Genomic DNA, 144,179 nt, shown 5'->3' with positions numbered 1-144,179 from the left:
CAACTCCCAGCAGTTCCAACAGTAATAAGCGATCTGCATCCAAGTCCACGTGCATCCAGAAGTCAAAATCAGGTGGAGTTAAGCCAGCGCCAAGAGTCATGAGGGGTGGTCTTCAGTATGCTGAATGTCGGGATCCCGGCGCACAGTATACCGGCGCCGGGATCCCGACACCTGGCATACCGACAGCTATTCTCCCTCGTGGGGGTCCACGACCCCCCTGGAGGGATAATAAATAGGGTGGCGCGCGTGCCCGCAGCGTGGCGAGCGCAGCGAGCCCGCAAGGGGCTCCTTGCGCTCGCCACACTGTCGGTATGCCGGCGGTCGGGCTCCCGGCGCCGGTATGCTGGTCACCGGGAGCCCGTCCGCCGGCATACCATACTACACCCGTCATGAGAGCATCCAGCGTTTTGCAAATTGAGGTATGGCATTGACTCCTACAGAGAAGGGCCGACTCAGATGGTTTCCCTCTGAGCCTGCAGCGGTCGGTTAGATTGGCTTAAGGCCTCAGTGGGGCCTCAGGTGCTAGGTCCAAGCCACTTGCAGGCGCTAGGCCCAGCTACTTGTGGACACTATGCCGAAGCCACCTGCGGACACTAGGCCTGAGTCATCTCTGGGCATTTGACCATAAATATCAAAATCAGCACCCATTAGGCAGGCATTATGCATAAGACCACCAGAGGGCATTACCAGTGTGCAGAGGCAGAACTCTGGGAGGCAACGGAGTCATCTGCCGCCGGGCTCCTGCTCTGAAGGGGGGCACCTCTCCTCGCATTCTGTGACACCAGTGAATTAAGTTAATTGATAGCTGCCGCTATCTTTTTAGTGGCCGACATCCTCACTGGTCCCTGCACCTTACAAATCACACCCTCTTTATTATACACATTTTACAAGTGTCATACCCAGGATTAGAAACCACAACCTATTACACTGGAAGCAGACACCTCACTGATGAAGCTGTTTGCGCCTGTATAGGAAATATGATAATTTTAACTATATGAAGATACTTCTCTGACAATTACACGTAACTTCATATAGTTAGCATTCTCATGCTTCCTCTCACTTATCTTGATATAGGAAATAGGGGGACACCAATATTTATCTTGCCTCCGGGCAACTGGGACGAACTTATGCCACTGCCAGTGTGTATAACAGTGTGTACGGCTGCACCTACTTTATCTTCAATAAAACCACTACACTGATTAAGTAACTGAGCTGTTCATAGTTGTAATGCTTCTGCTGGTGTCTACAGAAAGTCTGCTACATTCTCAAGCTTGTACACACATTTCATCATGTGCCAGCAGTAACACCATTCCTTACTAATTATATAAGGGTATTTTCTGCAGGAGTGACATCACTACCTCTGAAGTAAAAGTGATGACATCAATGACATCCCAGCTGTCAGGATACTGACACTGGAATCCCAACACCCGGTTAAATACTGGGGGTCAGAATCTTGACCATCAACTGGAATCCCCAATTGGGTGGTGGTCTCCTGACCACCGGGATCCGGACAGCTGGGATATCATACTGAATCCTGTTCACCAAATATATGAAAGACTGCGTAGGTCATGAATGTGGCCGAAACAGCGTAAACTCACCGGCTGGGCTTGCTGCACGCCTCTTAATGCATCACTCTGGCACGGAAGGGGTTACAGTTTTTGTGGGAGGAACGTAAGGAGAACTGCCTGGATTGTGATTGGCTGGATTCTTATAGGGGCTGGTCTGACATACATATAGTCTTCAGACCTAGGACATCCTGCCTCTTTCTAGCTTTTTCCGTGGAACTGCTAAGTACAAGCTATTTACCTAGTGTTACCAGTGTTTCTTTAAAACTCTGTGCTACCTACTAAATGTCCTCTTTCTCTTTGCTCTAATCTACACTTCTCTCTGCATTATATAATTCCTACCTCTCTTCTACCTCTTTCTGTCCTATTTTCTTTCTTTATCTATTCCTTATTTCTTGTATGCATTGCCTCTGTGTTTTGTCCCCTCCTAATGACCGCTGGACCCGGACGCAGAGCGGGCCTGCCTGCTCGCCTTCTCTGCTCCTCCGTGGCCGAGCGAGCCGGGCAGGCCTGCTGCGCCTGGGGTGGAAGTGTCCCTTAGCGTTCGCGTCCGGGCTCGATAGCCCGCTCGCGCGGTCCCCCGGGTGCCTTCTCGGTCTCCGTCTCCACCGCTGGCAGCGGCGGTGATGGATGACATGACGCTGGGTGTCTTGGGGTGGCCTGCTCGGGCGGGCGCTTCTTCGCCCCAGCAGCCTCTAATCAGTGAGGGGGGGCGGCCGCGCTGGGCCTGGACAGGCCGGACAGTGCTCCCGCCCTGCAGCGGGGCACAGTCTATCTGTTGCCACGGGGGGGGGGGGGGGGGAAACGGACTGACACACGAGCTCCACAGAGAGGATGCGGGGTCACGCGCCGGCCCTCGCCAGGTGGGCCCACATGAGGTCTAGTCCGCCCGGACACAGAAGGCCACATTATACTCAGGCGCAGGGTCAAGCGGCGGCTGCCCGCTGTAGGATGGGGCGACGCGCCCGCAATGCCACGGCTGTGCCGGTGACGCCATTAGCCCGCACCTGGGGGGCCTGAATGAGGCCCCGTGAGGTCGGCCGCGCTGGGGCCGATACTACAGTCTCGACAAGCGCCCGCAGTAGAATGGGGCAACGCGCCCTCCCTGCCGTGGTTAGCACTGTGGCACCTGCCCGCACTGGGGGTGACCGTGTGGGGCCTGGTAATGCCGGAAGGCGTGCCCGTGCTACCCTGGCCAGCCACAGACACGATGCGCAGCTGCAGGCCGGTACCCCCCCCCCCCCAGGGGGACGGTGTGCGCGGGCGGACAGCACATTATCTAGACCTAGCAAGGAGCAGGCACAGGGGAAAAAGTGTGCTGCGTCTCTATAGTAGTTACACCACTCAGGGATCTAGTGCTGAGACCAATGCTAGGGATAGGAGGTTTTCACAATGCCGACAGGCCAGGACGGCCGTGTAGGATGGGGACGGAAAAGCTAGTCACGTTGCTCGGGTATGTTATCCTGAGACCAATGCTTGAGATAGGGGGAGGTCGCGGCGCAGGCGGGTCAGGCAGTACTCGTTGCAGCAGGACGGCGATGCTGTTATACCCAACAGCGAGGGATCGTCCGAGTCCTTGCTCCCTACGGGTGGTTTGCGAACCTCCCGTGCGGCGTGGGACTCGTGTGCCGTGTCTGAGCTTAGTGCGACGGCGTCCGCACCTTTGGTGGACGCCACCATCTTGTCCGCCATTTGTGCCGCAGTCGTGTCGGCGGTGGCCTTCTTGTTATACGGGGGACAGGGGGCCGGCTGCCGCCTCTTTTGCTGACAGCATCGCGCAGACGCTTACGCCGCTCCTGTCGTCTGGCGGAACCAGGGCCGGCAACAGAAATTTTGGGGCCCGGTACACTGATATCTCTGCGGCCCCCCCCCCCCCCCAGCCCAAACCCCCTCTTGCCCCCTGACTCAAACACATCCCTCCCTGCATGTGCCAATAAATGTATTCATGAGTCTGATCTCATCTGACATGCACATGCATGCATGCAGATGCATCCATATGTACAGAATGCAGATGCATGCATGATGTGCATAATGTGCCTGCCTGCATCCCGCCCCAAACCAATCCTAAAGCCCTAAACCAAACCCAAATCCTATTCCCTATACATGTATTGTATGAACTGAGAAAAGCCTTACCAGCAGTCTGCCTGCAGCAGCAACACAGTCACACTCACAGCCGCCCGCCGGCGCCCCAGCGCTAATTGACCAGGCTCGCCTCGCCTCCCCAATTCCTATAGCACTCCCTGTCTGTCCCGGCCGTGCCGCTCCTGCTTTGCGCTCCGTCCAGCTCCTCACTCACACAGCAGTCAGGGAGGCCGCGTGCGGTGAGGACTCTGGAGGGGCGGTCCGGATGGCAGGATGACAGGTGACCTGGGGGCTGGGGGCACTGAGGGGTGAACACAGGATTCCGGAAGGAGCGGGGCGCGCACGCTGAAAAAAAAAATCAACCACACAGCGGGCGGCTGCCGCGATGCCAGGAACAAATATATTATTGTTTACAGTTATGATGAAATGCAGCCGCCGCTGCCCGCACCTTGGGGCCCCTAACGACGACGGGGCCCGGGCCGGGTGTCCCCTTTGACCCCCCCTGTCGCCGGGCCTGGGCGGAACGGCCGGCCCGCCAGCCCCGCTCGCGGCGGCTGCGGGACCGGTGGGGGTCCACGGGGACAGTGTCTCTTTTGTCTCCCCAGCCGTGGAGGTCGGGACTGGAATGGAGTCGCTGGTGCCTCAGCAAGTCATCCGGAGGGAGCAGGGACGGACAGAATTGGTTCTCGTGCGGGTGAGTCTTCATCGGACCCTGACTGGTCTTGGGGGAGTGTGGTTACCCCCCGTAGCGGGTTGTGATCGAGTATTCAGTCCCGCTCCTCTAGCGAGGGTGGAAGTATGCATAGGGTTTCTAGCAAGTGCAGTAGGCACAGGCGTAGGCGTCAGGGCACGGACTCATCCCTTGGCTCGCCGTCCTCGGAGGGGGTGTCCTCCTCCAACGGCAGTTTGCACATGGTCAAACGTTGCAAACGGCGTGAGCGCCGGTTTCCACCTCTTCCGCCTCGCAAGTGTAGGTCGAGTTGGACCCCGTTCACTGCGCTAACATGGCGGTGCAACGTGGTCTGAGGCCCTGGGTCCGGGACAGGATCCGTAAGGGCCAATGCGTCAATATCTTCGCCCTTACTAGCGATGATCGTACAGCTTTGCTTTCGGCTAAGAAACTTGCACAGGGCAGCGCAGACGCTTTGCGATCCTACCCTAATTAGGTTAGGTGCATGTTAATCTTCGTGGCGTGTTATTTGGCGGCGCCCCCAGACGAGCACATGAAGCTTGTGCGCTATCAATTCCTTATACACGAGCTGTACCATAAGTATAAAGGGTCTCTTAGCGATGTTACGATGAGGACTTCCGGCGCAAACAGCTTGGCCAAGAGATCTACAATTTCGGTAAAAAGGATGTCGAATTGTGCTCGGGACTGACGCAGGGCTCCGTGGGCACCGAAGAGGGCGGTACAGCGAGACATGGCCAAAGCGGCCTGGCTCTCGTTCGGCCGCTTTTCGAGCGGGTCCATCCCGTACAGGGCATGGTAAATGCTTCGCTTTCAATAATGCCCAATGTGAGTTGGGTGGTCGGCGTCGTTTTCGTCACTCCTGCATCGGATGTGGCGGAGCCCATGGGATCAAGGACTGCACCAGTCCTGGGACAGGGGGTTATTCCGGCCTGCAGACCCGGCAGAGTCGCGTTCCCGCGGCCCCAGGCGCTGGCCTTGGCCCCCACCCCAATTAGATTACTGGCGCTCATACCCTGGCTGCGAGGGTACCCGCAGCGGGTGGCCGCCCAATTTTTGCTCTCAGGTTTCGCGTCCGGCTTCCCCATGCCGATATCTGGGCTAGTGGGTCCCGGGGCTGGTACGAACCTGCGTTCGGCTCGGGAGTTTCTGGACGTGCTCCAGCAGAAGGTTCGGGCTGAAGTGTCGTTCGGCAGGATGATAGGCCCCTTTTTCGGAATCCCCCCCCCTTACCGGTTTTGATCTTGTCCCCCGTCGGGATAGTGCCCCAGACGACCGCGGCAAATTTAGGTTCATACACCATCTTTCCTGTCCCCTAGGGTCATCAGTACATGATGCTATCCCCTATGATCAGTGTAGGGTCATTTCCCTGTCCTTTGCTTCGGCCATTGCCACCATTAGGTCTTTTGGACCTGGGGCCGTGATGTGTAACTTGGTCATCCAGTCAGCATTTCGTCTTCTCCCTCTGCACCCTTCAGCTTTTCGGTTTCGGGGTTTTTATATTGGACGATGGCTATTACATAGTTCGGTGCCTCCCTGTGGGTTTTTCTATCTCTTGCGCATACTTCGAGAGATTCAGTTCTTTCTTCCATTGGTGCCGGAGCATGCGACAGGCACAAGGGGAATTTCGCACTACTTGGACGATTTCCTGTTGATCGGGCCACAGGACTTAGATCGATGCGCTAGCTTGCTGCGGAGGGCATTCGCCGCTTCGCACGCTTCGGGATTCCAGTGGCGCCTGAGAAGACTGAGGGGCCCTCTGCATCCTTAGTTTATCTCGGAATTCAGATTGATACGGTCGCCGGCCTTTGTAGGCTCCCTGTGGATAAGGTGTTTCGTCTTCACGATGATATCCATTATGCGCTGGCTGCGGGCAAGCTTACTCTCAAGCAGGCTCAATGCCTATTGGGCCTGTTTACTTTTGCTTGCAAAGTTATCCCCATGGGTGGGGTTTTTCTGTAGCAAATTGGAGCGGGCGACGGTTGGAATTAGACTCCCGCATCATTTTCACAGATTGTCCCTCGAAATTCGGAGGGATTTACGTACATGGGACGAATTTCTAGTTAATTTCACCGGCGTCTGTACTTGGCAGGAGGCGGTCGTGTCTGGCACCTCACTGGAGCTTTTCACGGACGCCTCTGGTGCTTGCGGTTTCTGAGCTCCTTTCGCTGGCCGGTGGCGAGCGCCTCACGACAAACATGCTGTTGCTGGAAATTTTTCCCATAATGGTCGCATTGGAGCTATGGCGCGATGCCCTGCATAACAAACAGGTGATCTTCTGGTACGACGATTTTGGCGTGTATTTTGCCATCAATAGGCAGAAATCCACATCCTTGCCGGTCCTACGGGTCATTGCGCATATAGTCTTGCTATGCTTGGTGAACAACATTATGTTGCAAGCCAAGCATGTCCCAGCCGTGCGCAATGAAATCGCTGATGCCCTTTCTCGCGGCGACTGGCAGCGGTTTAGGCAGTTGGCTCCTGCAGCTCTAATCCAAGGGGACTTTGTCCTGCTTATGTGTGGCAGGTTATCCGCTCAGGTCGTTGGCTCCTGCCACTGTCGCAGCTTATCTGGCCGCCTGGGAGCGGTGGAGTCGCTACCTTCTGGAGAGGGGCCATAGTGGTTAGACCCCGAGGGGCCATAGTGGTAAGACCCCTCACGAATTACTTTTAGTTTACTTCTGGGTTTTGTACAACAACCGGAGGTTGTTGAAGCACTGGGTCTTTGTTGAGGAGAATTTTAGGATCACTACGGAGTATTTGCACTTCCGGGTATGAAGTTCGCCTCTTCATGACAGCCTTCACAATGGCTTTCACGGTGCGTTCAGGGTGGGCGAGCTGGTGTCCGTTTCTCTCGGCCTTCTGCCTCGCCCATGCTGGCGGCCCACGTCGTCATACGCCCCAACGGTTTGTGGTGTACAATTCAGCGCTCCGAGACTGACGTAGTCGGCAGGGGGCAGTGGGTTCGAATGGGTTGTAGCGCTCAACCTATGTGGGTATGTAAATGATGATGCTGTGAAACTAAATTTATGAAAAATAAATCAAAGTTTTATTGTTATAAAGGGACACAAACGTATAGTTCGTGTGCATGCATTGATAAAATATAAAAAGATTATAACTATATATATGTTGCTTGGGAAAACTGAATATATATATATATATATATATATATGATCTATACAAGTCAAAAGTGAAAAAATGAAGAAAAAGGAAAAAAAAAGTGGAAAAAATGAAAAAAATGAAAAAAATGAGAAAAAATGAAAAAAATGAAAGAAATGGAAAGAAAAAGTCTCTTTGGCTGTGACCCAGCTGATTATGTTGCTTAAGTGGTTATGCAGCAATAAAAGTCATTTACAGAGTAGTCAGCGGCGTCCCGCTGACTAAACGGCTCGAGCAGCTGATGGTAACTTGCTTACGGTGAGTGCGGTGTTTCCCCGGGGTTCAGGGTGCGCCTGGTGCGGGGAGGGTAAGGGGACTTAGTTCATTGTTTGACTGTACAGACCTGACCTCTTAAATCCAGATAAATGCTGTTAGTGCAAGTTCTGAATGACCCATTGATTGGTCTCTGCACCTGGTTCACTGACCCTCTCCATGAGGGAGAAAATTCTCTGTTCCTGGACTTTCCTGGTAATGTATCATATATTCAGTTTTCCCAAGCAACATATATATAGTTATAATCTTTTTATATTTTATCAATGCATGCACACGAACTATACGTTTGTGTCCCTTTATAACAATAAAACTTTGATTTATTTTTCATAAATTTAGTTTCACAGCATCATCATTTACATACCCACATAGGTTGAGCGCTACAACCCATGAATTGTTACTTGTTTCCTATAGGTCAGTCACCCTATTTTGTAAGCAGCTCGCCGAGCTCATCCACCCAGTGCGCTGGTACAACCCCCCTGAAGTAAGTGGGTTCGAATGGGTCAGGGCTCGTGTGCAGGGCATTTGTCCAGTTACCGCGGCCCGGTCTTATTCGTCCGTACGGCCTCCAATGCATTCCGAGTGGCTCGTCCATAGTGACGGTTCCCCGTGGAACTGATATCAATTCCTGTCGGTTTCGGGGCGTTGTATTTTATACCTGGGTCTATCTCCGGCCGACTACGGGACTCACTCTTTCCGCATCGGCGCTGCTTCAGCAGCCGCTGTGGCGGGTTGGTCCAAAGTCAAAGTCCGGGCACTGGGTAGGTGGAGGTCTGGTGCAGTCCGGCGCTATATCAGGCCTTTTCCTCCCTGTGCGCCCCTTTGAGGATTAGCCGCTCGTCACAGTCGCCCTTTGCGATTGTGAGGGCCTTGAGGAATTTTTGCTTTATCGTTGGTTTTAATCACGGTTTTTGCCGGCTGATGAAGTTTTGTGTTTTTGCCTCAAGTCAAATTGGGCGACCCCCCCCCCCCCTCTGTTAGGGACGCAGGTTAGGTTACCCATTTCCTCCATACTATGTTTCGTTTATTAACCTCAGTCACACCCTTCTTTTGCAGGCCGGCGGCGGGATCCGCGCTTTATATGGTTTGTCGGCCGCCGGGTCTTGAGGTCTGTTTAGCTTCGTGTTCTGTTTTCTTTAGTTTTAGTTGAGTAGAGTTTTCTTCGTGTTATGCTTTGTTTAGTTGAGTAGAGTTTTCGGTTCGGTGGCGGTGGCAGGTTGGTAACCTGGCAGTTGGCCGGTTTCTAAACGGTTATTTTAGTTTAACTTAAGGAGTTTATTGTTACTAAGTTTGGGTGAACTTTTAGGTATTTTTATAGTCTTATAATTTATTGATGGGCACCACCGTACCTGGTGGGCCCATATGATAGATCATAAACATATGTGGATATCAGGGCAGGAGGCCCTATTTTTTACCCTGTAGGGGCGGAGCATACCTCCGTCCCTAAAACTGTTGGTGGGCAGGGGTAGTGGCAGAAGGTCGACCCCTTGCCTTGGATTTTGGATTTCCGATGTCTGGAATGGAGGCAGGAGGCCGATCCCGGAACATCTGGGGCAGAAGGCCCCCTCACACATGTTTTTATTGCTCGGGATGGAGGCAGGAGGCCAATCCCGGAACATCGGGGGCAGAAGGCCCCCTCACACATGTTTTTATTGCTCGGGATGGAGGCAGGAGGCCGATCCCGGAACATCTGGGGCAGAAGGCCCCCTCACACATATGTTTATTACTCTATTTTGTCATATAATTTTGGATCACCCTTATTAAGTTGTTTATCATGTTTAACCGTTCTTCTCCCCGCCACCTTAGTTAGAGAGGGAAGTCTGCATTTTTAGTTTTAGTATTAATAGGCCTTCCTCTCAGTCAAAATAAAAAGCTGACCCCTTTCACGCCAATTACGGTTGTTGTGTCTTTATTTACTAAGATAAGTGTGCTTGAGTGGCATGCGAATGCATCTGACATGTGAAGTTTATGTAAGTTACAGGCTATTTTACACATATGGCATTATTCTATGATGATTTTAATAAAGATGTGAAAATAATGGAAGCAACTGTAGAGTGCCGTCTTTCTACCATGGTACAGCTTGCCCATAATCCCTGTTGAACACCCCAGCAAGTTGTGGAACAGATGAGAGTGCACTCTGAATGTAATGCAAAATGGCAGCACACAGCATTCAGAGATGAACGCAGATGGCTGCATACGCTGCCGCATCTGCATTCATCTCTGCACATGGTGGGTGCTGCCCAACACAGGACAAGGCCGCTCAGCATGTGTAAGGCTTCCTCCCAATGCAGTCTTAATTTAGCTGTGAACTCATCGGATCTAAGGTTGACCGCTGGCGCGCTGTCAGGCAGTCAGCGACCATTTTGTTATCGGAGCGGCTGCGTGTGATGTCACGCAGCCCCCAGAAAACGGTCCCAGCCTGTCCCTGTTCGCCTGACAGGCTGACACGCTAAAATCTGATGGGTTTATATAATTTTTCCACCGTACTGGCTATGTAATGATGCAGTTATACAAGGCATGTGATTTTTCCTTTAACTGTGCGGCAGATGCTGCTATAATTTAAGCTGTATACATTTGTTTACTCATCGTTAAATGAGCAAGACATACATTGAGTGTTTACTGGTATTGTTAATGCTGACAACAGGAGAACACTCTTCCGTTGTGGGAACATGCATTTCATTTGTTTATTCTGTTTAGATTGCAAGCTGAAGATGAATGCAAGTCATTAATGACTGGACGGAGCAGGAAAACAAAACTTTATCCAAAATCTAAGTCTGTGTATCTAAACTTACCGGCAGGATTTCTCTCACTGGTGGGCAGACTGGGATGTTCAAAAAGATCTCATATTTAAGTAAACTATATGGGCTGAAGACAAGGGAACATGAACTTTCATGTTTCCAAAAAGCTTATCAGGAGCACTTTAATTACACAGCCATTTGTAAATCTTAATAGCTTGAATGTATCTGAACTTCATAAAGGGTTGGGTACAAGATCCCGAGAGTCAGGAGACCGACATCGGGATTCCGATGGCCAGAATCCCGACACTGCCCAGTAACTATTTTCTCCCTACCCTTAATCCTACCCCTAACCCACCCCTCCCGCAGCCAAACCTTAACACCCCTTTTCACATTATTTTATTATCACCTGAATCTACTAAAGGGCAATTGTCCGAAAGCGCAGTACAATCTCTGGGTATTTTTCACAAAAAATACCCTGAAAATTGCGATAAGTGGATTCGCAGGGACAGAGCTTTCTTGCAAGCACTGTCTCTGCTTGTGATACTTGACACATTCCTGCAATGTATTCAATTGTGGATTTGGGCGAATTTTTTTTTTATCTGGAGGAAAGGCTAAACATATATAGTAATGCCTCAAGTTTAATAGAAAATATATAGTTATACCTCCAGTATAATAGAAATATATAGTATTGCCCCCAATTTAATAACAATATATAGTAATGCCTCCATTATAACAGGAAAATACAGCCACTGTCGCACTCCCAGTAACCTTGACAACGTGGGAGGAGCCGTCATGCTGCCAAGCACCATGCTCTTGTTGCTTTGTGGCACATTATAATTGTGGTAATCGCAAAGTGTGTGGCAGGTGGTACTGAGTACCCGCTGCCAAATTCTTATGGGTACTCCGTACCCGAGCGTACCCGCATACTTGCTCCCCTGATAAACTATAAAGGTGTGATGCATAGTTACCTACTTTTTCTGTCTCCTCTCTGGGAAAAGCCCGAAGAGGAAACGCAGCATGACACTTTGGGGGTCGGGGCCGGACGGGCTTGTCATTAGGCCCAACCTCCAAGTAATGGAAATGTATGGTAAGAGGTGGGGCTAAAAGACTAGATCTCGTATTAAGCCCCACCCCCTCCACACCGTAGTTGCGCTTGCAGTGTTTTTCTCTTCATCCCTGCCCACTTCACTAGGATTGTGGGTGGGATGCGGGAGACACACCTAGTGGTGTCGAGAGAGGAGGGGGGAGGGTACAAATTACCCGGGCCCAGGACTGATGGAGGGGCCCAGTGAGGGTCCAGTAGGGGCCCAGGACCCCTCCCCTTTACCTGGCAGCATCAGCTGCAGCTCTTCTCCTCAGCCCAGCACACTCTGCTGTGTACTGGACTGCAGTGTGGCCATGGAGGTGCTTAAAATACTATTTATTTCAGTATTTTTTTCTAAAAGTACATGACTACACCTCCTGTGAGTAGGCCACGCCCCTTGAAAAGTACCTGGGCCCAGCCCTGCTCTCGACTGCCCTGGACACACCAACCATTCTGCGGCCGCCGGGGACTATCTCAAAAATTGTGAGTGCTTCCTGGAGGGTAGGCAAGTATAGAGTGACATAAGGTGAGGTGAGGCATGTGAGGCAGAGCTTTTCCTGTCATACTAATGTCTACACCAGAGTTTGACTATATAAAGTATATGAAAAATACAAAGAATATATTAGAAATATCTTCTTTGTATTATTCTAATAATTTTTATAATCTAAACTCTGTAGTAAAAAGTCTATGGCAGGTGAGCCTATTTTTTCCTCAAATCTCTGAACAAAACTCACCAAATTTCCAGCAGTATATACTTCGGCACCTGTGTATAATGCCCACATGTATATATTGCTGCACTGGGATCCGGTATTTAGGTCGACAGTAAGTAGGTCAACACTGTCTAGGTTGACCACTATTGGTCGACAGTAAGTAGGTCGACATGGTTTCTAGGTCGACAGGGACTCTGGGTCGACATGTTCTAGGTCGACATGACATAAGGTTGACATGAGTGTTTAAATATTTTTTTTTACTTTTTCGTACTTTACGATCCACGTGGACTACAATTGGGAACGGCAACCTGTGCCAAGCGCAGCGAGGCAGCTTGCCCAAAGCATGGCGAGCGAAGCGAGCCATGCGAGAGGACACGGTGCACTAATTGGGGTTCCTGGTCACTGTACGGAGAAAACGACACCCAAAAAAGTAAAAAAACTCATGTTGTACATGTCGACCTAGAGTCCCTGTCGACCTACAAACCATGTTGACCTACTTACTGTGGATCAATAGTGGTCGACCTAGACACTGTCGACCTAGTCTTATCTACCTAACATATCACACTCTGCTGCACCTGTGTATAAGGGATGCAGTAAATTTACCTACAATCAAAATCCAGACGGTCAAAATACCGACAAACATTGACCGATGGTCAAAATACCAACATGGTCAAAATACAGACATGGTCAAAATACTAACATCAAAAATGACAACACTGTCAAAATACTGACATTTAAAATGTCGACAGGTAAAAAAAATCAACATGAGTTTTTATGATTTTTTCATTGAAACCGACTTGCTCATACTTTACCTTCCCAGTGGATGTGGAGGGGGAATATAATCGTGTGAGGGGACGCTGTATACTTAAGCGGTGTCCATGTTGGTCTATGTCGACATACACAGCAAATATTTTAAAAACGGGTGTCGACTTTTTGACTTGTCCACATTTTAAATTTCGGTATTTTGACCATGTCGGTATTTTGACCATCGGTCAATTGCTGTCGCTATTTTGACCGTCAGGATTTCGATTGTAGGTAAATCCTACTGATCCTGTGTATAATGCCCACATGAACCCTTGGGCTCATATATTGTGTGTAAATCTGGCTCTGCACTGCACTTCCCTGACCTGTCATTGTAGATGGAAGCGGGAGCACATTTTGTCAAAAACATATTTTTACCTCACAGGACGTCATGTGTCAGCTTCCTCATGGTAATTTGAAAGTCATCAAAGTACAGTAACTGCAGAAGTATTCTTGTATAAAGGTTAAACTTTATATGACTCAGTCCTTCCAATCTGCAACAGACATTACCATGTGGATCTGCCATACAGTATTTCCACACTTCTCTCACAATACGTTATACCTCAGGCTTCAAACCGGGTTATGTTTCGCTTTTCATAATTAATTATAACTCCTTTTGGACTTTGTTCTACTGCTGTCACTTGTATTCACATAATGGGAATGTATTAGCTGTGATAGTGGCTGCGTGCTAAAAAATAGTGCTAATTCCAGATCTAACAGATGTATAACATGTTTTATTTTTCTATTAAAATTAAAAGACATCACCAATCACCATGAAAGTGGTAGCAAACAGAAATGAAGCAAGTGATGTATAAACGTACCATTATTAGCACCAATGTTAGCTGCATGGTGTAGGTCCTAACCAATAGTGGGAGATTCATTACATCTAGGCTCACCATACTATCCCTTTAAACTGGGACACTCATGCAGGCCCGTAACTAGGTGTGTGCAGAGTGTGCCTTGCACACAGCACACTTGCGGAGGGAGCGCATCTTGCGCTGAGTCCCTGTTTGGCCATCCTAGTTGTGTGACTACACTACTCGATCGCAGTCTACCTCTTCGGCTGTGGAGATGCGCTTCGGTGTCAGCAGGAACACTGGAGGGAGCGGCAGCGGGCACAGGACAGAGCTGTCTGCTGTGGAGAGCAGGCAGCACTGATGATGGAGAATCCCGCGCTGCGATATGGAGTGAACCAGGAGTCAGCCGGGAGACAGGAAACAAGAAAGAGGCAGCAGGACAGCTCCGCAGCGGTGACTGAGCACACCAACTGCCCCTGCAACACCCCTCCCCACCCCCTTCCTGTACGCGCCACTTGGTCCGGTCCTTGTGGTCACTGCACAAGACATGGATGGCATCAACCTGTCTTGTGTCACTGTTCAGGTACCGCAGAAGAATGCCTGATACAATAGTCGGACACTGGGGGGAAGTGGCTGCGCACTGGGGCTCCTCTCTGGATGTGTTCCAGCCGCTGCCCACTGTATGGGGATGCCGCCGGCATCACCATGGGCTCTTGCGTATTCCTCTGCTGCCCGGTCCCTCCCTACCACTCCCCCCATCACACAGGATTGCCCCAGGTGGTGCTCCTGGCCTGTGACACATGGTGGTGGGGGTAATGGTCCCCGGAAGACCCCCTGTTCCTAATAAATATTTTTTTCTAGCTGTGATATTACCCTGGACACCTCCCATCCCCAAATTACCTTTTCCTATCAAGAGTATATATATTTACATATTATGTGTTTGTATTAGAGATGAGCGGGTTCGGATATAACACCAGAATTAACGCCAGTTCGGTTTTATCCGGATTTTTCTTATTGGATATCCAAAACACGTGACATCCGTGAGCCAATAAGATGCCGTTTTGAGAACCGAGTAAATCAGAGTAAAACCGAGTAAAACCGAACCCGCTCATCTCTAGTTTGTATGTGTGTGTGTGTGTGTGTGTGTGTGTGTGTGTGTGTGTGTGTGTGTGTGTTTGTGTGTGTGTGTGTTTTTATATACACACACATTTTTTAAATCCACATTCTGCTTTAAAAAAAGAGGAACTCTGCCTGCCTAATGTGTAAAAGGAGACTCTGCAGCTGTAAACTGTAAGGAAGGATAGGGTGTCGCACAGACATTTATTTTAATCAATTATGTTCATCATTGCAGTGGCGTCATGAGGCGGGTGCGGGGGGTGCGGCCCGCACCCGGGTGTCACCCTTCAGTGGGGTGACAGCAAACAAGAGCCTCACACCTGTCGCATTCCTACCATTACACTGACAATGTGTCAGAAAGCACGGACCCAGCCGCGGCGCACATGCACCTGCTCGGAGGGGGAGGGGGGGGGGGGGGGGTTGCACGATCATAACTGTGCCGCGGCGTCCTCTTGTTATGATCGCATCCCCCTGCTGACTCAAATCGCTGCCTGAATACCGCCGCCGGGTCCGTACTGGCGGTTCCTGACAGTCTCCTCAGCCAGGATGCCGGTCGCTGTACGTCACTCCTCATGACGTCATCTTGCGCGCCGGCACCGCTTGCAGCTTGCCATTCTCCTCACTGCCGCCGGCCACGTTCTGCACACCGCAGCCCACTTCCTCCGCTGCCTAGGGCCGCCTACTACACCCCCCTCCGCTGCTCAGGTACTTACCCTGCTTCCCTATGTCCCTGTCACTGCTGTCACTCACTTTCCCTGCTGTCACTGTACCTCTGTCACTATACTTCAGTCACTGTCCCTGCTGTCACTGTCCCTGCTGTCACTATACCTCTCACTGTCCCTGCTGTCACGGTCCCTGCTGTCACTATACCTCTGTCACTGTCCCTGCTGTCACCGCTGTCACTGTCCCTCTGTCACTGCACCTCTGTCACTGTCCCTGCTGTCAGTATACCTCTGTCACTGTCCCTGCTGTCACTATACCTCTCACTGTCCCTGCTGTCACGGTCCCTGCTGTCACTATACCTCTGTCACTGTCCCTGCTGTCACCGCTGTCACTGTCCCTCTGTCACTGCACCTCTGTCACTGTCCCTGCTGTCAGTATACCTCTGTCACTGTCCCTGCTGTCACTATACCTCTCACTGTCCCTGCTGTCACTATACCTCTGTCACTGTCCCTGCTGTCACTATACCTCAGTCACTGTCCCTGCTGTCACTATACCTCTCACTGTCCCTGCTGTCACGGTCCCTGCTGTCACTATACCTCTGTCACTGTCCCTGCTGTCACCGCTGTCACTGTCCCTCTGTCACTGCACCTCTGTCACTGTCCCTGCTGTCAGTATACCTCTGTCACTGTCCCTGCTGTCACTATACCTCTCACTGTCCCTGCTGTCACTATACCTCTGTCACTGTCCCTGCTGTCACTATACCTCTGTCACTGTCCCTGCTGTCACGGTCCCTGCTGTCACTATACCTCTGTCACTGGCCCTGCTGTCACTATACCTCTGTCACTGTCCCTGCTGTCACGGTCCCTGCTGTCACTATACCTCTGTCACTGTCCCTGCTGTCACCGCTGTCACTGTCCCTCTGTCACTGCACCTCTGTCACTGTCCCTGCTGTCACGGTCCCTGCTGTCACTATACCTCTGTCACTGTCCCTGCTGTCACTATACCTCTGTCACTGTCCCTCTGTCACTGCACCTCTGTCACTGTCCCTGCTGTCAGTATACCTCTGTCACTGTCCCTGCTGTCACTATACCTCTCACTGTCCCTGCTGTCACTATACCTCTGTCACTGTCCCTGCTGTCACTGTCCCTGCTGTCACGGTCCCTGCTGTCACTATACCTCTGTCACTGGCCCTGCTGTCACTATACCTCTGTCACTGTCCCTGCTGTCACGGTCCCTGCTGTCACTATACCTCTGTCACTGTCCCTGCTGTCACCGCTGTCACTGTCCCTCTGTCACTGCACCTCTGTCACTGTCCCTGCTGTCAGTATACCTCTGTCACTGTCCCTGCTGTCACTATACCTCTGTCACTGTCCCTGCTGTCACCGCTGTCACTGTCCCTCTGTCACTGCACCTCTGTCACTGTCCCTGCTGTCAGTATACCTCTGTCACTGTCCCTGCTGTCACTATACCTCTGTCACTGTCCCTGCTGTCACCGCTGTCACTGTCCCTCTGTCACTGCACCTCTGTCACTGTCCCTGCTGTCAGTATACCTCTGTCACTGTCCCTGCTGTCACTATACCTCTGTCACTGCTGTCACCGCTGTCACTGTCCCTCTGTCACTGCACCTCTGTCACTGTCCCTGCTGTCACTGTCCCTCTGTCACTGTCCCTCTGTCACTGTCCCTGCTGTCACTCTCCCTGTCCCTGAATTTTGGATAATACTGTGTGCTTTAATGTGAATTTTGGCTCAGTCAGTGTGCTACAATGTTAGTTTCGGCTCATTCAGTGTGCTACAATGTGAATTTCGGATCATTCAGTGTGTTACAATGTGAATTTCGGCTCATTCAGAGTGCTACAATGTGAATTTCGGATCATTCAGTGTGTTACAATGTGAATGTCAGCTCATTCAGTGTGCTACAATGTGAGTTTCGGCTCATTCAGTGTGCTACAATGTGAATGTCGGCTCATTCAGTGTGCTATAATGTGAATTTTGGATCATTCAGTGTGCTACAATGTGAATTTCGGCTCATTCAGTGTGCTACAATGTGAGTTTCGGCTCATTCAGTGTGCAACAATGTGAGTTTCGGCTCATTCAGTGTGCTATAATGTGAGTTTCGGCTCATTCAGTGTGCTATAATGTGAATTTCGGCTCATTCAGAGTGTTACAATGTGAATTTCGGCTCATTCAGTGTGCTATAATGTGAATTTCGGCTCATTCAGTGTGCTACAATGTGAATTTCGGATCATTCAGTGTGTTACAATGTGAATTTCGGCTCATTCAGAGTGCTACAATGTGAATTTCGGATCATTCAGTGTGCTATAATGTGAATTTTGGATCATTCTGTGTTCTATGATGTGAATTTCGGCTCATTCAGTGTGCTACAATATGAATTTCGGATCATTCAGTGTGTTACAATGTGAATTTCGGCTCATTCAGAGTGCTACAATGTGAATTTCGGATCATTCAGTGTGCTATAATGTGAATTTTGGATCATTCTGTGTTCTATGATGTGAATTTCGGCTCATTCAGTGTGCTACAATATGAATTTCGGATCATTCAGTGTGCTATAATGTGAATTTCGGCTCATTCAGTGTGCTATGTGAATTTCGGATCAATCTGTGTTCTATGATGTGAATTTCGGCTCATTCTGTGTTGTATAATGTGAATTTCGGCTCATACTCAATTATGGACATTATTCTGGTTGCATTTAATTTTAGCAATAAAATTGCTAAAATGCGCCACGCTGACAGTGAGCATGCAATCAAAGTGCGGTCGCATCCCTGAGGGACTGCACTTTCATTGGGGGCCGGCGTAGCAGGGTGTGGTTGGGAAAGGGGATCAGAGCTTTTTTGGGGCGGCTATGTGACATCACACGCACCCACTGCAACCCGAAAAATGGCGGTGCATTGCCTGCATACGCAGCCTAGCTACGTCTGCAGGGGGTCATCCTTCGTATCTGCTTCAGCGATGTGATCGCAAAATAATTGAAATCGCATCGCTGGATGCCAATTAGCATCCTGGACGGACCCCAGCATGCTACAGAAACGATTGCAGATTCTGCTTTTAAGCAGAATATGCAAACCAACCTAAATAGGGTCCTATGTCACTACTATTGCCATCGCATTCAGTGATATACAGGAATTATGACTTACAAGTAAAACTAGTACAAAAACATTTCTAAGGATTGCGTGTGGTGTGATATGGGAGAAGGTCCATGGGGGGGTGACACCATGAGTTACCACACCGGGTGACACCAACCCTAGTGACGCCTCTGTGTTCATGTATTGTTTTATGTCCTTTCCCTTTTATTCAGTAACACAGGTATATACCTTTTATATTGGGAGGTGCTCCAAGGAATATAGTAACTATAGAAGGTCAAAAGAAAACAAGAAGATTCCCTGTATTGGGCATACTCGGACTATAATACTTTCATAAAGTCAAATATCTGTCATGATAGATGACCACAAATTCTAAAATATAACTTTTATTAGGATCTTTTAAAACATAAGCGAAATATGGTGCATGTGAATAAAGTTGTGAAAAATAATAAAGTGAATTAAAAAGCTTAGCCACTGTGATTTTTGTGTTTCTTCACTGTCTCCAGTGTCTATACAATGTTGCAATATCTGTAGCAATGCTAATTGCCTTTTGTCTGGTAATGATACCTTTGTATCTACAAGTGGATGGCTCCTGTTATGATTTCATTACGCCACCATTATTTAAAGTTTTATTCCATGTCTTCAGTGTGCGCATCACTGACTAATCATGTTTAAGTGGTGACCCATCCTTATGAGTGTCTACTTTTATTTGCTAGGGACTTATTATTCTTAGGAGAATTATTATCCTTGTGCTGCTGCTCTCTATATATGAGACATGTAATGTTCAGGGTGCTCTGTTCCATATGGCAGTATACCTTATTTTCTCTGACGTCCTAGTGGATGCTGGGACTCCGTCAGGACCATGGGGGATAGCGGCTCCGCAGGAGACAGGGCACAAAATTTAAAAGTTTGACCACTAGGTGGTGTGTACTGGCTCCTCCCCCTATGACCCTCCTCCAAGCCTCAGTTAGGTTTTTGTGCCCGTCCGAGCAGGGTGCAATCTAGGTGGCTCTCATAAAGAGCTGCTTAGAGTAAAAGTTTTGATAGGTTTCTTATTTTCAGTGAGTCCTGCTGGCAACAGGCTCACTGCAACGAGGGACCTAGGGGAGAAGGAGTGAACTCACCTGCGTGCAGGATGGATTTGCTTCTTAGGCTACTGGACACTAGCTCCAGAGGGACGATCACAGGTACAGCCTGGATGGGTCACCGGAGCCGCGCCGCCGACCCCCTTGCAGATGCCGAAGTAAGAAGAGGTCCAGAAACCGGCGGCTGAAGGCTTTTCAGTCTTCATGAGGTAGCGCACAGCACTGCAGCTGTGCGCCATTGCGCTCAGGCACACTTCACACCAGCGGTCACTGAGGGTGCAGGGCGCTGGGGGGGGGCGCCCTGGGCAGCAATGAGATTACCTTTCTGGCTAAAAAGAATACATCACATATAGTCCCTGAGGCTATATGGATGTATTTCACCCCTGCCAGGTCTCAGAAAAACCGGGAGAAGAGCCCGCCGGAATAGGGGGCGGGGCCTATCTCCTCAGCACACAGCGCCATTTTCCTACACAGCTCCGCTGCTAGGAAGGCTCCCAGGCTCTCCCCTGCACTGCACTACAGAAACAGGGTAAAAAACAGAGAGGGGGGCATTTTTTGGCGATATTATATATATTTAAGCAGCTATAAGGAAACAACACTTATATAAGGTTGTTCCTATATAATTATAGCGCTTTGGTGTGTGCTGGCAAACTCTCCCTCTGTCTCCCCAAAGGGCTAGTGGGGTCCTGTCTTCTATCAGAGCATTCCCTGTGTGTCTGCTGTGTGTCGGTACATGTGTGTCGACATGTATGAGGACGATGTTGGTGTGGAGGCAGAGCAATTGCCGGTAATGGTGATGTCACCCCCTAGAGAGTCGACACCGGAATGGATGGCTTTGTTTATGGAATTACGGACCCAGACACGGACACCGAATCTAGTGTCGACGGTGAAGAAACGAACGTATTTTTCAGTAGGGCCACACGTTATATGATCACGGCAATGAAGGAGGCTTTGCATATCTCTGATACTGCAAGTACCACAAAAAGGGGTATTATGTGGGGTCTGAAAAAACTACCTGTAGTTTTTCCTGAATCAGAGGAATTGAATGACGTGTGTGATGAAGCGTGGGTTACCCCTGATAAAAAACTGCTAATTTCAAAGAAGTTATTGGCATTATACCATTTCCCGCCAGAGGTTAGGGCGCGCTGGGAAACACCCCCTAGGGTGGACAAGGCGCTCACACGTTTATCCAAACAAGTGGCGTTACCGTCTCCTGATACGGCCGCCCTCAAGGATCCAGCTGATAGGAGGCTGGAAAATACTCTAAAATGTATATACACACATACTGGTGTTATACTGCGACCAGCAATCGCCTCAGCCTGGATGTGCAGTGCTGGGGTGGCTTGGTCGGAGTCCCTGACTGAAAATATTGATACCCTGGATAGGGACAGTATTTTATTGACTATAGAGCAATTAAAGGATGCATTCCTTTATATGCGAGATGCACAGAGAGATATCTGCACTCTGGCATCAAGAGTAAGTGCGATGTCCATATCTGCCAGAAGAAGTCTATGGACACGACAGTGGTCAGGCGATGCGGATTCCAAACGGCATATGGAAGTATTACCGTATAAAGGGGAGGAATTATTTGGGGTCGGTCTATCGGATTTGGTAGCCACGGCAACAGCCGGGAAGTCCACCTTTTTACCTCAAGTCCCCTCCCAACAGAAAAAGACGCAGTCTTTTCAGCCGCAGTCCTTTCGTTCCTATAAGAACAAGCGAGCAAAAGGACATTCATATTTGCCCCGAGGCAAAGGAAAGGGTATGAGACTGCACCAAGCAGCCCCTTCCCAGGAGCAGAAGTCCTCCCCGGCTTCTGCAAAGGCCTCAGCATGACGCTGGGACCTTACAAGCGGACTCAGGGGCGGTGGGGGGTCGCCTCAAGAATTTCAGCGCACAGTGGGCTCACTCGCAGGTGGACCCCTGGATCCTGCAGGTAGTATCTCAGGGTTACAGGTTGGAATTCGAGAAGTCTCCCCCTCGCCGGTTCCTAAAGTCTGCTTTGCAAACGTCTCCCTCCGACAGGGCGACGGTATTGGAAGCCATTCACAAGCTGTATTCTCAGCAGGTGATAGTCAAGGTACCCCTTCTACAACAGGGAAAGGGGTATTACTCCACGCTATTTGTGGTACCGAAGCCGGACGGCTCGGTAAGACCTATTTTAAATCTGAAATCTCTGAACCTGTACATACAAAAATTCAAGTTCAAGATGGAGTCACTCAGAGCAGTGATAGCGAATCTGGAAGAAGGGGATTTTATGGTGTCCTTGGACATCAAGGATGCTTACCTTCATGTCCCAATTTGCCCTTCACACCAAGGGTTCCTCAGGTTCATGGTACAAAACTGTCATTATCAGTTTCAGACGCTGCCGTTTGGATTGTCCACGGCACCCAGGGTCTTTACCAAGGTGATGGCCGAAATGATGATCCTTCTTCGAAGAGAAGGCGTATTAATTATCCCTTACTTGGACGATCTCCTGATAAGGGCAAGATCCAGAGAACAGCTGGAGGTCGGAGTAGCACTAACTCAAGTAGTGCTCCAACAGCACGGGTGGATTCTGAATTTTCCAAAATCCCAACTGATCCCGACGACACGTCTGCTGTTCCTAGGGATGATTCTGGACACTGTTCAGAAAAAGGTATTTCTTCCAGAGGAGAAAGCCAGGGAGTTATCCGAACTAGTCAGGAACCTCCTAAAACCAGGGACAGTGTCTGTGCATCAATGCACAAGAGTCCTGGGAAAAATGGTGGCTTCTTACGAAGCGATTCCATTCGGCAGATTCCATGCACGAATTTTTCAGTGGGATCTGCTAGACAAATGGTCCGGATCGCATCTGCAGATGCATCAGCGGATAAAATTGTCGACAAGGACAAGGGTCTCTCTGCTATGGTGGTTGCAGAGTGCTCATCTGTTGGAGGGCCGCAGATTCGGCATACAGAACTGGGTCCTAGTGACCACGGATGCCAGCCTGAGAGGCTGGGGAGCGGTCACACAAGGAAGAAACTTCCAGGGCGTGTGGTCAAGCCTGGAAACGTCTCTTCACATAAATATACTGGAACTAAGAGCAATCTACAATGCTCTAAGCCTGGCAAAACCTCTGCTTCAGGGTCAGCCGGTGTTGATCCAGTCGGACAACATCACGGCAGTCGCCCACGTAAACAGACAGGGCGGCACAAGAAGCAGGAGGGCAATGGCAGAAGCTGCAAGGATTCTTCGCTGGGCGGAAAATCATGTGATAGCACTGTCGGCAGTGTTCATTCCGGGAGTGGACAACTGGGAAGCAGACTTCCTCAGCAGACACGATCTTCACCCGGGAGAGTGGGGACTTCATCCAGAAGTCTTCCACATGATTGTGGTCCATTGGGAAAGACCAATGGTGGACATGATGGCGTCCCGCCTCAACAAAAAACTGGACAGGTATTGCGCCAGGTCAAGAGATCCTCAGGCAATAGCTGTGGACGCTCTGGTAACACCATGGGTGTACCAGTCAGTGTATGTGTTCCCTCCTCTGCCTCTCATACCCAAGGTACTGAGAATTATACGGCAAAGGGGAGTAAGAACGATACTAGTGGCTCCGGACTGGCCAAGAAGGACTTGGTACCCGGAACTTCAGGAGATGCTCACGGAAGATCCGTGGCCTCTACCTCTAAGAAGGGATCTGCTTCAGCAGGGACCGTGTCTATTCCAAGACTTACCGCGGCTGCGTTTGACGGCATGGCGGTTGAACGCCGGATCCTAAAGGAAAAAGGCATTCCGGAAGAGGTCATCCCTACCCTGGTCAAAGCCAGGAAGGAGGTGACTGCACAACATTATCACCGCATTTGGAGAAAATATGTTGCATGGTGTGAGGCCAGGAAGGCCCCGACAGAGGAATTTCAACTGGGTCGATTCCTACATTTCCTGCAAACAGGATTATCTATGGGCCTCAAATTAGGGTCCATTAAGGTTCAAATTTCGGCCCTGTCGATTTTCTTCCAGAAAGAATTGGCTTCAGTTCCTGAAGTCCAGACTTTTGTAAAAGGAGTACTACATATACAGCCCCCGGTTGTGCCCCCAGTGGCACCGTGGGATCTCAATGTAGTTTTGGATTTTCTCAAATCCCATTGGTTTGAGCCACTCAAATCGGTAGATTTGAAATATCTTACATGGAAAGTAACCATGCTACTGGCTCTGGCTTCAGCCAGGAGAGTGTCAGAATTGGCGGCTTTGTCGTATAAAAGCCCATATCTGATTTTCCATTCGGACAGGGCAGAATTGAGGACGCGTCCTCATTTTCTGCCTAAGGTGGTATCAGCGTTTCACCTGAACCAGCCTATTGTGGTGCCTGCGGCTACTAGCGATTTGGAGGATTCCAAGTTGCTGGACGTTGTCAGAGCATTGAAAATATATATTTCAAGGACGGCTGGAGTCAGAAAATCTGACTCGCTGTTTATACTATATGCACCCAACAAGATGGGTGCTCCTGCTTCTAAGCAGACGATTGCTCGTTGGATTTGTAGCACAATTCAACTGGCACATTCTGTGGCAGGCCTGCCACAGCCTAAATCTGTCAATGCCCACTCCACAAGGAAGGTGGGCTCATCTTGGGCGGCTGCCCGAGGGGTCTCGGCATTACAACTCTGCCGAGCAGCTACGTGGTCAGGGGAGAACACGTTTGTAAAATTCTACAAATTTGATACCCTGGCTAAGGAGGACCTGGAGTTCTCTCATTCGGTGCTGCAGAGTCATCCGCACTCTCCCGCCCGTTTGGGAGCTTTGGTATAATCCCCATGGTCCTGACGGAGTCCCCAGCATCCACTAGGACGTCAGAGAAAATAAGATTTTACTTACCGATAAATCTATTTCTCGTAGTCCGTAGTGGATGCTGGGCGCCCATCCCAAGTGCGGATTGTCTGCAATACTTGTACATAGTTATTGTTACAAAAAAATCGGGTTGTTTATTGTTGTGAGCCATCTTTTCAGAGGCTCCTACGTTATCATACTGTTAACTGGGTTCAGATCACAAGTTGTACGGTGTGATTGGTGTGGCTGGTATGAGTCTTACCCGGGATTCAAAATCCTTCCTTATTGTGTACGCTCGTCCGGGCACAGTATCCTAACTGAGGCTTGGAGGAGGGTCATAGGGGGAGGAGCCAGTACACACCACCTAGTGGTCAAACTTTTAAATTTTGTGCCCTGTCTCCTGCGGAGCCGCTATCCCCCATGGTCCTGACGGAGTCCCAGCATCCACTACGGACTATGAGAAATAGATTTATCGGTAAGTAAAATCTTATTTTATTTTTCATGTATCGACACCCGTTATACACACATGTGACGTATTCGGAAGATGTATCACATTCCAAGTAAATTTTTCAGTGCACTTATTGACATTAGAGCAGTTGTTTTATTGTTAGAATTACAATGCTCTTATTCAGTGTGGTTAAAATCCACATTTATTAATTTATATGTCCACACCAATCACATGCACATGTGTGAGATGTATTATGGGGTTTTATGACACATTCATATATATCCCATACAGCTTTTATTCGCTACAAGCGGTGGGGTATTCGTTCAATGTAATAAGCAATATATGTATTGTCTTTTTCTTATATAGTGTGGTACCCTGTATTCAAGCTCACTTATAGCAGAGACACATCCTCATTCCCATTCTATTCATCATATATGTCCTCATTACAGTACCGATCACTATAATTCGTTCACACACTTTTTATTTATGGGTGTATACTCAATTGTGGGACCCCCACAATTTCTGACTGTGAAAAGCAGCCCTATTGTGTCACAGCGTTCAGCGTTCCAAACGCCGCATATATCAGCAGGAAGCCGCTGACCGCGGCTCTCCTGTGTGGGAGCACCCACGTGACTCGGTGCGATCAGAGGGCTATTCTCAGAGCGGTATACATGCAGCTTGCTCTGCGGTGAGGGCAGCACCTATTCCCACACATAGACACAGGTACACAGGTCCCTATCAGACCGGCAGGATAAAAAGTGGCTAAGCTAACTGATGGAAAGGACACATAATGGTTGTGTCCGATCCCCTCCTAACGATCGTTTCGCATCTGCTTCATCATAGGAAACCCGATTTCCGGGTTTGAGGGAACTATATCCCCTGTCTCAGTCACTCATTCGTCAGTCCTTTTGATTGACAGATCCAGTAGCCCATCAATGGTTTTTAATGTAAAATACTCTATAGTCTGGTTTTATTTTTATATTTGTTTTGCTTGCTGATTTTAATACCAGAGTTGCTAGAGCCTAATGGCTTCAGGCAGATCTTCTCTCCCTTATGGTAACTACCATCTATATTTTAATGATATAGCCTTCCATATTATTTTGTTATAAGGTTCTGGATATTACCTGTCAAAGTCAAAAATATTACATAGAGAGAACATACAAACTGCACACATTTAAGTCGCTATACTTGCAAATATGCGTAGCGAGCACAGCAATATATGGTAACACACGCATTTACACGGACATGGCACAGAGATGGATTCGACACTTATTTCATACAGTACATAATTATAATAATATCAAGCACCAGACATCATGGAGATTTAAAATTAGCTAATGAATTAATGTCATGAATGTGTATTATTTGAACAGAACCAGATACACCCGTCATGTTTAATATTGAAACAAGCAGATTGGTGTGTAGATTAATTTGATACTTGTTGTGAAGTTGTGGGACATTGCTGCGGATAGTTATGATTATATGTATAAAAGCTAAAAATCACTTTGTTAGAACAATGCAGTGAACAGGGAACTGAAGACAACCCTTTTGGCAGATTTCAGGGCTGAACCTGATCAGCATATACAAAGCAAGAGAGACCCCTCCCCCAGGAACTAGTCAAACCGGAAAGTAGTTGCTGGCTAAGGGAAGAGGTCAGAGTTCAGTTGCTTGTGATCTCAGAGAACAGATGTACTGTAGCTACACTCAGAACCAAGCTGGCAACCAGAAGAAATGGCTTGCTTATCACCAGGCACCAAGCGAAAGGCTAAGTATTGAATCCACATGGCTGATTGGCATAGAATAGTTTAAAGTAGTTGTGAAATGATTGGTATTGAATAGTTAGTGGAGATACAAATGGCTTAAGGTTAATGAGGCTTGTGCAGTTGTGTGATTGTTATGTGTTGGTGATGATACTCTATGAAATCTGTAATGAATTGGAACAGTAGACAATCTGTAGCATAGCATCTCTGGTATAATTTTGTGGATGGTGATTTATAACAGATTGTAGTGGTTTTATATAGAGTGCATCTTGCTGAAATATAGCATGTGTTTGTAGGAATGGCAGGATGATATGTGTGGTTACATTGTGATCAGGTGTAGAAGATGGCTGCTGCTGGGTGTTTTCCCCTCCCCCTTTGAACCATGTGTTGCAGTCTTTGGAATCATGGGAGGTTTTTCCCAAAATGGAGTCTAGCTTCTGCCCCATGCGGCATTGTAGGGACAATTGTGTTGCTGGGTGTTGTGTATATAGGGACAGGCAGCCTGGGTAAGCTCAAGTATTTTCTCCACAAAGATTCTCAGCATTGACTAACTGCGCAGCGATTGTTCCTCACATGTGTAAGTTTCTCTGCAGCCATATAACCATATTGCCTTTATTGTTATTGTAAGCCATTCTCTCTCTCTCGCTCTCTCTCCTTCCCCTTAAACGTACTTGTGTCTTTATTGTATTATATGTTAGTTACTTGGTTAGATATTTTATGTTATTTTGGTAGTGTATAGCTTGTATTGTATTATTCTTTTTGAACGTTCATTCTCTCACTAAAGGCGTTAGAACCTTAGACAGGTATTTGGTTGATTATTGTATTACTAAGGGGTTCTCAGAGCGTCATAGTCGCTCATACAGCTTTTAAGCTAACAAGGTTACACTGCATTACATCTACACATTATCACTGCACAAATGTTTACAGTATAAGTACATTCCTTAAGATATAGTTAAGGGCGTACCCTTGCGGTACTTTTTGCGCCAATTGCGTACTGTGTTCCTTAACCTTTAACGTGTTTTTAATAGTACAAATATTATAGACATTGTCAAGTGGGAGCTCGTCCACCGGTCTTCACATATCTGCACTAGGTAACTTTAGCAGACATTATCGATCAGCAAAAGGCGGGAAGGTGCTATCCCTCGCAGTGCTGACCAGATAAGCGCCTGCTTCACTTAGTAAGGAGTGCTGAGGGAATTCGGGAACTGGAAGGTAAGAACAGTACGTTATTGTCTTTGTAAATCTGGTTTTTATTTCTATTTGGTGCCAACCACACACGCAGATTGGATGGTTTGTCTGTTTAAATAGGTTTAAAATTATTTTTAATCGCTCTGCATAGCGTGATAACTTTAGGAGTTTGAATGATGACTTTCTTTGTGACAAGAGGCCGCATGGTCTGTCCACCATTTTGTGTGACCCTCATGGAGGTGGAAGGGGGAGGAGCAGCGGCCATTTTGGGAAGGTCACATTTTTTTTTTCCCCTAAGCGGCTGATTTTCAGTTGACTCAGGAAATAATCAGCCATCCATTGTCAAAAAGAAATCATCATTTAATGAGTTTTTTTAATGCATTCATTTAATCAATATCATAGTCAATCATAAGTAATAGTGATTGGTACTTATATGTAATATCTATATGCGTGTGCTTACATCAATGTATGTTATTAGATTAAATTTAGAATTGCATGTTCATTTGTGTAGTTTTCATATCTCACCTTCCTGTTTGCCATTTGCATTGATAACGTGCTAAGAAAGATTTGTTGCTATTAGAAGTTAAAGAGTAAAAGTAATACATTAAGGGGTAATTTGTAAAGCACGCACACAGCTTTGCCTAAGATACAAGGAAAGACCTGAGTGGTGCTCGGTAGATGATTGAAGACCATCTACATTGATAAACGTGTTAATTGTATTTCTGTGGACATATCTGGCTGGCATACACGTGTTTCTAACAAAAGGGTTAGACTAGTGTACGCAACGTAAAGGCCGACGCACGCAGCGTATATTACGCAACGGAGCGTCCGGGTACGCCCACATAATTCAAATCACACTATAGTATTATTTTAACAGGCGAAAAGGTGGCAACGCGATAAATAGCGCAAGTCAATTTTAGTGTCCGAAATTTAAACTAATAGATCCTTCTCTAAATTTACGACTCATCTGGTCTAAAGGAAAGAAATTTCTGCGCAGAAATAGAAATAAAAATTAAAGTGTACATGTGGTGAGTGAGTGTTTGTATATATAAGTTTCTACAATTTTTTGAGGTTGAACCACAAGAAGTCGAGTTCTCGTGAGGTACATACATGTAAGTGACGTGCATGGTGGCTGGGGAGGCATCCCTTGTTAAACATAAATTTGAGCATTAGAGTATAGCAGACCAGGAGGTCTAATGTAGCACAGACCAGGAGGTCCGGAACAGACCAGGAGGTCCAGGTACAGCAGACTAAGAAGTCCGCTATAGAGAAAGGAGCACAACCCAGGGGGTTGGTGCAGAACCCATATAGGCCATTAAAGCTCTGGCTGAAGGAATTCGCAGCCGCAATTTTCGATTCCACTGGTCGCTCCGCACATAAGATTAATTGCTTATGTGCCGAACGATTGTACCGCACGTAATTGTGTGCATTAGTTAGTAATTTGACCCAGTACCATTTGTGTACGAAAGGGGTCATAAACGCTATTTGTACATTCTGACGTGATTTGTGTAATTTTTTTTATTTTAAGGGAGGTTCGCTGGTCACTCAGGAACTATCCAGCAACCAATAGTTACTGGAAAGAGTAAGTGCTCTTCGGATCACCCTCGCATGTTCCAGTAAATAGCGGTTCAGGTCGCAGGGGCCCTGGGTCGAGTACGCCAGCGCTAAGGCAGTGTGTGGGCGTATTGGTCGGCGTGGGCGAGTGAGTGGAGTACTCGGTAAACTGCCACCGTCGGCCTATCTTGAACATCTTGGTTTTTGTAAGGGTTCGCTGAAGACCCTGATTGAAGGTCAGAGGTAGGGAAAGCAACACCTGCAAGTTATGGGGGCCAGTTGTTCAGGTAGGGGGCGATCAACCTCGGTTCGGGTTGATTCAGTAAATCGACCAATCGGGTCGGCAAGGTATGTAATGTGTGAAAAATACGGTTCACACACACAGGTTTTATGTGATGAATGGGAAAGAATGACTGTGCATGACGGGGAGAAGTTTCCCCGGGTAGGTAGCTTTAGCCCAGATGTGTTACAAAATCTAAGGAGAAGGATAGGTCTCATTAAATCAGCAAAGAGACGGATCAAACATTATGACTATTTAAAATTGTGGCAACAGGAAAGTGAAATACAAAGAAATTTAACTTACATATCAAACTCTCATCTTGGGAAGAGAGACATGGCAATGGAGAGGATTATGGTTGCAGAGAATGGCGATGGTGTACGATAAAAATGCACTTAGTAACTATATTAAGAATGAAAGTAACAAATGTAATAATGTTTATAAAAATGAAAGTGTAAAAAAATTACAAATGTTAACCTGTGCAAGTCGCACCCCATGTCAAACTTCCCTCAGGATTACCAGCGAGAAGGTGAAACCAACACGATGTCAACACTTTACCCAGCAGTCATCATACCAGACACCCAGAGGGACACGGCCAAGTTGGTAAAGGCAATAGCAGAACCCCCTAACGGAGGGTAAGGTGAGGTCGTGTCAACAGGTAAGTACGGTATTGTATGTTACTCACAGACAAATGCATCTTACACCAAAGAGTTAACACAAAATAGCATAATGGAACAAAATCCTGTCAGGGTGAACACAATATATTAAAACAAATGTACACTACAGGAAAGTAGCAGTTTAGGTGTTAATAAATGGTTTAAAGGAAGTATTAAGAACGAGTATACAAGCCTCTCTACCTAACTGGAGAAATAACCCAGTAACTGCATTAAGGAACTCTGCTGTTGGGCATGAGCAAAACATCATCAAGCACAGGGAAAACAAAGAAGCCTCAGATCCCTGTGGGTAAGTCAAAGGTGAAAAGGTGTTATAATTGCCAGAAGGAAGGTAATTTTGCAAGAGATTGTAGATCAAGAAGTAGACCAAATTCATATAAACCCCCTAGACAAAGATATGAGCAGAGTTATGACACACCAAATTGTAATCAGAGATCACATAGGAAGGAGTTTGGGCCGCACCTGTAACATGCAATCAGGAAAGGTGATCATTAGGACTGATAGTAAGCTTGAGGTTACAGTTAATGAAATGGGAGGTCAGTTCCTTGCAGGCACAAGGACGGCCGGGTAGACGTTGTAATTCATCTGTAAATGTTATTTTCCCCATCTCTGAAGTTCATCGGCAGGACCCAAATATCACATAGCTATTTGGTCCTTGCAGAAGTCTACCAAACCCCAGTATGACCTGCCAGCATCGATGTATCCTGGCCAGATACAGAGTGTAGGTATGGAAATGCTGGTGGGAGAGACTATGCAAGGATACCATTGGACATGTAGATGTGACAGCCTAATGGTGAACGGAAGATCTGACAATGTTTTTTTCTGTTGTTGTTTATTGTTGATATATGTGATGCATATATATATGAACGGTTCTCTCTCTCTCGTTGTTTTTTCTCTCTCTCTCTCTTCTTTCTCATGTTCTCATAACGTTACAGATGGTATGTCACACATTAGTTGGACAAATGGTAATGCAAGATTTATTCTCCTTACAGAAAGAGCGCTGAGCTAGAAGAAATATTGTATCACCAGAATGTTTAGAAGACTGAGAGACAGCACCTTTGAGATGACAGCAGAACAAGAAGGACGACAAGACTAGAGAACTAATTATCGTAACAAGTTTCTCTCCCCCTCAAACTGTTTTCCTGTACCCCCATTACAAATTTCTCCTTTTCTCCTCCTGTAAGATGGACTTGCCCCAAGAGACTGTGATCCGGATTTTCCTGTTGACCATGATGTTGACCCGAGCAGTCTGTTCCGGCGAGAGTACCATGGAGGTCGAGAAAGGATCCAGAAAGGTTCCGATGACTGAGACGGAGGTGTAAATTTCCAATAGCAACACAATCACCAAGCAAAGGCGAGTACCGGAAACGATCTAGCAGCCATGTTATTTGTAAACATTGTGAAGGATTGTTAGCTGAAAAGAGAACTGTATCTGTAGACTCTGTGACAGTGTAGTAGAGGATGGGTGCATCAAGAAATGTCAGTCCAGTTTTAACATTAACATGGACCGGCACCCATTGAGTGACTATCACTCCTTAGTGGGTAAAGTGTTAAATCAGACAGATTGTTGGGTATGCTTTCAAGTACCCCAAGGCCATAGCAAATCAGGCTTAGTACCATTCCCTTTAACGGTAGGGGAGGTACTTGAGCTAAGTGGTGGGAGGCCGGTGGACAGGAGGTTTAATATCTCCAGTCCTCCTAGTTTGAAGCTCCACCAATATCATGTGGATAGATCCCTAATATGTTTTAACATTTCCAATCCCCGAAAGCCGGGAAATTGGGAAGCGTCATGGAATAACCAAACCATGACCTTTTCATATAGAGCAGATAGAATGCCTACAGATACAGGGCTTATACGCCACATAGCCGGTAGTGGAAAATCTTTCCGATATAGGTATACCCTAGGAAGTAGGATCATGAGAGTTGGAGAGGTATCACCAGGATACTGTGCACATATCATACAAACAGATACGTGTACTAGACAGATGGGAGAATTAGGGTTAGGAGAGTTCACATGGAAAATGTGTAACATGGTAATGACATATTCAGTCCCATATGTTCTCCCCGATGATGCATATTTCATATGCGGGAGAAAGGCGTATGAGCGGCTTGCCCCAAACTCAGAAGGATTATGTTATATTGGAAAAGTACTGCCTGAGGTAATGACTGTATCGCATAACAAAATTGATTTGATTTATGACCCAACAATAGAGACACTGTTGTGATGAAAATGTGATTCCACGGTCCGTTTCTTTCACCTGTTTCTCCTTTGTTTTTCTCCAAGGTAAAAAGACCCGCTTGGAAGAGGAATTTGACGACCGTGTATACAGACAGCAGATAGACTAAAGAAGAAGTTTTGACAACCTTGTACACAGACAACAGATGGACTATGCCATAGACCCCCTTATCCCTAGTAACGTTAAAATTACGCTAGCCCAACACTTTTTGTAAGTCTATGGACATTGACAAAGCTTTTGCTCGCACTTTTGACAAAAGCCCAAAGAAGACTGCAGTCAACATGTACATCAAGACAAGACTTCAATCAACAAATGTACATTAACCTCACATAGAATATGACTGCATTTTCCATAATTGTTCTTTATCTTCATCTCTACAACCTTCAGGTAATGACACACATAGTCGATAGGGAATACAGGCACAGATATCAGCACTTACATATCCCCCCATTCATGTATCATCAACTAAAATGTGCTCCCCCATTTTGTTGCAACCAAAAGCCGAAAAGAGCTCGGTAAAGTTTGACAGCCCATCCACAGACCCTTAATACGGGATAAGAAGGAATTCAAATGTATACTTCGCAATACCTCGAAGCTTGATTTAAAACACGTACGGCACGATGATACATGACCCCCCAAACATGGATTCATACATACATACTTTTACTATTTCACTAGGTCATACCTTTTTCCTACCTTCTTCTCTCCTCCCTTACCCAATCATAGAAATGTATTTACATATGACATATATTTTTCTCTTTTTGAAATATTTTAGGAAGTGGCAGTTATTGGTGACTGCCAAAGGGTGGACTGTCAAAGTCAAAAATATTACATAGAGAGAACATACAAACTGCACACATTTAAGTCGCTATACTTGCAAATATGCGTAGCGAGCACAGCAATATATGGTAACACACGCATTTACACGGACATGGCACAGAGATGGATTCGACACTTATTTCATACAGTACATAATTATAATAATATCAAGCACCAGACATCATGGAGATTTAAAATTAGCTAATGAATTAATGTCATGAATGTGTATTATTTGAACAGAACCAGATACACCCGTCATGTTTAATATTGAAACAAGCAGATTGGTGTGTAGATTAATTTGATACTTGTTGTGAAGTTGTGGGACATTGCTGCGGATAGTTATGATTATATGTATAAAAGCTAAAAATCACTTTGTTAGAACAATGCAGTGAACAGGGAACTGAAGACAACCCTTTTGGCAGATTTCAGGGCTGAACCTGATCAGCATATACAAAGCAAGAGAGACCCCTCCCCCAGGAACTAGTCAAACCGGAAAGTAGTTGCTGGCTAAGGGAAGAGGTCAGAGTTCAGTTGCTTGTGATCTCAGAGAACAGATGTACTGTAGCTACACTCAGAACCAAGCTGGCAACCAGAAGAAATGGCTTGCTTATCACCAGGCACCAAGCGAAAGGCTAAGTATTGAATCCACATGGCTGATTGGCATAGAATAGTTTAAAGTAGTTGTGAAATGATTGGTATTGAATAGTTAGTGGAGATACAAATGGCTTAAGGTTAATGAGGCTTGTGCAGTTGTGTGATTGTTATGTGTTGGTGATGATACTCTATGAAATCTGTAATGAATTGGAACAGTAGACAATCTGTAGCATAGCATCTCTGGTATAATTTTGTGGATGGTGATTTATAACAGATTGTAGTGGTTTTATATAGAGTGCATCTTGCTGAAATATAGCATGTGTTTGTAGGAATGGCAGGATGATATGTGTGGTTACATTGTGATCAGGTGTAGAAGATGGCTGCTGCTGGGTGTGTTCCCCTCCCCCTTTGAACCTTGTGTTGCAGTCTTTGGAATCATGGGAGGTTTTTCCCAAAATGGAGTCTAGCTTCTGCCCCATGCGGCATTGTAGGGACAATTGTGTTGCTGGGTGTTGTGTATATAGGGACAGGCAGCCTGGGTAAGCTCAAGTATTTTCTCCACAAAGATTCTCAGCATTGACTAACTGTGCAGCGATTGTTCCTCACATGTGTAAGTTTCTCTGCAGCCATATAACCATATTGCCTTTATTGTTATTGTAAGCCATTCTCTCTCTCTCTCTCTCTCTCTCTCTCTCCTTCCCCTTAAACGTACTTGTGTCTTTATTGTATTATATGTTAGTTACTTGGTTAGATATTTTATGTTATTTTGGTAGTGTATAGCTTGTATTGTATTATTCTTTTTGAACGTTCATTCTCTCACTAAAGGCGTTAGAACCTTAGACCGGTATTTGGTTGATTATTGTATTACTAAGGGGTTCTCAGAGCGTCATAGTCGCTCATACAGCTATTAAGCTAACAAGGTTACACTGCATTACATCTACACATTATCACTGCACAAATGTTTACAGTATAAGTACATTCCCTAAGGTATAGTTAAGGGCGTACCCTTGCGGTACTTTTTGCGCCAATTGCGTACTGTGTTCCTTAACCTTTAACGTGTTTTTAATAGGACAAATATTATAGACATTGTCATACCATATTTCTAATATACTCAGAGCAAATATAATATGGTGTAAAAAATTCCAAAAGGGCAATCCAAACAATCTAGAGTACAATGTAGTTGACTAGGAGTGTATTAAATTGATCATCTTAGCTGGGGGTTATCCTAGTCTCCATTTATGTATATTTTCTCATTTTATGCAGACCCTTATTATTAAAGATAATGTTATTTAGTGTAAGGTTTACTGTAGCTCAAACTTCGAAGAGATCATAACTTGCATCCCCACTACTCCTCTACATATGATCACAGATCCCTTGTCCCAAATATGCCCTTTTGAATTGATTCTGACCAATAAATATTTATGATCATATAACTAATTTCTATCTAATTCTTATCTGGAGATCTCTTGTTGTTCCCCTCATTCTATAATTAGTTAGCTTATTGTTGGGCATGTATCTCTCGGAGAGCCTTACATTCCCATTTATAAGATCTTAATTAATCAGTATAGTGTGGTCATCTATCATGACAGATATTTGACTTTATGAAAGTATTATAGTCCGAGTGTGCCCAATACAGGGAATCTTCTTGTTTTCTTTTGACCTTCAGCTTGTAAACTGTAAAAAGGGGAACTCTGTGCTTAATTTGTAAAAAAAAGGGGGACTCTGCTTGCCATAATGTGTGAAAAAGGGGACTCTGCCTGCCATAATGTGCAAAAAGGGGGACTCTGCCTGCCGTAATGTGTAAAAGGGAGCTCTGCCTGCTGCACTGTGTAAAAGGGGACTCTACCTGCTGTACTGTGTAAAAGGGGACTCTACCTGGTGTAATGTGTGACAGGGGCTCTACCTGGAGTAATGTGTAAAAGTACCTGGTGTAATGTGTGTAAGTGTCAATACCATGCGGCGTAATTTGAATAATGGACACTTCTGTACAGCGTAATATGAATTGGTATTATTTTGTGGCCACACCCCTTCCCTGTGAAGCCACACCCCGGCACTGGCCCGTTTTGTATGGTGGGGGGGAGGGGGCGCCGATGCTGTTTCTCGCACACAGCGCTAAAATGTCTAGTTACGGCACTGCACTCATGAATTACACAGGCTCTATGGCTGGCTGACTTCATGCCTGCATTTCACTTAGTTTTAATCAGGGATATAAGGGAATAAGGCATAGTATGGTAAGCCTAATTACATCTTCTAAAGACGACAGCTGGAGGCGTTGCCCATAGCAACAAATCAGATTCTATCATTTTATTGAATGTAATAGATAAATTATAGCTAGAATCGGAAAAAGCCCTCTGCTGTCACATGGACTTTACTAAAACAGCTAACATTGCCCTCCGCTGCCCAGTCAATGGGGGACAATGGGGTAGATGTATCAAACCTTGTAGAGAGATAAACAGGAGAAACGGTCCAAAGCAGCCAGTCTAAGGGGGAGATATATTAAGCCTTAATAAATTGCATGGTGATAAAGTACCAGCCAATCAGCTCCTAATTGCCATGTTGCAGGCTGTGTTTGAAAAATTACAGTTAGGATCTGATTGGCTGGTGCTTTATCTCCATGCAATTGATCACTTTTCAAAACTTAGTACATCTGGCCCAGTTAGTATTTTATCTAGCACAGTCTTTGAAATGACAGTTACTGTAGATGCTTATTGATTGCTTTGGGGAACTTCTCCACTTTACAGTATCTCTCTTATCATGTGGAGTCAGTCCCAGGAATCAGCAATGGCTCCGGCCTTTTGAAATACCACACTTATTTGTAGAGGGGCACCACTAGACCCCAGCAAGTTCCTAGAGGCCTGTACAAGCCACCAAACACCCCCTTGGTCCCACACTTTGGGCACTGGGCCCATTGGCAATCATGAAGACAAGTACTAGGTATACAGACTTTCCATTTATGCCTCATCTTAGGCTTTAGGTCCTGGCCATATTTTTGGGCACTAGGCCCACTCCCATATTAGGAACCTGTTAGGGGCTACTAGTGTAAGACAGATTCAAAACCCATCCAACATTTACTTTACCAGAGTGCAGGATGAATTAGCTAGAGTGACCATATTATCCCTTTTACCTGGAACGCTCATAGATTACGCAGGTTCTGTGGCTGGCTGACTTCAAGCCTACATTTCACCTGGTTTTAATCAACCACAGAACCTGTGTAATCCATGAGCGTCCCAGGTAAAAGGGATATTATGGTCACTCTACATTAGCCCTACTGTACATAACAGTCTATTAGGCCTGGGCTGGGCACATTACTAGGATTTGCTAGAGTTTGTGAAAGAAACACCAGATAGATGACCACCATGAACAGGGCCGTAGACAGCCTGCCTGAGCACCAGTAATGCAGGGGTCATGGCCTAATAATGGGGGTATGGCCATGCCCCCTTTTAATGACATAAGAAATTAAAAACTATTGTCTATGCGGCGCCAACATGCACATGAGACCAATGTGAGCCCCTCAGCCAGATACAGGGAGGCAGCAATCAGTGCAATTGCTAATTACCCCCCTGCAGGCAGAGGAGACTGCTGCACTCAGCAACAGCCTCCCTGGGTCTACACAGCCCAGCACACAGCAGTATGTGCTGAGCTGGGAAGAGGTGCTGCAGATTGACAGGTAAGGGCGGGGGAGGGGCACGCCGTACCCATCCTACAAGCCTGGGCTCCCGCCCTTTCAGCACCACTGGCCATGAAAGGTAAGCTATTAGTGTATTTGCTTTGCTGTGTTTAGTTTGTCTCACTATACTTTATTTCTGCGTCTGATTTGTATATTGTATTGTATTGCCCTGCACTGTCATTTCCTGTTATTGCTAGTGTTGTTAAGTATTATGGGGGTCATTCCGAGTTGATCGTAGCTGTGCTAAATTTAGCACAGCTACGATCATCTTCCCAGACACGTGGGGGGACGCCCAGCACAGGTCTAGTCCGCCCCGCATTTCAGTCCGGCTTCCCCGCACAAGTACAAAAGCATCGCACAGCGGCAATGCTTTTGTATTTGAAGAGTAACTCCCGGCCAGCGCAGCTTCTGCGGCTGGCCGGGAGTTACTCGTTGCTGCCCCGGGTCGCAGCGGCTGCGTGTGACGTCACACAGCCGCTGCGGCCCGCCCCCCACACGGACTGCACCCCAAAAATGTCGGCTAAACACCGCCGTGCCGCCGCCTCCCGCCCAGTGAACGCCGAGGCGATCGCTAGGTAGCGACGGCCTTCGGCCATCTGGCATGTGCCGGCGCACTACAGCACCAGCACATGCGCAGTTCCGACCCGATCGCTGCGCTGCGAACAACTGCAGCGCGCGATCGGGTCGGAATGACCCCCTATAGGTAGGGCAGTGCATTACATCTAGCCACAGTTTATGTTGCACTGCTGTAAGTATGAGACATCGTCATTGATGGTTTGCAAACATCAATGTTTTGAGCTTGATGTCTGATGGGTTCCCCACATCGATGGCGAGAAGCCAATGTTTTCTTCACTTTCAAGGGTTTTGTACCGATGTTTGTTCTTAATTTAACTTCCTGGCTCTTGCTTTCTTCTTTCTCTCTGAGAAAACAGTGACAGTGGGAATAGAAATTTGAATAGTGATATTTTGCAAACTTCAATGTTTTTTTGTGTCCTTGATGGTCATGTGTAGTTGGTAATATCACTGGTGACATCTATGTTAGATATTCCATCCCTTTGCTACAGTAAATGAGCAGTTATTGCTTGTAGGGTTATTGCGTTTGTTATTGGCTAAAGAAGGTGGAACACACAGATACAGTACAGCAGGTATTGTGGGAGGACTGTGAGGGTGTCTTTGACAGGTGCGGTTCGGCGGTGTGGTGAGCTCCAATGTCAGGACCCCTTTATGTTGAGTGTCTTTGTGTTAATCTGTTTTGTTTTACAATTATTGTGTCTTAGTTGGTGTGGTGCAGTGTGACATTGTTGGTTGTCTTCACAGGCCATTCAACCAGAAATACTAAAGTAGCACCTGCTACAAGGCTAAAGTGATATACGTGACTCAACATTATCTCAAGGTAACCTCAAAACAATCAAGTTAATTGCTGTTGTGTGGATAACAAGGAGGAAACATCAATGGATTTTTATGCCGTGTTATTTGACAGGCAATTTGAATGGTGTGGACCTCATTCTCCTCATTCAACGACTCTAGGCCTGTTCAGAGGTAATTACATTGTTAATGTTTTTGCAGTTGCCCAGTGTTTTTTGTACTGCGAATGAATCTGAGTCACACTACGCATGTGTCCTGATGGATTATAGATGTTTTTGTACTGCGCATGAGTCACACTACACATGTGTCCTGATGGATTATAGATGGCGGTTGTACTGTGGATTTGGACGCAGAGTGATTGACAGGAGGTCAGTGTTTGTGGGAAGTATTTGGGGGCCAAGTAAAATGCAGGTGTGAGCCAATGTTTCGAGAGTTTTTTGGGAGTGTTTCACAGCTATCGACTGTGTACATAGTGGAATGCTAGCTCAGCGATAATGCAGATAATTAGGTCTCTAATTGGAGCTAAGCAGGAGAAATCGTCTCCATCAATTTAACTCCTACACAGTAGCAAGATGGCCTCGCTTAGACGCAGTTCTATCCTTGGTGGCCATCTTGGTAAGGGAATGAAGCCACCCCCCAGGAAACAACATGGAGTCTGCGCCGTAGTGCACTCCACTATCAGCAGTACTGGACCCAGAATGTTAGTTCCAACCATAGGGTTGCTCAGAACTGCGATGGTCCAATGCAGTTCATTTGAGAGGCTGGGTGTGAGCAATTTAGAGATGAGCGGGTTCGGTTTTACTCGGTTTTACTCGGATTTACTCGGTTCTCAAAACGGCATCTTATTGGCTCACGGATGTCACGTGTTTTGGATAGCCAATAGAAAAAATCCGGATAAAACCGAACTGGCGTTAATTCTGGCGTTAAATCCGAACCCGCTCATCTCTAGCTGAGCATTAGCATAACTTCTCAATTCCACTGCATACAAAGTCAGAGCGGTGACGAGACTTGCGTCCTCCTCTGAAATCAGGCCCTCTACCACAAACTATGTTGGCCCAAAACAGCAGTTTAAGCCAATTATTGACATCACTGTGTTAGCACAGTGAAAGCTGAGAATCGTCAACTTAAGTATGCAGAAATGTTTATTCCTGCAACACAATTATAGACAACAGCAATAGTCTACTTAAAAAGTTGTTTAAAAATGAATAACACTATGTTTATATAATGTCAAAGTACATGAAGTATAAGTTCTGCCATTAGCCCATTAAGTAGGAACCTTTCATATACAGCACATTTATGATTGTATGTATTAGAATTGTTAATATTAGGCATGTTTGCATAGTTTGTAATGAGGAATTACCTCAGATTGCAGCTCTTGTACTAGACACGTGTGCTCTTGTGTTTCCTATTGGCTATCTGCCTACAGGATATGCCTAGGGACCAATAATTTCCACTGTTTGCAATCATTGAGATCAGACTTGCAGCTTATGATGTGCCAGACTAATTACAGCACTCATAAAAGTATTTACGACTACTATAGGCTCTTAGCATTGACCTATTAGCTATGTATCTCATAAGCTGTCTTGGCTATAAACCTGACATACAAACCTATCAACAATCCTTTCTGCTGTAGACATCTTCTCCACTACATCTTGTCATTGTCCCACTTAATAAGATGGACACAGTGAAGTAATGTCTGGAATTATTTGTAAACCGGAATGGTGACGTTCTGAAACAGATTGTTCACTGGCAGTATCTAAGTGTATCTGGTCTATGCTGCTGAATCTGTAATGCCTTATAAATAGACGATGATGATGTTTATTAAATGGCAGCTATTGCAATGATACATGTTCTCCATTATTTTTAAGGGCATTAAGTAGGGTTTGTCTATGCTGGGCGATGCAGCAAGAGTAAGCTCTCCTATTTACGTTTCAAGGAGAGAGGGGCCCTGATTGCTATATGTGGGATAAGGCTGGTTAAGTAGTGGCTGCCCAAAGATCAACTTGCTTACATTTAAAAATAAGATTTTAAACCTACCGGTAAATCTATTTCTCCTAGTCCGTAGAGGATGCTGGGGACTCCGTAAGGACCATGGGGTATAGACGGGCTCCGCAGGAGATAGGGCACCTAAAAAGAACTTTGACTATGGGTGTGCACTGGCTCCTCCCTCTATGCCCCTCCTCCAGACCTCAGTTAGAGAACTGTGCCCAGAGGAGATGGACAATACAAGGCAGGATTTAGCAATCCAAGGGCAAGATTCATACCAGCCCACACCAATCATACCATGTAACCTGGAACATACATAGCCAGTTAACAGTATGAACAAACGACAGTAACGGTCCAAGACCGATGTCAACTGTAACATAACCCTTATGTAAGCAACAACTATATACAAGTCTTGCAGAGTTTCCGCACTGGGACGGGTGCCCAGCATCCTCTACGGACTAGGAGAAATAGATTTACCGGTAAGTTTAAAATCTTATTTTCTCTTACGTCCTAGAGGATGCTGGGAACTCCGTAAGGACCATGGGGTTTATACCAAAGCATCCAATCGGGCGGGAGAGTGCGTATGACTCTGCAGCACTGACTGAGCAAACGCTAGGTCCTCATCAGCCAGGGTATCAAACTTGTAGAATTTAGCAAAAGTGTTTGACCCCGACCAAGTCGCCGCTCGGCAAAGTTGTAATGCCGAGACACCTCGGGCAGCCGCCCAAGAAGAGCCCACCTTCCTAGTGGAATGGGCCTTAACCGAATTTGGTACCGGCAATCCAGCCGTAGAGTGAGCCTGCTGAATCGTATTACAGATCCAGCAAACAATAGTCTGCTTCGAAGCAGGAGCGCCAATCTTATTGGCTGCATACAGGACAAACAGAACCTCTGTTTTCCTAATTCTAGCCGTCCTGGCTACATAAATTTTTAAGGCCCTGACTACGTCCAGGGATCTGGAATCCTCCAGGTCACTTGTAGCCACAGGCACCACAATAGGTTGATTCATATGGAACGAAGAAACCACTTTAGGCAAAAATTGCGGACGTGTCCTCAATTCAGCTCGATCCACATGAAAAATCAAGTAGGGTCTCTTGTGTGACAAAGCCGCCAATTCTGACACTCGCCTTGCTGATGCTAAGGCCAACAACATGACCACCTTCCAGGTAAGAAATTTCAACTCAACCTTGTTAAGCGGTTCAAACCAGTGTGATTTTAGGAACTGCAACACCACGTTCAGGTCCCATGGTGCCACTGGAGGCACAAAAGGGGGCTGGATGTGCAGCACTTCCTTTACAAATGTCTGGACTTCTGGAAGAGAAGCCAATTCCTTCTGAAAGAAAATCGAGAGGGCCGAAATCTGTACCTTAACAGAGCATAATTTCAGGCCCATATCCACTCCTGTCTGTAGGAAGTGGAGAAGACGACCCAGATGAAAATCTTCCGTAGGTGCATTCTTGGTCTCACACCAAGACACATACTTTCGCCAGATACGGTGATAATGTTTTACCGTCACCTCCTTCCTAGCCTTTATTAAAGTAGGGATGACCTCTTCCGGAATCCCCTTTTTCGCTAGGATTCGGCGTTCAACCGCCATGCCGTCAAACGTAACTGCGGTAAGTCTTGAAATACACAGGGCCCCTGCTGCAACAGGTCTTCCCTCAGAGGAAGAGGCCAGGGATCTCCTGTGACCATCTCTTGTAGATCCGAGTACCAGGCCCTTCGAGGCCAGTCTGGGACAACGAGTATCGTCTGTACTCTTCTTCGTCTTATGATCCTCAACACTTTTGTGATGAGAGGAAGAGGAGGAAACACGTAGACCGATTTGAACACCCACGGTGTTACCAGAGCGTCTACTGCTACTGCCTGAGGGTCCCGAGACCTGGCGCAATACCTCTGAAGTTTTTTGTTGAGGCGTGACGCCATCATGTCTATTTGAGGAGTTCCCCAAAGACGTGTTACGTCTGCAAAGACTTCTTGATGAAGTCCCCACTCTCCTGGATGGAGATCGTGTCTGCTGAGGAAGTCTGCTTCCCAGTTGTCCACTCCCGGAATGAAGACAGCCGACAGAGCGCTTACATGATTTTCCGCCCAGCGAAGGATCCTTGTGGCTTCCGCCATCGCGACTGTGCTTCTTGTCCCGCCTTGGCGGTTCACATGAGCCACTGCTGTGACATTGTCTGATTGAATCAGAACCGGTAGGTTTCGAAGAAAACTCTCCGCTTGTCGAAGGCCGTTGTAAATGGCCCTGAGTTCCAACACATTGATGTGTAGACAGGACTCCTGGTCTGACCAAAGACCCTGAAATTTTTTTCCCTGTGTGACCGCTCCCCATCCTCGGAGGCTCGCGTCCGTGGTAACCAGGATCCAATCCTGAATGCCGAACCTGCGACCCTCCAGGAGGTGAGCACTTTGCAACCACCACAGGAGGGACACTCTGGTCCCTGGGGACAGAGTTATTTTCCGATGTAAGTGCAGATGGGACCCGGACCACTTGTCCAGAAGGTCCCATTGAAAAGTCCTTGCATGGAATCTTCCGAAGGGAATGACCTTCATTTGTTCCGTATCCAGTATCATACCTAGGAACGGTAGTCGAGTTGTCGGAATCAACTGTGACTTCGGTAGATTTAGAATCCAACCGTGTTGCTGGAGCACTCTCAGAGAGAGCGCCACACTGCTCAGCAATTTCTCCCTTGATCTCGCTTTTAACAGGAGATCGTCCAAGTATGGGATAATTGTGACTCCATGCTTGCGCAGGACCACCATCATTTCCGCCATTATCTTGGTAAAAATCCTCGGGGCCGTGGAGAGTCCAAATGGCAACGTCTGAAATTGGTAATGACAATCCTGTACAGCGAATCTCAGGTATTCCTGATGGGGGGCATATATGGGGACATGAAGGTACGCATCCTTTATGTCCAGAGACACCATAAACTCCCCCTCCGCCATGTTGGCTATTATCGCTCTGAGAGATTCCATTTTGAATTTGAATCTTTTTATGTACAGGTTTAGGGATTTCAGATTCAAAATAGGTCTGACCGAACCGTCCGGTTTCGGGACCACAAATAGGGTTGAGTAGTAACCTCTTCCCTGCTGGTGCAGGGGAACCTTGATTATTACTTGCTGTATACACAGCGTTTGAATTGCAGCTAACACTATATCCCTTTCCGATGTGGAAGCTGGTAGGGCCGATTTGAAAAATCGGCGCGGGGGCACCTCCTCGAATTCCAATTTGTAACCCTGGGAAACTATTTCCAACACCCAGGGATTCAGGTCCGAACTGACCCAGGCCTGACTGAAAAGTCGAAGACGTGCCCCCACCGGTGCGGACTCCCTCAGGGGAGCCCCAGCGTCATGCTGTGGGTTTTGGAGCAGCCGGGGAGGACTTTTGTTCCTGGGCACCTGCCGAAGCAGGTGCTCTCTTGCCTCTGCCCTTACCTCTGGCGAGGAAAGAGGATCCCCGACCTCTTTTGGACTTGTGCGACCGAAAGGACTGCATCTGATAGGGTGTTACTTTCTTTTGCTGTTGGGGAATATATGGTAAAAAATTTGATTTACCTGCTGTAGCTGTGGAAACCAGGTCCGTCAGCCCATCCCCAAACAATACATCACCCTTATAGGGTAGTACTTCCATGTGTTTTTTGGAATCCGCATCACCCGTCCATTGGCGAGTCCATAAGGATCTTCTCGCTGAGATAGACATGGCATTGGCCCTAGAAGCTAGCAATCCAATGTCCCTTTGAGCATCCCTCATAAATAAGACTGCGTCTTTAATATGGGCTAGAGTTAGGAATATAGTATCCTTATCCATATTATCAAATTGATCTGTCAGCTCATCTGTCCAAGCTGCAATTGCGCTACACACCCATGCCGACGCAATTGTCGGTCTTAGCACAGCACCCGTATGAGAATAAATACACTTTAAGGTAGTTTCTTGCCTGCGATCTGCAGGGTCCTTAAGGGCTGCTGTGTCAGGAGACGGTAGCGCCACTTTCTTGGACAAGCGCGTCAGGGCCTTGTCCACAGTGGGGGGTGATTCCCAAATCTCCCTGTCCTGCTTAGGGAAGGGGTATGCCATATAAATTCTTTTGGGGATCTGCGGTCTCTCATCCGGAGTCTCCCAAGCTTTCCCAAAGAAATCATTCAATTCCTGAGATGTGGGAAAGTTAATAATCTGTTTCTTTTCCTTAAACATGTGTACCCTTGTGTCGGGAACCGAGGGTTCATCCACAATATGCAACACATCCCTTATTGCCACAATCATACACTAAATGGTTTTAGTCACCCTATGGTGCAATTTTACTTCGTCATAGTCAACACTGGAATCAGAATCCGTGTCGGTAGTAGTGTCTTGTGTTAAGGGACGCTTTTGAGACCCCGACGGGCCCTGTGAGTCGGTCCAATCCGAGGATTGACCCCCTGATGTTCCCCCTAATTCAGCCTTATCAAGCCTTTTATGTAAAGATGCCACACTTGCATTCAACATATGCCACATGTCCATCCAATCTGGAGTCGGCACAACCGACGGGGACACACCACTCATTTGCTCCACCTCCTCCTTGGAGAAGCCTTCCGCCTCAGACATGTCGACACACACGTACCGACACCCCACACACACAGGGATTAACCTATAAGGGGACAAAATCTCAACCAGGCCCTAAGGAGAGACAGAGAGAGAGTATGCCAGCACACACCAGTGCTTAAAAACACTGGAAAAAATATGTACAGATAGCGCTTTTCTATATATAATATGCCAATTCCCACTCACTGCGTCGCTAATGTGCCCCCCTCCTCTTTTTTCTAGCCTGTGAAGTTCAGCAGGGGAGAGACCAGGGAGCCAGCGTTTTCCTCATGCAGCTTCTGTGGAGAAAATGGCGCTGGTTAGTGCTGAGGTTCAAGCCCCGCCCACCCGACGGCGGGCTTCGGTCCCAGTGATTTTTCAATAAAAAATGGCGGGGGATCATAGATTTACTGCCTCCGCAGCCTAATCAACCTGTATTTGCCCAAATGTGAGGTTTATTGCTGCCCAGGGCCCCCCCCCCCCCCTGCGCCCTGCACCCTTCAGTGTTGCTCTGTGTGTGTGTGACTGGGAGCAATGGCGCGCAGCTTACCGCTGCGCGCCTTACCTCATGAAGATCTGATGTCTTCTGCCGCCTAAGATGTCTTCTGCCTTCTCTATCCGGCTTCTATCTTCGGCATCTGTGAGGAGGACGGCGGCGCGGCTCCGGGACGAACCCCAGGTGATACCTGTGTTCCGACTCCCTCTGGAGCTAATGATGTCCAGTAGCCTTAGAAGCAGTGCCCAACTTGACAAGCCAGCTCTGCTTCTCTCTCCTCGGTCCCATGATGCAGGGTGCCTGTTGCCAACAGGACTCCCTGAAAATAAAAAACCTAACAAAATTCTTCTTCAACAGAAAACTCTGGAGAGCTCTCTGCAGTGCACCCATTCTCCTCTGGGCACAAGATCTAACTGAGGTCTGGAGTAGGGGCATAGTGGGAGGAGCCAGTGCACACCCATAGTCAAAGTTCTTTTTAGGTGCCCTATCTCCTGCGGAGCCCGTCTATACCCCATGGTCCTTACGGAGTCCCCAGCGTCCTCTAGGACGTAAGAGAAATTATATTACTTAAAATGGCAATAAGCATTTCCTGGGGTGGGATTGCATGACATTATAGGGGCTTGTGTATGGCAACTAATCTCTTCTTCATTTGCAGAAATGCACTTTAAAAAAACTTCATTGTATTATACTCCAAAATTGAGATGCCTCACAAAGGCACATAACTGGGATTGATGGTACCCGGGGCAAATAGAAAAATGGCGCCACATGAAAACCATAATCAGGGCTTTAGAAGGTGTGGCCAAGTCTGTATGGGGGCAGCGGCCACGCATGCCGCAACGCCAAACTGGAAGGGGTACGAGTTCTTGTTGGCCTGTTACATCACTGGGTGAAAATTGTGATCATCCAATACAGAAAACCTGACCATGCTATCCTGGAACAAATGCCTATGCTGCCTTTCTTTTTAGAAAGGGTCTTCTTGCCACCAGCATAGTCTGAACAGTGAAGTCACACCAAGTTTTTGTAAATTTACTAAAGTGCCGGTGTTTAGACGTGAAACTGTTGCCCATAGTAGCCTATCAGATTCAACTTCTTTTTTTAGCATCTTCTAGAAGGTTATAGCCAGAATCTGATTGGTTGTTATGGGCAACATCTCCTTTCTAAATCCGCACTTTAGTAAATATACCCCCTACTCCCAATCACTAGTCACTAGTGCACTCATTGAGGTAAATTTACTAAGACGGTAGTTCAAATTAAGATGGGATTTTGCCTATAGCAACTAATGAGATTCTACTTCTCATTTATCTATCATCTTCAAGAATATAATACCTGTAATCTAATTGGTTGCTATGGGCAACATTCCATCTTAAATAGAACTCCCATCTTAGTAAATTTACCCGATTATATCTGGTGGGAAACATGCCCTGCTGGCTATTTAAAACAAAAATTACAACTGTGGGCTTTGCTTTGGACCCCTCTTGGAATGTTTACTCAGGTGAACAAGGAGAGACGGGGCAATACTGGGGAAAGAGCTGGGAGGAATGAGAGGACAGGGGAAAAGCAGAGACAGACAGGAAAATGGGAGAAGAACAGAAGTAGACGGGAGGAAGGGTAAGAACAGAGGGAGATGGGAGGAAAGGGTGCACTGTGTATGACTAACTGCCACATTTTAAAAATCCACAGGTGATCTGTACGTGTAGTGTTAGGGATCCATGATGACTGCGTTTGGCAGTGGTGCAAGTAGAAATGTTTTCTTAGTGGTACGGATAGTAAAATGGGCGTAGTCACATGTCATGAGGGGGTGTGGTCACACAAAACTAGAGTGGCTACATGACAATAGAGGCATGGCCACATTATGCCACAAACAGTAATGCCCCTTACACATTATGCCAAACACTGTAATGCCAATTACACATTGTGCCACACGCCATAATGCTTATTACACATAATGCCACACTGTAATGCTTATCACACATTATGCCACACACCGTAATGCCCATTACACATTATGCCACACACTGTAATACCCATTACACATTATGCAGATACCGTAACACCCATAACACATTATGCCACACACCGTAATGCCCATTACACATTTTGCCAAACACTGTAATGCCAATTACACATTGTGCCACACACCATAATGCTTATTACACATTATGCCACACTGTAATACTTATCACACATTATGCCACACACCGTAATGCCCATTACACATTATGCCACACACTGTAATGCCCATTACACATTATGCAGACACCGTAACACCCATAACAAATTATGCCACACACCGTAATGCCCATTACACATTATGCCACACACTGTAATGCCTTACATATATCACACATTGTAATGCCTATTAAATATTATGCCACACACAGTTATGCCACTGACACCAATTTATGTCCAATACACAAAAATGCCCCTTATAAATAATACCCCAGTGGTGGGCTGGTGGCCCTGAGTTCCACCACCATATTTCTTAATGGTACTCCGTACCACCCCATTCCACCCTACTTTCAGCACTGGCGTTTGGGAACCACTGGGTTAGTGTGATCACACACACCCCTCCCCCTTTTCTGTAACACTGTGTTATCATACAGTGGCCAGCATTAGTAGACAGGTGAGAAATGTTATGGGGAAGCGGTGGGCAATAGCACTGATTGTCATCGTCCCCCCGTACCGCCCCAGAGTTCTGGTGCTTGTGGTGTTTGTGGTGATGATTGATGCCCACTCACAGGCACTCTGACCTCCAGGTGTATCCACAGTAATTAGTGTTCGGAAGATCTCCTTAACATCTTCTGTATGTTGTGTTGTAGGAGTGCTGATTGCCAATACTCAGGGGATGGACTTGTGTAAGATAAACACGTGTAAGTTTGTCTGGCAATTTTCTCCCGTCAAGAATATGATACCTTTCCATTTGTATGAACAAAGCCGATGTTTCAAGCCTTAAAATCCATTCTCCCCCTACTGACCTATTGTGCTCACACTGTGCACTTAGCCATTGCCATGTTATCCTTCTCACGTCTAAAGAATGTCCATCCTGATGATTTTTGGCTTGCAGTGGTGATTGACCTTTAAGGTAACATATGGCTTATATTTCTTTGATTAGACTTTTACTTCTTATCTATAAGGTTGAAGATGGAGATGAAATGAAAGCAATGGTACAGTCTAGTAGTCTGGTTCTGCTTACTGTATGATAACTGACAGTTCCCTGGACATTAAAATACTTTGGAGGAAAATCATTAAAGCTTGGCGAGAGATAAAGTGGAAAAAGATTAAGTACCAACCAATAATCTCCTGTCATTTTTCAAAGACAGTCTGTATAATGACAATTAGAAGCTGATTGGTTGAGACTTAGCTCACTTTCTACTTTCTCTGTCTCAGAGCTTTGATAACTCTCCCCCTTTATTTGTTGAACGGGGCTTATCATGAGACTGTTATGTCTATTCTCATAACTGCTCCCTCTTCTTCATCAGCCCAAGGTATTTATGGATCCTTGACATCTAATGGACGCAATGGGCCTAATTCAGACCTGATCGGTGCTGTGCATTTTCACACAGCAGCCGATCAGTTCTGGACTGCGCATGTGGCGCCAGTGCATGCCAAACAGCCGACGGCCGTCTCAGCCCTGCGATCGCCTCTGCCTGATTGACAGACAGAGGCGGTCGCCGGGCGGAAGGGGGTGGGCGTTTTAGGGGCGCGGTCCAGGCAACGCAGGCGATCCCGGACCATGCGGGGGGCGGACCGCGGCGGCTGCATGCAGCTGCTGCGCTGGTAGGGATCTACTCTTCAAGTACAAAAGCATTGCCGCTGTGCGGGGTAGGGCCTGACATGCGGGGCGGACTAGCCATGTGCTGGGCGTCCCCCCACATGTCAGGGAAGCTGATCGTTCTACGATCAGGTCTGAATTAGGCCCAATGTTACAAGAATCTGCAAACACAGGTTGCTTTGCCTGGCGGACAGCTAACAAATGTTTTTAACCTGTCACATTTTCTTTTTTCTTTTTTTAGTAATACGTTGGATGAGGATGCATCAGCAGCACTTTCATATACTTACTCCGTTACTTTCTAATTATTAGTAGTGATGTGCACCGGAAATTTTTCGGGTTTTGTGTTTTGGTTTTGGATTCGGTTCCGCGGCCGTGTTTTGGATTCGGACGCGTTTTGGCAAAACCTCCCTGAAAATTTTTTGTCGGATTCGGGTGTGTTTTGGATTCGGGTGTTTTTTTGGGCTCGGAATTCTTAGCCTTTTCCTCGCACCCCCAGTTGCGGGAGAATGTGAAGGAGGAGCTGTTGACGGGTCACGTTCCGCTTGACTTGACAATTTTCTCACCAGCAGGTCTTTGAACCTCTGCAGATTTGTGTTTGCCGGAAAGAGAGATACAACGTAGGTTTTAAATCTAGGATCGAGCACGGTGGCCAAAATGTAGTGCTCTGATTTCAACAGATTGACCACCCGTGAATCCTGGTTAAGCGAATTAAGGGCTCCATCCACAAGTCCCACATGCCTAGCGGAATCGCTCTGTTTTAGCTCCTCCTTCAATGTCTCCAGCTTCTTCTGCAAAAGCCTGATGAGGGGAATGACCTGACTCAGGCTGGCAGTGTCTGAACTGACTTCACGTGTGGCAAGTTCAAAGGGTTGCAGAACCTTGCACAACGTTGAAATCATTCTCCACTGCGCTTGAGTCAGGTGCATTCCTCCTCCTTTGTCTATATCGTAGGCAGATGTATAGGCTTGAATGGCCTTTTGCTGCTCCTCCATCCTCTGAAGCATATAGAGGGTTGAATTCCACCTCGTTACCACCTCTTGCTTCAGATGATGGCAGGGCAGGTTCAGGACTGTTTGCTGGTGCTCCAGTCTTCGGCACGCGGTGGCTGAATGCCGAAAGTGGCCCGCAATTCTTCGGACCACCGACAGCATCTCTTGCACGCCCCTGTCGTTTTTTAAATAATTCTGCACCACCAAATTCAATGTATGTGCAAAACATGGGACGTGCTGGAATTTGCCCAGATGTAATGCACGCACAATATTGCTGGCATTGTCCGATGTCACAAATCCCCAGGAGAGTCCAACTGGGGTAAGCCATTCTGCGATGATGTTCCTCAGTTTCCGTAAGAGGTTGTCAGCTGTGTGCCTCTTATGGAAAGCCGTGATACAAAGCGTAGCCTGCCTAGGAACGAGTTGGCGTTTGCGAGATGCTGCTACTGGTGCCGCCGCTGCTGTTCTTGCTGCGGGAGGCAATACATCTACCCAGTGGGCTGTCACAGTCATATAGTCCTGAGTCTGCCCTGCCCCACTTGTCCACATGTCTGTGGTTAAGTGGACATTGGGTACAACTGCATTTTTTAGGACACTGGTGACTCTTTTTCTGACATCTGTGTACATTTTCGGTATCGCCTGCCTAGAGAAATGGAACCTAGATGGTATTTGGTACCGGGGACACAGTACCTCAATCAAGTCTCTAGTTCCCTGTGAATTAACGGTGGATACCGGAAACACGTTTCTCACCATCCAGGCTGCCAAGGCCTGAGTTATCCGCTTTGCAGCAGGATCACTGCTGTGATATTTCATCTTCCTCGCAAAGGACTGTTGGACAGTCAATTGCTTACTGGAAGTAGTACAAGTGGTCTTCCGACTTCCCCTCTGGGATGACGATCGACTCCCAGCAGCAACAACAGCAGCGCCAGCAACAGTAGGCGTTACACTCAAGGATGCATCGGAGGAATCCCAGGCAGGAGAGGACTCGTCAGACTTGACAGTGACATGGCCTACAGGACTATTGGCTTTCCTGTGTAAGGAGGAAATTGACACTGAGGGAGTTGGTGGTGTGGTTTGCAGGACCTTGGTTACAAGAGGAAGGGATTTAGTGGTCAGTGTATATATATAGTATATACTAGGGATTTAGTGGTCAGTGTGTATATATATATATATAGTATATACTGGTGGTTCCGCTGTCATCCAAAGTTTTTGAACTTGTCACTGACTTCTGATGAATGCGGTCCAGGTGACGTATAAGGGAGGATGTTCCTAGGTGGTTAACGTCCTTACCCCTACTTATTACAGCTTGACAAAGGCAACACACGGCTTGACACCAGTTGTCCGCATTTCTGTTGAAATAATTCCACACCGAAGAGGTGATTTTTTTTGTATTTTGACTAGGCATGTCAATGGCCATATTCGTCCCACGGACAACAGGTGTCTCCCCGGTGCCTGACTTAAACAAACCACCTCACCATCAGAATCCTCCTTGTCAATTTCCTCCCCAGCGCCAGCAACACCCATATCCTCATCCTGGTGTACTTCAACAGTGACATCTTCAATTTGACTATCAGGAACTGGACTGCGGGTGCTCCTTCCAGCACTTGCAGGGGGCGTGCAAATGGTGGAAGGCGCCACCTCTTCCCGTCCAGTGTTGGGAAGGTCAGGCATCGCAGCCGACACAATTGGACTCTCCTTGGGGATTTGTGATTTAGAAGAACGCACAGTTCTTTGCTGTGCTTTTCTAGCAGGAGGATGAGTGCTTCCATCCTCAGGTGAAGCTGAACCACTAGCCTTGAACATAGGCCAGGGCCTCAGCCGTTCCTTGCCACTCCGTGTCGTAAATGGCACATTGGCAAGTTTACGCTTCTCCTCAGACGATTTTGATTTAGATTTTTGGGTCATTTTACTGACCTTTATTTTTTTGGATTTTACATGCTCTCTACTATGACAATGGGCATCGGCCTTGGCAGACGACGTTGATGGCATTTCATCGTCTCGGCCATGACTAGTGGCAGCAGGTTCAGCACGAGGTGGAAGTGGATCTTGATCTTTCCCTATTTTACCCTCCACATTTTTGTTCTCCATTTTTTAATGTGTGGAATTATATGCCAGTAATATATCAATAGCAATGGCCTACTACTATATATACTGCGCACAACTGAAATGCACCACAGGTATGGATGGATAGTATACTTGACGACACAGAGGTAGGTAGAGCAGTGGCCTACTGTACCGTACTGCTATATAGTATATACTGGTGGTCAGCAAACTGTGCAAAACTGAAATGCACCACAGGTATGGATGGATAGTATACTTGACGACACAGAGGTAGGTAGAGCAGTGGCCTACTGTACCGTACTGCTATATATTATATACTGGTGGACAGCAAACTGTGCAAAACTGAAATGCACCACAGGTATGGATGGATAGTATACTTGACGACACAGAGGTAGGTAGAGCAGTGGCCTTCTGTACCATACTGCTATATAGTATATACTGGTGGTCAGCAAACTGTGCAAAACTGAAATGCACCACAGGTATGGATGGATAGTATACTTGACGACACAGAGGTAGGTAGAGCAGTGGCCTACTGTACTGTACTGCTATATAGTATATACTGGTGGTCAGCAAACTGTGCAAAACAGAAATGCACCACAGGTATGGATGGATAGTATACTTGACGACACAGAGGTAGGTAGAGCAGTGGCCTACTGTACCGTACTGCTATATATTATATACTGGTGGACAGCAAACTGTGCAAAACTGAAATGCACCCCAGGTATGGATGAATAGTATACTTGACGACACAGAGGTAGGTAGAGCAGTGGCCTACTGTACCGTACTGCTATATAGTATATACTGGTGGTCAGCAAACTGTGCAAAACTGAAATGCACCACAGGTATGGATGGATAGTATACTTGACGACACAGAGGTAGGTAGAGCAGTGGCCTACTGTACCGTACTGCTATATATTATATACTGGCGGTCAGCAAACTGTGCAAAACTGAAATGTACCATAGGTATGGATGGATAGTATACTTGACGACACAGAGGTAGGTAGAGCAGTGGCCTTCTGTACCGTACTGCTATATAGTATATACTGGTGGTCAGCAAACGGTGCAAAACTGAAATGTACCATAGGTATGGATGGATAGTATACTTGACGACACAGAGGTAGGTAGAGCAGTGGCCTTCTGTACCGTACTGCTATATAGTATATACTGGTGGTCAGCAAACTGTGCAAAACTGAAATGCACCACAGGTATGGATGGATAGTATACTTGACGACACAGAGGTAGGTAGAGCAGTGGACTACTGTACCGTACTGCTATATATATCGTTAAACTGGTGGTCAGCAAAATTCTGCACTGTCCTCCTACTATATACTACAATGCAGCACAGATATGGAGCGTTTTTCAGGCAGAGAACGTATAATACTGGTGGTCACTGGTCAGCAAAACTCTGCACTGTCCTCCTACTATATAATACTGCTGGTCCCCAGTCCCCACAATAAAGCAATTAGCACACTGAGCACAGATATTTGCAGCACACTGAGCACAGTCAGATATGGAGCGTTTTTCAGGCAGAGAACGTAGATATTTGCACTTGCAGCACACTGAGCACAGATATTTGCAGCACACTGAGCACAGATATTTGCAGCACAATTTGCAGCCCACTGAACATAGAAACTGAGAGGACGCCAGCCACGTCCTCTCATGATCATCTCCAATGCACGAGTGAAAAATGGCGGCGACGCGCGGCTCCTTATATAGAATACGAATCTCGCGAGAATCCGACCGCGGGATGATGACGTTCGGGCGCGCTCAGGTTAACCGAGCAAGGCGGGAGGATCCGAGTCTGCCTCGGACCCGTGTAAAAAGGGTGAAGTTCGGGGGGGTTCGGATCCCGACGAACCGAACCCGCTCATCACTAATTATTAGTAGCTTTATTTTTTTTTATATTGTATTCTTGTTATTATTATCCTTAATTTATTTTTATGGCACCACAGTGGTTCCATAGTGCCTAACAAACGACATACACAAATTAGCAAAATAAGAAAACAGTGACGTAGCGTACAAGACTGTGTATGACAAGTGCATGGCAAATAAACATTTCTGCATCAGCGGACATGACACTAATATAAGCATCAGGGTGGCAGAAACTGAGGCTTAGGTACCCGTTGTAGGGAGTGGAAGATAGTCTAAGTTACAGAAGGAAAAGCACATGAAGGAAGAGGGCCCTGCTCGTGAGATCTTACATTCCAAAGGAGAGGGGCAGACAGACAGGGGTAACAAAGATGAGGTAGACAGTGAGCATGGAATGTATGTAACAGTATGAGGTTTTCTGAGCACACTTGCCCTTTAATTGCCTCTACCAGATTTTGGTTTATAGCATGGAGACAGACTAATCGTCATATCTCCAACTCACCAGTGATCATGGGATGAGAGCAAAATGTTCATCCTCATCATCCAGTTGAGAATGACTAAACACGACACTTGGTACACCAATACACTGCCTGGGTATTTGTGCACCTACAGTATATAACCAGGCAACAGAAATTTTGGGGCCTGGTACAGTGATATCTCTGGGGCCCCCACAGATATACATGATACTCACCGTGTATGTGTGTGTGTGTGTGTGTGTGTGTGTGTGTGTGTGTGTGTGTGTGTGTGTATGTGTGTGTATGTATATACATATATATACACTGCTCAAAAAAATAAAGGGAACACTAAAATAACACATCCTAGATCTGAATGAATGAAATATTCTTATTAAATACTTTGTTCTTTACATAGTTGAATGTGCTGACAACAAAATCACACAAAAATTATCAATGGAAATCAAATTTATTAACCCATGGAGGTCTGGATTTGGAGTCGCACTCAAAATTAAAGTGGAAAAACACACTACAGGCTGAACCAACTTTGATGTAATGTTCTTAAAACAAGTCAAAATGAGGCTCAGTAGTGTGTGTGGCCTCCACGTGCCTGTATGACCTCCCTACAACGCCTGGGCATGCTCCTGATGAGGTGGCGGATGGTTTCCTGAGGGATCTCCTCCCAGACCTGGACTAAAGTATCCGCCAACTCCTGGACAGTCTGTGGTGCAACGTGGCGTTGGTGGATGGAGCGAGACATGATGTCCCAGATGTGCTCAATTGGATTCAGGTCTGGGGAACGGGCGGGCCAGTCCATAGCATCAATGCCTTCGTCTTGCAGGAACTGCTGACACACTCCAGCCACATGAGGTCTAGCATTGTCTTGCATTAGGAGGAACCCAGGGCCAACCGCACCAGCATATGGTCTCACAAGGGGTCTGATGATCTCATCTCGGTACCTAATGGCAGTAAGGCTACCTCTGGCGAGCACATGGAGGGCTGTGCGCCCCCCAAAGAAATGCCACCCCACACCATTACTGACCCACTGCCAAACCGGTCATGCTGGAGGATGTTGCAGGCAGCAGAACGTTCTCCTTGGCGTCTCCAGACTCTGCCACGTCTGTCACATGTGCTCAGTGAGAACCTGCTTTCATCTGTGAAGAGCACAGGGCGCCAGTGGCGAATTTGCCAATATTGGTGTTCTCTGGCAAATGCCAAATGTCCTGCACGGTGTTGGGCTGTAAGCACAACCCCCACCTGTGGACGTCGGGCCCTCATACCACCCTCATGGAGTCTGTTTCTGATCGTTTGAGTAGACACATGCACATTTGTGGCTTGCTGGATGTCATTTTGCAGGGCTCTTGCAGTGCTCCTCCTGTTCCTCCTTGCACAAAGGCGGAGGTAGCGGTCCTGCTGCTGGGTTGTTGCCCTCCTACAGCCTCCTCCACGTCTCCTGATGTACTGGCCTGTCTCCTGGTAGCGCCTCCATGCTCTGGACACTACGCTGACAGACACAGCAAACCTTCTTGCCACAGCTCGCATTGATGTGCCATCCTGAATGAGCTGCACTACCTGAGCCACTTGTGTGGGTTGTAGACTCCATCTCATGCTACCACTAGAGTGAAAGCACCGCCAGCTTTGAAAAGTGACCAAAACATCAGCCAGAAAGCATAGGAGCTGAGAAGTGGTCTGTGGTCACCACCTGCAGAACAACTCCTTTATTGGGGGTGCCTTGCTAATTACCTATAATTTCCATCTGTTGTCTATTCTATTTGCACAACAGCATGTGAAATTGATTGTCAATCAGTGTTGCTTCCTAAGTGGACAGTTTGATTTCACAGACGTGTGATTGACTTGGAGTTACATTGTGTTGTTTAAGTGTTCCCTTTATTTTTTTGAGCAATATATATATATATATATATATATATCTTTAAGCACAACTGAATTTTCTGCGTTATATAAGAAACTGTTATATATACATTTATACATTTATTCATTTATCTATACACATTTATAAATATGTATATCTTTTCTTCCTCCCCCCCCCCTCCCCCAGTCTGTCTCTCCCCAATGACTCCATGCTGCATTACCTGCTCCCCCACCCCATCCCAAAGTCCTGTATCCCCTCACCAAGCTACTCTTACCCCAGGGAGAGCCTCACCTGTGCTGCACTCCCCAGTACCCGGATCTGTACACAGCACAGCAGAGCCCACTAGAAGAGGCCGGAGCAGGGGACAGGAATCCTGACCAGCGGATCTGTTCTCATGTCCCGTAACTGCCTGCAACAGAGCTGGACCCGGATGAGCGGATACACACTGCGCCGCACAGTCACTGTGTGTGATAGGCTCCTGTCACTCTAAAGCCGCGCCCACACCGAAAACAGCTCGCCGCCGTATTTGGAAATGAAGGCTCACATCCCTGCCGGGCATTAAGTGGCATATCTTTGGGGCCACTCTGATCCTTGGGGCCCAGTACAGGTGTCCCCTTTAACCCCCTCCCTGTCGCCGGCCCTGTATATAACTAATGACAAATATTATTAGTCATACCACACTCCAATCTTTCAAGATTTATTATAATGGTACAATGTATGTGTAAAGATGTGCCCTGTGGGCACATCCGTGTTGCTGTCCCTAGCTGGGGGCAGCGCTGGGGCAGCTTGTCTGTCCCCAGCGCTGAGTGTGCGGCGGCGGGTGTCTGGTGCAGGGATCAGATGTTTCCCTGCACCAGGCTGTCGGCGGCGGGGAGCGGCGCGGCGGCGTTTTAAACTTGGCGCCGCTCGGGCCGCCAATCAGAAGCGCCGCCCGCGGCTTTTTGAATCCGGCGCCTCCAGCGAGCCAATCGTGGCTCGCGGGGCGCCGGCCAATCAGGAGCAGGCGCGGCGAGCCAGTCGGCGCTCGCCGCATCACAGGCCCCGCCCCCGGCGTCTCACGTCAGACGCCGGGCGGGAGCCTGAAGAAAAGGGCGCGCGGAAGAGCGCGAAGAGACGAGACGCCGCGCGGAGGAGCCGGAAGAACTGGTCGCGGTGGTCGGAGTTCGGGTGGCCGCGGAAGAGGCCGGAAGACGCCCGGCGGCCGGAGGATGTCCAGCGGCGGCTGGACGCGGCGAGGCGACGGCGGCGCCGCTGGCCAGGACGGGCCAGCGGCCGAAGATTGAAGGAGAGCGCCGGAGAGGTCACCAGGGGTGGGAAGCGAAGAGCTGATGAAGCTCCCCCCTGGTGCCTCTTCCAGCGGGTCAGGTAGGCCCTTTTCAGGTGCCCCTGTACCCGCTCCTCCCTAGACCACCGGGTGTTCGGGCATTAGGCCCGTGGGCAGAGTCAGGCCCTCTCGGCCTGTGGGCATTCAGTCGGGCCCTCCCGGCCCGTGGGCACAAGCGTGGTCGGCTCTCTGGGTCCAAGGCCACGTACAGCCGGGGTTCCACCCGGCCCGTGGCCCAAATACCCAGACCCGACCACATTGATAGGGGGTTTGGGCATTAGGCCCAAGCCACCTCAAAGCGCCGCAGTAGGCGGGCACTAGGCCCGGGGGCAGTTCAGGCATTAGGCCTGTGGGGACGTTAGAGGGCATTAGGTCCTAGTGTATTTTGGTCAATAGGTACATATAAGGTGACCCTGGGCACTAGGCCCAGGTCACCCAACGGGCAGCAAGTTAGGCGGGCGCTAGGCCCGTGGGCGAAGTCAGGCCTCCGGCCTGTGTGCAGTTAGGGGGCGCTAGGCCCAGTGAATCAGTGTTTCCCTGAGGTGAGTACAGGTGGCCCTGGGCGCTAGGCCCAGGCCACCCTGAGGTATTTAGGTGGGTAGGCCGTGCGGCGCCCACCCCCTTCCAGCGGCAGGTAGGGATTTAAAGGGACAACACCGTGTGATCTTGTATTCCGATAGTGTGATGTATGTTGTTACCGTGCAGGGCAAAGTGTATGTGTTGTTTAAGTTGTGCATAGTTGTGTTGCACCACCCACACGAGCTAGTTTGAGGGCTCTGTTTATGTAGCTAGTGTAGCGGACGCACACTAGGTTAGAGTTAGGCCCTGCACGGCTGTTTCTCTTTGCCTCCTTACAGGGACCTGTAAGTGGAGAAGATCGGAGTGCAAGACTTGTGACGGTGAGTAGCATCCGTGTACGTTTGTCCCTTGTCTGTCCCCGAGCGCCGGAGTCAGGATTGCTCACGGACGTGAGAATCCCTTTCATCACACTGCGTGCGAGAGCGCGAGTGTGTGAAAGCTGGGTGGCTGAGGCTTTGTGCCAGTGATGACCTTTCACCCAACCGGTGAAGGTCGCGGTCACCCCTGGGGTATCCCCTGTTCCAGTGGAAGAAGGGTCGATACCCCCCCTTAAGGTAAACCATTCTCTCCTCAGCTTGGTCGTCGGTCAGCTCCGAGAGGGAATCGCCGGATCCGATCGAAGATTTCCAGGTCCGTCGAGGGTTCCGGTACCTGAAGGTGAGAGAGAGAGAGCGGCGCCTGGTGAGTACCGAGTCTACACCTGCACGGCAGCAGGCACCACACCACACAGCAGCCGCACCTCTCACACTTGGCGTAGTCGGCAGGATAAAAGAGACCTGATCACGGACACGATGTGGAACGCCACCAAGAAGACCTCCCTGCGGACGGCTCCGGAGAAGACTCACCCCCGGATGTGTGCGGACCAGAGCGACTGGGTGACGGTGTCTGGGGCAGACATCCTGCAGATGGTGCAGCGGTCGGTCCAGCGTGGAAAAGAAGAGCGCCGGGAGAAGGGGCGCAAGAAGGCCGCTGTGACGCCCTGCAAGAAATGTCGGCAAACAGGGCACTTTGCCAGCGAGTGTACTTGGCGAGAGACGTCCCCAAAGAAGGTGGTCCAGGAAGCGGACCGAAGACGTCAGCAGGGCCAAGCGAAGAAGGAGTCCTGGTGTTTGCTCTGCGGAAACTACGGGCATGAGCACAACAGTTGTCCCTGGGACGAAGAGTTGAGCCAAGACGAGGTTGATTCCTGGTGTGAAAACTGTGGAGATCCCCGACATCGGCTCCTGGAATGTCCATGGACGGAAGACAGGACGGACTACGAGGCCACGGTGAAGCAGATGACGGAGTCTCGTCAGTAGCTTTGGGACCGGGTGGCTGCAGAGCCTGTGTGTGCGCTCTGCGAGGCGAGAGGACATGCGCTTCCCGACTGTCCGTGGAATGAAGACCAGATGATTGCGGATGGTCGCGCCCAGAGATGGGAAGAGGAAACCAGGGAAATGGAGCGGAAGACCCTGCTGGAAATTAGTTCGCAGGTGCCCATTTCCTCTGAGCCGGAACAAACGGGTGAAGATTCCCCAGCGAATGAGGTGGACAGGGGACCCGTCTTGGAGAAGGTGGCAGTGGCCCTCCCTTGTTGGAAGTGTCGGCGACCAGGACATGCGGCCAGTGAGTGCCCCTGGGAAGATGCCGCGGACCTACTCTGTCCCAAGAAAGTGACCCCAGTAACGAAGGATCCTTTCCCGCAGCAGGCGGAGGTGGACGACTGGGAGGAGAAGAGACCACGCTGCGAAGAAAAGCGTGAAGACCCAGTGACTGAGACGTCCGGGATCTCCCCGCGATGGAACCGGCCACGTCCAGGACGTGCGGAACAGGAGCGTCCTGGGTACCAAAAGATGCCAGCGGAAGCGAAGGAGTACGCTGAGGAAGCAGAGGTGCCAGCGGAAGCGAAGGAGTATGCTGAGGAAGTAACGATGCCAGCGGAAGCGAAGGAGTACGCTGAGGAAGTAAAGATGCCAGCGGAAGCGAAGGAGTACGCTGAGGAAGCAGAGGTACCAGCGGAAGAGACTAAGTACGCTGAGGAGGAAAACGATACCCCAGTAGAGATATCGGAGGAGGACTCGGACTACGGAGAGCTGTCCGCCGACGAATCTCTCCCAGGACAGATGGAGGACGACTCTGGCATCGGAAGCGCCGACGAGAGTGACTGGCAGGATCGGGTGGAGTCATGCTCCCAGTTGAATGCCCTCCGTGAAGAGGAGGAGATAGTCCTGGAGCAAGAATACCTGCCGGGAGTGCCGAAATGGACGGACGTACGGGGAGAGGATCGCGATGCCGTGGGAGGACCCGTTCCAGAGGAAGACACAGGACCTTTGGAGATGCCCCGCGAGGAAATGCGACATGTGGTGGCTGTTGCCCGGGAGGAAACGGATGCCCCGGAGGATTCCGCTGTTGGGTGGTGGTCGATACCACACCCGGAAGACAGGGACGAAGCCACAGATGATATCGAAGGTCAGGAGTGGGTGACTGTTGTCCCCGTGGAAGAAGATTCCCCATGGTGGCCAACGTCGAGCGACCGTGAGGAGATGCCACTCCCCCAGAGGATCCGCCGATGGAGGTCGGGAGGTAAGAAGAGGAACCCGGAGCTGGAGGTGGAAGGAGGTGGGGTCACAGCCCGTCCGGGCTGGGCCCTCGAACACAACCTCGCCGGAGGGACCTCTGAATCCCCTGACCCGCGGACAAGGGACATCGTGAGGGACTTTGTAGGGACTACAAAGGAAAAAGGGGGGGGAAATGTAAAGATGTGCCCTGTGGGCACATCCGTGTTGCTGTCCCTAGCTGGGGGCAGCGCTGGGGCAGCTTGTCTGTCCCCAGCGCTGAGTGTGCGGCGGCGGGTGTCTGGTGCAGGGATCAGATGTTTCCCTGCACCAGGCTGTCGGCGGCGGGGAGCGGCGCGGTGGCGTTTTAAACTTGGCGCCGCTCGGGCCGCCAATCAGAAGCGCCGCCCGCGGCTTTTTGAATCCGGCGCCTCCAGCGAGCCAATCGTGGCTCGCGGGGCGCCGGCCAATCAGGAGCAGGCGCGGCGAGCCAATCGGCGCTCGCCGCGTCACAGGCCCCGCCCCCGGCGTCTGACGTCAGACGCCGGGCGGGAGCCTGAAGAAAAGGGCGCGCGGAAGAGCACGAAGAGACGAGACGCCGCGCGGAGGTGCCGGAAGAACTGGTCGCGGTGGTCGGAGTTCGGGTGGCCGCGGAAGAGGCCGGAAGACGCCCGGCGGCCGGAGGATGTCCAGCGGCGGCTGGACGCGGCGAGGCGACGGCGGCGCCGCTGGCCAGGACGGGCCAGCGGCCGAAGATTGAAGGAGAGCGCCGGAGAGGTCACCAGGGGTGGGAAGCGAAGAGCTGACGAAGCTCCCCCCTGGTGCCTCTTCCAGCGGGTCAGGTAGGCCCTTTTCAGGTGCCCCTGTACCCGCTCCTCCCTAGACCACCGGGTGTTCGGGCATTAGGCCCGTGGGCAGAGTCAGGCCCTCTCGGCCTGTGGGCATTCAGTCGGGCCCTCCCGGCCCGTGGGCACAAGCGTGGTCGGCTCTCTGGGTCCAAGGCCACGTACAGCCCGTGGCCCAAATACCCAGACCCGACCACATTGATAGGGGGTTTGGGCATTAGGCCCAAGCCACCTCAAAGCGCCGCAGTAGGCGGGCACTAGGCCCGGGGGCAGTTCAGGCATTAGGCCTGTGGGGACGTTAGAGGGCATTAGGTCCTAGTGTATTTTGGTCAATAGGTACATATAAGGTGACCCTAGGCACAAGGCCCAGGTCACCCAACGGGCAGCAAGTTAGGCGGGCGCTAGGCCCGTGGGCGAAGTCAGGCCTCCGGCCTGTGTGCAGTTAGGGGGCGCTAGGCCCAGTGAATCAGTGTTTCCCTGAGGTGAGTACAGGTGGCCCTGGGCGCTAGGCCCAGGCCACCCTGAGGTATTTAGGTGGGTAGGCCGTGCGGCTCCCACCCCCTTCCAGCGGCAGGTAGGGATTTAAAGGGACAACACCGTGTGATCTTGTATTCCGATAGTGTGATGTATGTTGTTACCGTGCAGGGCAAAGTGTATGTGTTGTTTAAGTTGTGCATAGTTGTGTCGCACCACCCACACGAGCTAGTTTGAGGGCTCTGTTTATGTAGCTAGTGTAGCGGACGCACACTAGGTTAGAGTTAGGCCCTGCACGGCTGTTTCTCTTTGCCTCCTTACAGGGACCTGTAATTGGAGAAGATCGGAGTGCAAGACTTGTGACGGTGAGTAGCATCCGTGTACGTTTGTCCCTTGTCTGTCCCCGAGCGCCGGAGTCAGGATTGCTCACGGACGTGAGAATCCCTTTCATCACACTGCGTGCGAGAGCGCGAGTGTGTGAAAGCTGGGTGGCTGAGGCTTTGTGCCAGTGATGACCTTTCACCCAACCGGTGAAGGTCGCGGTCACCCCTGGGGTATCCCCTGTTCCAGTGGAAGAAGGGTCGATACCCCCCCTTAAGATAAACCATTCTCTCCTCAGCTTGGTCGTCGGTCAGCTCCGAGAGGGAATCGCCGGATCCGATCGAAGATTTCCAGGTCCGTCGAGGGTTCCGGTACCTGAAGGTGAGAGAGAGAGAGCGGCGCCTGGTGAGTACCGAGTCTACACCTGCACGGCAGCAGGCACCACACCACACCACACAGCAGCCGCACCTCTCACATATGTAAATATTTTTTTTCTTATTTTGTGCACATGTGAGCAGCCTTAGTTAAGGAATTGTGGGCCTAATTCAGACCTGATTGTAGCCCTGCTACGATCATGCACACTGACACGTGGGAGGACGCCCAGCACAGGGCTAGCCCTCCCCGCATGTAAGGCCCCCCCACCCACACAAAAGTGCAAAAGTATCGCACAGTGGCGATGCTTTTGCACATCAGGAGTAGCTCCCGGCCAGCGCAGCTTTTGTGTGCTGGCCGGGAGCTACTCATCGCTGCCCTGGTCGCAGCGGCTGCATGTGACGTCACGCAGCCGCTGCGGCCCGCTCCCCGCACGGTCCGGCCAGGCCTACGTTGGCCAGACCACGCCCACAAAACGGTGGCCAAATGCTGCCGTGCTACCCCCTCCAGCCCAGCGACCGCCTCTGCCTGTCAATCAGGCAGAGGCGATCGCTAGGCAACGACCACTGCCGGCTGTCAGCCATGCATGCGCACTTCTGACCTGATTGCTGCGATGAACGGCAGCGTGCAATCAGGTCAGAATGACCCCCTGTGTCTCCTGCCTGGAGCTGGTGAGTAAATATTTGATTTACCAATAATTTTCATTTACCAGACAGGGGGCCTAATTCATTTTTGTATGTAAACCCAAATTGGAGGTCTGCACATGTGCAGTACGGGTCTTGTGATATCATTGACATGCTACAGGATTTGTGGGAGGACTGGGGCCGCACCAGGCATCGTTCTCCATAAAGGGGGCATGTTGCCCCCATTTTAAATGTGTGGACTTCCATAACCTGGGTGTCCGGATCCAACGGTCCCTTGAGTAAGCCTTATCTTACGCTTGTTGGACGGTGCCTAAAGCCTATGGTCGTGATGGTTGCGATGGTGATCCGAGGCTGTGTCCTCAGACGCAACACTTGGATCCTCGGTAATGTAAATAGGAAGCGTCTACCTCCTGTTGCACTTGAGTTATAATGACTCGGAATTGCATAGATACTCTTTAGTGTGGCTGTGCAATTCCTTACAAACATAAATCAGGCCCAGAGTACATCATTTTTTTGTAATATACAGTGGGGCAAAAAAGTATTTGGACAGCCACCGATTGTGCAAGTTGACCCACTTAAAAAGATGAGAGAGGTCTGTAATTTCCATCATAGGTACACTTCAACTGTGAGAGACAGAATCTGGAGGGGGGTGGGGGGACAGGAAACCACATTGTATGATTTTTAAACAATTTATTTGTATATTCTTGTGGAAAATAAATATTTGGACAATCAAAAAGTTTAACTCAATACTTTCTAATATAACCTCAGTTGGCAATTACAGAGGTCAAACGTTTCCTGTAGTTCTTGACCAGATTTGTACACACTGTAGCAGGTATTCTGGCCCACTCTTCCATGCATTTTATGCTTCTGCCATAGACGATCTCTTCAAAGCTGAGACACCCTTTTGCAGCACCTTGCACCTGTGAAAGTGAAAACCCGTCTCTGTGCATCTTTATATGCACCACCAGACACACCATCGAAACTTACACCAGCTCTATGGAAAGCGCAGTTTCTCCATCGGAGCATAGACTCCTTTGTGAGCAGCTTTGCGTCTTTTTATGTTGTTTATTTATCATTACACTTGAACAGACCTAGCGATATTATGTCCCTCTGTTTGGGAGGCCTGCCTTATTCAAAGAACAGTGGTATATTTCACACCCATTATTGGGCCTAATTCAGACTTGATTGTAGATGTGCGAGAAAACGCACATCTGCATTCAAATTCTTTGACATGCAGGTGGGACACCCAGCACAGGGCAAGTCTGCCCTACATGCCAGATCCAGTGCCCACCCACAGACATGTGAGATGCTTCTGCATGTTTTGCGTAGCCCTCTGCCTGCGCAGACAGCTAATATCATGTTAAGGGTCGCAGCGGCTGCGTTGTGTGGAACGCGCCTCTAAAACGGAGCTCCGACGCCCAAGAAAAAGCAGCATTGATGCCCTGTTCCCTCCCACCTCCAGGTCTTAAACTGCTTTCTGAAGAGAACACAGTTTAGGACCTTGCACATGCACGTACCGGCGTATGCGTAAGCGCAGATGTGCATAAATCGCTTCATATCAATTTTTGCACATCAGCATCATGGTCTGAATCAGCCCCTTTGTCTCATAATATAGATCTGGTTTGCCAGATTTTTTTAATATAAACATTTTGTTGATCATTTTTTGACCTTTTCCGTATACTAGAGGAATTTATTTCTATCCCCATTTTTTTCTTACTTACCTTTGACCTGTGTGTGTTGTGTTGTATATACCTGTTTCAGTATGATATATATGTTTTTTCCTTAGTTCATAATTATTTAATGAAACTGAGAGTATTTTTTCTGCTTTGTATCCATATAGAAATTCTGATAGTAGGCCTGACTCAGCGATGTACGCAGTGCCGATATTTACAGAGTTGAGCAATTATTGGCTGACTGCGCATGTATAGCAGACGACAAGCTTAGCGATGCCGCTGAGGATTTATTTGCAAAGTGATTGACAGTCAGGGCCCATTTGGGGGAGGTAATGGAGACTGGCGCAAAAATGCAGATGGGTCAGCCTACAACTGTGATCCAGTACGCATGTTACATGGAACCAGCGTCTCAGTTCCCACAGCCATTCTGTGCAATCACAGAGTACTCCGGGAGTCTCATCAAAGGATCTGCAACCTCATCTGCTTATATATACAGTTGTTTGCAGTGGCGGGTCCAGGGGGGGGGGGGGGGGTGTCCAAAATTCAAATAGGGGAGCCAGACCAACTGCTAGTAAGTCCCGGACAGAGATGTTTGGCAGTGTTTGGGGTGGGAGTTGGTGTGGATCCTCTATTTGAATTTTCGACTGCACAGCAGCCACACCTCTGAAACCGCCACTGACTGCTTACATATGCTAAGCCGTGAGTAGGTGCCTCAGTACATTTCCAGGCGGCTGCAGCATTAGCATATTTTTGCACATCCGCTGCGTATGAGGTCGCAGCTGCGAAATGCATTAGCGTACATCTCCGAATATGGCCCTATGTTGACACCATCTATCGACATGTGGACACATTGATTGCTGACATTCTGCATATCCAGACTATACACAACGAGAATGAGTGCAGGTGCACTATTCAAATATTACTAATTCAAATACATTTTGCAATATGAGGCTTTTCGCAAAACTCGCCCCACGACTGACAAATTATATAAACTTTCAGTTCTTACCTTCATTGTCCCTTGTTTTAAATGTGCAGTCAGAAAATGGTAGATTCCTTGCTTAAGATCAATCAGTGACAGTGACTGGGGTGAGTTTTGAGGCGTGGGTCCCCCTGATTTGCTTTTCCTGGGCTCCTCCAGGGCATCACAATATAATACCTACTTTAGCACTCTCTAGCACTTTTATTCTTAGTTTTTTATATATGTAACAATTTTCACATATTTATTTTTCACCCCTGTAACACTAAGCCATGCAGTATCTGCTCTTATCTATCCAACTTTCTCTCACACTTCACTTTCCTCACTAGTGTGATGCCTCAGGGTGGTTTTGGCTGGGCTGTTTTGGGGGGTGTCCCACGCCATAGACCATACTTGCCTACTCTCCCGGAATGGTCTTGCTGAATCGCGTCATCATAGCCACGCCCCCAGCAGTATAATGCCGGTGATTGCGGCATTGCAGAGCGAGGGTGTGGCTTAAAGGAGGTGCTGCTGTAACCCCGCCCCTGTCCTGCCTCCACCCCGCCCCCATCCTGCCTCCGGTCCACCCCCTCCTCATGTCACAGCCCTCCCCTGCCCCCCTGCTGAGCCGACCTGGCTACTCTCTCCCGGAGAGAGCAACCAGAATGTCGTCATGTATGCCATAGACTTGAACCCTTAGAATGTTAGAGACTTACCTGACTATGAGATCTCTGGGAAGTGGTGAGTAAACCTGTAGTCTTGGCCAACATTATGCAAAAAGCCTCATATTGCAATTGCAAAATGTATTCGAATTACTAATGTTTGAATAGTGCACCTGCACTAGTTTTCTTTGTGTGTGGCACTACAGGTCTCAGCAAGGTAGCATGTCTCATTACTAACAATTAGGGTGTGCAGTCTAGGGCCTCTTCCCTGTATATCCAGACTATGTCAACATTCTGGTGTCGACCACTCAGCTACCGGTGCAATCCTGGCAACATATTTTGTTCTTTTTAATGTTTGTGATTCCGTCAGGCTTTCCAATGAGCCAACTGTTATGCAGAAAACACACCCCATAACTGCTAAGTAGTTAAAGACATCGTATAAATATATACAATGAAAATCTGCCAAGTGTGTATATTTTCTCTGTCACGAACTGGAGACTTATGCTCCATATGATTTGTAGCGTGCATATAATAACCATCATTTTGCGGTCATAGTTCACAAGCTTTCATCTGGTGAGATTGTGGTTAGGAGTGAATTTAATCTAGTAAGACTGCAGCTTCAAGAACCATTACAGGCAATAAAAATGGGGTTCTTGGAAGACCACAAGTGTATCAACATTACAACGAGGGCTTCTCTGAATAGTAATTTCTTTTCTGCTGACATAATTAACACTGGATATTTATAGCTGTGATTTCTGTGCAGTCTTATAACTCTCAGAGCCCTACCTCGGGCTGGCAATCGCACATGAGAAACACGTCTGAGTCCTCAACCAGACAGAGGAATCATAAGCGGTCTCCAGGAGCAATATTGCTTGAAATGAAATAATGAATTGTCTTTGGCCATACCATGCGGCAACCCTGTAGTTGTGTTTGGAAAAAAAAATTAAACGAAAAGTGACCAGAAAGATACTAATTTGGGGAAATTTCTGTTGGCATGTTTTTATGACAAAGAATCCTATTCAAGTTGCGGCGGTGGATTTTTTATTACCGGAGCAATTCAGTATTGCTCCAGAGCAGGGACAGCTGCTCGGAAAAGCAGGTGTCCACACCATCCCTAACACTGTTACAAATGTAGTAGTGATACTTACTGTAGACGACCTGGGTGGCTGCTCATACGTGACCTGAGGTGACCTAAACTCACACAGCCAAAGGTCGCACAGCGCTGAAGGTGACGGAAGGACAGGGGCGCAGATCCCTCTCCTCTGGAACGCACTCGTTCACCACGTCCAGTCTACCCAGCTTTCAATGTTTCCTAATAAATACAACATTTTACTAAAGACAACCAGTCCTTCTCTTAACGCCTTTCTAAGTTCTTCCTCACAGTTTGTCTCATTCCCAGGTCACTCTCTAATTGTTTTTCCCACACCATGCAGAGTTTAATCTCTCAGAGCTTGTCCATCTTCCCTCATTTTCTTCCATTGCACTATCGCTGCACCAGAGCGCCTTGTCTTGTGTGTCCTTCGTCCCCTCAGTGACTGACTGTGCCTGCCCATACAATGGGTACAGGATCATCGATACAGGAGTGCTAATTACTCAGAGATGGCTTGTTGAAGGGGCCAGGTAGTGGTTTGCATCTGCCGAAGCCCCACGCAGCTGTGTTCTGGGCTGCAGTGGGGCCAGGGAACTGCTACCATTGAGCACCAGCAGCTCTACCTGTGGGGACGAGACCATCACACTGTTTGCACCAAACCCCCCACCCTGGCTTGCTCCTGGCTGGGAGTATAACGACGCCTCCCTAAAAGATAATTCCTATTTATTTCTAAGAGGACGAATAGGCTACCACCCCAAAAAAGTACCAGGGTCCGCACCTCGTTGTGTCTTCCCCTGTGACTTACCACTGCCCACTGACTCTAGCTACAGCTAGTTTCCCTACCCCTCCTTTCCCCTGTATGCGTCACTCCTTATCTGTGGTTTTATTGCAATGTTGTGATGGTTTACTCTTGTGCAATGTATTATGCTGTTTACTGTATACGTTTTTATGCCTATGTCTCTTGCACGGTAATGATTGCACCCTGTGGTCCCTAATAAATGAAAGATAATAATAATAATAATAATATTCAGTGCTTTATAGAGATTATTCAGTAATTACATCAGTCCCTGCCCAAGAGGAGCTTACATCCTATACTCTTTATTACACAAGAGAGATTATTGTTGTCAGAATCAAACCACCCTACCAGTATGTTTTTGAAATTGTGGAAGAAAACCGAAGTACCCAGAGAACACCCACACAAACATGGGAAGTACATACAAACTCCAAATGCATCTACTCAATAGAAAAATATGATGATGCTAAAAGAGCTTTTTTTTAATTATATTGGTAAATAGAATTTATTTTTCATGTCAGAGAGCTAACTTAGCAGAGCATGAGTAATCTTTGGCTCTATGGGCCAGAGACAAAAACTTATTGTAAAAGATGACGTTCCAGTAGTAGATAAGATAAAATAAAACAAACATCTGCTAACTCTAAGACTCTTGTTTTTCTAATAATGGGCTTGAGCAAATTTGACATAGACAATTTACATGTCAATTAGTAGGTACCAGATCTACAGAAAACTGAACATAGCGCAGCCACATGCAGCAGATACATCACTGTCACTATCTGTACATGCATCTGCATCAACAGATGGCTTTAGGGCCTAATTCAGTATTAGTTGTAGATGTGCAATAAAATGCACACCTACAACTCTTTTCTCTGACATGCGGGGGGACGCCAGGCACAGGGCAAGTCCGCCCTGTATGTCAGATCTTGCCCCCCTTTCCCGCAAACATACGAGAACATCGTACAACGGCAATGCTCTCACATATTTAGGGTTGACCTCTGCCTATGCAGCCTAGCTACGAAGGCATACAGCTAACCGCCATGTTTAGGCTCGCAGCAGCTGTGTGCGATGTCACGCAGCCGATGCGGCCCGCCCCAGAAATGGTCCGGACACGTCTGCGTTGTCCAGACCGCTACCCTAAAACACCACCGCAAAGCCCTCTCCTACCCCATGAATGCCTCTGCCTGTCATTAAGGCAGAGGCGTTTGCACAAGTGAGATGCCGTTGCATTCCACTGCGTGTGCACTGCGGCTTCTGCACGTGCGTACACCGCAGAGGGCTTCAGCATGCGAACACTGTCTGAGCAGCATTCCATGATGAATTAGGACCTTAGTACTGGCTATATCTGCCCGTAACTTAGGAGTGTTGGCCCAGAGAGGAGCCACTGCTTGGGAATGGAGTCATGCACATTTCAGCCCATAAATTCTGGATCCAGTTCTTAAGGCTTTATACTTTGCAAACATTTCCAGGGACACCTTTCTGCTGGGTTAATGCATCATAGCACATTACATGTGATAGAGTATCGGCAGACTCTGGAGGACTACAGTTCACATCATGTCTTTATTTTTTTAGCAGATCTCTGTAATAATAAAGTACTGTACTGTAATATCTTACCATGGAACGTTTATACTGTAGATTCAATTTTTTACAACTTGGGATCTTTCTCCTCTTAAAGAGTCTTTGGAGAGTGAAATGTAAAGGTGTCCCAGCACATAAAGGTCCAATATGCAGTGAGGTGATATAGGTGTAGTAGCAGTGCAGTAGGAACCCTCATAGGAGAGTGGTCTACAGACCATCTCCCCATGAAACCACACTCCTTTACTTATTCTTTCAGCACTCATTTTGTTGCATTCTCACTGTCTACCCTATATGCATCACCCCTGTCTGTCTGTCCCTCCCCATTAGATTGTAAGCTTTCACGAGCAGGGCCCTCTGCCCTCCTTTGTTTGCTTCCTTACTTATACTATCATCTACGCTATACTCCCTACAACAGCAGCTCATCCTTGGTTTCTGCCACCCTGATGCTTATTTGGGATCAGTACAAAATCCCGGCGGTCAGGAGGCCGACGCCGGGAGCCCGACAGCCGTGATCCTGGTGGCGAGCGCAGAGTGTCCACTCGCGGGCTCGCTGCGCTTGCCACGCTTCAGGCCCGGTGGCGACCTTCGTTCACCACAGGGTTCTATTCCCCTCTGGGTGGTGGCATGGACCACCACCCAAGAGGGGTAACCAGCCGGCGGTCGGGACTCCGGCCGCCGGTATTTCAGCTGGTGTCGGGATTCCAGCATTGGTATCTTTACCGCCGGGATCCCGACAGGCGCTAAATTGACTGCCTCCCGCTTATTTGATGCAGCAATGTTTATGAGCCATGTACTTTTCCAGCACTATATCGTACTGTAAGTCACTGTTGTCTGCTCATTGTTAGGTGCTACGGAACCCTTGTGGCGCCACATAAATAAAGGATAATAATAATAATACAATAATAATAATTATAATAATGAAATAAAAAAACACAGATTTATTTTATATCAGAGCTGACATTTGCTTGCCTTGAAGGTGTCACTCTGCAGCTCATCACTCTGCACCTGCACTGACTTTCTCTCTTTCTCTTTCTCTCTCCCTCTGTCACCTAGGGTTACCACCTCATCCCTTTAATTCTGGACACATATTAATTACACAGGTTCTGTGGCTGATTAAAACCAGGTAAAATGGAGTCTTGAAGTCAGCCAGCCACAGAACCTGTGTAATTAATATTAGAGATGTGCACTTGAAATTTTTCGGGTTTTGTGTTTTGGTTTTGGGTTCGGTTCCACGGCCGTGTTTTGGGTTCGAACGCGTTTTGGCAAAACCTCACCGAATTTTTTTTGTCGGATTCGGTTGTGTTTTGGATTCGGGTGTTTTTTTCAAAAAACCCTAAAAAACTGCTTAAATCATAGAATTTGGGGGTCATTTTGATCCCAAAGTATTATTAACCTCAAAAAACATAATTTCCACTCATTTTCAGTCTATTCTGAACACCTCACAATATTATTTTTAGTCCTAAAATTTGCACCGAGGTCGCTGGATGACTAAGCTAAGCGACCCTAGTGGCCGACACAAACACCTGGCCCATCTAGGAGTGGCACTGCAGTGTCACGCAGGATGGCCCTTCCAAAAAACACTCCCCAAACAGCACATGACGCAAAGAAAAAAAGAGGCGCAATGAGGTAGCTGTGTGAGTAAGCTAAGCGACCCTAGTGGCCGACACAAACACCTGGCCCATCTAGGAGTGGCACTGCAGTGTCACGCAGGATGGCCCTTCCAAAAAACACTCCCCAAACAGCACATGATGCAAAGAAAAAAAGAGGCGCAATGAGGTAGCTGTGTGAGTAAGATAAGCGACCCTAGTGGCCGACACAAACACCTGGCCCATCTAGGAGTGGCACTGCAGTGTCACGCAGGATGGCCCTTCCAAAAAACACTCCCCAAACAGCACATGACGCAAAGAAAAAAAGAGGCGCAATGAGGTAGCTGTGTGAGTAAGATAAGCGACCCTAGTGGCCGACACAAACACCTGGCCCATCTAGGAGTGGCACTGCAGTGTCTCGCAGGATGGCCCTTCAAAAAAATACTCCCCAAACAGCACATGACGCAAAGAAAAATGAAAGAAAAAAGAGGTGCAAGATGGAATTGTCCTTGGGCCCTCCCACCCACCCTTATGTTGTATAAACAGGACATGCACACTTTAACCAACCCATCATTTCAGTGACAGGGTCTGCCACACGACTGTGACTGAAATGACGGGTTGGTTTGGACCCCCACCAAAAAAGAAGCAATTACTCTCTCCTTGCACAAACTGGCTCTACAGAGGCAAGATGTCCACCTCATCATCATCCTCCGATATATCACCGTGTACATCCCCCTCCTCACAGATTATCAATTCGTCCCCACTGGAATCCACCATATCAGCTCCCTGTGTACTTTGTGGAGACAATTGCTGCTGGTCAATGTCTCCACGGAGGAATTGATTATAATTCATTTTAATGAACATCATCTCCTCCAGAGTTTCTGGAAGTAACCTCGTACGCCGATTGCTGACAAGGTGAGCGGCGGCACTAAACACTCTTTCGGAGTACACACTTGTGGGAGGGCAACTTAGGTAGAATAAAGCCAGTTTGTGCAAGGGCCTCCAAATTGCCTCTTTTTCCTGCCAGTATAAGTACGGACTGTCTGACGTGCCTACTTGGATGCGGTCACTCATATAATCCTCCACCATTCTTTCAATGGGGAGAGAATCATATGCAGTGACAGTAGACGACATGTCCGTAATCGTTGTCAGGTCCTTCAGTCCGGACCAGATGTCAGCATCAGCAGTCGCTCCAGACTGCCCTGCATCACCGCCAGCGGGTGGGCTCGGAATTCTGAGCCTTTTCCTCGCACCCCCAGTTGCGGGAGAATGTGAAGGAGGAGATGTTGACAGGTCGCGTTCCGCTTGACTTGACAATTTTCTCACCAGCAGGTCTTTGAACCCCAGCAGACTTGTGTGTGCCGGAAAGAGAGATCCAAGGTAGGTTTTAAATCTAGGATCGAGCACGGTGGCCAAAATGTAGTGCTCTGATTTCAACAGATTGACCACCCGTGAATCCTTGTTAAGCTAATTAAGGGCTCCATCCACAAGTCCCACATGCCTAGCGGAATCGCTCTGTGTTAGCTCCTCCTTCAATGTCTCCAGCTTCTTCTGCAAAAGCCTGATGAGGGGAATGACCTGACTCAGGCTGGCAGTGTCTGAACTGACTTCACGTGTGGCAAGTTCAAAAGGTTGCAGAACCTTGCACAACGTTGAAATCATTCTCCACTGCGCTTGAGACAGGTGCATTCCACCTCCTATATCGTGCTCAATTGTATAGGCTTGAATGGCCTTTTGCTGCTCCTCCAACCTCTGAAGCATATATAGGGTTGAATTCCACCTCGTTACCACTTCTTGCTTCAGATGATGGCAGGGCAGGTTCAGGCGTTTTTGGTGGTGCTCCAGTCTTCTGTACGTGGTGCCTGTACGCCGAAAGTATCCCGCAATTCTTCTGGCCACCGACAGCATCTCTTGCACGCCCCTCTCGTTTTTTAAAAAATTCTGCACCACCAAATTCAAGGTATGTGCAAAACATGGGACGTGCTGGAATTTGCCCATATTTAATGCACACACAATATTGCTGGCGTTGTCCGATGCCACAAATCCACAGGAGAGTCCAATTGGGGTAAGCCATTCCGCGATGATCTTCCTCAGTTGCCGTAAGAGGTTTTCAGCTGTGTGCGTATTCTGGAAACCGGTGATACAAAGCGTAGCCTGCCTAGGAAAGAGTTGGCGTTTGCGAGATGCTGCTACTGGTGCCGCCGCTGCTGTTCTTGCGGCGGGAGTCCATACATCTACCCAGTGGGCTGTCACAGTCATATAGTCCTGACCCTGCCCTGCTCCACTTGTCCACATGTCCGTGGTTAAGTGGACATTGGGTACAACTGCATTTTTTAGGACACTGGTGAGTCTTTTTCTGACGTCCGTGCACATTCTCGGTATCGCCTGCCTAGAGAAGTGGAACCTAGATGGTATTTGGTAACGGGGGCACACTACCTCAAGAAATTGTCTAGTTCCCTGTGAACTAACGGCGGATACCGGACGCACGTCTAACACCAACATAGTTGTCAAGGCCTCAGTTATCCGCTTTGCAACAGGATGACTGCTGTGATATTTCATCTTCCTCGCAAAGGACTGTTGGACAGTCAATTGCTTGGTGGAAGTAGTACAAGTGGGCTTACGACTTCCCCTCTGGGATGACCATCGACTCCCAGCAGCAACAACAGCAGCGCCAGCAGCAGTAGGCGTTACACGCAAGGATGCATCGGAGGAATCCCAGGCAGGAGAGGACTCGTCAGAATTGCCAGTGACATGGCCTGCAGGACTATTGGCATTCCTGGGGAAGGAGGAAATTGACACTGAGGGAGTTGGTGGGGTGGTTTGCGTGAGCTTGGTTACAAGAGGAAGGGATTTACTGGTCAGTGGACTGCTTCCGCTGTCGCCCAAAGTTTTTGAACTTGTCACTGACTTATTATGAATGCGCTGCAGGTGACGTATAAGGGAGGATGTTCCGAGGTGGTTAACGTCCTTACCCCTACTTATTACAGCTTGACAAAGGCAACACACGGCTTGACAAATGTTGTCCGCATTTCTGGTGAAATACTTCCACACCGAAGAGCTGATTTTTTTGGTATTTTCACCAGGCATGTCAATGGCCATATTCCTCCCACGGACAACAGGTGTCTCCCCGGGTGCCTGACTTAAACAAACCACCTCACCATCAGAATCCTCCTTGTCAATTTCCTCCCCAGCGCCAGCAACACCCATATCCTCCTCATCCTGGTGTACTTCAACACTGACATCTTCAATCTGACTATCAGGAACTGGACTGCGGGTGCTCCTTCCAGCACTTGCAGGGGGCGTGCAAATGGTGGAAGGCGCATGCTCTTCACGTCCAGTGTTGGGAAGGTCAGGCATCGCAACCGACACAATTGGACTCTCCTTGTGGATTTGGGATTTCGAAGAACGCACAGTTCTTTGCTGTGCTTTTGCCAGCTTGAGTCTTTTCATTTTTCTAGCGAGAGGCTGAGTGCTTCCATCCTCATGTGAAGCTGAACCACTAGCCATGAACATAGGCCAGGGCCTCAGCCGTTCCTTGCCACTCCGTGTGGTAAATGGCATATTGGCAAGTTTACGCTTCTCCTCCGACAATTTTATTTTAGGTTTTGGAGTCCTTTTTTTACTGATATTTGGTGTTTTGGATTTGACATGCTCTGTACTATGACATTGGGCATCGGCCTTGGCAGACGACGTTGCTGGCATTTCATCGTCTCGGCCATGACTAGTGGCAGCAGCTTCAGCACGAGGTGGAAGTGGATCTTGATCTTTCCCTATTTTTGGAACCTCAACATTTTTGTTCTCCATATTTTAATAGGCACAACTAAAAGGCACCTCAGGTAAACAATGGAGATGGATGGATACTAGTATACTTATGGATGGACGAGCGACTGCCGACACAGAGGTAGCTACAGCCGTGGACTACCGTACTGTGTCTGCTGCTAATATAGACTGGATGATAATGAGATAAAAATAAAAAATATATATATATATCACACTAGTACTGCAGCCGGACAGGTATATATATATATTATGTAATGACGGACCTGCTGGACACTGTCTGTCAGCACTGCAGACTCCTAAAGTAAGCTACTAGTATCAAGAAGATAGAAAAAAAAACCACGGGTAGGTGGTATACAATTATGGATGGACCAGCGACTGCCGACACAGAGGTAGCTACAGCCGTGGACTACCGTACTGTGTCTGCTGCTAATATAGACTGGATGATAATGAGATAAAAATAAAAAATATATATATATCACACTAGTACTGCAGCCGGACAGGTATATATATATTATGTAATGACGGACCTGCTGGACACTGTCTGTCAGCACTGCAGACTCCTAATGTAAGCTACTAGTATCAAGAAGATAGAAAAAAAAAAACACGGGTAGGTGGTATACAATTATGGATGGACCAGCGACTGCCGACACAGAGGTAGCTACAGCCGTGGACTACCGTACTGTGTCTGCTGCTAATATAGACTGGATGATAATGAGATAAAAATAAAATATATATATATATATATCACACTAGTACTGCAGCCGGACAGGTATATATATATTATGTAATGACGGACCTGCTGGACACTGTCTGTCAGCACTGCAGACTCCTAAAGTAAGCTACTAGTATCAAGAAGATAGAAAAAAAAACCACGGGTAGGTGGTATACAATTATGGATGGACCAGCGACTGCCGACACAGAGGTAGCTACAGCCGTGGACTACCGTACTGTGTCTGCTGCTAATATAGACTGGATGATAATAAGATAAAAATAAAATATATATATATATCACACTAGTACTGCAGCCGGACAGGTATATATTATGTAATGACGGACCTGCTGGACACTGTCTGCAGAATGCGTTTATAAAAAAAAACACCACACGACGAGTGTTTAACTTTTTCAGGCAGACAATCACAATATACTGGTGGTCAGCAGACAATCACAATACTGGTGGTCAGTGGTCACTGGTCAGTCACACTGGCAGTGGCACTCTGGCAGCAAAAGTGTGCACTGTACTTAAAATATGTACTCCTGCTATAACTGCTCCCCAGTCTCCCCCACAATTAAGCTGTGTGAGCAGTGAGCACTCAGCACAGTCAGATAATGATATACAGTATTACATATGATGCAGCACACTGGGCTGAGCACAGATATGGTATGTGACTGTGTCACACTGTGTATCGTTTTTTTTCAGGCAGAGAACGGATTAATTAAACTGGTGGTCACTGGTCACACTATCAGCAGCAAGTAGTACTCCTCCTAATAATATGCTCCCCAAAATTTGTGTCTCTCTCTAGTACTCTAGTCTAAACGGAGAGGACGCCAGCCATGTCCTCTCCCTATCAATCTCAATGCACGTGTGAAAATGGCGGCGACGCGCGGCTCCTTATATAGAATCCGAGTCTCGCGATAGAATACGAGCCTCGCGAGAATCCGACAGCGGGATGATGACGTTCGGGCGCGCTCGGGTTAACCGAGCAAGACGGGAAGATCCGAGTCGCTCGGCCCCGTGTAAAAAAACCTGAAGTTCGGGCGGGTTCGGATTCCGAGGAACCGAACCCGCTCATCTCTAATTAATATGTGTCCAGAATTAAAGGGATGAGGTGGTAACCCTACAGTGTCACCTGTTCTCTCCCTCTTTAGGTGGAAACCCAAATTACAGGTGCCTAGTTCCTTATTGCATGACTGAGGTAACCTATCTCTATACTGTGAACCTGATTCAGAGATGGGCGCATTAATAGAGACGCTTGGTCTCTGTAAGTAGCGGCTGTGCTAAAATATGCTAATAACACAGGAGTCGTCTGCTGTAAATAGACCCCTCCTGACCTGTTTTGCATTGTGTCCCTGCAATATGTTTTCTTACCAGTAGGAGGTCACCTTTTGATTATTGACTGCAGTTCTGGTTCCTGCCAGAGGTGCTGCTCTTCGGACTGTGTTTGGAGATCAGGTGTCTGGGGATGATTGCTCAAATAGTAAAGTAGCTTGAGTGCTGTGTCATTAATGTTTTCTTGGCTTTCATGTGATAAGGTTGCTGTTTATGTCTGCTGTTCATGCTTCCGGGATCTACCAAGTCATGTTACCGGCCATGTTTACTGCTACAGCAATGGAGTGTGCTTCATGTCAGTTCTGATCCCCTTGTGCCTGGAACCTGCTATTGTCTTTGATTATTCTCTTTGTCCTTTGATTATTTATCAGATTTCCATACCTCCCAACATGACCCTCTCCAGGAGGGACACAATGCTCTGCTCCTGGACTTCCCTCTTACTGCATGATTGCCATCACCTGTAGTGAAACACCTTTCTTATCCATTAACCTGTTCAACACAGGTGCCGGCAATCATACATTAAGAGAAAAGTCCAGGAGCAGAGCATTGTGTCCCTCCTGGAGAGGGTCATGTTGGGAGATATGTATTTCTGGATAGAATGGGTCCTAGGGTTACCACCCATCTGGGATTAGGTGGGAAATCCTGACTGTCCAGAGTCCGGATGGGTGAGAGATGTGCCCGGGCGCTAGGATTAGGCGTCGGGTCCCAGCGCCGATGGAGGAACCGCTGCATCTTTTCAAATTTGGCGCCAGAGCACAATCCAATCACGGCTTTTTACAGCACTTGCTTTTGCTGAAGAAAGTGTACATCTCCTTGTCATACATAGTCTTGCACTATATTTATACCTACATTCTTGCATAATTAAAAATAAGTCTTAACTCTATTATGTCTAAGACAGCTGCCAAAAATTCATGACACCTTTCATAACCATCTTACGCTGTAAGCTCTTATAATTGCACCTATTCCAATCATCTGGTCAGTAGCGACACATTTTTGGTTCTCACGTCATTTTTCTGTCTAGTAGCGCATCTACAGCTAAACTAATCCCGATGACCGTGACTGGCTGCTAAGTGTTGGATATGACATCTGCTGGTTATTCTGTGACTTTTTGTCAGCTACAGACAGACCTTCTCCTTCATCCAAATACTTCAAGAAAACTTCAACCCACAAACAATCTATGCACAATACTCTATCCCATAAATACAAGGTTATTTCTCAGCTAATTTGCATTACTTGGAAACTCATTAAATGTACAGCTATTGGGATAAGCAGGATAATGAGAGACACTGGAGCTGATGGAGAGTGAGACTTACACCAGTTTGTGTAGAGTAAAGTAAGATACCTAAAACCACACTACACATAGGCAAAAAACAGTCCACGTGTATATATACACCCATGCATCAGTACGTGTACCTGACACTTTTGCCCGCATGTATCCAGAGAGGTAGGAAGGGGAAGAGGTGTGCTATCGTAGGTCAAGTATAGGAAGGGCATGCTTGTTTAATGTATCCGATCGTCTTTTGATAATCCCCTCTTAGCACACTACCCCTATCCACATCAAATCACACATTATAGTGTCTCCTCCTGCATTATGTCAGGCAACCACATTATAGTGTATCCTCCTGCTCCTTTAGCCAGCCTCCGCAACCGCCACTGACTAAGCTAATTGGTAAATTAAAGTAAATGTACAACAAGTGGTATTATAGGTAGAGGGGTCAGTCTCTAAACCGTGCTTGTGTGGGTTTCCTCTGGGTGCTCTGGATTCCTAACAGAATCCAAAAATATACAGGTAAACTAACTGGTTCCTGAAAAAAATAATATCCTAGATTGTACTATGTGTGTGTGCCTATCCATGTGGCAGGGAATATAGATTGTAAGCTCTGCTATATAAATAATGAGCTTAATGATTACAACTAGAGATGAGCAGTCTGGATTCCTTGGATTCTGAACCGCTCCGAACATGGCTTGGGTGTTTCCGCCAGATTCGGATCCTACTGCATGGCTGAGCACCATCTTCCCACCGTCAGATTCTCGCGGGACTTAGATTCTATGTAAGGTGCCACGCCCATGACTTGGCACCATTTCACTCAACGTACGCTACTGTATGCTGCACTATACTCTGCTGTATATGATGCTACAGTGACTGTGTGGGCACGCTGCTTAATGCTGCGCTATATTCTGCTGTATTGGCTGTCTGTGCTGTGTCCACAAGTTGCTGTGCTTAAAACTGACTGTGTATAGCGGGCATACTGCACGCTGCTGTGCTGCGTTATACACTTCTGTATACTATTGGCTGTGCTGTGTTCATAAGTGGCTGTGCTTAAAAGTGACTGTACAGGAGGCACACCGCATGCTGCTGTATGCTGCACTATACTCTGCTGTATTGGCTGTGCTGAGACTCCGGACTCACAAGTGGATGTGCTGCATTATAAAGTGACTCCATATAGGGGACACATTACTCACTGCTGAATGCTGCGCTATAGTCTGCTGTATTGGCTGTGTTGAGACTTCGGACTTACAAGTGGCTGTGCACTGTATAGTGACTGTGTATAGGGGCACGCTGCAGTATGCTGTGCTGTACTCTGCTGTAAATTGTACTGTTTGGAGCACTGTATCCTGCTGCACTTTGTTCACATGCATCTATAAGCCCTGTGATCCACACAGTTTGTACCAAGCTGAAAGTTAAAAGACAGAAAAATAAAAAATAGATATATTTATATTGTTTGTACTGTTTGGTGCACCCTTGTGCGCTTTGTTCATGTGCATTTATAAGCCCTGTGATACATGCAGTTTGAGCCGAGCTGCAAGTTAAAAGACAGAAAAATAAAAAATATATATATTTGTATTGTTTGTACTGTTTGGGGCGCCTTACCCTAGTGCGCTTTGTTCACAGGCATCTATACACCCTGAGATCCACACAGTTTGAACCGAGCTGTAAATTAAAGAAACAGAAGTAAAAAAAATACAGATCTATTGTATGTACTGTTTGATGTGTTTTACCCTAGTGCCCTTTGTTCAAAGCCCTGTGATTCCACACAGTTTGAAGCGACATGCGAGTTCAAAAAATGAAAAAATATATGTAGATCTATTGTTTGCACTGTTCTGTGCACTGTACCACAGTACGCTGCGGCAATGTTTCATAGATGTGCTATAAACTGCCGTGTGCTTGTGCCGCTGCTCTGTTGCTTAGTAACCAGCCAGCTCGTTTTAGCCTTTGGCCAGTATTGATGAAAATAATATTGTGAGCTATGAGGTGGTCAACATTGACTGGAAATGACTGGAAATTAATGTTATTGAGGTTAATAATACTCTAGGAACAAAAAAGGCCCAAATTATGCGATTTTAGCTTTTGATTTGTCAATTTAAAAAAAAAAAAATAGGCAAATATAAAACCGTGGCAGTTTGGCAAATGCAAAGCCGGACGATGAATCAGCGCTAAGTCCAAATGCAGCAAAAATGGTTTGCGCAAATGTCAAATTGCTATTATTGTCTACTCCATTCTGGGTGGGGGGGTTTTCAGTGTTAGTGATGCCACTTCTGCTGCATGGGTGTGGTTCATCAAATCGACAGTGTCTAGGTCGACAATGTTTAGGTCGACCACTATAGGTCGACAGTCACTAGGTCGACATGGATGGAAGGTCGACAGGGTTTCTAGGTCGACATGTGCTAGGTCGACAGGTCTAAAGGCCGACATGAGGAATTTTTTTTTCTGGGTGTCGTTTTCTTCGTAGAGTGACCGGGATCCCAAATTAGTGCACCACGTCCCCTCGCATGGCTCGCTTCGTTCGCCATGCTTCGGGCATGGTGCCTTCGCTTCGCTCGGCAAACTTTACCGTACCAATCGTAGTCCACGTGGATCGTTAAGTATGAAAAAATTCAAAAAAAGAAAAAAAATGTGAAAAACTCATGTCGACCTTTAGACCTGTCGACCTAGCACATGTCGACCTAGAAACCCTGTCGACCTTCCATCCATGTCGACCTAGTGACTATCGACCTATAGTGGTCGACCTAAACATTGTCGACCTAGACACTGTCGATCTTCAGACCGGATCCCCTGCTGCATGTGCTTAGAAGAGCTCTTTTGTGTGTATGCAAACTATATCTGTCCATTATGCAGGAGCATAACATTAACGGGTCTAGCCACCAAATTGTTTACAAGTGATTGCTGCTTGACATCAGTAGGAAAGTGCCAATGTCGACAGGATGGATCAATTCGAAGGCGCCCTTGCAATGTCATCCCTACTTTGTGCCTTTTCAACATTTTGAGGTAAATGTAATAGGGTCCGTCCGAGTTGCCGGAGGTGTGGGATTTCAGGCGAGAATGCCCGTATTTTTAAAGCGGCAATCATTTACAAGGCAAAACCAACTGCTGATTGCTGCTTTAAAAATATGGACTTTTCCGTCCAAAGTCCCGCACCATCAGCAACTCGGACCGTATTACATTTACCCCTTCATGTCATCTGAAACATCCCTAACTGTGAAGGCTGAATTTAGGCCCAAATGTATTAAGCCTTAAAAAGTGATATACTGTAGTAGAGCCTTAATGTATTAAGCCTTAAAAAGTGATATACTGTGGTAGAGGCGGATAAAGAGTGATAAATGACCAGCCAATCAGCTCATTACTGTCATGTAACAGGCTGTGACACAGATTTATCAAGACTTGGAGAGTGCTAAATTTCACGGTGATAAAGTACCACCCAGTAAGCTCCTAAATCCCATGTTACAGGCTGTGATTGAAAAATGACAGTTAGGAGCTGATTGCCTGGTACTTTATCACTCTTTATCTGTCTCCACTATATAACTGTTTAAGGCATAATACATTTGAGCCCAGATTTATCAAGTTTTGGAGAGTGATAAATTACACAGTGATAAAGCACCAGACCAACCAGCTCCTAACTGTCATTTTTCAGACACAGCCTATGTCATGACAGTTAGGAGCTGGTTGGCTGGTGCTTTATCATCATGCTATTTATCACTCTCTAAGGTTTGCCCTTATTTATCAATGAGTGATACACTGTGAGTGATAAATTGCACCAGCCAATCAGCTCCTAACTGCCATGTTACAGACTGTAGTGCGTAATCATGATGCTACAGATATATCCACATTTATCTTGACGGTTAATAGGCTGTAATGACTTAATCCACTGCTGTATTGTTCTCTGTATTGTATTGCAGTTGAGAACAATAGATGAAGGGTTTATGCTAATAAATCATGTTGTGACTAGGCACAGAAAACTACTCAAGATAACGGTGGATACATCGCTATTTTCAAAACGGGTTTCGTTGTCATAAGATATAAGTAAAATGATTCGGCATAGCTTGAAATTCTAGTGTTTAATTGTAGCAAAGACCAACTGGAATAAACAGAAATCTCAAATTTAATTTCTTAACTATATTCTAAACTAATGTTGTTTTTGACCAAGATTTGCTTAGAAGAGTCATTGTTTAACCATAATTTATATATAAACTAGAGATGAGCGCCTGAAATTTTTCGGGTTTTGTGTTTTGGTTTTGGGTTCGGTTCCGCGGCCGTGTTTTGGGTTCGAACGCGTTTTGGCAAAACCTCACCGAATTTTTTTTGTCGGATTCGGGTGTGTTTTGGATTCGGGTGTTTTTTTCAAAAAACACTAAAAAACAGCTTAAATCATAGAATTTGGGGGTCATTTTGATCCCAAAGTATTATTAACCTCAAAAACCATAATTTACACTCATTTTCAGTCGATTCTGAATACCTCACACCTCACAATATTATTTTTAGTCCTAAAATTTGCACCGAGGTCGCTGTGTGAGTAAGATAAGCGACCCTAGTGGCCGACACAAACACCGGGCCCATCTAGGAGTGGCACTGCAGTGTCACGCAGGATGTCCCTTCCAAAAAACCCTCCCCAAACAGCACATGACACAAAGAAAAAAAGAGGCGCAATGAGGTAGCTGTGTGAGTAAGATTAGCGACCCTAGTGGCCGACACAAACACCGGGCCCATCTAGGAGTGGCACTGCAGTGTCACGCAGGATGGCCCTTCCAAAAAACCCTCCCCAAACAGCACATGACGCAAAGAAAAAAAGAGGCGCAATGAGGTAGCTGTGTGAGTAAGATTAGCGACCCTAGTGGCCGACACAAACACCGGGCCCATCTAGGAGTGGCACTGCAGTGTCACGCAGGATGTCCCTTCCAAAAAACCCTCCCCAAACAGCACATGACGCAAAGAAAAAAAGAGGCGCAATGAGGTAGCTGACTGTGTGAGTAAGATTAGCGACCCTAGTGGCCGACACAAACACCGGGCCCATCTAGGAGTGGCACTGCAGTGTCACGCAGGATGTCCCTTCCAAAAAACCCTCCCCAATCAGCACATGATGCAAAGAAAAATGAAAGAAAAAAGAGGTGCAAGATGGAATTGTCCTTGGGCCCTCCCACCCACCCTTATGTTGTATAAACAAAACAGGACATGCACACTTTAACCAACCCATCATTTCAGTGACAGGGTCTGCCACACGACTGTGACTGATATGACGGGTTGGTTTGGACCCCCCCCAAAAAAGAAGCAATTAATCTCTCCTTGCACAAACTGGCTCTACAGAGGCAAGATGTCCACCTCATCTTCACCCTCCGATATATCACCGTGTACATCCCCCTCCTCACAGATTATCAATTCGTCCCCACTGGAATCCACCATCTCAGCTCCCTGTGTACTTTGTGGAGGCAATTGCTGCTGGTCAATGTCTCCGCGGAGGAATTGATTATAATTCATTTTAATGAACATCATCTTCTCCACATTTTCTGGATGTAACCTCGTACGCCGATTGCTGACAAGGTGAGCGGCGGCACTAAACACTCTTTCGGAGTACACACTTGTGGGAGGGCAACTTAGGTAGAATAAAGCCAGTTTGTGCAAGGGCCTCCAAATTGCCTCTTTTTCCTGCCAGTATAAGTACGGACTGTGTGACGTGCCTACTTGGATGCGGTCACTCATATAATCCTCCACCATTCTATCAATGTTGAGAGAATCATATGCAGTGACAGTAGACGACATGTCCGTAATCGTTGTCAGGTCCTTCAGTCCGGACCAGATGTCAGCATCAGCAGTCGCTCCAGACTGCCCTGCATCACCGCCAGCGGGTGGGCTCGGAATTCTGAGCCTTTTCCTCGCACCCCCAGTTGCGGGAGAATGTGAAGGAGGAGATGTTGACAGGTCGCGTTCCGCTTGACTTGACAATTTTGTCACCAGCAGGTCTTTCAACCCCAGCAGACCTGTGTCTGCCGGAAAGAGAGATCCAAGGTAGGCTTTAAATCTAGGATCGAGCACGGTGGCCAAAATGTAGTGCTCTGATTTCAACAGATTGACCACCCGTGAATCCTTGTTAAGCGAATTAAGGGCTGCATCCACAAGTCCCACATGCCTAGCGGAATCGCTCCCTTTTAGCTCCTTCTTCAATGCCTCCAGCTTCTTCTGCAAAAGCCTGATGAGGGGAATGACCTGACTCAGGCTGGCAGTGTCTGAACTGACTTCACGTGTGGCAAGTTCAAAGGGCATCAGAACCTTGCACAACGTTGAAATCATTCTCCACTGCACTTGAGACAGGTGCATTCCACCTACTATATCGTGCTCAATTGTATAGGCTTGAATGGCCTTTTGCTGCTCCTCCAACCTCTGAAGCATATAGAGGGTTGAATTCCACCTCGTTACCACTTCTTGCTTCAGATGATGGCAGGGCAGGTTCAGTAGTTTTTGGTGGTGCTCCAGTCTTCTGTACGTGGTGCCTGTACGCCGAAAGTGTCCCGCAATTTTTCTGGCCACCGACAGCATCTCTTGCACGCCCCTCTCGTTTTTTAAAAAATTCTGCACCACCAAATTCAAGGTATGTGCAAAACATGGGACGTGCTGGAATTTGCCCATATTTAATGCACACACAATATTGCTGGCGTTGTCCGATGCCACAAATCCACAGGAGAGTCCAATTGGGGTAAGCCATTCCGCGATGATCTTCCTCAGTTGCCGTAAGAGGTTTTCAGCTGTGTGCGTATTCTGGAAAGCGGTGATACAAAGCGTAGCCTGCCTAGGAAAGAGTTGGCGTTTGCGAGATGCTGCTACTGGTGCCGCCGCTGCTGTTCTTGCGGCGGGAGTCCATACATCTACCCAGTGGGCTGTCACAGTCATATAGTCCTGACCCTGCCCTGCTCCACTTGTCCACATGTCCGTGGTTAAGTGGACATTGGGTACAACTGCATTTTTTAGGACACTGGTGAGTCTTTTTCTGACGTCCGTGTACATTCTCGGTATCGCCTGCCTAGAGAAGTGGAACCTAGATGGTATTTGGTAACGGGGGCACACTGCCTCAATAAATTGTCTAGTTCCCTGTGAACTAACGGCGGATACCGGACGCACGTCTAACACCAACATAGTTGTCAAGGACTCAGTTATCCGCTTTGCAGTAGGATGACTGCTGTGATATTTCATCTTCCTCGCAAAGGACTGTTGAACAGTCAATTGCTTACTGGAAGTAGTACAAGTGGGCTTACGACTTCCCCTCTGGGATGACCATCGACTCCCAGCGGCAACAACAGCAGCGCCAGCAGCAGTAGGCGTTACACGCAAGGATGCATCGGAGGAATCCCAGGCAGGAGAGGACTCGTCAGAATTGCCAGTGACATGGCCTGCAGGACTATTGGCATTCCTGGGGAAGGAGGAAATTGACACTGAGGGAGTTGGTGGGGTGGTTTGCGTGAGCTTGGTTACAAGAGGAAGGGATTTACTGGTCAGTGGACTGCTTCCGCTGTCACCCAAAGTTTTTGAACTTGTCACTGACTTATTATGAATGCGCTGCAGGTGACGTATAAGGGAGGATGTTCCGAGGTGGTTAACGTCCTTACCCCTACTTATTACAGCTTGACAAAGGGAACACACGGCTTGACACCTGTTGTCCGCATTTCTGGTGAAATACCTCCACACCGAAGAGCTGATTTTTTTGGTATTTTCACCAGGCATGTCAACGGCCATATTCCTCCCACGGACAACAGGTGTCTCCCCGGGTGCCTGACTTAAACAAACCACCTCACCATCAGAATCCTCCTGGTCAATTTCCTCCCCAGCGCCAGCAACACCCATATCCTCCTCATCCTGGTGTACTTCAACACTGACATCTTCAATCTGACTATCAGGAACTGGACTGCGGGTGCTCCTTCCAGCACTTGCAGGGGGCGTGCAAATGGTGGAAGGCGCATGCTCTTCACGTCCAGTGTTGGGAAGGTCAGGCATCGCAACCGACACAATTGGACTCTCCTTGTGGATTTGGGATTTCGAAGAATGCACAGTTCTTTGCTGTGCTGCTTTTGCCAGCTTGAGTCTTTTCATTTTTCTAGCGAGAGGCTGAGTGCTTCCATCCTCATGTGAAGCTGAACCACTAGCCATGAACATAGGCCAGGGCCTCAGCCGTTCCTTGCCACTCCGTGTGGTAAATGGCATATTGGCAAGTTTACGCTTCTCCTCCGACAATTTTATTTTAGGTTTTGGAGTCCTTTTTTTACTGATATTTGGTGTTTTGGATTTGACATGCTCTGTACTATGACATTGGGCATCGGCCTTGGCAGACGACGTTGCTGGCATTTCATCGTCTCGGCCATGACTAGTGGCAGCAGCTTCAGCACGAGGTGGAAGTGGATCTTGATCTTTCCCTAATTTTGGAACCTCAACATTTTTGTTCTCCATATTTTAATAGGCACAACTAAAAGGCACCTCAGGTAAACAATGGAGATGGATGGATTGGATACTAGTATACAATTATGGACGGGCTGCCGAGTGCCGACACAGAGGTAGCCACAGCCGTGAACTACCGCACTGTACTGTGTCTGCTGCTAATATATAGACTGGTTGATAAAGAGATAGTATACTCGTAACTAGTATGTATGTATAAAGAAAGAAAAAAAAACCACGGTTAGGTGGTATATACAATTATGGACGGGCTGCCGAGTGCCGACACAAAGGTAGCCACAGCCGTGAACTACCGCACTGTACTGTGTCTGCTGCTAATATATAGACTGGTTGATAAAGAGATAGTATACTCGTAACTAGTATGTATGTATAAAGAAAGAAAAAAAAACCACGGTTAGGTGGTATATACAATTATGGACGGGCTGCCGAGTGCCGACACAGAGGTAGCCACAGCCGTGAACTACCGCACTGTACTGTGTCTGCTGCTAATATAGACTGGTTGATAAAGAGATAGTATACTCGTAACTAGTATGTATGTATAAAGAAAGAAAAAAAAACCACGGTTAGGTGGTATATACAATTATGGACGGGCTGCCGAGTGCCGACACAGAGGTAGCCACAGCCGTGAACTACCGCACTGTACTGTGTCTGCTGCTAATATATAGACTGGTTGATAAAGAGATAGTATACTCGTAACTAGTATGTATGTATAAAGAAAGAAAAAAAAACCACGGTTAGGTGGTATATACAATTATGGACGGGCTGCCGAGTGCCGACACAGAGGTAGCCACAGCCGTGAACTACCGCACTGTACTGTGTCTGCTGCTAATATATAGACTGGTTGATAAAGAGATAGTATACTCGTAACTAGTATGTATGTATAAAGAAAGAAAAAAAAACCACGGTTAGGTGGTATATACAATTATGGACGGGCTGCCGAGTGCCGACACAGAGGTAGCCACAGCCGTGAACTACCGCACTGTACTGTGTCTGCTGCTAATATATAGACTGGTTGATAAAGAGATAGTATACTCGTAACTAGTATGTATGTATAAAGAAAGAAAAAAAAACCACGGTTAGGTGGTATATACAATTATGGACGGGCTGCCGAGTGCCGACACAGAGGTAGCCACAGCCGTGAACTACCGCACTGTACTGTGTCTGCTGCTAATATAGACTGGTTGATAAAGAGATAGTATACTCGTAACTAGTATGTATGTATAAAGAAAGAAAAAAAAACCACGGTTAGGTGGTATATACAATTATGGACGGGCTGCCGAGTGCCGACACAGAGGTAGCCACAGCCGTGAACTACCGCACTGTACTGTGTCTGCTGCTAATATATAGACTGGTTGATAAAGAGATAGTATACTCGTAACTAGTATGTATGTATAAAGAAAGAAAAAAAAACCACGGTTAGGTGGTATATACAATTATGGACGGGCTGCCGAGTGCCGACACAGAGGTAGCCACAGCCGTGAACTACCGCACTGTACTGTGTCTGCTGCTAATATATAGACTGGTTGATAAAGAGATAGTATACTCGTAACTAGTATGTATGTATAAAGAAAGAAAAAAAAACCACGGTTAGGTGGTATATACAATTATGGACGGGATGCCGAGTGCCGACACAGAGGTAGCCACAGCCGTGAACTACCGCACTGTACTGTGTCTGCTGCTAATATATAGACTGGTTGATAAAGAGATAGTATACTCGTAACTAGTATGTATGTATAAAGAAAGAAAAAAAAACCACGGTTAGGTGGTATATACAATTATGGACGGGCTGCCGAGTGCCGACACAGAGGTAGCCACAGCCGTGAACTACCGCACTGTACTGTGTCTGCTGCTAATATAGACTGGTTGATAAAGAGATAGTATACTCGTAACTAGTATGTATGTATAAAGAAAGAAAAAAAAACCACGGTTAGGTGGTATATACAATTATGGACGGGCTGCCGAGTGCCGACACAGAGGTAGCCACAGCCGTGAACTACCGCACTGTACTGTGTCTGCTGCTAATATATAGACTGGTTGATAAAGAGATAGTATACTCGTAAATAGTATGTATGTATAAAGAAAGAAAAAAAAACCACGGTTAGGTGGTATATACAATTATGGACGGGCTGCCGAGTGCCGACACAGAGGTAGCCACAGCCGTGAACTACCGCACTGTACTGTGTCTGCTGCTAATATATAGACTGGTTGATAAAGAGATAGTATACTCGTAACTAGTATGTATGTATAAAGAAAGAAAAAAAAACCACGGTTAGGTGGTATATACAATTATGGACGGGCTGCCGAGTGCCGACACAGAGGTAGCCACAGCCGTGAACTACCGCACTGTACTGTGTCTGCTGCTAATATATAGACTGGTTGATAAAGAGATAGTATACTCGTAACTAGTATGTATGTATAAAGAAAGAAAAAAAAACCACGGTTAGGTGGTATATACAATTATGGACGGGCTGCCGAGTGCCGACACAGAGGTAGCCACAGCCGTGAACTACCGCACTGTACTGTGTCTGCTGCTAATATATAGACTGGTTGATAAAGAGATAGTATACTCGTAACTAGTATGTATGTATAAAGAAAGAAAAAAAAACCACGGTTAGGTGGTATATACAATTATGGACGGGCTGCCGAGTGCCGACACAGAGGTAGCCACAGCCGTGAACTACCGCACTGTACTGTGTCTGCTGCTAATATAGACTGGTTGATAAAGAGATAGTATACTACTAATATTATATATACTGGTGGTCAGGTCACTGGTCACTAGTCACACTGGCAGTGGCACTCCTGCAGCAAAAGTGTGCACTGTTTAATTTTAATATAATATTATGTACTCCTGGCTCCTGCTATAACCTATAACTGGCACTGCAGTAGTGCTCCCCAGTCTCCCCCACAATTATAAGCTGTGTGAGCTGAGCAGTCAGACAGATATATAATATATATAGATGATGCAGCACACTGGCCTGAGCCTGAGCAGTGCACACAGATATGGTATGTGACTGACTGAGTCACTGTGTGTATCGCTTTTTTCAGGCAGAGAACGGATATATTAAATAAACTGCACTGTGTGTCTGGTGGTCACTCACTATATAATATATTATGTACTCCTGGCTCCTGCTATAACCTATAACTGGCACTGCAGTAGTGCTCCCCAGTCTCCCCCACAATTATAAGCTGTGTGAGCTGAGCAGTCAGACAGATATATATAATATTATATATAGATAATAGATGATGCAGCACACTGGCCTGAGCCTGAGCAGTGCACACAGATATGGTATGTGACTGAGTCACTGTGTGCTGTGTATCGCTTTTTTCAGGCAGAGAACGGATTATAAATAAAACTGGTGGTCACTGGTCACTATCAGCAAAACTCTGCACTGTACTGAGTACTCCTAATGCTCCCCAAAATTAGTAAATCAAGTGTCTCTCTAATCTATTCTAAACGGAGAGGACGCCAGCCACGTCCTCTCCCTATCAATCTCAATGCACGTGTGAAAATGGCGGCGACGCGCGGCTCCTTATATAGAATCCGAGTCTCGCGATAGAATCCGAGCCTCGCGAGAATCCGACAGCGTCATGATGACGTTCGGGCGCGCTCGGGTTAACCGAGCAAGGCGGGAAGATCCGAGTCGCTCGGACCCGTGAAAAAAAACATGAAGTTCTGGCGGGTTCGGATTCAGAGAAACCGAACCCGCTCATCTCTAATATAAACATTAGTCACTAAGAAGAAAGGTTAATGCTTTGACTGTTTTGACCATTATTGTCGAACATTCCACAAAGTATACAGAAGGAAATTTGCTCATCTCTTGGCGGTACATACCTTTCTTGTCATCGCAGAGATTAGTCAGCTTTTCTAAACAGTACAGACAAATAAAGGAGGAGCTGACAATCCACTCCGATTATTATTCATCAGTATGTAAAAATTATAGCAACACAGAAACAATTAATTAATAGATATCTTAACTTCACATATCTCGTATATTGTCAAAGTGAAGACGTTTTATTATAAAAGCCATGATGTCTACATGCGGCAAGTCCTGGAGTGAAACTCAATGGATTATAAAGTCCCACAAATGAGGTAAATAGATTTAAATTCTTCAAAAATTAGGTACACGTTACCAATATCTCTTTTCCAATCTGTTTCACAGTTACACCAAGTACAGTCCGCATAGAATATGTTAATATTTCAAGCCATGGAGTTACCTGTGATTAGGGGTGTAGTAGTAGTAGACCGCTGGCATGATGGCAGCTGGGCGAGCGCAAATGAGCCCCTTGCGGGCTCGCTGCACTCGTCACGCTGCAGGCACGGTGGCATTTATTCTCCCTCTAGGGGGCTCGTGGATCCCCAAGAGGGAGAATAGCTGTCGGTATACCGAGTGTCGGGATTCTGGCGCCGGTATACTGAGCGCCGGAATCCCAACAGCCGGCATACTGAATACCACCCGTGATTAGTAATGCCAGGCCAAAGGGTTTAGAGCAGGCTTTTTCAACCAGTGTGCCGTGACACACTAGTGTGCCGCGACCAGTTGCAAGGTGTGCCGCGGAGCCAGAGCAGTGTCCTGCAGCTTCAGAGTGAACTGTTGGCCCGGGCTCTTTTTAGAGGATCAGTCATGCTCCGGCCGTGACCTATGCCTTGAAGACGTGGCGGTGTGATATCATAGGTCACTGCTGCCGCGTCTACCACCCAGCCAGCCCACTTGCCTGCTTACACATCTTCCAGTTCCCGCCTGCATACACAGCTTTCCTTGCCAACCCACATCCACACCTGTCCGACCGCCCCCTGCTCAGTATTTGCAGCACTCCACTATGAACGTCCGCAACCGAGGGACAGGGTGGAGGACAGCTGACCGGTAGGGGCTAATATTTGTTATTTTATTTCTCCTGTGGGAAACAATAAGATTTATGTGGGGAGAATAAGGATTTATATGGATTTCTGGGGGGAACAATGTGAATAATTAATGTGGGGAGCAATACGATTTATGTGGGGAGAAATGTGATTGATTTATGTGTGAGCAACATGATTTATGTGGGGAGCAATAGGATTTATGTGTGAGCAACATGATTTATGTGGGGAGCAACTGTGTAGGCCAATGTATGTGTGGATTTTTTTTTACTGTGAGGGCCAATGTGTGTTTTTTGGTTTTTTTTTCTGTGGAGAGCTGATGGTGTGCCCTGGGAATTTTAAAATATTGTTCGGTGTGCCGTGACTAAAAAAAGGTTGAAAATCACTGGTTTAGAGAGCTATGTATTTCTAGGTTGTAAATGCTTACTCCCCGAGATATGAACAAAACAGTTCACTGGCATTGTGTCACTTGATGCAGAGCTGAACTGCTCTCATGGGCCCATACATCAAGCCTGTATTGTGGTGATTCCCCATTCTGCTGTGGAATCAGTATGAGATCCCGGTTGACAGGATGCCAGCGGTCAGAATTCTGACTCCAGCATCCCGATAGTGTAAATCACGACAAGGGGGAGGTAAGACTGTTTCCTCTCTTCTACTAACCTTCCCTTTCTGCAGCCTAATCCTAACTTCCCCCTTTGTGCCTGACCTTAACCTCCCCCTGCTGGTGCCTAAACCTAACCTCCCCATCCCCACAGCCTAACCCTATCCCTCCCCCTTAGTGTCTAAACCCAACCTTCCCCCCCCCCCCCCGGAGGCGCCCCTTCACCCCCTACCCGCAGCCTAACCCTAACCATTCCGTTTAGTGCCTAAAGCTAACCCCCCCGGTGGGCGCCTAATCACCCCTACCGGCAGCCTAACCCTAACCTTCCCCCCTGCAGCCTTAGGCTACGGGGAGGGGGAGTTAACTTTAGGCATCACTGGGGGGGGGTTAGGTTTAGGCTGGTAGAAGGGAGGGCTAGGGACCATTGGGGGAAGGTCATTCATTCTCAACCCGTTTGTTTATCTATGTATTATTATTTATTAGGTCTTGTGGTAGGAGAAAAAATGCTGAATTACGATTGCTTGATTGATTTTTATGTAACACAACTGGATAGAAATTGTGAGAATCAAGGGATAATAGGAAAGTAGTTTATCTGCTGTAGGTTAGGGCTGTATAGTTGTGTCATAGCTCAATAATGCTAAACAAGCAAAGTGTGGGGTTGGTCTGGCTAGGTTGTGAGGCTATTTTACCCTCCTGAGGGCCCGCCTCTGTAAAAGAGAAGAACGGGGAGAGCTGTGCCATAGATTGGAGAGGGAAGACTCAGTGGCAGGATCACCACTGCAGCCACCATAATTGAAGAATGCAGAGCGGTCATGCAAAGGCCTTTCTGATATGAGGTGCGGTTTGAGGTGTAATGTGAAAACCTGTGCTTTGCTAAACACAGCATGAGGTTTGGGACCTTGCAAAAAAACAATACCCATGACTGCCCCTGGCATTACATCCAGAGAAGGAGACGGTTTAGTCTAGCAAAATCAAGAGAGTCTTTTCTTTAGATGATTTCCAAGTTTGTCAGTTATGGTATGGATGGGCATTACTTTCCAAGGTTTTAGTCTCATCAGCATTTCTTAATGATTTAACCCAATATTACAGCCGATACGACCCGGGTGATATATAGATAGTATGAGTCGATTTGACTGTTTTTATGTCTTTTTCTCATCCACCCACCTTTTCTTATCCGTCTCCTATCTTTGCGCCTCTTGCAGATGTTTGAGGCTGTCCTGAGATTTTATGAGGCTGAGAGATCTGAAACCAAGAACTTCCTTGTGTCTCTCAGCCTTTCAGAGAATGTAACAGCAGCAGCCCCCACCCTCAAACCTGGGTTTCAATGCAACTGGGCATGTGCAGTATCAAATGTCGCTCTCCAAGCATATCGATATTAACTCTAGATATTGAATGCATTGTTTTGCATATGCCAAGCCTTTATGGATTCAGAATACTGATACGGCATCTAGGATTGGCCATATAATACTAGATAAACAGACCCAATTTATGCTGTGTCACTTCGGCCTCCCCTCCCTGCCCCCTCGCCCTGCTATACTTACTGCTGAGACCTCTCGTCTCCTGCAGGATGGCTGTCCTGTCTCCTTCTTTGGCAGTTGGGCCGATTTGAGGGGAGTATGTCGGAAATATTGGGAGAGCTGCACAGCTCTCAGATGTTGGAGACAGGATTATAGTATAGATGTCCACAGGATCGCCATTCTACACTGTGCCCACAAACCTACTGATCATACTGGAAAATCGTCCCAGTGAGAGCTACTGCACAGATTGTAGTGGATAATCACAGCCAGAAATCATGTCACTCGTCCTTATAGAGGCAAATCTTTTATATCTGACTTGATAGAGGTTCTCGTTGACCAATGGAGAGATGTATCCAACCATGGAGAGAGATAAAATATCAACCAATCAACATCATGTTACAGGCTGTGATTGAAAAATGACAAGAGCTGATTGGCTGGTACTTTGGGATCTATAAAATAAGCACTGAGAGATAGAGTGGACGGAGATAAAGTACCAGCCAATCAGCTCATTTTTTAAACACACCCTGTAAAATGACAGGTAGGAGCTGATTGTCTGGAACGTTATCTCTCCACTTTATCTCTCTCCAAGGCTTAGTACATAGGGGTCTATATCTCCCTCCACTTTATCTCTCTCCAAGTGTTGATACATCTTCGCCCATAACTAAGAAAGCCTGTACTATCATTAGACATAACTCTACTTAACAATAGCCATATAGGCAGCAAGATATATAGGGGGTAATTCTGAGTTGATCGCAGCAGGAAATTTTTTAGCAGTTGGGCAAAACCATGTGCACTGAGGGGGGGGGGGCAGATATAACATGTGCTGAGAGAGTTAGATTTGGGTGTGGTGTGTTCAATCTGCAATCTAAATTGCAGTGTAAAAATAAAGCAGCCAGTATTTACCCTGCACAGAAACAAAATAACCCACCCAAATCTAACTCTCCATGCACATGTTATATTTGCCTCCCCTGCAGTGCACATGGTTTTGCCCAACTGCTAAAAAATTTCCTGCTGCGATCAACTTGGAATTACCCCCATATAATTCAGGTGCCCTTAATAATAGACATAATAAAACAGTACACACACAAAATGGACAAAAATCATTTTGCTTCTCCCAAGGTCAAAATAAATATAAAAAAACAAACAAAACTGAAATCCAGTAAGAAAGCAAAAGCTCTGTACTGTACATACAGTAGACCAGACTTGGTGGTTTCTGTCTAGGACCTTTGCTTATTATACAGACTGCAGAATATATTTTCTCTTTAGTTAAAATGAAAAAAAGTGGGACACATAAAAATGCCAAATACCTTTTTAATGGAACTTGGCCTTGGGTCATTTTTGTAGAAGGTATTGTACGAGCCCTTCAACACATTCTAATGGTACCGAGGTATAGTATATTTTAACAAAAGTTTCATGTTCGTAGACAATCTAAATTAAAACATAAAAAGTATCCAGTTGGCAGAATTTACTTTAATCTCGGCTTCTAGATATATTGCACTTTGTGTGTTTTTGCTTTCTCCTAATCACAGACTTTTATCCCTTTGATAGGTTAATTAGTTTGAAAAAGTATTTTTCTTTTGTGGTCTAGACACAGAAACATCCAGAGCTGTTTCCTTTGAAAGGTAGCCATGTGTGAAAATGTATGGTACGTGATCACTGTTTTCCATGTTTTGTTAAGTCCAGATGGATCAAAATGTCTTATAACGTAAGGAAGGCAGGAAGCCACCCCCTGGGAGCAGAACTCTAATGTTTCACTGAGTTCAAATAAGCAGATTCCAAAACTGAGCCCTTGGGAACGGAGTCGGGTCTAAAAATGTTATTCCCTAGGCAAGATTTTGGCTGGTGCCCCTAGCACTGCCACTAGTTCAGCCTCTGACCCAGCACCCTTCTCCCAGCAAAGCACCCACCACCCAGCAGCACAGATCACAGCAGCGGCCAACAATGCCCGTCACCCCTCATCCATAGCAATCCTCATTGTGGTGCACTGTGCCATCAAGAGCATAGGCGCCCTCCCACCCCATGTTTTAAATAGGGACAATGCCACACCGTATTGCTCCTTATTCACATTACGCCACACTGTATTGCTCCATATTCACATTACGCCACACCGTATCGCTTCTTATTCACAATAGCCCACACCAGATTGCTCATTATCCACATTACACGACACAGTAATGCGCTTTATGCACGTTACACACAGTAGTGCACCTTATACACATAATGCCATACAGTAATAGCGCCCCTTATACACATAATGCCACACATTAATAGCGCCCCTTATACACTTAATCACATAGTACAGCCCTTATACACAAATGCCGCACATTATTATACCCCAAATTTCCTCCACACCCCCTGCAAAACACTCATCTGGTCTGGACTCTGTAGGTATTGAAGCCTGGACCACCTGCAGGGAGTCAGTCAGTGCAGGCTCAGCCTGCTAAACTCCGCAAAGGCCCATGGGAGGAGGACCTGCTGCAGCATGTGCATGCGCAGCAGTCCTGCCCCCACTGTCTCTGCTCCCCACTCCTGCACTCCCGCTGCAGCTGGCTCAGTTGTGTGAGTCGTGCAGATAGCTCCAATCGCAGAAGGCAGCTATAGCAAAGCTGTAGGCGACATCTGCCCATCAGGTGCCATGCGAACCACCGCTGCCTTCTGTCAAGCTGAGCCGGTCTTAGGCTTGGAATGCATGCCCCTAGGCATTTGCCTGGATTGCCTAGGCGGGATATGCTTGGAAAGTGCTCCAGCAAAGGTAAAAGGGGGCGTCTTAGAATGCACACACATCCGTGTTCTCCATGTTCCATTGCAAGCCAGATCACTAACGTGGCAGGTACAGTACGCAGAGCAAATGTATGCAACTTTTAAACTACTTCAAGTATGGTATTTACATATAGTCCCTTCAAACAGGCATATGTAAAAAGATGATATACACCAAAACGGTACATTTATTTTAAATCGGTTTCCATACTATTTGTTTAAAATTAGCTAGAGCCTTGACACTCGTTATGTTGCCATCTAGAAGACACCTAGGTCCTATGGTCTTGTCATAGATCAATGTTACAAGACCAAGCATGGCCAGATTAACAGTGGGACAGATGGCACTATAGCTCCAGGCTTTCAAATAAGATTAGGCCCATCACCATGACAACATGATGATAACCAGCCACCCAGCTGGCCCTATAATCGGCCTGAATCTAAGTACTGTATATATTCGAGTATAAGCCGACTTTTTCAGCACTTTTTTTTGTGCTGAAAAACCCCCTCGGCTTATACTCGAGTCAGTGGGAAGTAGGGACACGGAGGGCACAGCGCGCGCCTCTCCTGTGTCCCTCCTGCGTCTCCGGCGGGGCAGCGGCTGGTCTATTAAATGAAGTACCTGATCGTGAGCTCTGATTGGCTCACGAACCGGCACTTCATTTAACAGAACCGCCGCGGCCGGCGGAGATGCAGGAGGGACACAGGAGAGGGGCGTGCTGTGCCCTCCGTGTCCCTCCTTCACAAGACAGCGCTGGAGCGGCGGAGGGTAAGTTATACCTGGCACTGGGGGAGCATATTTGGCACTTGGGGGGGGGGGGGGGGGGGGCATATGTGGCACTGAGTGGGCATAACTGGCAGTATGAGGGCATATCTGGCACTGTGGGGGCATATCTGGCACTATGAGGGCATATCTGGCACTGTGGGGGCATATCTGGCAGTGTGAGGGCATATCTGGCACTGTGGGGGCATATCTGGCACTATGAGGGCATATCTGGCACTGTGGGGGCATATCTGGCACTATGAGGGCATATCTGGCACTGTGGGGGAATATCTGGCAGTATAAGGGCATATCTGGCACTGTGGGGGCATGTCTGGCACTATGAGGGCATATCTGGCACTGTGGGGGAATATCTAGCAGTATGAGGGCATATCTGGCACTGTGTGGGCATATCTGGCAATGTGAGGGCATATCTGGCACTGTGGGGGCATGTCTGGCAGTGTGAGGGCATATCTGGCACTGTGGGGGCATATCTGGCAGTTTGAGGGCATATCTGGCACTGTGGGGGCATATCTGGCACTATGAAGGCATATCTGGCACTGTAGGGGCATATCTGGCAGTGTGAGGGCATATCTGGCAGTATGAGGGCATATCTGGCACTGTGGGGGCATATCTGGCACTATGAGGGCATGTCTGGCACTGTGGGGGCATATCTGGCACTATGAGGGCATATCTGGCACTATGGGGGCATATTCTGGCAGTGTGAGGGCATATCTGGCACTGTGGGAACATATCTGGCACTATGAGGGCATATCTGGCACTGTGGGGGCATATCTGGCAGTATGAGGGCTGTGTACGACTAGAGCTGCATTTCCCACCCTAGGCTTATACTCGAGTCAATAAGTTTTCCCAAGTTTTTGTGGTAAAATTAGGTGCCTCTGCTTATATTCGGGTCGACTTATACTCGAGTATATACGGTATTCAAATTATTTCTGTGTTCCTCACAAAATGATGTACAGTTTGTACTTTTACATATTTAGGGAGACATTGGCACTGATACTGTAGGGGCTGTACATTCCCACATGGCACTGGCCACACCCACACACCTCTGGTCACTCCCACATGGCATTGTCCACACCCACACAGCACTAGTTACACCTACTCTATGTCTAATAATAGGCCCTTGATCATTTTAAGCTCCAGACCCATGTGGCCCTTACTCCGGCCCTGATTGGTGTTTGGTCTGTTTTGTGCACATGTAATAAGCAAAATGGACCTGATTCAGCGTAAGTCCGAATAAGGGCGCCTCTCATTATTTGCAGCAAACGTTGCATACCCTGCAACCAAGATACACAACTAAGAGCAGCTACAAGTGATTTGAGCGGGATGCACCTCAGTCGCTTCTAACAGCCGTTACTGGGTGCAAATGGACAGCAGTAGGCCATTCGCACATTAGATAAGCATCCATGGGCGCGTCGTGGGCATACAGTCAGAGGTGCAACCTATGCTGAGCTCCACTTTCAGTCGCATCTCCTGCACCAAACATGGGGTAGTTGCCAATGCTGTTGCTAGTGATGACCGAGGGTTGAGGGTGGTGCGGTTGCATAGATGCATCCAACACTGTGTCAGAGTCGGTTTAGTTTGTGTCCCCGGAGGGGGCGCTAGTGGGTCAGTGGAGGTAGGTGGAATGAAGTGAGGAGGCAGTATTGGGTTTCTGCGCATGTGCACAATGTAGATTTATTAATAACAGAAAGTCCAGATAATAATGCAGCAGAAAGTAAAACAAACGAATGCAATGGAAATGACAATGGTAACGGCAATGGTAATGGCAATGATATAATATGGTTTGAAACTGAAAGTCTATGGCAGAGTTTGTAATGCAGAAATGGAACCAGAGTAATTAAAACGTGGAGCCAGCAGAGGTGGAATAATGGTAGCAAACCTGGTAGCAATGCAGGAGACTGGATGGTAATGTTCACTGTGCTGTTGGAAGTGCACAATCAGCATGCAGGCTGAATCACAGGTGAGATGACGGAATGCACCTGGGGGGAAATTTACTAAGCTCCCGATTTTGACCGAGATGCCGTTTTTTCATCAAAGTGTCATCTCGGTAATTTACTAAACACTAATCACGGCAGAGATGAGGGCATTCGTAATTTTTTGCAAGTCCAAGTAAAAAATTACGAATGAATACACCATCGGTCAAAACGCGGCTGTTTAAGTATGAATCTCGGTCATTTACTAAGAAGTGCAAAGCAAAAAAAAAACAAACACTGCCGTGAAAAATTACAACTCGTAAAAAAGTGCTAAAAAAAAACAGACCTTTTTTTTTTATTCGTGATTGGATAGGCATGCACGGATCCATGAGATCCGTGCATGTATATCAGTGGGAAGGGGTGGGAAAGTGCTTATTTTTTCAAAAAAAATTGCGTGGGGTCCCCCCTCCTAAGCATAACCAGCCTCGGGCTCTTTGAGCCGATCCTGGTTGCAGAAATATGGGAAAAAAAATGACAGGGGTTCCCCCATATTTAAGCAACCAGCATCGGGCTCTGCGCCTGGTCCTGGTCCCAAAAATACGGGGGACAAAAAGAGTAGGGGTCCCCCGTATTTTTAAAACCAGCACCGGGCTCCACTAGCTGGACAGATAATGCCACAGCCGGGGGTCACTTTTATATAGTGCCCTGCGGCCGTGGCATCAAAAATCCAACTAGTCACTCCTGGCCGGGGTACCCTGGGGGAGTGGGGACCCCTTCAATCAAGGGGTCCCCCCCCCCAGCCACCCAAGGGCCAGGGGTGAAGCCCGAGGCTGTCCCCCCCCATCCAATGGGCTGCGGATGGGGAGGCTGATAGCCTTTGTTGTAAAAGAAAAGATATTGTTTTTAGTAGCAGTACTACAAGGCCCAGCAAGCCTCCCCCGCATGCTGGTACTTGGAGAACCACAAGTACCAGCATGCGACGGAAAAACGGGCCCGCTGGTACCTGTAGTACTACTACTAAAAAAATACCCAAAAAAAGACAAGACACACACACCGTGAAAGTATAATTTTATTACATACATACACACATACATACATACTTACCTTAAGTTCCCACGCTGGTCGGTCCTCTTCTCCAGTAGAATCCAAGGGGTACCTGTTGAAGAAATTATACTCACGAGATCCAGGGGTCCAGGCTCCTCGGGAAATCCAGGGGTAATCCACGTACTTGAAAAAAATAACAAAACGGTGTCCCGACCACGAACTGAAAGGGGACCCATGTTTGCACATGGGTCACCTTTCCACGAATGCCAGAAACCCACTTTGACTTCTGTCTAAGTGGGTTTCTTCAGCCAATCAGGGAGCGCCACGTTGTAGCACTCTCCTGATCAGCTGTGTGCTCCTGTCCTCACTGACAGGCAGCACACGGCAGTGTTACAATGTAGCGCCTACATTGTAACACTGCCGTGTGCTGCCTGTCAGTGAGGACAGGAGCACACAGCTGATCAGGAGAGTGCTACAACGTGGCGCTCCCTGATTGGCTGAAGAAACCCACTTAGACAGAAGTCAAAGTGGGTTTCTGGCATTCGTGGAAAGGTGACCCATGTGCAAACATGGGTCCCCTTTCAGTTCGTGGTCGGGACACCGTTTTGTTATTTTTTTCAAGTACGTGGATTACCCCTGGATTTCCCGAGGAGCCTGGACCCCTGGATCTCGTGAGTATAATTTCTTCAACAGGTACCCCTTGGATTCTACTGGAGAAGAGGACCGACCTGCGTGGGAACTTAAGGTAAGTATGTATGTATGTATGTGTGTATGTATGTAATAAAATTATACTTTCACGGTGTGTGTGTCTTGTCTTTTTTTGGGTATTTTTTTAGTAGTAGTACTACAGGTACCAGCGGGCCCGTTTTTCCGTCGCATGCTGGTACTTGTGGTTCTCCAAGTACCAGCATGCGGGGGAGGCTTGCTGGGCCTTGTAGTACTGCTACTAAAAACAATATCTTTTCTTTTACAACAAAGGCTATCAGCCTCCCCATCCGCAGCCCATTGGATGGGGGGGGACAGCCTCGGGCTTCACCCCTGGCCCTTGGGTGGCTGGGGGGGGGGGACCCCTTGATTGAAGGGGTCCCCACTCCCCCAGGGTACCCCGGCCAGGAGTGACTAGTTGGATTTTTGATGCCACGGCCGCAGGGCACTATATAAAAGTGACCCCCGGCTGTGGCATTATCTGTCCAGCTAGTGGAGCCCGGTGCTGGTTTTAAAAATACGGGGGACCCCTGCTCTTTTTGTCCCCCATATTTTTGGGACCAGGACCAGGCGCAGAGCCCGATGCTGGTTGCTTAAATATGGGGGAACCCCTGTCATTTTTTTTCCCATATTTCGGCAACCAGGATCGGCTCAAAGAGCCCGAGGCTGGTTATGCTTAGGAGGGGGGACCCCACGCAATTTTTTTTTTACATTTTACAGTGTTTAATTAAAAAAAAAAAAAAATAGAACCCCAGCACGGATCACACAGATCCGGCCGAGATTAATTGTAAAAAAGTCGGCAGTGTTTTGCTAATCACTGCCGTAAAAAACACAAAAAAAACACGAATGACATCGACATCGGAAGAAAAGAAAAACCCGAATACGACAGCTTAGTAAATCCATCGTAACAAATTCAAAAAGTTGCAGTTTTACACTTTCGATGTCATTCGTGATTGAACTTTGACCTGAAACGGGAAAATACGAATCTTAGTAAATTTACCCCCTGGAGAGAGAGTCTCTACTGCTGTAGGCTGGAGCACACTGCAGGTGTAGAAGGTGTGAAGCCAGAAAGGTATTGCTGGTGCTGGTACTTGTAGTTCCACGGAAGTAACAGGTACTGAAGAATATCCAGGAACACGGAGGATCAGGAGAATATCCAGGAACACGGAGGAACAGGAGAACAGGTCCAGACACACGGGTCGTAGGAGTGACACAAAGTTCAGGACAACCTCTGACTCACCCTGCAGCTCCTGATATACCCCCTGACCGGCAGGTATTGGCTGGAGTGAGACGAGGAGGTGCGGCCAAGCTCCGGATTGGCTGCCGCAGTTACACTGGGGAAAACTGTCATGGCGGCGCCCATGACGCGGCCCGGCTGGGACGCGGCGCGCCCACACGCCCGTTGACTCCAGGGGCGCTCCCAGGCCTGAGATGGTATCCACGAGCAGGGTGACAGGTGACAGCAACATGCAGTGACCCCGGACGGAGTCCGCTCCGGCGGACAGACATAACAGCGGTAAGTCGATTCCTGACAGTACCCCCTCCCTTATGGGTGGGCACCGAACACCCACGTGGCTTGGAAGGATGAGACCTGTGGAAAACACGGACCAACCTGGGAGCGTGGACATCAGCAGAGTTCACCCAACTCCTCTCCTCAGGACCATAGCCGGCCCAGTCGATGAGATATTGCAGACGACCATACCGGTGACGGGAGTCCAGGATCTTCTCTATCTCGAACTCTATGCCCCGCTGAGTTGGAATGCTGGGGCCAGCTGGAAGAGCTCTTTGGAAGCGATTTAGGACTAATGGTCTGAGGAGAGAGACATGGAAAGCATTAGGAATACGCAATGAAGAGGGTAACTTGAGCTTGTAAGCCACAGGATTTAGAACTCTTTCGATGGAGAAAGGACCAATGAAGCGTGGTGCAAACTTCATCGAAGGCACTTTAAGACGAAGATTCCGGGTTGACAGCCAGACTTTATCCCCGGGTTTCAAGCTGGGAACTGCACGTCTCTTGCGGTCGGCAAAGAATTTGTACCGGGCAGAAGCCTTTTTGAGTGAAGTATGAATCTTCCTCCAGATTGTTGAGAACTGACTGAGGACAGTAGTGGCAGCAGGAACATCGATGCTAGGAAGGTCTTGAAAATCAGGAACTCGTGGATGCTGCCCATAAACAGCGAAGAACGGAGTAGTTTCAGTAGCTGTGTGGTAGCGGAAATTGTGAGCGAATTCAGCCCACGGGAGCAAATCTACCCAGTCATCTTGGGAAGATGATATGTACAGTCTCAGGAAAGTTTCCAACTCCTGGTTTACCCTCTCTGTCTGCCCATTCGTCTGAGGATGATACGCTGACGAGAACTTGAGATGGACCTGCATGGCAGAACAGAGAGCTCTCCAAAACCTTGCCACAAACTGAACTCCACGGTCAGATATTATTTCAGTGGGTAGTCCATGTAAACGGAAAATCTCCCGTAGGAAGATTTGAGCCAGTTTTGGAGCGGAAGGAAGTCCTTGGAGTGGAACAAAATGAGCCATTTTGGTAAATCTGTCGACCACTACCCAGATGGTATTGAATCCTTGGGAGGAGGGAAGGTCAGAGATGAAATCCATAGACAGATGTGACCAAGGACGGCTGGGAATGGATAATGGCTGTAACTGACCTGCTGGAGACTGACGAGGAGTTTTGTGCTGCACACATTTAGGGCAAGACGCCACAAAGTCTTTGATGTCGACTTTCATCTTCGGCCACCAGTATGTTTCAGAGAGAAATTTAAAAGTCTTTAGGACACCAGGATGCCCAGTAAATTTAGACTGATGAGCCCAAGACAACAACTTAGAACGGAGTTCAGGAGCAACAAAAGTCTTACCAGGAGGCGGAGCTGGAGAAACTTGTGAAGAAGCAAAGGCAACAGGATCCAGGATGGAGCGTGGTACTGGATCGGATATCTCGTCCTCAGATTCCATGGATCGAGACAAGGCATCTGCTTTGGTATTCTGAGAACCTGGGCGGAAATGGAGCTTGAAATTAAAACGGGAGAAGAACATAGCCCATCGGGACTGGCGAGGATTAAGGCACTGAGCTGCCTTCAAGTAGAGCAGGTTTTTATGATCCGTATAGATATTAAATGGAAACTTCGCCCCTTCCAGGAGATACCTCCATTCCTCAAGGGCCAGTTTAATCGCCAGAAGCTCTTGATCTCCGATGGAATAATTAACTTCTGCAGGAAGAAATTTACGGGAAAAGAATCCACAGGGATGAATCTTCCCGTCAGCTCCCATCTGAGAGAGAACAGCTCCCACTCCTACTGTGGAAGCATCCACCTCCAACTCGAATGGCTTATTAATATCGGGCTGTAACAAAACTGGAGCGGTAACAAAAGCCATCTTGATTTTTTGAAACGCAGCCAGGGCATCTTCTGACCAGTTGGAATGATCTGCCCCTTTCCGAGTTAAGCTAGTAATAGGAGCAATGAGAGTTGAAAAGCCTCGGATGAATTTCCTATAATAATTGGCAAAGCCCAGGAATCGTTGAATGGACTTGAGAGTGTTCGGAATGGACCAATTGGCAATAGCTTCCAATTTTGCCGGGTCCATCTGGAGATCCGATCCAGAAATTATATACCCCAGGAAGGGTATGGAGGTAACCTCAAAGGTACACTTAGATAATTTGCCGTAAAGACAATTCTCTGAAGACGTCGGAGGACTTCACGGACTTGGAGACGATGAGAAGGGAGGTCTTGAGAGAAGATGAGGATATCGTCCAGGTAAACAACGAGATACTTGTACAGAACGTCACGGAAAATTTCATTAACAAAGTGTTGAAACACTGCTGGAGCATTGCTCAACCCGAATGGCATTACCAGGTACTCGTAATGGCCATCCCGAGTATTGAAAGCTGTCTTCCATTCGTCACCGCTGCGGATTCTGATGAGATTATAGGCACCGCGGAGATCTAACTTGGTGAAGATGCGGGCTCCTTTGACTCTATCAAATAACTCGGTAATAAGAGGTAACGGGTAGCTGTTCTTAACGGTAATATCATTAAGTCCCCGGTAGTCAATACATGGACGTAGTCCTCCATCTTTCTTTTTAACAAAAAAGAAACCTGCCCCAGCAGGTGATGATGAGGGACGGATGAATCCTTTCTGTAGGTTTTCTTTGATGTATTCGCTCATCGCTTCGGTTTCAGGAACAGATAACGGGTAGGTGCGCCCCCTAGGTGGTTTTTTGCCAGGAATGAGGTCGATGGGGCAATCCCACTCTCTATGGGGCGGCAGGACATCAACGGCCTTCTCGCTGAAGACGTCAGCGAAATCTTGATAGGCCATAGGAAGAGTAGACTGGGTCTTGATTTCAGAAGTCTTGACAGGAACAACTTGGGCTAAACAGGACTCACGGCAATGTGAACCCCAAGCAGTTAGTTGTAAGGTAGCCCAGTCAATCTGTGGGTTATGTAGCTGGAGCCAGGGCATACCTAACACAATCTCCTGAGTTGCCTGAGGAATAACTAGAAATTTTATTAACTCAGAATGCAGGAACCCAACCCCCAGTATCACTGGCCGGGTTTGTTGAGTGATATACCCCTTAGAAATACGACTACCATCAACTGCCGTGATGTAGACTGGATATGGAAGTTCATAGACCGGCAGATGAAACTTGTCTACCGCAGCTTGAGTGATGAAATTCCCCGCTGCACCACAGTCTACCAACGCAGTTGCAGATTGGAGTCCAGCCGCCGTCTCTAAGGTCACAGGAAGAATGAAATCTTGGGTTGAAGGAGCTTGCTTGAAAGATCCCAACTTGACTCCTCCCCTACAAGTCAGGATCTGGCGTTTCCCGAACGCACTGGACAAGAATTTATTTGGTGACCTACTGCCGCACAATAAAGACACAGTCTCTCACGAAGTCTCCTTGACCGCTCCTCAGAGGTTAAGCGGGACCTATTAATTTGCATAGGCTCGTCAGAAGGTGGAGGCTGAAACTGTACAGGAGGTACCATTCTTGGTTTGCGACACTCAGCACGAGCACGCTCACTATTGCGTTCGCGGATGCGAGAGTCCAACTTGATACATAGGGAGATTAATTCTGGTAATTGCACAGGGATATCACGGGTTGCCAGTTCATCTTTTATCCTCTCCGAGAGTCCATGCCAGAAGGCTGCTACCAAGGCTTGGTTATTCCACTGGATCTCTGCGGCTAGCGTCTGGAACTGGATGACGTATTGGCCCATACTGCGAGTCCCTTGACGGAGCTGGAGAAGATCTGCGGAGGCTGATGTTGCACGACCCGGTTCATCGAAGATGCGTCTGAAGATGGAAACAAACTCAGCATAGTTGTTCATCAACGGGTCGGCACGTTCCCATAGAGGAGACACCCAGCTCAGGGCTGATCCAGAGAGCAGTGAAATGATATAAGCAACCTTGGATCTTGGCGTGGGAAAATTATGAGGTAAAAGTTCAAACTGGACTTCACAGTGGTTGAGGAACCCACGGCATAACTTTGGACTGCCATCATACCTGCTAGGCACAGGCAGGTGCAAACGAGATACAGGAGCAGATGCAGCCGGAGAAGAAGAACCCCCTACACTTGCATGTGCAGAGGTAACAGGAACTGGAGGTGCAGGCGCACTTAGCAGAGATTGTTGTAACGTATCAATCCGGGAGGACATCCCTTGCAGAAACAGGAATATCTGCTGCTGCACAGCCTCTTGTCCATCCAAACGGGAGACCAGGTTTTGTAAGGCCCCTGACCCCACACTCTGACCACCGTCCGAGTCCATCGGTCCTGAACTTACTGTCAGAGTCGGTTTAGTTTGTGTCCCCGGATGGGGCGCTAGTGGGTCAGTGGAGGTAGGTGGAATGAAGTGAGGAGGCAGTATTGGGTTTCTGCGCATGTGCACAATGTAGATTTATTAATAACAGAAAGTCCAGATAATAATGCAGCAGAAAGTAAAACAAACTAATGCAATGGAAATGACAATGGTAACGGCAATGGTAATGGCAATGATATAATATGGTTTGAAACTGAAAGTCTATGGCAGAGTTTGTAATGCAGAAATGGAACCAGAGTAATTAAAACGTGGAGCCAGCAGAGGTGGAATAATGGTAGCAAACCTGGTAGCAATGCAGGAGACTGGATGGTAATGTTCACTGTGCTGTTGGAAGTGCACAATCAGCATGCAGGCTGAATCACAGGTGAGATGACGGAATGCACCTGGAGAGAGAGTCTCTACTGCTGTAGGCTGGAGCACACTGCAGGTGTAGAAGGTGTGAAGCCAGAAAGGTATTGCTGGTGCTGGTACTTGTAGTTCCACAGAAGTAACAGGTACTGAAGAATATCCAGGAACACGGAGGATCAGGAGAATATCCAGGAACACGGAGGAACAGGAGAACAGGTCCAGACACACGGGTCGCAGGAGTGACACAAAGTTCAGGACAACCTCTGACTCACCCTGCAGCTCCTGATATACCCCCTGACCGGCAGGTATTGGCTGGAGTGAGACGAGGAGGTGCGGCCAAGCTCCGGATTGGCTGCCGCAGTTACACTGGGGAAAACTGTCATGGCGGCGCCCATGACGCGGCCCGGCTGGGACGCGGCGCGCCCACACGCCCGTTGACTCCAGGGGCGCTCCCAGGCCTGAGATGGTATCCACGAGCAGGGTGACAGGTGACAGCAACATGCAGTGACCCCGGACGGAGTCCGCTCCGGCGGACAGACATAACAGCGGTAAGTCGATTCCTGACACACTGAATACAATGGATATTCACAAAGAACTTGTGCTTCATAATCAGGCCCAAGGAATGGACAGTTGGCTGTAGCCATTGTTTTGACGGCTGATTGAAAAAAGCTTTTAGACCACACTGCAAAATGTTAATGCTCCCTATCTTATCAATCTGCCAAGTGAGAACAGACTCCCTGGGGGAGATACATGAACACTTGGGGAGAGATAAAGTGGAAAGAGATAAAGTACCAACCAATCAGCTCCTAACTGTATTTTCAAACACAGTCTGTAAAATGACAGAAGCTGATTGGTTAGTACTTTATCTCTCTCTTATTTATGTCTCTCCAAGGTTTGATACATCTAACCCCTATTCCTAGGGTAATGAAATACAGGTAACGTGTATATACATACAGGTATATCCACAGTATATGTACCCCTTTCTTAACTATAGGAAAAAAGAACCATAAAAGAGGGCTGAAAAAAGAATCTCCATACAATTACGCCAGCAAAATTTGGACTCGGTTGGCCGTATAGAGTGCAATTTAGCCGGCATAAAGTAGAGCCTGTGAAGAATCTTATATTGGAGTGCAAGATGGACAACTGGTGGGCATGGGTATAAATTGATTCCCATTGTTGGTTCAAAAGCGTTATCTTGATTTCTGCCTCCCACCTTAACTGTGATTTTACTTTATACTCTGAGTTGCAATTTAAACAGTATTTATAGCAGAAACTAATATGTCCTCTAGTGCTACCTATACTTAATTTATTCATGATGTTCTGTTGTGGATTAAGGATTGGGCCACAGGACTTAATCATATGAACTATCCAATGTCTTATATGGAGAAAGGTCAAATAATCTGAAGGGAACTGCCCTATTTGGTTTTGTAATTGTACAAAAGTTATTACGGAGGTATTGCTAATTAAGTCTGCTAGGTTAATTAATCCAGTCTGAATCCAATGTTTGATTTTCAGATTGGGTAAAAGTCTAGATATGGCCTGCAGATATAATGTCCCTGATGGAACTGAAATACATTTAGAACTATTAATCATGTGATCCCATGCTTAAAGTAAATCTATTATCGATTTTGGGATGGTTCTCTTAAGCGGCCGAAGATGAACTGGAGTTCAAAGAAGGTCTCGGACAGGGTAGTTTGGACAAGATCCTGTTCCATATCTACGCAAATTCTAGAGCCCCTTGGAAGAACCCCCTTTACTCATCTGTGTAATTAAACATGCATATCGGTATGCAAATAACTCTGGTACATTCAAACCACCTTTACTTATTGGTTTTATTAAGTGTGACAAAGCTAATTGTGGTGCTTTCTTTTGGCCGGATAGATGCAAGAACCTGTTTGTGTAAACTATGAATAATTGAATTTGGGATATAATATGGAAAATTACGGAATAAAAACATAAATTTCAGCAGAAGCATCATTTTAAATGTTGCTAATCTGCCTAGCCATGAGACTGCATATCCTTGCCAACCATGCATTAAAGCTGTAATCTGTCTCAACAGCGGTGTAACATTTAATTCCACACAGTTATCTAATTTATTTGGAATAGATATACCCAAATAGTGTATAGAATCTTTCTTCTACTTATGGGGATATCTTTATTTTTCCTTTCCTCCGGTTAAGCCCCAATCGCCTCAGTTTTGGTAGTGTTTAGTTTATAAAAAGAAGCATTTCTAAACTCATTACTAGTTTTATGCAGGATTGGCAATGATATTACAGGGTTTGTCACAAAAAGAAGTATATCGTCCGCGAAAAGGCATATTTTATGTGCGGACGAACCCACATTAAAGCCTTGTAGGTTAGGCGTATATCTAATTAATGCAGTGAGGGCTCGATTGCTAAAACGTACATTAACCACTTGCCTGGCATGGTCGCATCAGATGCGACCATGCCACAAGTGCTCTATCTGACCTGGTCACACAGGATGCGACCAGTCAGATAAAACTTCCCTCCGCTGCTGCTTTCAGAGGGACCGGAAGGTTCCTCTGTCTCCCTGCACTCTCCCCTACTGATTGCAGGTCCCCACCCCCTCCAGTGGCCAGACAATGGCAGCCGCTGGGGAGTGTAAAGTAACCCTCCCAAGCCACCCCCAGACCCCCCCCCACCTGTATACCTGGAGGCTTCAAAATGAAAGTCGCAATGTTTCCGATGTTCCGATGGTCGTAATGTTCCCGATCAATGTTTCGATGTTTGGAAAATATTTTAAAAAAATATATTTTTTTCTCTTTTTTTTACTAAAATCATTTGGGATAGGCTTAAAATCATGTTCTTCTCCTAATTCACTAATTAAAAAAACGTCAATTTTGGAGCATTTTTTGGCTAAATAAATTGTCAGTTAAGTGGTTAAGGGCGAGAGGGGGCACCCCTGTCGCGTTCCATTTTGAATTGAGAAGCTTGCCGAAATAAACCCATTATAAATACTCTTGCAACTGGGTTGCTATATAATGCCTTAATAGAGGTGAAGTTTGCCCTTTGTACCCAAATTTATTGAGTGTCTCAAATAGGTAATTCCAATGTAGGCGGTCGAATGCCTTTTCAGCGTCTAATGATTCTAAGAGTAATTCTTTACCTGTTTTCTGTACTTGCTGTACTATATTAAAGACCCTGCGGATGTTATCTGATGATTGCCGTGTACTTGCAAAGCCCACTTGATCCTGATGGATTTAGTTTAACAGGTTTCCTTCCCTTCTTTCGGGATGGTAATTATTCTTCCTCCAGCAGCTCCTGTGGAAGTGAACTTTGTTCAGTGAATGTATTAAAAAGAGCTGTAAGGGAGGACACTAAAGGTTCCAAAAAATGTATATAAAATAAATGTGTATACCCATCAGGGCCTGGTGCTTTACCATTTGGCAAAAACTTAATTACCTCTAAGAATTCAATTTCATTCCAGGGGGCATTGAGCTTCCTCAGGTACTGCTCTTCAAGACGAGGGAGATCAAGTTCCCGCAGAAATCCCCGTAGAGAAGCCTGAGTAGGCTGTATAGTCACTTTGTCTACATGAAAATTACAGTATATAATGATTTGTAATATTTAGCAAAGGTCTCCGTAATGTCCTGTAGACTGATAATTTTAGTACCATTTCCAGAAATCAAGAAGGGGCTCTTATTACGTGCATGTTGTTTCCTCAATTTTTGTGCTAGAAATTTACCTGGTTTATTGCCTAAATTATAATATTTATTAGTGATGTGCACCGGACATTTTTCGGGTTTTGTGTTTTGGTTTTGAATTCGGTTCCGCGGCCGTGTTTTGGATTCGGACGCGTTTTGGCAAAACCTCCCTGAAATTTTTTTGTCGGATTCGGGTGTGTTTTGGATTCGGGTGTTTTTTTACAAAAAACCCTCAAAAACAGCTTAAATCATAGAATTTGGGGGTCATTTTGATCCCATAGTATTATTAACCTCAATAACCATAATTTCCACTCATTTCCAGTCTATTCTGAACACCTCACACCTCACAATATTATTTTTAGTCCTAAAATTTGCACCGAGGTCGTTGGATGACTAAGCTAAGCAACCCAAGTGGCCGACACAAACACCTGGCCCATCTAGGAGTGGCACTGCAGTGTCATACAGTATGGTCGATTTAAAAATTAGTCCCCAAACAGCACATGATGCAAAGAAAAAAAGAGGTGCACTGTGGTCGCTGGATGGCTAAGCTAAGCGACACAAGTGGCCGACACAAACACCTGGCCCATCTAGGAGTGGCACTGCAGTGTCAGGCAGGATGGCACTTCAAAATAATAGTCCCCAAACAGCACATGATGCAAAGAAAAATGAAAGAAAAAAGAGGTGCAAGACGGAATTGTCCTTGGGCCCTCCCACCCACCCTTATGTTGTATAAACAGGACATGCACACTTTAACAAACCCATCATTTCAGCGACAGGGTCTGCCACACAACTGTGACTGAAATGACTGGTTGGTTTGGGCCCCCACCAAAAAAGAAGCAATCAATCTCTCCTTGCACAAACTGGCTCTACAGAGGCAAGATGTCCACCTCCTCCTCATCGTCCGATTCCTCACCCCTTTCACTGTGTACATCCCCCTCCTCACAGATTATTAATTCATCCCCACTGGAATCCACCATCTCAGGTCCCTGTGTACTTTCTGGAGGCAATTGCTGGTGAATGTCTCCACGGAGGAATTGATTATAATTCATTTTGATGAACATCATCTTCTCCACATTTTCTGGAAGTAACCTCGTACGCCGATTGCTGACAAGGTGAGCGGCTGCACTAAACACTCTTTCGGAGTACACACTGGAGGGGGGGGCAACTTAGGTAAAATAAAGCCAGTTTGTGCAAGGGCCTCCAAATTGCCTCTTTTTCCTGCCAGTATACGTACGGACTGTCTGACGTGCCTACTTGGATGCGGTCACTCATATAATCCTCCACCATTCTTTCAATGGTGAGAGAATCATATGCAGTGACAGTAGACGACATGTCAGTAATCGTTGGCAGGTCCTTCAGTCCGGACCAGATGTCAGCACTCGCTCCAGACTGCCCTGCATCACCGCCAGCGGGTGGGCTCGGAATTCTTAGCTTTTTCCTCGCACCCCCAGTTGCGGGAGAATGTGAAGGAACAGCTGTTGACGGGTCACGTTCCGCTTGACTTGACAATTTTCTCACAAGCAGGTCTTTGAACCTCTGCAGACTTGTGTCTGCCGAAAAGAGAGATACAACGTAGGTTTTAAATCTAGGATCGATCACGGTGGCCAAAATGTAGTGCTCTGATTTCAACAGATTGACCACCCGTGAATCCTGGTTAAGCGAATTAAGGGCTCCATCCACAAGTCCCACATGCCTAGCGGAATCGCTCTGTTTTAGCTCCTCCTTCAATGTTTCCAGCTTCTTCTGCAAAAGCCTGATGAGGGGAATGACCTGACTCAGGCTGGCAGTGTCTGAACTGACTTCACGTGTGGCAAGTTCAAAGGGTTGCAGAACCTTGCACAACGTTGAAATCATTCTCCACTGCGCTTGAGTCAGGTGCTTCCCCCTCCTTTGCCTATATCGTAGGCAGATGTATAGGCTTGAATGGCCTTTTGCTGCTCCTCCATCCTCTGAAGCATATAGAGGGTTGAATTCCACCTCGTTACCACCTCTTGCTTCAGATGATGACAGGGCAGGTTCAGGACTGTTTGCTGGTGCTCCAGTCTTCGGCACGCGGTGGCTGAATGCCAAAAGTGTCCCGCAATTCTTCGGGCCACCGACAGCATCTCTTGCACGCCCCTGTCGTTTTTTAAATAATTCTGCACCACCAAATTCAATGTATGTGCAAAACATGGGACGTGCTGGAATTTGCCCAGATGTAATGCACGCACAATATTGCTGGCGTTGTCCGATGTCACAAATCCCCAGGAGAGTCCATTTGGGGTAAGCCATTCTGCGATGATGTTCCTCAGTTTCCGTAAGAGGTTGTCAGCTGTGTGCCTCTTCTGGAAAGCGGTGATACAAAGCGTAGCCTGCCTAGGAACGAGTTGGCGTTTGCAAGATGCTGCTACTGGTGCCGCCGCTGCTGTTCTTGCTGCGGGAGGCAATACATCTACCCAGTGGGCTGTCACAGTCATATAGTCCTGAGTCTGCCCTGCTCCACTTGTCCACATGTCCGTGGTTAAGTGGACATTGGGTACAACTGCATTTTTTAGGACACTGGTGACTCTTTTTCTGAGGTCTGTGTACATTTTCGGTATCGCCTGCCTAGTGAAATGGAACATAGATGGTATTTGGTACCGGGGACACAGTACCTCAATCAAGTCTGTAGTTGCCTGTGAATTAACGGTGGATAACGGAAAGACGTTTCTCACCGCCCAGGCTGCCAAGGCCTGAGTTATCCGCTTTGCAGCAGGATGACTGCTGTGATATTTCATCTTCCTCGCAAAGGACTGTTGGACAGTCAATTGCTTAATGGAAGTAGTACAAGTGGTCTTCCGACTTCCCCTCTGGGATGACGATTGACTCCCAGCAGTAACAACAGCAGCGCCAGCAGCAGTAGGCGTTACACTCAAGGATGCATCGGAGGAATCCCAGGTAGGAGAGGACTCGTCAGACTTGCCAGTGACATGGCCTGCAGGACTATTGGCTTTCCTGTGTAAGGAGGAAATTGACACTGAGGGAGTTGGTGGTGTGGTTTGCAGGACCTTGGTTACAAGAGGAAGGGATTTAGTGGTCAGTGGACTGCTTCCGCTGTCATCCAAAGTTTTTGAACTTGTCACTGAATTATGATGAATGCGCTGCAGGTGACGTATGAGGGAAGATGTTCCGAGGTGGTTAACATCCTTACCCCTACTTATTACTGCTTGACAAAGGCAACACACGGCTTGACACCTGTTGTCCGCATTTGTGTTAAAATAATTCCACACCGAAGAGGTGATTTTTTTTGTAATTTGACCAGGCATGTCAATGGCCATATTCGTCCCACGGACAACAGGTGTCTCCCCGGGTGCCTGACTTAAACAAACCACCTCACCATCAGAATCCCCCTTGTCAATTTCCTCCTCAGCGCCAGCAACACCCATATCCTCATCCTGGTGTACTTCAACAGTGACATCTTCAATTTGACTATCAGGAACTGGACTGCGGGTGCTCCCTCCAGCACTTGCAGGGGGGCGTGCAAATGGTGGAAGGCGCCACCTCTTCCCGTCCAGTGTTGGGAAGGTCAGGCATCGCAGCCGACACAATTGGACTCTCCTTGGGGATTTGTGATTTAGAAGAACACACAGTTCTTTGCTGTGCTTTTGCCAGCTTAAGTATTTTCATTTTTCTAGCGAGAGGATGAGTGCTTCCATCCTCATGTGAAGCCAAACCACTAGCCATGAACATAGGCCAGGGCCTCAGCCGTTCCTTGCCACTCCGTGTCGTAAATGGCATATTGGCAAGTTTACGCTTCTCCGCAGACGCTTTTAATTTTGATTTTTGGGTCATTTTACTGAACTTTTGTTTTTTGGATTTTACATGCTCTCTACTATGACATTGGGCATCGGCCTTGGCAGACGACGTTGATGGCATTTCATCGTCTCGGCCATGACTAGTGGCAGCAGCTTCAGCACGAGGTGGAAGTGGATCTTGATCTTTCCCTATTTTACCCTCCACATTTTTGTTCTCCATTTCTTAATATGTGGAATTATATGCCAGTATCAATAGCAATGGCCTACTACTATATACTGCGCACAACTGAAATGCACCACAGGTATGGATGGATAGTATACTTGACAACACAGAGGTAGGTAGAGCAGTGGCCTACTGTACCGTACTGCTATATATTATATACTGGTGGTCAGCAAACTGTGCAAAGCTGAAATGCACCACAGGTATGGATGGATAGTATACTTGACGACACAGTGGTAGGTAGAGCAGTGGCCTACTGTACCGTACTGCTATATATTATATACTGGTGGTCAGCAAACTGTGCAAAACTGAAATGCACCACAGGTATGGATGGATAGTATACTTGACGACACAGAGGTAGGTAGAGCAGTGGCCTACTGTACCGTACTGCTATATATTATATACTGGTGGTCAGCAAACTGTGCAAAACTGAAATGCACCACAGGTATGGATGGATAGTATACTTGACGACACAGAGGTAGGTAGAGCAGTGGCCTACTGTACCGTACTGCTATATATTATATACTGGTGGTCAGCAAACTGTGCAAAAATGAAATGCACCACAGGTATGGATGGATAGTATACTTGACGACACAGAGGTAGGTAGAGCAGTGGCCTTCTGTACCGTACTCCTATATATTATATACTGGTGATCAGCAAAATTATGCACTGTACTCCTACTATATACTACAATGCAGCACAGATATGGAGCGTTTTTCAGGCAGAGAACGTATAATACTGGTGGTCACTGGTCAGCAAAACTCTGCACTGTACTCCTCCTATATAATACTGCTGGTCCCCAGTCCCCACAATAAAGCAGTGTGAGCACAGATATATGCAGCACATTGAGCACAAATATGGAGCGTTTTTCAGGCAGAGAACGTATAATACTGGTGGTCACTGGTCAGCAAAACTCTGCACTGTACTCCTCCTATATAATACTGCTGGTCCCCAGTCCCCACAATAAAGCAGTGTGAGCACAGATATATGCAGCACACTGAGCACAGATATGGAGCGTTTTTCAGACAGAGAACGTATAATACTGGTGGTCACTGGTCAGCAAAACTCTGCACTGTACTCCAGTGACGTGCGGTGGGATACTGCTGGTCCCCAGTCCCCACAATAAAGCAGTGTGAGCACAGATATATGCAGCACACTGAGCACAGATATGGAGCGTTTTTCAGGCAGAGAACGTATAATACTGGTGGTCACTGGTCAGCAAAACTCTACACTGTACTCCTCCTATATAATACTGCTGGTCCCCAGAATAAAGATATTTGCAGCCCCCTGAAATAAAGTGAGAGGACGCCAGCCACGTCCTCTCACTATCATTTCCAATGCACGAGTGAAAAATGGCGGCGACGCGCGGCTCCTTATATAGAATCCGAATCTCGCGAGAATCCGACAGCGGGATGATGACGTTCGGGCGCGCTCGGGTTAACCGAGCCATACGGGAGAATCCGAGTCTGCCTCGGACCCATGTAAAATGGGTGAAGTTCGGGGGGGTTCGGATTCCGAGGAACCGAACCCGCTCATCACTAATATTTATGTTGCATATGCATAAATGAAGATTTCATACGAGTCATGAATAATTTATGTAATTGATTTTCTAGTAATTCTATTAATAATCCTAACTGTAACTCCAATCCTAACCTTACTGCAAATGTAGACATTCTGTCAATGTCTATATTTTGCAGGCGTGCCGTTGATATTAATATTGTTGACATTTTAACCATGTCAATAGTCAATACATCAATGTCACCATGTCCATACTTGTCTACTCTCCCGGATCCTGCGGGAGACATCCAGTTTTTCGGGTAGTCCACAGTACCCCCGGAAGAGTGGGCACTTCCTAGTGAAGTGGGCAGAACGTTGAGATGAATGAAGAGAAACAGCGATCTGGCGGAGGGGACAGGGCCTTATAGAACTATTAGTCCGGCCCTGATCCGTCGCTACCCACCTGCTTTTCCTCTCCGGGCATCTTCCAGAGAGGAAATATGACATGTAGACAAGTATGACCTTACTTTCAACTAGAGATGTGCACTTGAAATTTTTCGGGTTTTGTGTTTTGGTTTTGGGTTCGGTTCCGCGGCCGTGTTTTGGGTTCGACCGCGTTTTGACAAAACCTCACCGAATTTTTTTTGTCGGATTCGGGTGTGTTTTGGATTCGGGTGTTTTTTTCAAAAAAAAAAAACAGCTTAAATCATAGAATTTGGGGGTCATTTTGATCCCAAAGTATTATTAACCTCAAAAACCATAATTTCCACTCATTTTCAGTCTATTCTGAATACCTCACACCTCACAATATTATTTTTAGTCCTAAAATTTGCACCAAGGTCGCTGGATGACTAAGCTAAGCGACCCTAGTGGCCGACACAAACACCTGGCCCATCTAGGAGTGGCACTGCAGTGTCACGCAGGATGTCCCTTCCAAAAAACACTCCCCAAACAGCACATGACGCAAAGAAGAAAAAAAGAGGCGCAATGAGGTAGCTGTGTGAGTAAGCTAAGCGACCCTAGTGGCCGACACAAACACCTGGCCCATCTAGGAGTGGCACTGCAGTGTCACGCAGGATGTCCCTTCCAAAAAACACTCCCCAAACAGCACATGACGCAAAGAAGAAAAAAAGAGGCGCAATGAGGTAGCTGTGTGAGTAAGCTAAGCGACCCTAGTGGCCGACACAAACACCTGGCCCATCTAGGAGTGGCACTGCAGTGTCACGCAGGATGTCCCTTCCAAAAAACCCTCCCCAAACAGCACATGACGCAAAGAAAAAAAGAGGCGCAATGAGGTAGCTGTGTGAGTAAGATAAGCGACCCTAGTGGCCGACACAAACACCGGGCCCATCTAGGAGTGGCACTGCAGTGTCTCACGCAGGATGTCCCTTCCAAAAAACCCTCCCCAAACAGCACATGACGCAAAGAAAAAAAGAGGCGCAATGAGGTAGCTGTGTGAGTAAGATAAGCGACCCTAGTGGCCGACACAAACACCTGGCCCATCTAGGAGTGGCACTGCAGTGTCACGCAGGATGTCCCTTCCAAAAAATCCTCCCCAAACAGCACATGAAGCAAAGAAAAAAAGAGGCGCAATGAGGTAGCTGTGTGAGTAAGATAAGCGACCCTAGTGGCCGACACAAACACCGGGCCCATCTAGGAGTGGCACTGCAGTGTCACGCAGGATGTCCCTTCCAAAAAACCCTCCCCAAACAGCACATGACGCAAAGAAAAAAAGAGGCGCAATGAGGTAGCTGTGTGACTAAGCTTAGCGACCCTAGTGGCCGACACAAACACCGGGCCCATCTAGGAGTGGCACTGCAGTGTCACGCAGGATGGCCCTTCCAAAAAACACTCCCCAAACAGCACATGACGCAAAGAAGAAAAAAAGAGGCGCAATGAGGTAGCTGTGTGAGTAAGCTAAGCGACCCTAGTGGCCGACACAAACACCTGGGCCATCTAGGAGTGGCACTGCAGTGTCACGCAGGATGTCCCTTCCAAAAAACCCTCCCCAAACAGCACATGACGCAAAGAAAAAAAGAGGCGCAATGAGGTAGCTGTGTGAGTAAGATAAGCGACCCTAGTGGCCGACACAAACACCGGGCCCATCTAGGAGTGGCACTGCAGTGTCACGCAGGATGGCCCTTCCAAAAAACACTCCCCAAACAGCACATGACGCAAAGAAGAAAAAAAGAGGCGCAATGAGGTAGCTGTGTGAGTAAGCTAAGCGACCCTAGTGGCCGACACAAACACCTGGCCCATCTAGGAGTGGCACTGCAGTGTCACGCAGGATGTCCCTTCCAAAAAACCCTCCCCAAACAGCACATGACGCAAAGAAAAAAAGAGGCGCAATGAGGTAGCTGTGTGAGTAAGATAAGCGACCCTAGTGGCCGACACAAACACCGGGCCCATCTAGGAGTGGCACTGCAGTGTCACGCAGGATGTCCCTTCCAAAAAAACCTCCCCAAACAGCACATGACGCAAAGAAAAAAAGAGGCGCAATGAGGTAGCTGTGTGACTAAGCTTAGCGACCCTAGTGGCCGACACAAACACCGGGCCCATCTAGGAGTGGCACTGCAGTGTCTCACGCAGGATGTCCCTTCCAAAAAACCCTCCCCAAACAGCACATGACGCAAAGAAAAAAAGAGGCGCAATGAGGTAGCTGTGTGACTAAGCTTAGCGACCCTAGTGGCCGACACAAACACCGGGCCCATCTAGGAGTGGCACTGCAGTGTCACGCAGGATGGCCCTTCCAAAAAACACTCCCCAAACAGCACATGACGCAAATAAAAATGAAAGAAAAAAGAGGTGCAAGATGGAATTGTCCTTGGGCCCTCCCACCCACCCTTATGTTGTATAAACAGGACATGCACACTTTAACCAACCCATCATTTCAGTGACAGGGTCTGCCACACGACTGTGACTGAAATGACGGGTTGGTTTGGACCCCCACCTAAAAAGAAGCAATTAATCTCTCCTTGCACAAACTGGCTCTACAGAGGCAAGATGTCCACCTCATCATCATCCTCCGATATATCACCGTGTACATCCCCCTCCTCACAGATTATCAATTCGTCCCCACTGGAATCCACCATCTCAGCTCCCTGTGTACTTTGTGGAGGCAATTGCTGCTGGTCAATGTCTCCACGGAGGAATTGATTATAATTCATTTTAATGAACATCATCTTCTCCACATTTTCTGGATGTAACCTCGTACGCCGATTGCTGACAAGGTGAGCGGCGGCACTAAACACTCTTTCGGAGTATACACTTGTGGGAGGGCAACTTAGGTAGAATAAAGCCAGTTTGTGCAAGGGCCTCCAAATTGCCTCTTTTTCCTGCCAGTATAAGTACGGACTGTGTGACGTGCCTACTTGGATGCGGTCACTCATATAATCCTCCACCATTCTTTCAATGGTGAGAGAATCATATGCAGTGACAGTAGACGACATGTCCGTAATCGTTGTCAGGTCCTTCAGTCCGGACCAGATGTCAGCATCAGCAGTCGCTCCAGACTGCCCTGCATCACCGCCAGCGGGTGGGCTCGGAATTCTGAGCCTTTTCCTCGCACCCCCAGTTGCGGGAGAATGTGAAGGAGGAGATGTTGACAGGTCGCGTTCCGCTTGACTTGACAATTTTCTCACCAGCAGGTCTTTGAACCCCAGCAGACTTGTGTCTGCGGGAAGGGAGATCCAAGGTAGGCTTTAAATCTAGGATCGAGCATGGTGGCCAAAATGTAGTGCTCTGATTTCAACAGATTGACCACCCGTGAATCCTTGTTAAGCGAATTAAGGGCTCCATCCACAAGTCCCACATGCCTAGCGGAATCGCTCTGTGTTAGCTCCTCCTTCAATGTCTCCAGCTTCTTCTGCAAAAGCCTGATGAGGGGAATGACCTGACTCAGGCTGGCAGTGTCTGAACTGACTTCACGTGTGGCAAGTTCAAAGGGCATCAGAACCTTGCACAACGTTGAAATCATTCTCCACTGTGCTTGAGACAGGTGCATTCCACCTCCTATATCGTGCTGAATTGTATAGGCTTGAATGGCCTTTTGCTGCTCCTCCAACCTCTGAAGCATATAGAGGGTTGAATTCCACCTCGTTACCACTTCTTGCTTCAGATGATGGCAGGGCAGGTTCAGTTGTTTTTGGTGGTGCTCCAGTCTTCTGTACGTGGTGCCTGTACGCCGAAAGTGTCCCGCAATTCTTCTGGCCACCGACAGCATCTCTTGCACACCCCTGTCGTTTTTTAAAAAATTCTGCACCACCAAATTCAAGGTATGTGCAAAACATGGGACGTGCTGGAATTTGCCCATATTTAATGCACACACAATATTGCTGGCGTTGTCCGATGCCACAAATCCACAGGAGAGTCCAATTGGGGTAAGCCATTCCGCGATGATCTTCCTCAGTTGCCGTAAGAGGTTTTCAGCTGTGTGCGTATTCTGGAAAGCGGTGATACAAAGCGTAGCCTGCCTAGGAAAGAGTTGGCGTTTGCGAGATGCTGCTACTGGTGCCGCCGCTGCTGTTCTTGCGGCGGGAGTCCATACATCTACCCAGTGGGCTGTCACAGTCATATAGTCCTGACCCTGCCCTGCTCCACTTGTCCACATGTCCGTGGTTAAGTGGACATTGGGTACAACTGCATTTTTTAGGACACTGGTGAGTCTTTTTCTGACGTCCGTGTACATTCTCGGTATCGCCTGCCTAGAGAAGTGGAACCTAGATGGTATTTGGTAACGGGGGCACACTGCCTCAATAAATTGTCTAGTTCCCTGTGAACTAACGGCGGATACCGGACGCACGTCTAACACCAACATAGTTGTCAAGGCCTCAGTTATCCGCTTTGCAGCAGGATGACTGCTGTGATATTTCATCTTCCTCGCAAAGGACTGTTGGACAGTCAATTGCTTACTGGAAGTAGTACAAGTGGTCTTCCGACTTCCCCTCTGGGATGACGATCGACTCCCAGCAGCAACAACAGCAGCGCCAGCAGCAGTAGGCATTACACTCAAGGATGCATCGGAGGAATCCCAGGCAGGAGAGGACTCGTCAGAATTGCCAGTGACATGGCCTGCAGGACTATTGGCATTCCTGGGTAAGGAGGAAATTGACACTGAGGGAGTTGGTGGGGTGGTTTGCGTGAGCTTGGTTACAAGAGGAAGGGATTTACTGGTCAGTGGACTGCTTCCGCTGTCACCCAAAGTTTTTGAACTTGTCACTGACTTATTATGAATGCGCTGCAGGTGACGTATAAGGGAGGATGTTCCGAGGTGGTTAACGTCCTTACCCCTACTTATTACAGCTTGACAAAGGCAACACACGGCTTGACACCTGTTGTCCGCATTTCTGTTGAAATACTTCCACACCGAAGAGCTGATTTTTTTGGTATTTTCACCAGGCATGTCAATGGCCATATTCCTCCCACGGACAACTGGTGTCTCCCCGGGTGCCTGACTTAAACAAACCACCTCACCATCAGAATCCTCCTGGTCAATTTCCTCCCCAGCGCCAGCAACACCCATATCCTCCTCATCCTGGTGTACTTCAACACTGACATCTTCAATCTGACTATCAGGAACTGGACTGCGGGTGCTCCTTCCAGCACTTGCAGGGGGCGTGCAAATGGTGGAAGGCGCATGCTCTTCACGTCCAGTGTTGGGAAGGTCAGGCATCGCAACCGACACAATTGGACTCTCCTTGTGGATTTGGGATTTCGAAGAACGCACAGTTCTTTGCGGTGCTTTTGCCAGCTTGAGTCTTTTCATTTTTCTAGCGAGAGGCTGAGTGCTTCCATCCTCATGTGAAGCTGAACCACTAGCCATGAACATAGGCCAGGGCCTCAGCCGTTCCTTGCCACTCCGTGTGGTAAATGGCATATTGGCAAGTTTACGCTTCTCCTCCGACAATTTTATTTTAGGTTTTGGAGTCCTTTTTTTACTGATATTTGGTGTTTTGGATTTTACATGCTCTGTACTATGACATTGGGCATCGGCCTTGGCAGACGACGTTGCTGGCATTTCATCGTCTCGGCCATGACTAGTGGCAGCAGCTTCAGCACGAGGTGGAAGTGGATCTTGATCTTTCCCTAATTTTGGAACCTCAACATTTTTGTTCTCCATATTTTAATAGGGACAACTAAAAGGCACCTCAGGTAAACAATGGAGATGGATGGATACTAGTATACTTATGGATGGACTGCCGAGTGCCGACACAGAGGTAGCTACAGCCGTGGACTACCGTACTGTGTCTGCTGCTAATATAGACTGGATGATAATGAGATGAAATCAATATATATGTATATATAATATCACTAGTACTGCAGCCGGACAGGTATATATTATATATTTATTATGTAATGACTGATGACGGACCTGCTGGACACTGTCAGCTCAGCAGCACCGCAGACTGCTACAGTAAGCTACTATAGTAGTATGTATAAAGAAGAAAGAAAAAAACAACAACCACGGGTAGGTGGTATACAATTATGGATGGACTGCCGAGTGCCGACACAGAGGTAGCTACAGCCGTGGACTACCGTACTGTGTCTGCTGCTAATATAGACTGGATGATAATGAGATGAAATCAATATATATGTATATATAATATCACTAGTACTGCAGCCGGACAGGTATATATATTTATTATGTAATGACTGATGACGGACCTGCTGGACACTGTCAGCTCAGCAGCACCGCAGACTGCTACAGTAAGCTACTATAGTAGTATGTATAAAGAAGAAAGAAAAAAACAACAACCATGGGTAGGTGGTATACAATTATGGATGGACTGCCGAGTGCCGACACAGAGGTAGCTACAGCCGTGGACTAACGTACTGTGTCTGCTGCTAATATAGACTGGATGATAATGAGATGAAATCAATATATATGTATATATAATATCACTAGTACTGCAGCCGGACAGGTATATATTATATATTTATTATGTAATGACTGATGACGGACCTGCTGGACACTGTCAGCTCAGCAGCACCGCAGACTGCTACAGTAAGCTACTATAGTAGTATGTATAAAGAAGAAAGAAAAAAACAACAACCACGGGTAGGTGGTATACAATTATGGATGGACTGCCGAGTGCCGACACAGAGGTAGCTACAGCCGTGGACTAACGTACTGTGTCTGCTGCTAATATAGACTGGATGATAATGAGATGAAATCAATATATATGTATATATAATATCACTAGTACTGCAGCCGGACAGGTATATATTATATATTTATTATGTAATGACTGATGACGGACCTGCTGGACACTGTCAGCTCAGCAGCACCGCAGACTGCTACAGTAAGCTACTATAGTAGTATGTATAAAGAAGAAAGAAAAAAAAAAAACACGGGTAGGTGCTAGGTGGTATACAATATTATATATATATTATATACAATTATATATATATATATAATATATATTAAACTCATAAACTGGTGGTGATTTATTAAACTGGTGGTCAGGTCACTGGTCACACTATCAGCAACTTGCAAGTAGTACTCCTGAGTCCTAAGCAGACAATCACAATATATATTATACTGGTGGTCAGTGTGGTCACAAACAATGGCAGTGTGGCTGGCACTCTGGCAGCAAAAGTGTGCACTGTACGTTATATGTACTCCTGAGTCCTGAGTCCTGCTCTCAGACTCTAACTGCTCCCCACTGTCAGTGTCTCCCCCACAAGTCAGATAATACAGTCACACTATCTCTCTCTATCACTTCAGCAAGTACTAGTAGTAGTAGTACTCCTCCTAATGCTCCCCAAATTACTACTGTGTCTCTCTCTGTCTCACTCTCTTCTCGAATCTCTATAAACGGAGAGGACGCCAGACACGTCCTCTCCCTATGAATCTCAATGCACGTGTGAAAAATGGCGGCGACGCGCGGCTCCTTATATAGAATCCGAGTCTCGCGATAGAATCCGAGCCTCGCGAGAATCCGACAGCGTGATGATGACGTTCGGGCGCGCTCGGGTTAACCGAGCAAGGCGGGAAGATCCGAGTCGCTCGGACCCGTGTAAAAAAACATGAAGTTCGGGCGGGTTCGGATTCCGAGGAACCGAACCCGCTCATCTCTACTTTCAACTGTAGATTTAATAAAAAAAAGGTACAATTTTAAAATTGAGCAGAAATTGAACGTTACCATATTTCGACAACACCAACTATCAGTGATATGTGTGTGGAAGGTACATAGGATTGACAGGAAATATTTCTTCTACCTGCACAGCAAATCATAATCAAGAGCACCATGGCAGGCACATTTTGGGGGTTAAATCGCTTTTTGGCAATTTTATGTGCAGTTTGGGCGCTGTCAGATTTTCTAAAGGTCAAATTGTACAAAAACTGATGATGAACAAATGTTAGTTTGTTAGTTAAATTTAAATCTGAAAGCTTCTCATTTGTAAACCGTATTTATAACTTGCAGGAAGAAAAGTAAATGTGTTTCGTAGAGATGAGCGGGTTCGGTTCCTCGGAATCCGAACCCCCCCGAACTTCAGCCTTTTTACACGGGTCCGAGGCAGACTCGGATCTTCCCGCCTTGCTCGGCTAACCCGAGCGCGCCCGAACGTCATCATCCCGCTGTCGGATTCTCGCGAGGCTCGTATTCTATCGCGAGAATCGGATTCTATATAAGGAGCCGCGCGTCGCCGCCATTTTCACACGTGCATTGAGATTGTTAGGGAGAGGACGTGGCCGGCGTCCTCTCCGTTAGAATTGATAGAGACACTTGAGTTGATTACTTAGTAATTTTGGGGAGCATTAGGAGTACTCAGAGTGCAGAGTTTTGCTGATAGTTACTAGTGACTGACCACCACCAGTTTTATTTATTATTTAATATAATCCGTTCTCTGCCTGAAAAAAAACGATACACAGTCACATACCATATCTGTGCTCAGCCTCAGTGTGCTGCATGATAATATCATCTATATGTATATCTGACTGTGCTGAGTGCTCACTGCTCACACAGCTGAATTGTGGGGGAGACTGGGGTGCAGTTATAGCAGGAGTACAGTGCACACTTTTGCTGCCAGTGTGACTGACCAGTGACCACCAGTATATTGTCTGCCTGAAAAAGTTAAACACTCCTGTGGTGTTTTTATTTTTAATTCTATAAACGCATTCTGCTGACAGTGTCCAGCAGGTCCGTCATTCATTATATTATATAAATATTTACCTGCAGTAGTGTTATATTTTTTTTGTTCATCTCTATCATCTTTATCATCTCTATATTAGCAGACGCAGTACAGTAGTCCACGGCTGTGGCTACCTCTGTGTCGTCAGTGCTCGTCCATAATTGTATACCTACCTGTGGTGGGGTTTTTTTTTCTATCTTCTTCATACTAGTAGTTTAGGAGTCTGCTGACAGTGTCCAGCAGGTCCGTCATTATATTATATATACCTGCAGTAGTGATATATATATATTTTTTATATCATTATCATCTCTATACTAGCAGACGCAGTACGGTAGTCCACGGCTGTAGCTACCTCTGTGTCGTCAGTGCTCGTCCATAATTGTATACCTACCTGTGGTGGGGTTTTTTTTTCTATCTTCTTCATACTAGTAGTTTAGGAGTCTGCTGACAGTGTCCAGCAGGTCCGTCATTATATTATATATACCTGCAGTAGTGATATATATATATTTTTTATATCATTATCATCTCTATACTAGCAGACGCAGTACGGTAGTCCACGGCTGTAGCTACCTCTGTGTCGTCAGTGCTCGTCCATAATTGTATACCTACCTGTGGTGGGTTTTTTTTTTCTATCTTCTTCATACTAGTAGTTTAGGAGTCTGCTGACAGTGTCCAGCAGGTCCGTCATTATATTATATATACCTGCAGTAGTGATATATATATATTTTTTATATCATTATCATCTCTATACTAGCAGACGCAGTACGGTAGTCCACGGCTGTAGCTACCTCTGTGTCGTCAGTGCTCGTCCATAATTGTATACCTACCTGTGGTGGGGGGTTTTTTTCTATCTTCTTCATACTAGTAGTTTAGGAGTCTGCTGACAGTGTCCAGCAGGTCCGTCATTATATTATATATACCTGCAGTAGTGATATATATATATTTTTTATATCATTATCATCTCTATACTAGCAGACGCAGTACGGTAGTCCACGGCTGTAGCTACCTCTGTGTCGTCAGTGCTCGTCCATAATTGTATACCTACCTGTGGTGGGGTTTTTTTTTCTATCTTCTTCATACTAGTAGTTTAGGAGTCTGCTGACAGTGTCCAGCAGGTCCGTCATTATATTATATATACCTGCAGTAGTGATATATATATATTTTTTATATCATTATCATCTCTATACTAGCAGACGCAGTACGGTAGTCCACGGCTGTAGCTACCTCTGTGTCGTCAGTGCTCGTCCATAATTGTATACCTACCTGTGGTGGGGTTTTTTTTTCTATCTTCTTCATACTAGTAGTTTAGGAGTCTGCTGACAGTGTCCAGCAGGTCCGTCATTATATTATATATACCTGCAGTAGTGATATATATATATTTTTTATATCATTATCATCTCTATACTAGCAGACGCAGTACGGTAGTCCACGGCTGTAGCTACCTCTGTGTCGTCAGTGCTCGTCCATAATTGTATACCTACCTGTGGTGGGGTTTTTTTTTCTATCTTCTTCATACTAGTAGTTTAGGAGTCTGCTGACAGTGTCCAGCAGGTCCGTCATTATATTATATATACCTGCAGTAGTGATATATATATATTTTTTATATCATTATCATCTCTATACTAGCAGACGCAGTACGGTAGTCCACGGCTGTAGCTACCTCTGTGTCGTCAGTGCTCGTCCATAATTGTATACCTACCTGTGGTGGGGTTTTTTTTTCTATCTTCTTCATACTAGTAGTTTAGGAGTCTGCTGACAGTGTCCAGCAGGTCCGTCATTATATTATATATACCTGCAGTAGTGATATATATATATTTTTTATATCATTATCATCTCTATACTAGCAGACGCAGTACGGTAGTCCACGGCTGTAGCTACCTCTGTGTCGTCAGTGCTCGTCCATAATTGTATACCTACCTGTGGTGGGGTTTTTTTTTCTATCTTCTTCATACTAGTAGTTTAGGAGTCTGCTGACAGTGTCCAGCAGGTCCGTCATTATATTATATATACCTGCAGTAGTGATATATATATATTTTTTATATCATTATCATCTCTATACTAGCAGACGCAGTACGGTAGTCCACGGCTGTAGCTACCTCTGTGTCGTCAGTGCTCGTCCATAATTGTATACCTACCTGTGGTGGGTTTTTTTTTTCTATCTTCTTCATACTAGTAGTTTAGGAGTCTGCTGACAGTGTCCAGCAGGTCCGTCATTATATTATATATACCTGCAGTAGTGATATATATATATTTTTTATATCATTATCATCTCTATACTAGCAGACGCAGTACGGTAGTCCATGGCTGTAGCTACCTCTGTGTCGTCAGTGCTCGTCCATAATTGTATACCTACCTGTGGTGGGTTTTTTTTTTCTATCTTCTTCATACTAGTAGTTTAGGAGTCTGCTGACAGTGTCCAGCAGGTCCGTCATTATATTATATATACCTGCAGTAGTGATATATATATATTTTTTATATCATTATCATCTCTATACTAGCAGACGCAGTACGGTAGTCCACGGCTGTAGCTACCTCTGTGTCGTCAGTCACTCGTCATCCATAAGTATACTAGTATCCATCCATCTCCATTGTTTACCTGAGGTGCCTTTTAGTTGTGCCTATTAAAATATGGAGAACAAAAATGTTGAGGTTCCAAAAATAGGGAAAGATCAAGATCCACTTCCACCTCGTGCTGAAGCTGCTGCCACTAGTCATGGCCGAGACGATGAAATTCCATCAACGTCGTCTGCCAAGGCCGATGCCCAATGTCATAGTACAGAGCATGTAAAATCCAAAACACAAAATATCAGTAAAAAAAGGACTCAAAAATCTAAAATAAAATCGTCGGAGGAGAAGCGTAAACTTGACAATATGCCATTTACCACACGGAGTGGCAAGGAACGGCTGAGGCCCTGGCCTATGTTCATGGCTAGTGGTTCAGCTTCACATGAGGATGGAAGCACTCAGCCTCTCGCTAGAAAAATGAAAAGACTTAAGCTGGCAAAAGCACAGCAAAGAACTGTGCGTTCTTCGAAATCACAAATCCACAAGGAGAGTCCAATTGTGTCGGTTGCGATGCCTGACCTTCCCAACACTGGACGTGAAGAGCATGCGCCTTCCACCATTTGCACGCCCCCTGCAAGTGCTGGAAGGAGCACCCGCAGTCCAGTTCCTGATAGTCAGATTGAAGATGTCAGTGTTGAAGTACACCAGGATGAGGAGGATATGGGTGTTGCTGGCGCTGGGGAGGAAATTGACAAGGAGGATTCTGATGGTGAGGTGGTTTGTTTAAGTCAGGCACCCGGGGAGACACCTGTTGTCCGTGGGAGGAATATGGCCATTGACATGCCTGGTGAAAATACCAAAAAAATCAGCTCTTCGGTGTGGAAGTATTTCAACAGAAATGCGGACAACATTTGTCAAGCCGTGTGTTGCCTTTGTCAAGCTGTAATAAGTAGGGGTAAGGACGTTAACCACCTCGGAACATCCTCCCTTATACGTCACCTGCAGCGCATTCATCATAAGTCAGTGACAAGTTCAAAAACTTTGGGCGACAGCGGAAGCAGTCCACTGACCAGTAAATCCCTTCCTCTTGTAACCAAGCTCACGCAAACCACCCCACCAACTCCCTCAGTGTCAATTTCCTCCTTCCCCAGGAATGCCAATAGTCCTGCAGGCCATGTCACTGGCAATTCTGACGAGTCCTCTCCTGCCTGGGATTCCTCCGATGCATCCTTGTGTGTAACGCCTACTGCTGCTGGCGCTGCTGTTGTTGCTGCTGGGAGTCGATGGTCATCCCAGAGGGGAAGTCGTAAGACGACTTTTACTACTTCCACCAAGCAATTGACTGTCCAACAGTCCTTTGCGAGGAAGATGAAATATCACAGCAGTCATCCTGCTGCAAAGCGGATAACTGAGGCCTTGGCATCCTGGGCGGTGAGAAACGTGGTTCCGGTATCCATCATTACTGCAGAGCCAACTATAGACTTGATAGAGGTACTGTGTCCCCGGTACCAAATACCATCTAGGTTCCATTTCTCTAAGCAGGCGATACCGAAAATGTACACAGACCTCAGAAAAAGACTCACCAGTGTCCTAAAAAATGCAGTTGTACCCAATGTCCACTTAACCACGGACATGTGGACAAGTGGAGCAGGGCAGACTCAGGACTATATGACTGTGACAGCCCACTGGGTAGATGTATTGACTCCCGCCGCAAGAACAGCAGCGGCGGCACCAGTAGCAGCATCTCGCAAACGCCAACTCTTTCCTAGGCAGGCTACGCTTTGTATCACCGCTTTCCAAAATACGCACACAGCTGAAAACCTCTTACGGCAACTGAGGAAGATCATCGCAGAATGGCTTACCCCAATTGGACTCTCCTGTGGATTTGTGGCATCGGACAACGCCAGCAATATTGTGTGTGCATTAAATATGGGCAAATTCCAGCACGTCCCATGTTTTGCACATACCTTGAATTTGGTGGTGCAGAATTATTTAAAAAACGACAGGGGCGTGCAAGAGATGCTGTCGGTGCAATTGCGGGACACTTTCGGCGTACAGGCACCACGTGCAGAAGACTGGAGCAACACCAAAAATGCCTGAACCTGCCCTGCCATCATCTGAAGCAAGAAGTGGTAACGAGGTGGAATTCAACCCTCTATATGCTTCAGAGGTTGGAGGAGCAGCAAAAGGCCATTCAAGCCTATACAACTGACCACGATATAGGAGGTGGAATGCACCTGTCTCAAGCGCAGTGGAGAATGATTTCAACGTTGTGCAAGGTTCTGCAACCTTTTGAACTTGCCACACGTGAAGTCAGTTCAGACACTGCCAGCCTGAGTCAGGTCATTCCCCTCATCAGGCTTTTGCAGAAGAAGCTGGAGACATTGAAGGAGGAGCTAACACTGAGCGATTCCGCTAGGCATGTGGGACTTGTGGATGGAGCCCTTAATTCGCTTAACAAGGATTCACGGGTGGTCAATCTGTTGAAATCAGAGCACTACATTTTGGCCACCGTGCTCGATCCTAGATATAAAACCTACCTTGGATCTCTCTTTCCGGCAGACACAAGTCTGCAGGGGTTCAAAGAACTGCTGGTGAGAAAATTGTCAAGTCAAGCGGAACGCGACCTGTCAACATCTCCTCCTTCACATTCTCCCGCAACTGGTGGTGCGAGGAAAAGGCTCAGAATTCCGAGCCCACCCGCTGGCGGTGATGCAGGGCAGTCTGGAGCGACTGCTGATGCTGACATCTGGTCCGGACTGAAGGACCTGCCAACGATTACGGACATGTCTACATACTGCATATGATTCTCTCACCATTGAAAGAATGGTGGAGGATTATATGAGTGACCGCATCCAAGTAGGCACATCAGACAGTTCGTACGTATACTGGCAGGAAAAAGAGCAATTTGGAGGCCCTTGCACAAACTGGCTTTATTCTACCTAAGTTGCCCTCCCACAAGTGTGTACTCCGAAAGAGTGTTTAGTGCCGCCGCTCACCTTGTCAGCAATCGGCGTACGAGGTTACTTCCAGAAAATGTGGAGAAGATGATGTTCATTAAAATGAATTATAATCAATTCCTCCATGGAGACATTCACCAGCAGCAATTGCCTCCACAAAGTACACAGGGAGCTGTGATGGTGGATTCCAGTGGGGACGAATTGATAATCTGTGAGGAGGGGGATGTACACGGTGATGAATCGGAGGATGATGATGAGGTGGACATCTTGCCTCTGTAGAGCCAGTTTGTGCAAGGAGAGATTAATTGCTTCTTTTTTGGTGGGGGTCCAAACCAACCCGTCATTTCAGTCACAGTCGTGTGGCAGACCCTGTCACTGAAATGATGGGTTGGTTAAAGTGTGCATGTCCTGTTTATACAACATAAGGGTGGGTGGGAGGGCCCAAGGACAATTCCATCTTGCACCTCTTTTTTCTTTCATTTTTCTTTGCGTCATGTGCTGTTTGGGGAGTGTTTTTTGGAAGGGCCATCCTGCGTGACACTGCAGTGCCACTCCTAGATGGGCCAGGTGTTTGTGTCGGCCACTAGGGTCGCTTATCTTAGTCACACAGCTACCTCATTGCGCCTCTTTTTTTTCTTCTTTGCGTCATGTGCTGTTTGGGGAGTATTTTTTGGAAGGGCCATCCTGCGTGACACTGCAGTGCCACTCCTAGATGGGCCAGGTGTTTGTGTCGGCCACTAGGGTCACTTATCTTAGTCACACAGCTACCTCATTGCGCCTCTTTTTTTTCTTCTTTGCGTCATGTGCTGTTTGGGGAGTATTTTTTGGAAGGGCCATCCGGCCTGACACTGCAGTGCCACTCCTAGATGGGCCAGGTGTTTGTGTCGGCCACTAGGGTCGCTTAGCTTACTCACACAGCTACCTCATTGCGCCTCTTTTTTTCTTTGCGTCATGTGCTGTTTGGGGAGTGTTTTTTGGAAGGGCCATCCTGCGTGACACTGCAGTGCCACTCCTAGATGGGCCAGGTGTTTGTGTCGGCCACTAGGGTCGCTTAGCTTACTCACACAGCTACCTCATTGCGCCTCTTTTTTTCTTTGCGTCATGTGCTGTTTGGGGAGTGTTTTTTGGAAGGGCCATCCTGCGTGACACTGCAGTGCCACTCCTAGATGGGCCAGGTGTTTGTGTCTGCCACTTGGGTCGCTGAGCTTAGTCATCCAGCGACCTCGGTGCAAATTTTAGGACTAAAAATAATATTGTGAGGTGTGAGGTGTTCAGAATAGACTGAAAATGAGTGGACATTATGGTTATTGAGGTTAATAATACTTTGGGATCAAAATGACCCCCAAATTCTATGATTTAAGCTGTTTTTTAGGGTTTTTTGAAAAAAACACCCGAATCCAAAACACACCCGAATCCGACAAAAAAAATTCGGTGAGGTTTTGCCAAAACGCGTTCGAACCCAAAACACGGCCACGGAACCGAACCCAAAACCAAAACACAAAACCTGAAAAATTTCCGGTGCACATCTCTAGTGTTTTGAGGTGGTTCTAAAAGTTTACCTTGCCTTTAAGAGTATTTGAAAAGCGAGTATTGCTTTATTAAGTTTATGGGAAACTATTATTTTCTGTGGTAAGTGTAAAATTTTATTAAATATATTTATAAAGAGGACATGGTCATAGTGCCCATACAAGAATGACATTATCATCAGGACTGCACAGAACAGCCACGGGTCAGGGTACTGAAAGGGCATGGCCTAATCAGACGAGATGTGGCAGAGCCTCCTCAAACAGCACAAGGGGTGCCGAGACAGACATGTCCCCCATGGCCAGCCCCCGCTGGGACATTCCTACAATTAATTAGTACCCGTCCCCCACCTCTCTTAGTGCCCCTGACTATCATGCACTAACCTGGACATGTGCCAATTATGTAAAGGTAGGTGCATGAGCTCACAGTTGAAGTTTGAGCAGAGTTTATTTTAAACGACTTGCATTTCTAAATGACCTTTTCAGGCTTTTTTTCACTTTTTGAAATGTGCTCTAAAAATCTGATCTAGTTCTGCATAACTTTTACTTCACATTGACAGCACATAAGTAAATTATGACCTTAACATCTTAATTAACACAAGTGAATGTAAAAACAGCTTTCAGTTTCTAAATAACGTCTTTAATTGGTTGAGACAGACTGAATAAGTGAGGAGTTCCAGGTCTTACACACGCCAGACGCCAAATCAGCCACTCAGTAGGGACTGTGTGTAGCACTACTCATGAATTTTCACTCCTGTTATCTGCGGATTATCAGTTTTGGAAATCTGTTGGAATTATTGCCAACAAGTAGCTCACACAGTACGAGGCATTTACATTTCAACACACCAGTAATTCTTGCTACCACCTTCCTAGAGAGGGACTGACACATGAGAAAAGTACAACTACGTATAATTCATAAAACAAAGTGACAATGTAAGGAGCTTATACAGACTGCTGAAATAATAATGTCTACAGGAAATTAGGCAGCCAAGAATTCTTGCCTGGTGATTTATGTTGAGCCGTGTACATGATATAAGAAACTGTCCTTTTATACTCAACTGCTAAAAGTTGTTTTGTTATTTAAAAGAATCATGTTATTCCAAGATATCTAGGTACCCGCATGTGCAAATGTACAGAAAACACAGAATAAAGAACGATGTTAAATATATAAATGAGTGCGTAATCTTTATGTCAGTTATAACTTTTTCAACATTAGTTAGTGAGGGCATGGGAGGAGGGGGATAAAATAAACAAAAATGAAGATAGGGGCTATGGCAGTAAAGCACTGTCCATTTTCATACATGTATTAATCCTATGGTCTAATTGAAAACATAAACATCATATAATTAAAGTTTTGTCTTAGGAAACTAAGTGGTTGATTTATCAAGTAGTGGTAAAGGGAACCAGTGGAGAAGTTGCCCATAATAGACCAATCTGCCTTGAGATACCATTTATTAAGTATATTCTGCAGGTGCTCTCCTTTCCTCTTGGTGACCCCGTGGGCGCACCCTCAAACACCTGGTTCCCAGAGACAAATGCTTCCGTTACCTCCAGGCACTGGCCAAACTTGCAAGTGGTGGGCCCAGGTGCATAAATATGTTTAGGGGCTCTTCCTCCTCCTACCCATAAGGAGAGGCAGTGGATGACAGGGAGAGGCAGTGGATGATGGGCTGATGGGGAGAGGCAGTAGGTGACATGGAGAGGAAGAGGTTGGCAGGGAGAGGCAGAGGATGACTGGGGAGACAGTGGGAGATGTGAGAGCCAGAGGGTGATAGGGCAAAACAGGGGTTGACAGGCAGAGGTAGTGGGCGACAGCAGGAGAGTGTGACAGAGGAGGCAGATTGTGACAGCTGGAGGCAGTGGGAAACAAAGATAGTCAGTGGATGACAATGGGAGGCAGTGGGTGACAGCAGGGAGCAGAGTGACAGCGGAAGGCAGTGGGTGAAAGCAGGTGAACAGAAAGTGACTGCAGAAGGCAGAGAGTAACATTGGGAGGCAGAGAGTGACTGGATGGTAAAAACAGAGATCGATACAGTGTGGCTACCATGTCAGTTTGCAGGAGTGGGATTCCGGCCTGTTTTCTGTAAGCTCCACTCCCTCTCCTCAGCTGGCAGTGGCACTAGAATCATGCCTCCAGGAGTTACACCACTAATCCCAAATCTGGATTTTGCATTGAGCTATTAACCAAATTTTATGTTTAGCAGCATGACTAGGAGGCAGTGTAGATTGCTTCTAGAATTTAGTCATCATACAGTTACTGTAGATGACTGTAGAACATGGAAAGACTATTTGTTGGAAAAAATAGTGCGTTGAGGAAAAGTGGCTCACTATTCTACAGTATATCTCCAAGTTAGTTTTGAATAGCTCTCCAAAAGGGAGAGATCTATGGCCATGACCCCCAAATGTGATACAAGTTCTCATTCTTGCAAACACAAATGAGAGGTGGACAAAGGTGGAGATAGCTGTTAAAAATAAATGCATTATCTTTTATCTATATAAAGGAATTGCCTGCCTTTATACAGTCATACAACCTTTATAGGACAGGTATATCCTAAAGTTTATTGAGAATAGAAATTACGGAAAGCTACAAGCACCAAATTATAAGGGATGCAGTTTTTCAGCAGAATGCAGGGCAGCCATCGGTGGGGACTGTGGGGACTGGAGTCCCGGGCCCTTACAGAGAGGGGGGCCCACCCCTGGCTCCTACTGCCAATACCTGTAGAGTTCCACCAGTCTGTGAATCAACAACAGGCTTTATCTGCGCATCAGCTCTCTGCAAACTGTTCCTTCACCTTTATGTAACATCACAATGTATGACATCATATAGGGGTGGAGCAGTGCTGCAGAATCTTTTATTTTTTTTGGGGGGAGGGGCCCTTTCTATTTTGTCAGTCTGGGCCCCACAATTTCTGATGGCAGCCCTACCTCTGTGGCATAAAGTTTAAGCCATCTATAGTATATATACAGTCCCTGGCTATGCTTAGGTCACCAAACTTACAGTAGACTTTCCCCACTATTCCCATTAATCTAGATGTAGGACCATCATTTGAAAAGTAAGCATTCTGTGTGGAAGACCTCTGACAAGACCTGCCATTGATTTGGCAAATCATTGTCAGACTGTAGACATACAATTTGGTTGGTTCTTCAAGGGTGAACACTTTCATTACACTTGAAAACAAGGGATTAATTTGTGTCTTGACAAATGTATAGATTGTCCATGTATACCATATTTCCTTGGAGGCTGCTATTACTTATTCCATAAATTGTAATCTTGTATTACTGAACTAAGGGCCTAATTCAGTAAAAGTAGCAGATTCTGCTTTTTAGCAGAATCTGCTACTGGTGCACTGCAATTGCATGCTGGGGGCTGCCCATCGCAGGGCAAGGCCGTCCAGCATGCTACCCACCACCCACCAACTGCGATCACGCTCTAATTGTGATTGCCACACAATTAGAGCGTGGTCACAGAAACTATGGAAGCATACTGCTGGAAGACAGCCTGGCTGCGACAGCAGGAGTCCTGCCTTCAATTTGTCGATCGGAGCGACATGCAGCCACCCTGAATATGCAGCCGACACACCCCGTTTCCCCCGTGCAACCCCGAAAATGCTCCGTCACCGTCAACCCCACAAATGCCTCTGAAACATAGAATTTGACAGCAGATAAGAACCACTTGGCCCATCTAGTCTGCCCTTTTTTTACCATATTTTTACCTCAAACTTTATTTGATCCTTATCTCTTTGTAAGGATATCCTTATGTCTATCCCATGCATGCTTAAATTGCTTTACTGTCTAAGCCTCCACCACCTCTAATGGGAGGCTATTCCACTTGTCCACTCCCCTTTCTGTAAAGTGATTTTTCCTCAAATTTGCCCTGGACCTCCCTCCCACCAGTTTCAGTGCATGTCCTCGAGTCCTCATGTCCTATTGCTTCTCTTCATTTGAAGAATGGTTCCCTCCTGGACTTTGTTAAAACCCTTGATATATTTGAAAGTTTCTATCATGTCCCCCCTTTCCCTTCTCTGCTCCAAACTATACATATTGAGATTTTTTAGTCTTTCTAGGTATGTTGTGTTATGTAAGCCATGCACCATTTTAGTTGCCCTTCTTTGTACAGTCTCTAATGTATTAATATCCTTCTGAAGATATGGACTCCAGAACTGAACACAGTATTCTAGATGAGGCCGTACCAATGACCTATACTATACAGTGGCATTATTACTTCTTTCTGCTGCTGATTCCTCTCCCTATGCAACCAAGCATCTGACTTGCCTTTCTCATTACTTTGTTGCATTGCTTACCTGCCTTTAAGTCACCTGAAGTAGTGACTCCTAGATCCCTTTCCTCCTCAGTAGTTTCCAGTACAGTGCCATTAATACTATATTATTGCATTTTTGCATTTCTTTGCTTTTTTGTCACTCAGGCAGAGGCGTTCGCAGTTAATGCTGGCTGAATGCATTAACTGGCGTGCATGCGCAGGATGGGACCTGCGCATATGCACATCAGTGGCCTCTCAGAAATTGAATTAGGCCCTAATACCGGGTACACACCTGAAGATAAATTCTGGAGATCTGATTAATGCTCTGAGCCAACAGCGATTATCAGATCATTGTGCACCAATACACAATAAGCAAGTTTTAGCTCAGTGTGTGCTGTGTTCAACATATCATATCCCTACATCCCGATTAGCCATTGAAAGAGCATTTGAAGCTGTTTATCGGCTAACGCTCTTGCATACACACTACATATTTATCAGGCCGATCATAAGATTATTGGCTGATTGGCCCGATAATGAATAGTGTGTACCTGGTTTGAGACTATTGGGCCTTATTCAGATCGCATTATGCCGTTTTTAGTCCCAGTGCACACATTCAGGTCCCATTCTGCGAGTGCTCGGGCTGGGCAATGCGATTGCATTGCATTAATGTGAACGCCTTTGCCTGATTGACAGACAAAGGCATTTGTGGGGCAGTCTGGGGTGGCGTTGTGGGGGTGTGGCGCTGAAAACGGGGCCAGGTGCAGGCCATTTTTTGGGGCAGCTGTGTGACGTCACATGCAGGCGCTGCGAAGGAGAAAATGGCTGCGCCTGACTTTGCAGCCAGGCTGCGCATGCAGCGGGGCTTTCCTTGTTTTGCAGAGTAAGCAACGCGTTCGCAATTGAATTGTGATTGCATCGCTGGTGGCCATTAGCATGCTGGACTTGTGTATAAGTACAAACTCCAAGTGTATGGGGGTAAGGATCCAGGGGAACTGGCTCTAATGAAATGCATCAAGTTAATGATGTAAACAATGGTGTTTTTGACTCTATTGCTTGGTGTCATTAGAATCTGTGTTTTGAGGGCTCTATTTATTATTGTACTGTGTTAATGTCTTGTGGCAGATATAGAAGTTGGGTCTATTCATGAAGCAGTGAAAAGTGTGGAGAATTGTGCCAGTGGAGAAGTTGCCCATTGTGATGTTAGTGTATTAGAATGCTTAATATTTGTAGACACTCCCTTAGTAATATGTGTAAGCCTGAATCTTCAGTGATGGTCCCTGGGACCAGGGGGATGCTGGGAAGTGGGTGGTCCAGTGTGCAGTGTGCCTGGAGTTGATGATGGAATAAACAGCACAGCAGTGAACTCACATGTCTCTGTGTCCTTATAACTGGATTTACAAACATATGAACAAAACATGGTGTCAGAAGAAGTTTAACTTGGACTTCTAGTGCTCTCAGAGTGTGAAAGAATCTTGCAGAAGTCTGTAAGGCTGTGATACTCAGTGTGTGCAAAGCCTGCCGTGTGCTCCTCTCTTCAAACTGTGAGTAACCATGGATAAACTGGCTCCTCCAACCGGCATGCTGATGTCTGGTAACTTGTCTGAAAACTGGAAAAAATTTAAGCAAAGGTTTAATATATATCTTGCTGCATGTGGAGCTGATACAGAGGCTGACAAAACTAAGGCATCCATTTTCCTCCATGTGATAGGAGAGGATGTGCTGGACATTTACAATAGTTTTCAGTTTGCTGAGGGGCAGAATATGGTGCTATCTTCTATAATGCAAACGTTTGAAGAATACTTTGTGCCAAGGAAAAATGTGACATATGAAAGATATAAGTTTTTCACATGTGATCAGAAGTCTGTAGATGGATTTGATCAGTATGTTACAGAGCTGTAATCACTCAGTAAAACCTGTGAGTTTGGTGATTTAAAGGATTCACTGATTAGAGATCGTATTGTCTGTGGAATACCTGATAATGGACTCAGAGAGAGACTGCTGAGAGAGCAAGACCTAACACTAGACAAGGCAGTGACTATGTGTAGATCTGCAGAAATAACTGGATTTCAAGCCAAAACGTTACACAAGGAAGTTGATGCTACTGTCCATGTAGTGCAGAAAACAGAGCCAAGCAAACCTCCATTCTCAAGAATGAAGCTGTCTAAGCCACAGTCTAATAAGGAAATGTGTAGTAGATGTGGAAATGTTCACAATCCTAAAATGTGCCCGGCTTATGGTAAAACCTGCATGAAATGTGGTAGACTTAATCACTTTGCCAAATGCTGTAAAATGAAAAGTGAAACAACCAATATGCATGCTGTTACACAAACAGAGGAATTCTTTGTGGATTGCATTGAACTTTGCAGTGCAGATAAGAAAGAATGGATTGTCCCTTTAACTGTGAATGAGATTGTCATTCTCTTTAAGCTTGATACTGGCGCGCAGGTGAATTTAATATCATTTCAAGACTATAAGACTTTTAGAGTAAAACCTAAAATTCATCCAGCCAAAGTGAAAGTTACAGGGTACACTGGGGAGGAAATTCCTGTGAAAGGTACATGCTTAGTGACACTGAAATATAAGGGACAACAGTTTAAAAACATCTCTACTGATTGTGGATAAAAATGTGCAACCGATTCTAGGATTAAGTTCCTGTGAGAAACTAAGCTTGCTAAAGAAAGTTTTTATGGTGACATCACAAGTAGAAGATGACTGCAAATCGATGTTTACAGAATACAGAGACTTGTTTGAAGGTCTCGGTTGTTTGCCTTGAGAGCATAAAATAAATATAGACACGCAAGTTTCTTCAGTGATACACCCCTGTAGAAAAGTGCCGTTTGCTCTGAGAGAAAAACTGAAACAAGAGTTAAATCGCATGGAAGCCTTGGGTGTGATACAGAAAGTTTATGAGCCTACTGAATGGGTAAGCTCCTTAGTAATTGTTGAAAAGAAAAATGGACAACTCAGAATATGTCTAGACCCCAGAGATTTAAACAAAGCTATTAAATGAGAACATTTTAAACTACCAACCAGAGATGAAATCATATTGCAATTTGCGGGAGCAAAATGGTTCAGTAAATTGGACGCATCTTCAGGATTCTGGCAAATGAAGTTAGATGAGGCCAGCTCAAAGCTTTGTACATTTAATACACCTGAAGGTCGATACAGATTTCTTCGACTACCATATGGAATATTGTCTGCTCCAGAAGTATATCACAAAAAGATACACATGATTTTTGAACATATTCCAGGTGTTGAAACAATGATGGATGACATTATTGTCTGGGAATCTACAAAGGAAGAACATGATTCTAGATTGAGACAAGTAATGGAACTTGTCAAGAAAGTGAATCTAAAGCTAAACAAGGACAAATGTGAATTTGGCGTGAATACACTTACCTTTATGGGCGACGTGGTCTCGGATCAAGGTGTAAAATCAGACCCAAGGAAAATATCAGCCATAGTGAACATGGAATGTTCTAACAACAAAGACGACGTTAGAAGATTCCTAGGAATGATTACTTACTTAGGAAAATTTATTTCTCAACACTCTGAATGAACAGCCTCTCTTAGATGGTTGTTGGACAAAGATAACGAGTGGATGTGGTCACATAAACAAGAAGAAAGTTGGCAAAACTTGAAACAGATCATTACAGAGCAACCAGTGCTAAAATTCTTTGATCCTGCGAAAAGAATAAGAATTTCAGCAGATGCTTCGCAATTTGGCCTAGGCTCAGTGCTGTTACAAGAAAATGAGGATACATGGCAACCAGTAATCTATGCATCAAGATCACTGACAAGTGCTGAAACAAGGTATGCTCAGATCGAAAAAGAACTTCTAGCGATCACATATGCATGTGAGCGATTTCATCAGTTTGTGTATGGTCAAACATTTACAGTGGAAACTGACCACAAGCCATTGGTAGCTATCATGACTAAATCATTACATGACTGTCCCATGAGTATTCAACGAATGCTTATCAGACTACAGAAATATGATGTACACTTGCTGTACTGTCCCAGCAAATACATGTACATTGCTGATACACTTTCTCGTGCTGTGGACAAAAGTGTAAGTTCCAAAAGTCTGATGGATGAAGAGATAGAAGCCTATGTTAATTTGATTGTAGCTTCTCTACCAGTGTCTCTTGCAAGACAAGAACAGATAAGGAAAGAAACTGAGACAGATGACACAATGAAAGTGTTGAAAGATATTCTAAAAGGTTGGCCAACAGAAAAACATGCATATTATTTACAAAGGCAATAGGTTTGTCATACCTGCACGACTAAGAAAAACTATGCTGTGCAAGATACATGAAGGCCATTTAGGAGAAGAAAAATGTAAGCGGAGAGCGCGTGAAGTTATGTATTGGCCAAGAATGAACCAAGACATAGCACAGACTACAGCTGCATGTGAATTATGTCTTACGTATAGACCGAAACAACAGGTCGAGCCACTGAGTCCTCACGCAGTGCCAGAGAGACCGTACCAGAAAGTTGGCGCAGATTTGTTTGATTGTAATGGGAAAACGTACATTGTCGTGACTGATTATTACTCTAACTACCCTGAGGTGAAGACACTACATACAACTACTAGTAAAGCCATAATCAATTGCATGAAGTCAATCTTTGCAAGGCATGGTGTTCCTATGGAAGTGTTCACTGACAATGGTCCTCAGTTTTCCAGTGCTGAATTTAGACAATTTGCTGATGAGTGGGAATTTGTCCATACTACGTCAAGTCCCCACTATCCACGCTCAAATGGGTTGGTGAAAAGTTCAGTAAAAACTGTAAAGAGTCTCATGAAAAAAGCTCAAGAAGGTACAGAAGATTTCTACAAAAGTCTTTTAATCTACCGCAGTACACCTTTACAGAATGGACTTTCTCCTGCACAAATGCTGATGGGAAGGAGGATTAGAGCAAATCTCCCGATACATGATGAACTGCTTAATACACATAACTCAGCATTGGTCAGACTGAGTAAGGAACGTCAACAGGTGAAACAGAAACTGTTCCATGACAGGCGAGCAAAAAGCTTATCTGATCTAAAATCGGGTGACCAAGTCCGTCTCAGAGATCACGAGAAAGGTATTTGGGTACAGAAAAGTATTGTGCAAGCACAAGTAGCACCAAGATCTTATGCTATACGTACAGAGTGTGGAACGGAAGTAAGAAGAAATCGGGTGGATTTAAGATCTCAACCTAACCATAATGAAGACAACACAGGGACGGATCTAGGATTTTCTGTAGGGGGGGGGGCGGTTTACTGTTTAATCTTGACTCCTCCCTCTACAGTCCCAACTCCTCCCATCTGCAATCCTAACTCCTCCTCTCTCAATTCTGGCTGAACTGTTTGAGTGAGATTGAGATAGAGCTTTGTGATTGTTCTATGTACATGTGACTGCTATGGGGTAATTGTATTTATTAGCACTAGTACCCACACACCAGCAAGTGAGGGGCAAATGCTCTGTAACCCTTGCTCTCCTGGCTCCTCTGTGCTGCTGTGGTATAAGCTGCAGCACATCGTTCTGCCTCAGGCTCTCCCCGGAGAGCTCTCTTCTGCTCAAAAGTGGGTGTGGCTATGACTGTGTTAGGGGTGGTGGTCGCCCCCTTTGCCCCCCCCCCCCACCCCTAGATCCGGCCCTGAGACAACATGACTGAAGAATACCCTTCATCTGACATGTATGATGATCCTGATAATGGTGAACAAACCACGATTCTAGAAAGGTCCAACATAATCGATGAAACACAGACTGTGTATGAAAGATCCAAAAGGGAAATACGCAGACCTGAGAGACTCATTGAAACGTGTTAGATGATGTTCTTAATATGACGTTGTTAATTGTTGCATTGAAGCGTACAGGGCTTATCTTTAAAGAAAAGAGGATGTGATGTTAGTGTATAAGAATGCTTAATATTTGTAGACACTCCCTTAGTAATATGTGTAAGCCTGAATCTTCAGTGATGGTCCCTGGGACCAGGGGGATGCTGGGAAGTGGGTGGTCCAGTGTGCAGTGTGCCTGGAGTTGATGATGGAATAAACAGCACAGCAGTGA

This window comes from Pseudophryne corroboree, chromosome 2, assembly GCF_028390025.1.
Source record: "Pseudophryne corroboree isolate aPseCor3 chromosome 2, aPseCor3.hap2, whole genome shotgun sequence".
NCBI lineage: Eukaryota > Metazoa > Chordata > Amphibia > Anura > Myobatrachidae > Pseudophryne > Pseudophryne corroboree.
The sequence above is the reverse complement of the archived record's forward strand: the minus strand, read 5'-3'. Positions refer to the sequence as shown.